The sequence below is a fragment of the Vigna angularis genome, chromosome 6 (genome assembly GCF_016808095.1).
Source record: "Vigna angularis cultivar LongXiaoDou No.4 chromosome 6, ASM1680809v1, whole genome shotgun sequence".
Lineage (NCBI taxonomy): Eukaryota > Viridiplantae > Streptophyta > Magnoliopsida > Fabales > Fabaceae > Vigna > Vigna angularis.
In genome coordinates, this window is record NC_068975.1 from 31,704,929 (window position 1) to 31,849,107 (window position 144,179).

The following is a 144,179-nucleotide window of genomic DNA, read 5'->3' on the forward strand; positions in this document are numbered from 1 at the left end:
TACGAATGACAACGAGTTGGATCGGGCATGGATAGTGCCTACTCACTTCTCAACCCACAAAAAAAAATCCGACCCATAACTCGTTTGCTACCCGCACCCGCAGGTATTTTAAAACACGCATGTACCAACGAATACCCGCAAAAAGTTTAAAAAAATATATTTTATACATTTTTTAAATAAAATTTAAATAAAATTACAATATATATATATATAATATAAAGTAAATTCAATATAAATTAAAATTTAATTTTAATTAAATTTAACCTAATAAAATATAAATTAATTTTATTTTTAATTAAATTTAATTTAAAAGAATTAATAATTTTTGTTATTTTTTGCGGGTAGCAGATACCCGCATCCGACCCGTTTAGAAGCGGGTATTAAAATACCTGCTACTCGTCGCGGGTAATAAATATCTGCGGGTAGTAACTACCCGTTGCACCGCAGATTTTTTTGTCATCCCTAATTCTTCTTCCTTGCTCGTCTGATTGAAGAACCGAGACTGTAGGATTGATCCTTGCGGCGAGCTCTTCAATGTAGACCTATTAGTTTCTCCATTTGAGTAAGTTGAATTTTCAACCCTTTTCCTGGGTCTTTTTGTACCTATTGCATGTAGGTACTACTTAGTTTGCATGCGTCCTTTAAGTCTTCAGTTTGAGTCTATGTTAATCAGTGATTTTAATGGCTTACTTTGATCATATTTCTATTGTTCCTAGGAGAAGATAGAGTTTCCTAACCTTTTAGAGTTGTTTTAGTGATCCTAGAGTTGTTTGGTCGCTTATGAGGTAAGGGGAACTAATTACTTTGTTGTTATTTAGTAGTCATGTTTATTTGATGTTTGCATCATTGTATGATAGTTGAATTGAGTAATTGAGTTGCTTCATGAAATTTGACTTGTTGAGTTGTTCGATGAAGTTTGGTATGTTGAGTGGGATTTGATGAATTCTTGTGTGTAGTCTATTTGTTGATATTGTACTTAATTGTTAATGAGTTGTGAATATTTATTTGACTATTTTGATTTAGTTGATGGTTAACTATTGAGCTTTAGTTGGATAATAGATTAGAAGAATGGTGAGTTTTTGGTTGAAAATGAGATTTGACAGGTGAAATTCTTAAAGAATGATTTTGATGTAATTTTGAAGTTTGTGGGCTGTGTTTAGGTCATTTAGAACTTGGTTAGTTCTAAATTTGTAGAAAATTTGGTTTTTATAGAGTGGAACCCGTTATATGAGTTTTTGGGTAGTTGTAAATTTCACTAATTTTTAATTTTTTTAATTAGTAGTTCAACTTTTATTCTAAATTGACTTCTCTGCTTACTAACTTTATTTTAATTTTATAGAAAAATATTTCATTTGATACATAATACACAATTATGAAATAAGTTTAAAAATACTAATTTCATTATAATATTTGTTTACTTGGGATAGAAATTAGCCAAGTAAAGAATTGATGTTCCATATTTATTTAAATATAATGAAAGTCCGCGTTGAAATAAAATTAATAACTTATGATATTTTTATGTGTATCATATAATTGTCTGGTCAGCTATTGACTAGATGGTTTATGTTATAGACAATGTGAGGAGTACCTCATTCTTTTTACCACCTGCCAACTGATTAGTCAAGTCTTGGATTTGTTGAACGACCATGTCGAAAAACCTTAAACATCATTAATTATGAAGTTTATAGACAAAATTGGTTTATTGATTATTGTGTCATGATTAGACATATGTTAATTATAAATTTATCTCAAAACTTATAAATATGAATTTGGAATAATAAGATAAATGATTATATTTATTATAAATTTATCTCAAAACTTATAAATATGAATTTGGGATAATAAGATAAATAATTATATTTATTATAAATTTAAAATTTTACCGAGTGATCTATGGTCGGAATATATTGATAGATATTCTCATACAACTTGGATATTGAAAACGACGTATGAAATTTTAGAAAAGAAAAAGACGTGAAGTTCTAATTATAATTTCAAACTCCACACTCAAAACACTATGATTGAAAATTTCATATATTTTTGTAATTGTTTTTATGGAGCAAAATAAATAGTTACATAGAAACAACTTTATACATCATGAGTGTGACTTTTAATTAATAGACAATTGTATAGAGGCTCGATGATATTTTGAATGAATGAGTTGATATATAGACTTGCTATTTAAAACTGAAGTGTTTGTCAGTTTTGCAGAGTGTTGGGGTAAAAGTACTTTTAGAAAACAATCACAGTTTTATTGAATAAGTAAAGCTGCAAAAGAATGATAATGAATTACGAATGTATTGATATAGTAACGACAAAGTCGTGGGTGGGGGAAGAAGAATTTCGTTCATCTTAGGAACCACACATGCAAACAACTTCTCCTTCTCCATCACTAGCCCATAGACCATACTTTCAATACCCAAAGGACAAAACCTTTCACCTTTTTCACCAATAATTTAACCGCATTATTTCTTGAATAATGATACTTTTAAACATTTTTTTGACAACATTTTAATATCATTTACGTGTGTCATTATGTGATTGATCTATGTTAGTGTTTAAAATTATTATTATTAATTATGGAGTAATTTTAGACCAATCAAAAAATAACACGTAAATAATATTAAAATATTATAAAAAAATGTTGTCAAAATATCATTATCCTTATTTCTTTACCTTTAACATTTTATATATGTTTTTCCTACTTCTATTTTAACATTCAATAAAAAATTTATACACATCTTCCATCCGTTATTTTATCTTCCAATTTCTTATAAATATAAAACTTGACATTTTAATTACTATAATTTAAACTTTTTGTGTCATGATTATATACAGAGAAAACTGATTATGTAATATTGAACTTATCCTTTCATAAAATAAAAAATACATTAAAATGATAACATAACTGACAAAATAACGTTATCATATGAACATGATAAACAACATAATGCGATAGTTATAGTATGATATATGGTACACCATACAAACTGAAATGATATTATAGCATTTGACGTAAATCATATTAAGTTTATATTGTAATAACTTTATTTCAAAATTTAGTTTCATTTGAACTTAAATAGTATATTTTATTTGTATAAATAGTTTCTTTTTTTACTATAACTTTAAAACTATTATTTTGATTTAACTTTACAAAAGTGATTCCTGAACCTAAAAATAAAGGGTATTACAAGAAGTTCAATGTTAATTAAGTTTTCTTTTCTAAAAAAAAGCTAATTTATAAATCAATAACTCACATATTAAAATATTGATATCCCCATAAAACAAATTATCGATAATAAATGTGACACTAGACTTTCTATTGATGACAGCCCATTAGTGAGAAGTGTTTACAATAATACCCATAAATTATGACTAAAAATTTCTTGTAGTGGTTTTTAGGCAATAATGATAGAAAGAAAGGTGAAGAAGTGACAAAGGAAATATTTGACAAAATGTATCACTTATGGTTCAACAAAAATATGCTAGTAAATAAATTAATAAAAGTTGTAGATTTCACTAATTTTATTCGTTTGTAAAACTATACAAATGAATCAATAGAGTAAAAAATATTAATATAAATGATTATGTATTTGAACACAGTCTATTCCTTTTTTGTTGAGAGCAAATTTACTTTTAAAAAAATTGATATATAATTTAATATATATGTGATAGATTTGAAGTGTTGAAACATGGTTAGCTTGATATGATGTTGGTAAAGTAATATGCTTACCCTTCAACAAAAAGAATAACCTTCATTAATATGCTACAACTGCAAAGAGTTCACGTGACAAGTTCATTATAATATGCTTCTTACACAGAAAGCTGTAGAGATGTTAAACTATAGTGCCAGTTGAAAAACAATGCATTTTTTATTATTTGGAAGATAAAACAAACTGAGTATCTTGTATTTTATAAAAGTAAGGATTAAGAAAAAGTAAAGTGCGGGGATAGCTCAGTTGGGAGAGCGTCAGACTGAAGATCTGAAGGTCACGTGTTCGATCCACGTTCACCGCATTTTTTAAATTTAGTTTTTTAGTTTCCTTTATTTGGGCTTGGGCTTATGAATGATTAATTAAACTAAAGAGTTGCTCGCTCCATGCACCATCTCATATCTAATTTGTCTTTTTATAAAACGAATGTCAATATCTATTTCACCTCCAACAGATGATGACATCCTTTTACATATTTTATATTTTAGTTTATTGTTTTTATTTAAAATAAAATTCAACGGATGTGACCATATTCGTTAACGGATGGGCCACATCCGTTTAATAGACTTTTAAAAGTATTTTATTTATTATTTAAATAATAATATATAAATTAAATTAATAATTATTATTTTATTAAATAAAATAAAATTAATTTATAAATAATTGAGTAATCATTTAAAATAAATTAAATAATATTTATATATTAATTTAAAATATAAAAAATTAAAAAACTAAAAACTAAAAAGAAAAAACTAATTCAACGGATGTCCACATCCGTTTAGTACTTTTATAACAAAATTTTTAATTATTATTTAAATAATAATACATAAATTAAAATTAATAATAATTATTTTATTAAATAAAATAAAATAAATTTATAAATAATTAAGTAATAATTTTAAAATAATTAAATAATATTTATATATTAATTTAAAATACAAAAATTAAAAAACTAAAAACTAAAAAAAAAAATTAACGGATGTCGTCGTTTTAATATATTTATAAAAAATATTTTAATTATTATTTAAATAATAATACATAAATTAAATTAATAATTATTATTTTAGTAAATAAAATAAAATTAATTTATAAATAATTAAGTAATAATTTTTTAAAAATTAAATAATATTTATATATTAATTTAAAATACAATAAATTAAAAAACTAAAAATAAAAAAAAAAACTCAACGGATGTGGTACATCCGTTGAAGAAAAGAGGTGGGGGTATAGGATATTTTAAAATAGGCTTAATACCCTATTTTGTCCCCAGTTTCGTTCGAAAATGTCAAATTAATTCATCCTTTAAAAAGTGCGTCAATTACGTCCTTACTTAATAAAATTTATATCAATAAAATCCCTTCCGTTAATTATTTTTCTTTCTCTTCTACTTTTTCTGTGCAACGTAGCAACTTTTTTTCTCTCTTCTACTATTCTTCTTCTCTCTCTTCTACCAATTTTGTTAATGATTTAATTTTATAACAAAAGTTAGTGATTTAAGCATAATAAATTAAAAAATATGTTTTATAGATAAAATTAAATAATTATCATTTTATCTTAACGATAAATATGATATAAATTTAAATATAAATAATGAATATTATATTAAAATGAAATTGAAATTGTTATTTTAAATTGCAAATTATTATTATTATTATTATAAAAATTGCAAATAAAATAAAATTAATTTATAAATAATTAAGTAATAATTTTTAAAAAATTAAATAATATTTATATATTAATTTAAAATACAATAAATTAAAAAACTAAAAATTAAAAAGAAAAAACTCAATGGATGTGGTACATCCATTGAAGAATTTTTCTTCAACATCTGTTGAAGAAAAGAGGTGGGGTTATAGGATATTTTAAAATATAAAAGATAGTTTTAGAATTTAAAAAAAATATGGTGGTACAGTAAGAAAAGTGAGGTGGTGTAGGGAGTAACCTCGTTAAGCTAGCAGATCAAGCGATTTTGTTGATCCATTTCTTATTTAGCCTAGTTGATTTGACCCACAGAATATACGAATTAGGGTCACTTATTCTCGAGTAGTCCGTGTAACTAACAACTTTTTAAATATTCATTACTTTGTAATTTTATTGTTTAAAAATCGTAAAAGTGGTACAATTTTTTGTGAAAATTTATTTATTAATTAGTTATAGATGGAATAATAAGTTGAAAAACATGAAGTAATGGCCAGCCTTTTTAAATTTTTATGAAGGGTAGGTGTTCAATAATTCACTATTTTTCCTCAGTGAGTATAATAGGGTGAACTAATGCATCAAATCAATTTGAAGATGGACAAACAGGATAAACACACGAAGTAAAGGTTAGTCACACATTAATATAATATTTGAAGCATATAATTTATAGAAATAAAACAAGATTTAAATATACTTTTACTCTTATATAATAAGTTTTTGATTTGACTCTTATAACTTTTCTTTCATCTTGTAAAAATTGAAATCATTATTTTTAATCTTATCAAATGTATGATTTTGGTCTCAATTCTTATAAAATATTTATCTTTATTTTTGTCCTTAAAAATAAATAAAATATCTTACATATCTTAAATTTTTAAGACGTTACTTACTAACATTATTATACTACTAGTAAACGCCATTTTGAAGGATCATTTAACTTTTTACTTAACACACCACAGTCATTTAAACAAAGCACGTAATATAGTAAATAAAAACTAATTTTGAAATATTATAGGAACCAAAATTGAAAATAGTTCACTTTATAGATACCAACTTATGTTAGTCTGTAGATGATCTCACAGTTATAATACCAAAAAAAATAAAATAATACAATTAGATATTGGGTACAATAATAATTTTTAGAGTAAAATTATTGGTTCAATGTGTTTAACTTACTGATTATATGGGTTAAGGGGTCATCAACAGATTATTGGGTCAGCTTGTAGACCAACTAAGGTTTTGAATATGAATTGTTTAACATTTTCTAAGTAAATAAAAAGAAATAAAATATAAGAAATTGAACTGTTGTCCCTCTAACTCCCAATTTTATTGATAACAGATGTTTCATGTGAGATAAACAAAAACCATAAACAACAGGGGAGTAATAAAACGTCTAAACCCTGTTTGTGATAATAGTTTTTGTTTGTGTGTGTCTCTCCTCACATGAGAACATGTCTTGTAAAAATTCACCTAAGAAGATTCACTTCCATTATGTATACTACAAAGATTGATTAACAACTATAATTTCACAATGCATATTTAATTACAACCACACTCCCTTTTTACTTTCTTGAAAGGAGCACCTATCTTAAGGACTAAGTTTTAGAACAGCAGGTCATTCAGAAATCATTTGCTCTAAGAGATGCAGAATAATCCTATAAATCCTACCACCTCAAAAAGACTAATAATTTTTCCTTTTTAGCCTCAAAGAACGAATAACAACAAAAGGGGGAAAACAGCAACCAAGTAATTGTGCAGAATGTTGTAGATTGCACTTATTTCAATGCTTCTAAAGGCTCTTAACCTTAAATTATCCCCTGCATTGCTTGAGTGAGTGATGTTCACTACTTGCTTTGTCCTGTTGCTTAAACTCCTACTGCATCAACAGTACGAGAAAACAAACATTAGATAAAGCAATTACTTACTTTTTGTTTTCAAAAAGTTTAGATCCATAAAACAACGTGAAAAACTGGGCAGATTAGCAGACAATGCTTCGTACCTTCCAGGAAATATACAGCTGCCGCGACCTGCAAAGAAAAACGTGTTTATATTTAAGTAGGTATAGAGAAAATATGATTGCATTGCGTGTATACTCAATATAACTGGGTTGGCAGTAAACTGTGCAAATTGAACACTGAATAGCAAGAAAGTGACTGTTATATGGACAAATCTCAGCAACTGTCGGGGTAAACAGCCAAACAGAGGACCTGCTATCACCAATTCTGTTTTGACGAAAGAGAATTAGAACTCTTTTTCCAATCAATTTTAACCAACTGTGTTCCAATCCTAAAAGCAGAGTCTAGTCAAAGTGCCTTTGCATTATCATACCAGAAATCATTGCCTCGCCACAGTTCTAGTTTACCCATTTCCCAATCGAAAGTAGAAATCATTATTATTCACAACTCTGTTCTTTATCTTAGACCATAGATTCTCCCTCAACACCATAAAACAAGCTTATGAGGTAAAACATGAAGCAGTATAACCACATGCTAACAAATGAAAACGGAAACGCCCTTCACTCTGAAAGAGTCTAGTGAAATATAACCGCATATACATTAAAACCCCAGGAAGATTTATAAGCAAGCACAAGGAGGAAGCAACCAACATAATACAAAGACTAAATGTCTACCAAAAATGAATTGAATGATTAGAAACCAATACAAAAAGTCTAAATCAACCAAAAAAGACGAGAGATTTAATTTAAAAACTTACTGGGGTCAGTGGTTGTGATCATGGCTACCCCTTTGAAGTCACAAGATCCAGGAGACTTCCCCTGACTCTGGTAATAGCTATCAAAAGCATAAGAAGCATGATTCTTAACATTATTCGGCTGAAAACAACTCTCCCCAGGCTGGATCTCAGAGCAATTCGCTCTCCCTGGTCCACACGCCCAATCCAACGCAGCCTGCAAAACCTTCAAATCAACACCATCCCCAGCAACACAGTATGTCTGATTAGCATTATCACTGGCCAGAAAAGCCCCAACCCCAGACACACGAAGCAAATAAGCCGGCGTAGCATTCCCATAAAACAAACCCCAATAAGCTTCAGACAGAGGCGGGGACCTCAAATCTTCGTTAAAAAGCTCATATATATAAACACTAGAAGTGATTTCGGGATGCAAAGGGGTGCCACTCCGATCCAAAACATGCTTAATAAGATTCGAATTGAATGTGACAGCGTTGGAAAGTGTGGCATAGGGTTCTTTGGAGTCCCCTTTGGAAGGCCAGCCGGTTTCCGTGACAAGAACGACGATGTCAGAGACATTGAGGTTCTTCATGGAGAAGTACGCAGCGTCGATCATGGCGTCGAGGAGGTTGGTGTAGTGAAGAAGAGTGTTGGGATCAACCATTTGTTTGGAAGCGGGGAGGGTCTTGAAAAGCGTGTTATCGAGAGGGACGAGGTTTTTGTTCTGCATGAAGACATAGTAGGGGTAGAGGTTGAGCATTAAGGGGGAATTGGTTTGAGAGAGGAAATGGAGGAGAGGGAGGACGAAGGACTCGAGGGTTTGGTTGAAGAAGGCCTGAGAGGGCGGGAAAGGGTTGAGGATGATGGAGGCGGAGTGAGGAGTGGAAACCACCACGTCCTTGTGGAGGTTGGACTCCACGAGGGCGGCGTGGAGGGAGAGGAGTGCGGGGAGGAGGAGCGGCGCGGCGGAGGGGAGTGTGGTGAGGACCTCATCGCCGACTGAGACGGCGGAGATTCGGGTGGCGGGGCGGAATGCGGCGACGTTTTTGCGGATCCAGGAGGAGGCAGTGGCGTTGGAGGAACCGATTGCGAGGAGCTGGTTGTTGGGGACGCTGATGGTGACGTGGATGTCGGTGCCCGACAGGGCGCGAAGGATGTCGGGGTTGGCGTCGTAGAGACGGATATGAGTGATCTTTTGGTGTTTGAGGAAGTTCACGAGGTCTGGTGCGGGTAAGAGGTTGGAGACGTCTGTGCCGATGTTCACGCCCACGAATGGCGCGTTGGCTTGGTCGGAAATAGCCGCATGATGTTGGGTAAACGCTAGGATTAGTAACAGTGAGAATGAAAAGATGAGATGATCAGTTGAGTTTATCATTGGAATCTTCAATTTTCCAATTCAGTTTGTCTTGCTCCTCAGCTTCGCTTTCTGGCATTGTCTTTTGAGGGGGGTTCTCTGTTTCACCATTGGTGAGTGGGAAAGTAGCCAAGAAACTGTGCTGTGTTTAGATTTGGGAGTTTAAGTTAGTGTGTGCGCGTTATTCTTGACTTTGGGTGTAGTTTTATGAAGAAGCTTTGTCGGTTCAAATCCAACGGATTTTCATATCCTTCCATCAATCTTAGCATCATCAGAAGTTCTTACATGCGGTACATTACATATGTCTAGTCTAATTGTCTTTCTCGTTATAATTAAATTAACTATAAAAATTGCACTAAGAAGGGTGAAGTGATAAATAAAGAAAGTGATGGCTTCATTGTGTGTAGTATTAACAATGACTTTACTTTCTTTTACCCAATTACGTTCGTGGCACACTAATAGATGATTCTTAAATTTGAACACTACAACAGCCTGGCTTCTGCAGAGACACGTTCCTTCTTCACTGCTGCATCCAAAAGCTTCTCTTCTTCTCTTGCTTTCAGCATCTCCCACGTTCTCTTATTAGATACAAACTTCATAAACAGATCTATATAATACTAGTATATTGTTATTCTACCATAAAAAATACTTACCTAATTAAACCACTTATTCAGACAGTTTCTCCCAAAGAAATCGAACTTTATGACCCAAAAGCATTTGATCATTTATCTTGAACACCTGTAAAGGTGTGTGCCATCCAAAAGCTTCTATAATATAAATGTTTATTTTTTACTTTGTCATTTAGGATATACATTTAAAACGAAAGAAAATTCAGTACTTACAACATTGACATCATATCAGTTGTATTGAGATGTTTCTTCATTCTATATAAAAGGAAGACATACTAGAATACCACAAACTTACTATCAGACTATATTTTCATAAGAACTTATTTTCTAAACGTCATTTTTACTGTTTCACCACTGTTAAATATTTGAATACTTAATAATCTATTGCTACCTGATCCCATAAAGGGAACTTTCGGTTACCAACTTTACCACCGTATATTTGCTCACTTGGAAGCTTTTATTTTTCAATGACAATCGCCATGATTAGCTAAAGAATAACCATGATTATGTTTGCTTAAATAGACAACTTAAGAACAATGAAAAAGAAAAAGTGGAGGATATTGAGATGTCTGAATTTCTGCCCACTAAAATACTCTCTTTTTGGGGGGATTGATAGTGCGTGTGGACGATGTTGGACAGCCACAGGTAGGTAGAGTTGTTCAAATGAAAACTGCAAGTCTTCTTAACCAATGATAAAGTTGAGAAAAAAATAAGACTTTACTAGAAAAAGAATAAAAGGCCAGCCAGACCTTAAATAGACATAAATAATGATTGCATTTCAATTGAGTAAAATTTGCTTCAATTTTCTGTTTGGACATCAAGAAGCTAGTCAATGGAGAAATAAAACATGCTTCAAAAAATAATCAATAAGGATTCAATGATTTACCAATCAGAAATGAGAAATGAGAATCCGAAGAAATAAAGGGGTAAAGAACACTTTTGATTTTAATCTATATAAGATATTTTACACTATATCATGCAATACTATAAATAAAAATAGTAAAATCAATAAATTTATTTTCATCTTTATATAATTTCGACTTTTTTTATTTTTATCAAATATAAAATTTAAACTCACTCTTTAATTTTTGAAAACTTAAGAAATCACAAACACAAATAAATTTGTTACAGTGTATGTACTATTATAAATATTTGAAAGCAATAGCTTTCGTAACAGAATTAATTTGGTCCCACTAACATAAATGCCAAATAGTACTCTTGGATGATTTAATAATTACATAATTTATTGTTTCTGGTAATGGGCAAGAATTTCCCATATTGCTTCATTATGTCCATGTTATACTAAAAAGGTGGACCACATCCGTCGATTGGTCTCTCGTTTTTGGTGCGATCTATTTAAGAGTCATTCTTCCTGCATCTCACCATCATCGTCCTGCACCTCTAAAAAAAAATTTAATTCCAAAGTGTGCCCTTGTCACAGTCAACGAGGAGAGAGAAAATTTAAAAAGTTTAGTTAAATTTGAACTCCCCTTCTTCCCTGCCGCATCTCACACAGTGAAACCCTAACCTACACCCCCTCCTTCCTTCCTCTTTTTCTCTCTGTGTTGTCTCTGCCATCCCAAACTGCCCGCGTTCCTCCGTTTTCCTCACAGATCTGAGCTGGCGTCCAGGTTAGTAGCTTGCATCTACTATATTTGTTTGCTGTAATATGTAGTTGGTTCGGTTGCTGGGTCGTGTTCGGAGCTCGTTGGAGGTGTACGGATCAGAACCGCATTTCGATATGCGGCAAGGATAAATGCATTTCGAACTGCGGTAAGCACGAACCGCAATTCGATCTGCAGCACACATACACAGCGCCGCGTTTCGATGTGCGGCAAAGAAGAACTGCGTTTTGCGTTTTTTAAATGTCGTTTTGAACCTTCGTTTTGAAACTTAGTTTTTTTAATTAAATATCTCTATATGTATGTGATCTGATATGTATGTGATCTAATATCCAGTTTAGAGAATAATAGGCTTTTGACACTAGTTTGTTTATTTGAATTGAATGTGTGGTTGAAATCTTTTTGTTATGATTTTTTTTCAATTTTTATTGACACTATATCTACTGTAAAATGGTTTTTTTATATGAGTAGATACTAATGTAAAATTGTTTTTTTATACTAGTAGATACTAATGTAAAATTGTTTATTGACACTATATAGCCACTAGATACTAATGTGAACCAGTAGATACTAATAATAATAATGTATTTAATTTTATTTAACTTTTTTAATTTTTTTTAAATTGAAATAATAATTAAATTTTTTATTGAAATAAATAATAATTTTTATTTTGAATTTATTTGTAATAATTTAATTATTATATATGTAATTTTTTTAAATTTTTATATTATTTTTTATTTGTTTGAATATTTTTGATTACATTATTAATTATTTTTTTGTATATAATATGTTAATAATACAATTGTAGTAATATAACTATAAATATAACTATAACTATAAATAATTAATAATGTAGTAATATAACTATAAATAAAAAAAATGCATAAATTAAACAAAATAAAATAAGCATGCAAACAAAAAAAACACATAACCGCACTTCAAAGTGCGGCCCTCAAAATAGAAAACGCACTTCGAAGTGCGGCTGGGTCTTTCCGCACCTCGAAGTGCGGTTGCGTACCTGTGTTCTTCGTCGGACCTCACAGTGTCTTCTTCCTCTTCCTCCTGCAGTCACAGTATATCTCCAAATCTTCCAACAACACTATCACCACCCTGATCGAGAATTTTAACCACAACTCAATCCAATTCAATACACAATACAGTAAACTAGTGAAGTGCTACAGTGCAAAACAAAGAACAGGGCACCTCAGGGTTTATAACCAACAAATATTTTTGTGGTTGGGAGTTAGGAAAATAGTTGGGGTTAAAAAAATTAAATTCATTAATTACCGTTTTGACTTTTTATTAAATGAAGGACAAACAGGTAAATTTGGGGGTGCAGGATGAACTGAGTGAGGTGCAGGAAGAATCACTCTCTATTTAACTTACAAAATTAGTGGATATATTAGGAGTACAGATTTTTTATTTGTTTTTTTTTATGTTATATTATATTAGTACTTTAGAAATCTTTTTAATATATTTTAAAATATCAAAATTAATAGCCATGGCATTTTGAATGCAGGGTAACAGCGCTCAAAAATTTAAGAATTCAAATTCAACATACATTATTATTTTTATTAAAATTAAAATGAAAATAATTTAAAAATTTTAATTTTTATACTATATACTTTTAGTGATACAAATACATAGCAGTATTATGACTTGAACTATTAACATTTGCAAATTAAATTTTTATTACTAATTATAATATGGAAATTTATAATGTAAATGTAATGATAATTTTAATTTATCTAATTAAAAATATTAATTAATTAAAAACAATTAAATATATTTTTACTATTTATTTATACATGTATAAAAAAATTTAAGAATAATTTTTAAAATAAAATAAAATAAATAAATAAAATAAAAAAACCAATCAGTTAGTGAAAAAAAATCCAAAAGAGACCCTGCGAGCCTACTTTAGATAGAGAATCCATATGAAATTTTATTGAAGCATAATTTCTTTATACACCTTAAAAGCCTCACTGTGCACCCATTTTTCTAAAATTTCGAAAAGTGTATTCTAAAAATGTAAATTGGAGATTCATAAGGTCAATGTCTATAATAAGTCAACTCATTTTCAACCTAAAAAACATATTCCATTAAGTTGACCGGAATTTGTCATTAGATTGAAACTAATAATTCAACCTCATCAACTATAGATTAGGTTAAACTGATTTGAATTGAGATAAAAAAAATATTAGAATCAAGTATAAAAAAATGTGTTGCTAGTTTTCTCTTCTCAGTTCATGTTATATTTCTTTTAAATTATTTAAATGAAATAAAAATAAAAGAAAATGAAAATTAGAATAAAAAACTCGAATTTAGAGTTAATGTAAACTAAATTGAATTAAAAAAATTATAAATCTAAAATGAATCAAAGTAGAATGAGTTGATTGATTTGGGCAATTTTTATTCTCTATTTATAAACTTGTAATATGCGTTTTACGAAAATAAGTTTAAGATGGAAATATAGTGAGCGGTCTTTGTTATAAAGAACATTTGTACAACTTTTATGTTCAATTTGTAAACGTATATGTATATTGAAATATAGTTAGTATTTTGGTTACAGTGAGCACAATTTTTATGTATATTTGTTAATTTTAAAAGGTTTAAACCCTCATTTGGTCCTTATAGTTGTGTGTCAATCTCAAGTGGGTCATCATGTTTTTTTCGGTCTCAATCGAGTCCTTAAACTTGTTAAAATGAACCAATTAAGCCCTCTCCATTAATTTATCAGTAACGTCGTTTGCCTTTGCTTACGTGGTGCATAGATAATGAACTCAGTTTAAAAATTTAAATAGGTGGATAATAGTTATATGAAAAAAATATATACGTGGCAGAGAATAAGGAAAGTAGTGATTTTGAGTGGGTTTATTTTTAAGTTAAACAGAAAAACTGAAATGGGAATCAGAGATTTCATGAGTTAGGGATTTTGCTGTGGTGAGTGAGTGTGAGAATTAGGGCTTGGTCGACTTTGCGAAGACGAAGACAATCACGTGGTGGTGGAGAAACGGAATTGAAAGTGGATGCCAGTTAAGGTTAGTATCCTATGTTTTCCGCTTTTTGCCTTTACGAATATGTAGTTATGTTGCTTTGTTTATGCTTTGTTGTGGTCCCGAATTTGTTTCGTTGTGGTCTCGATAGTGGTATGTTTGTGCGTTTAGGTTATATTTGATTTGGTACTGTTATTGTGTGATGGGTCCCGAGATTGGTATGGGTTATGGGTCCTGAGATTAGTATGTCACTGTTTGTTGAAATGTGTAGAGTGTTGTGGTCCCAAAAGTGTCTTTATGAATTGTTTAGTAGTTGTGGTGACCTTTTTTGTCTGAGTGTTTTCTCAGTGGGGATGTTAGTTTGTTCCCATGTCTGACTGTTTGCTTAGTTAGTAAATAATGACAAATAATAATATTCTCCCCCAATGTACAGGGGTTAAAAGCTTGTGGTTGAATTATAATATTGCATGGCTGAACATATTAAAGTTATGGTCCATCATTGTGGCCATTTTGTTAGTGATGAGAATGGAAATTTAAAATTTGATGGCGAGATAGCAGAATGGTCTTGTGATCCAGACCTGTGGTGCTATTTTGGAATATTAGCTTCAGTGAAAGACTTAGGTTATATAGACATAAAAGAACTTTGGTACAGTTTAGGAGGTTAGTCAGTGGTGCCAGATATGTTAGAATTATTGACTGATGATAGGGGTGCTATGCATATGCTGAATATAGCAAGGTTAAATGATGAAGTTCATTTGTACGTGGTTCATAATACCATGGAACCACAGATAATAGAAATGATTGATTGGGTTGATGGTGATGAGGTTGATGGTGATGTTAATGATGAAGTTCATGTTGCAAGAGAGGTGGAGGGTCAGCCTGATGAAGTTGATGTTGCAAGAGAAGTGCAGGGAGAACCTGAGGGTGAGGTTCATGGTGATGTTGAGGGTCACTGTGAGGATGAGGTTGAGGGTGAGGGTGAGGCTGATGTTCAGCCTGAAGTTGGAACAGAGATGGAGGAGGGTCACTGTGAGACTGAGGTTGAGGCTCAAGTTGGAACATAATTGGAGGAGGGTCAAGTACATGATGTAGATGAGGTTGAGGTACATGATGTAAATGATTTTGAGCTGGAAGATGTAGAAGAGGATGAGATTGAGGATGATCATGTGGCTGAGGATGAGGGTGAGGATGAGGGTGAGGATGAGGCTGGACATGATGGTGAGCATGAAGAGGCTGTTGATGATGGTAAGGATGAGTCTGTGAGTGAACATGGTCAAGATGAAGATGTAGATGAGTCTGGGAGTGAAGAAAGTCTAGTTGATGTCAACATTGAGTGTGACATTGGTAGTTAGAAACAAAATGTGAGGGAAGAACAACCTGGCAGTCTAGTAGGTGAGGCATCAAGGACAACTGATAATGATTTCATGCATGATGTTTATGGCTTGTCTAACACTAAGTGGGTGTCAGATGAGTTGGATAGTGGTCCAGACAGTGAGGACGATGATGATTCCATTCGGAGAACCTTGTTTCCCACCTTTAGCATGCCTAAAAGTTTGACGGATTATAAATGGGAAGTGGGAACCTATTTCACTGAGAAAAAGGAATTTACAGAGGCCATTAGGACTTATGCACTGAGTAATGGAAGAAATTTGAAATTCATGAAAAATGACAAAAAGAGGGTTGCTGTAAAATGTTTGGGGGGCCAGGGTAAATGCAAATGGTATGCTTATTGTGCCTACAGGTCTGCTGCCAAGTCATGGCAGCTAAGAAAAGTTATTAATGATCATAGCTGTAGTACAATTTGTAATGTGAAGTTGATGACTTCTAAGTGGTTGAGTCAAAGGATGGAAAAATTTGTAAGAGAAAACCCTAATATGAAAGTGATGGACATTAGGGACAAGGTAAGTAGGAAATGGAATGTAGGAATCTCTAGAAATATGACTTTTAGGGCAAGAGCCATGGCAAAAGATAATGTTGAGGGGTCATTCAAGGAACAATATAGAAGAATCTATTATTATGGTCACGAACTTCTGAGAGCAAATCTAGGTTCAACAGTGAAAATAAAGGTTGAAAATAGTAATGAGGAGTGTATATTCCATAGAATTTATGTATGCTTGAAAGCATGCAAAGATAGCTTCATTAGTTGTAGACCCATCATTGGATTAGATGGATGCTTTTTGAAAGGCAAGTATGGAGGGGAGTTACTAACAGCAGTTGGAAGAGATGGAAATGAACAAATTCTTCCCATTGCATATGTTGTTGAGGTAGAAAACAAAGACTTATGGACTTGGTTCTTGGAGCTTCTCATTGCAGACCTTGGTGGGGAAGCTGTTTGTGGAACATGTACATTTATTTCAGACCAACAAAAGGTCAGTCACTCATAACAAATGTGCTTTTACAACCTACATCACAAATAAGTCAGCTGACATGAGTATTTGAAATTGTAGGGACTTTTGCCAGCAATTCAAGATCTTCTACCTAGGGTAGACCAAAGATTTTGTGTTAGACATTTGTATTCCAACTTCAGAAAGAAATTTCTTGGAGAAGACCTTAAACGTCTGATGTGGAGGGCAGCAACAACCACATATCCACAACTATGGGAGGCTGAAATGAGGAAAATTAAAGAGATAAATGTTGACGCATTTAAATACTTGATTGCAATTCCACCTAGGTATGTAATCACTTTTCTCCAAACCTTATTGTGTTTTTACTGTTATATTTGCTTTGACATTTATATTTATTAACATTTTAATCTCCCAGGTTTTGGTCAAGATCTAGATTCAGTCCTAGATCACAATCTGACACTCTTATCAACAACATATGTGAGGGGTTCAACAATGTGCTAGTTAGTAGTAGGTGTAAGCCACTTATCAGTATGTTAGAAGACATTAGGGTTTACATCATGAAGAAATGAGCTACGAACAGGACAAAAATGGGTTTGTATCAAGGTTCTGTATGCCCTAAGGTTCTCAACAAATTTGAAAAGCAGTCATGGTTAACCAGATATTGGTTACCAAGGTAAGTTCACACCCACATTTAATTTTTGATCACCATTAACATGTTGGTAACTGTGTTCTCATTTTTTTGCTCATCACAAATGGTCATCACATTAATTATTTGAAGTCTTGCACATTTCACAATTTGGGGAGCAATTTGTTGTCAATATTGAAAACAAGGAGTGCAGTTGTAGAAAGTGGTTAATAACTGGAATTCCTTGCACTCACGCAATAACTGCAATGAAATTCTTGAATTTAAATGCAGAAGACTACATTGGCCATTGGTTTAGGAAACCTACAACACCATCATTTATCCTATTAACGGTCAACGTGTCTGGGACATAACTTCATATCCAGATGTATTACCCCCAAAGAAGAGGACAATGCCAGGAAGACCCAAGAAAAAACGAAGACTAGAGCCTTGGGAGTTGAAGAAGAATGACACTGAATCAAGAAAGGGTGAGAGCAAAAAAACATGTGATGTCTGCAAACAACTTGGACACAACAAAAAATCATGTCCACAACGACCTACAACACAATTTGTGCCTCCACCAGATGTGTCTGCTGACCAACCTACTCAACAAACACAACTCACAATCCCTCCACCAAGAGATGTGCCTATTTCTCACGAGTCAGCTGAATGTCCTTCTTCATGTCCTTCTTCATGTCCTTCTCCAAACCTTATTTAATATGTACTGATGAAGGACTAATGTATTATCAACTTTTTTTGGTGTAATGTGTATTGCTCAAGACATATTTAGTGATGAAGACAATGTAGTATAACTTTTGTTTTGGTCTATGTGTACTTCATGAAGACATATTTGGTGTAATTTCTATTGATGAAGTAATATCAGCTTTATTTTCTTATGTTATTGACTGAGTAAGATTGATGAAGTAATGATATCAGGTTTCTTTTGTTATGTTAATATCAGGTTTGTTTTGTTATCTCATGCACTGAGTAAGACAAAGTTGATATCAAGTGTTTTTCTTAAATGATAATGAAATCCACTTTTTATTCATGTCGTCAGCAAATGTTTTTGATGTTTAACAAAGTTTCTTTCTGATGTTACCTTTGCACTTCCTTTAAGAACAACAACCCATATGAAATTTCATTAATCAAATAAGACAATATTAAGAAGTCAACTTTATATTTAAAACAGACAGACAACAACATTCCATTCCAAACATCCTTCCAAAGATCACATTACATTCATATAAACCTACTTTCATCGTACTTTCATCAACATTAATATCACAATTACATTACAAACACATGTAACAAACACCATCCCCATTAAAACCTTCATCCTTTTCTCCAAAATAACTACAATTTTCTCCAAACACCCAATTCTCAACTTTTTCAACATCTATTTCTTCCATCTTCATCACACTTTGTTCGATCTTCTTGAAACTTCTACCCACTTCTTCATTCCTTGCACTTGCACTTGCACTACTGTCTTCTAAATTCACCACATTTCGAGAATCAATTACTTCTTCAGTGCACCACTCAAAAAAGTTGCATCTAACGAAATCTTCACTCCCAACCTGTGAAACAACAAAACACACTCCCTCGTCAACGAAATCAAAACTCTCACCCTGTGGAAAATCAAAACCATACAATAACTCACAAAAACTGCTTCCATTAAACTCACCTTGAAGTTAGGGCAACCCCAAAATCTTTTGCCATTGTTTTTAGGGGTTTTGGCAACGCAGAAGACTACAGGACGACCATAAAAGCAACTGGGTTTTACACCCAACCTGCTCCCACTAGCAGAGCTATGTTCAAAGCCCCAACCCGTGCATTTGCAAGAAGAAGAAGAACCAGACATTTCCTCACTTCAACAGTTCTTCCATAACTCTTCCTAACGAAAACAGAGATGTTAAACACTTTCGAAATCAGGGTTCTCCCTAAATATTAAGTTTTGATTCTAACAACATCACACATGGCAATCTATTCACACCAATCAAATTTAATAAACAATGCCTCGTCAACTAAAACAGATTACACCTCAGCAAAGGCAAACGACATTACTGATAAATTAACGGAGATGGCTTAATTGGCTCATTTTAACAAGTTTAAGGATCCGATTGAGACCGAAAAAAAACATGATGACCCACTTGAGATTGAGACACAAATATAAGAACCAAACGAGGGTTTAAACCATTTTAAAACTAGAGATATCAAAATAGATTTTAATTCGTGATTCAACCCTGTTTTAGATTTTAATTCGTGATTAAGTTCAGTTCATTTCTAAAGTAAGGTTAAAGTGAATTTCTTTTTATAATTTTAAGTCAAAGTGATTTCAATTTAATTTCAATTTACTTAAAACGTTAAATAAACAAATTCAAATTGGATTGAAAATGATTGACATACAACCCTTCAAATAAATTTATTAATTTTTTTTGTCATAACTAATTATTATTTATAATTGTGTAGGATTTAATAATATTTAAATAGTTTAGAGATTTTAATTTATTTATTTGTCAGATAAGTTAACACTTTTAAGTAAAATGTTTGCAAAAACAATTAAAATACTTTAATTATATAGGACTCACTTTTAACTCAATATGGATTTCAGAGAATTTTCCTGTTTACGTTTTTTATAATTATTAACTTTTCCGTTATCCTTACATTCAATTTTTCTTTTTCAATATATCATGATCATTGACATTTTTTGCAGTTTTGAATATCTCATATATCATAACTATTAACATGTTTACATCCGTTTTAACTGTTATTTCTTAATATCTTAAATATAGAAGATAAATTACAATATTACAATATATTTTAAAAAATTTAGCGTTTACAAGCTTTTAATACTAACATTTAATATTAACTCAAAATCATGCTTAGCTCCATGTTTAAACGGTTAAATTTGAGTTCACGGGTTAAACATTATTTAATAATTTATTTTTCATTGATGGTGATATTGTGTAAGAAAAAACATGACTATTTATCTCTGCTTTCATTAGAAAAATCATTTTAATCATACATTAAATTTTTATTTCTGCCAAATATTATGAGAGTGAAATAATTAATTAGGAATAACATATTTTTTTATCTCTTATAAAATTCTCTATTTAAGACTAAAATCCAATGAAAAAATCATTTTAAAAATTATTCATCCGTGGTTCAAATCATTCAATAAAAGATTGATTCGTCACCCAATGAACCACGCAAGAACAATAAAATAGTATAGATCAAAATAGAAACGGGTGGATTGAGTAATTAATTCAATAAAGCTGTAGTGGTGGTGTGATAAACATCACAATACATCGGGATACCTGAAACTGAAAGTATACTTTTAAAGAACACTACAAAATAGGAACCCAATGATGAAATCCAAATTTGGTTTTGCTCCAGTTGCTAGAACCTTCTAACAAAACAATCCAGGAAAACCTAAGAGGTATGGATATTATTTCAGACGCAACATTATAGCTGAAACTGTATACGGTTACTAATTGGCATTCGATCAAGAAATTTGGCAAAATCTACAAAACCATATTCTTATAGTTAAGTAACAGCATAATACAACCACATCTCTACTCATCTAACCCAGACATGAAATCTCATCCTCTTACACCAATTATAATCGTGAGAAAGGTAAACTAATATTATACACGGACGCTACTAACTGAGAATCTTTGTTTTGCTATCAAAACTGCCATCATCCCCAGTTTCACTGAATTGCCAAAATCTGTGGAGAATTTTATTGCCAGCATTGTATGACGGAACATTGAGCGAAATACTCAACTGACCATCACCGTAAGGCATTCACGAATGCCGTCAACGAATCAACGTCTCTCTTTTCAGAAGGGTACTTAATTGGTCGAGAAGAGTGTTTGGGGAAGAAAAGTATTGTGGGGAAGCTTCCCAACTCCAGTTCACTCTTTGCATATTCTTTCTGCTCTCCATCCGCTCTGAATTTCGCAACCTTCACTCCCGACCCTGCCAACTTCTCTGCCAAATCATCATATGATTCCTCCATCGCCTGTTTCAGTTCACAATAAACATCGAATTAGATAATGGTAATTTCAAACCGAATGAACCTTAGTGACACGACATTAACAGAATTGAAGTTTAGGGAATAGAGTTTAACCTGACAGAAGCGGCACCATGGTGCATAAAGCACAACAAGCCACGGTTCTTTTCGGTTCTCCAATTTTGTTAAATTCTCAATTCCAGCCCTGCTCAAGCTGATCACATTCTGGGAATTGAAAATGTCAGCGACTGTGGCAGAGCCATTTGAATGGGTGGCCCCATTTCCATTAAGCTGGGCAGTATCTTCCTGTTTTAGATTACCTTTGTGAAGACCACACTCCTTGGCCTTGGCATCCTCCCACCACCACCTTCCTTCTCTTTCATGCTGCCCAGGTAAAACTGGCCTTGTGCATGGCTCACAGCCAATTGATACATATCCTTGGGAGTGCAATGAATTTACAGGCACATCCATGGTCCTAAGGAAGTTCCATATGTCTAGCCCATTAACATTTGCGACTGGGTTCCACTTAACCAGACTGCCAACTCCACCATCCAATCCCTCAAAAACAGGATCAACCTGGACAACAGGGATTTCAGACCGAGTACCAGGAGACTGATCTTTTCTCTGTCCAGTGATCCACGCCCTGAGACCCTTCAGGGCTCTCCTTAAGGGTCTCACCTTCCTTACTCTGCAGCACTCTTGATGCCCATCCTCATAAAATGAGAAGAGCCCCTTGGTTCTTACTAAGGCCTGAACCTCAACGGCATCAGGGAACATGTACTCAATGTGAATTCCATAATGCTTCTCAACTGCATCAAATAATCTGTAAGTTTCTGGGTTCAGCCTTCCAGTATCCAGGCTGAACACTCTGTAGGGTCGACCCGTCAAATGCGCGTACTCAATTAAAGCAACATCTTCAGCACCGCTGAAAGAATAAAACTACCCATTAAAATCCAAAACCAGGTACATAGCCAAGCAGAACACGTTTGTTACAACATAAAACAAGGAACAAAACTTAATTGCCTACTATATTTCAATAGTCGAAATTGTACTCAAGAATGAATGTACTCAACAGATCTGCCATCTTCACATAGATTCTTCAATTTTCATATCGATTTGGCATTTTCGGTGGGTGACACACGAAAACATTTATTAAAACGTTTCCAACAGAATAATTCTTAATCCTCCTCCAAATCATTCTCCTATTAATCTTCTTACTCTATTTGCAAATTTTCCTATGTATTTTCCGATTAATGTCCTTAACAACATTTTTTTATGTTATCATCACATTAAATACATTTACTTATTTTATTTTATACATTCTTAATTAAGATTTGTTGAAATATGCAACTATAACCTGTCTATACACAAGAGAAAGATAAAAAATCATCTGTCTCCTGTTTGTCTTCGTACGTCACTATCTACAAACATATGTGAATGTCTTCATGCAAGTCCACATAAACAAAGCACCGACACATAAAATTAAGAATGTACCTAAATGCAATAGCGATGTCGTTGCCAAATTTCTCGAGAGCCTTGTCCATAATTTCAAGAGGAGAAGCATTTTCAAGGTCTTTCGCTAATTGCTCGAAATCTTCCTGTCCCTTCTCAACCTCTGTACATCACACACCACAACATTAAAAAAACACGTTCAGATCGCCCCCAATCAAGGCCAGAAAAAAAATTCAACACAGAAAATTTCCTGAAAACAAGGAAATGTGGTGACAACAGAACGCAGAAAACATACCAGGAGCAACAATAGTTGCTGCAAGAGGAACAACGGAATTATTCCGTTGGGGTTGGGCGTTGAGAGGTCTGACCGAGGAGCATCGTTGAGTTAAATTAACAACAACGGACGAAACGTGAGGCCCATCCAGAAACCGAAAGGAACCGGTTTGCGGAGCTGAAAACAGAAACAAGCAAGCATTAATCAAAGAAAACCTAGCTTGTGATAAGAAGTGAGAGGTTCAGATCAAGTTCGTTGTTTGTTAAAACGGGAGAGAAGAGGAAAAGAAAGGAAGGGAGATTATCACCTTTCACGTCGGAGGAAGATCCAAGGCGCGAGAAGAAGGAAGTGGACGGTGCTGTTGAGGAGGAAGAAGTTGTAGTAACGGCGAGAGCCATTGCAGAAGGAAATCTGAGCTGAAAAATTGGAGTAGATTCTGTTGGTTTTTTTCCCAGGAAGAAGAAGGAGAATATAAAGAGATGTGTGATTGAACCTGGACGCAATTGAAGCTCTCTTCGTTCTTCTTACGTGGCGCTTAGTTATTGGTTCAACGCAAAACCCGTGGTTCGTGGCTTCTCTGCGGTCGCGCGGTCAAGTTGGACTCACATATCACTTCTAAATATTCATTATCTTCCCAGATTCTTCCCCTTCTTACTTATACTAATTACTGTTATTTATTATTTGTTTCACATCTTTCTTTATTAATTTTAAATAGTAAAACACCACACAGAAATTAATTGCCTACTTTAAAATTTCTAATTACAATTATTATTATGTTTAATAATTGTTAATAATCACTGTCGCGCCTATAATCAATTCGCGTTGCTTATGTTGTGATTGAGTTTCAAGAATTGTTAAACTGTTGATATAATCACTATTTTCCAAGTAGAGTAAGATTAAAGTTACTTGCGTTTAAAACACTGTTGAGGAAATTATACTATTTTCAATTGAACTATATTGGTACTTTGAGAGTATGTGATGGTGCGTCAACGTCATGCTCTTTTATTGGTTTTGTTTTGTTAGTTAACAAATAGTTAAAAATCTCATAAATAAAATGCAATAAAAAAATTAAAGACCAAGTATACTAAATTAATAATATTTAACATTACTTTACTTTTTCTAAGAAATGTGGGAATAAACGAGTTCCCACACCAAGTTTGAATTTAGATTTAAATTAACCGTCCAACTAAAATTGTATTTTGAATTTCTTTATTTAAGTATTATTAATAAAATATAATTAATAGTACTTTTTTTTTCATTGATATATACAATCTCGGTACAGTTTATAAAATAGGAAAGTATTACGGAAACACTTTTTAATTTTCCTATACTTTTGTGGCGCCTGCTAAAAGAATAATATTTTAGTTTTATAATTAACTAATCTCAAATTGTTTTGGATTTGTCTTACCAAAAATTGATTTCACTTTCAACTCTAAATAATTAGTGTTACTACGGCTCTCAACTCTAAATAATTAGTGTTACTACGGCTCACAGACTATTGATCAGTCTTAGGGTTCATAGGCTACCGATCAGTCTTAGGCGACCGATCAATCTCGACAAACTTTTTAGCGGTCTAGTTCTGACAACATTGAGACGAGTTAAGGCGCAATAAATGTAATAACGGTTACCGTTAGATAGTTAAGGTTTGAATTAATGATCATTAAGAGGTAAATTAGTTGGTCAGATTCCATTAAACCCTATAAATAAGGGCTTAGGCTTGAGGTAAAAGCAGAATCAACTCATACTCCACTACGTCTTACTTACATCCGATCATGACACAAATGTGATATATCGTTCATTAAATCGCTCCTAACTTGAGCGTCGGAGTACAAAGTTAAAGGTTAGTGTCTCGGTCTCACAAACCCCACCAAAACAATCAGTAATTTAATCCCATTTTTAAATAACTCAAACAATTATATTTAAGGAAACGCAATTGGTTATATATACATTTTTTTTATTTACCACATTTCAAAGACGTATTTCTATTGATCACTTCATTCAAATTTCTGTTTCTACTCGAATATAGAAAGCTTTTGTTAGTGTGCGTGACGATCTAAAGAACCTTTATATGTATCACAATCAGTCAGTGTAGCTAATCTTTGTTTTCCCTGGTGAGATAACTCTACAACTCTACAAAGTCACCTAAAATATTTCTATACATCAAATCATAACATATTTGATTTTTTTAAAAATAAGTAATTTACATTTAACTATACCTTTTATTAAAAAACTAAGAAATGTTTAACAAATTCATAATTATATATAACAATACAATTAGAGCTGTCAAAATAACCCTATCGACCCACCATGTTTGTTAATTTGTGAGTCAACTCAATCTAGCTCACTTATTAATGAATCAAAAAATTGAACCTGGCTCGACCCACCACGTGTTGATGGGTTAAACCGATTGGTTCACTTAATTACAAGTTTTTTTAAAATAAAAAAAATATGATCTTTTTTAATTTAAATCTAAATAAATTTTACTATAAAATGATGTTAAAATCTAAAAATAATTTTTAAAAAAAAGTACCATACAATCCAATGTAATAAAAAACAAGCACACAAAAAAAAAACAAATAAGTTTCTAGTATTGATAATTTTTTTATTTATCCATTTATAAGATTAAAGTTTTGAATTGATAAATCTATAATATTTTTTTCACATCTTCTTCTCTATTCTCGTTAACAATACAATAAAAAAATGTTAACTAATAATATTAAAACACAAAATAATAAATAATTAAATTAAATTAGGTGGATTGATGAAGCTGACTCACCACGGGTTTAACTTAGGTGAACCAGTTCTAAGTGGACCAGGTTGAAAACTAATCCGTATAAAAAATTATATTTTTTTTAAACTCAACTCGACCTAAACATGTAGTAGATTGAATTGGTCTAAAAGTTACAACTCATTTTAACAGCACTAAATACAATATTAATCACTAAATTACTTATTAATTAATTGTTAAATACTCATTACAGAATAAAACACTTTCTGAAAAAAAAAAGATAAAAACGTTGTTTAAAAAACTCGTACAACTGCGCCTACCTTGAAATTAAAGTGTGTGTATATACATATATAAAAGAAAAAACATATAGATGTGACGTCCCCTTGTGTTGGTCTTTTTGTATTATGCTCTTCTTTTATTAGTATTTGAATTTGGTGCTCTATCGATTTGATTCCAATTTGGTCACTATTCGATTCGCATCAAAACTCGTCAACGTGTGGTACTCCAGCCTCGACTTTTTTGTTCTTTTTATGAGATTGAACTTTGTTCTGTTCATTCATCCCTCACCACTTGACCCTCTTCATTATTTTGCAATCACATATATAATGCTAATTTATATATAAATATATAAATTATTTTATAATATTCCAAGCAAGCAAGACCAAGAAACAATAGTTAGAATAGATTGATAAGAAATTGAAACGAATGAGAGCATATTTGTGAGCTTATGCATGCAGACACGGATTTTACAGCAATAATAATAGTTGAAAAGCATAAAGCATAGATAAAGTAGAAAGCAGTGGAAGTTAGTGCAGAATAACAGCACCACTCATAACCCAACCCTTGGAGATCCCAAAGGTTTTGTTGTCCCACAAATATGCTATGGGACCTACACTTCCCACCAAGATCAGCCCTCAGCTACCACAACTTTTAAATTTATAAACAAACATACAAACGATAGCAATGACGATTACATGTTGCTTTCAACTTTTCTCAACAACAACAAAGAATAATCTGTATTTCGGTTGAATTGGTTCCAGATCATTCATCCTTTTTTGTTTTCGTTACGAAAACGTAACACAATATATTTATCGCATATTTGTAACGCGTCTGACTCGTTAATATCTACTAATATATATGATAATTGCTCATAAATGACCATTAACTCTTATCGGTATATTTTATATATTACCATTTGCATAAAAATTAGGTTTTCATTTTCTTTTACAATAATTCGATAATACCTTCGTATTAGTTCTTTGTGTGGAGACAAGAAGATTCGTAATGTTTAACTTTAGGTTTAATAGTCTATTTTGTTTCTAGTTTTGCAAATTAGTTCATCCTTTACAAACTTTTCTTTGCAACTCAAATTTTTACAGGTTTTTGTCAGGTTTTTCTCTCTCTTCTACTTTAAGAAAATACTTTTATTTAGTTACTATTTTTATAGTGAAATTTAAATTGTAAAATATTGATTAAAAATAAATCTAAATAATAGTGTGATGTTTTTCATTTAATACAAATTTAATTGGCAACCACCTAACTAAAAAGTGAAAACAGTAATTAAAGTTACATACCATTATAAAAATAAAATAAAAAAGAGTGTCAGCTAAAAAAAACATGCTCCCAGGTTATAAAATCAAACTCATTTTACCAAATTTGGAAGGTTAGCTTAGCTAACTCCTCCAATTTAATTCCTAATTCACGACACAATTAAACTAAAAAGAGAAAAATAAGAAAGAAAAAGAAATAGAAGAAGAGACGCTCCAACATTATTGGATAGATTGAAACAAGAAAAATGGTGATAACAGCATTGAAATCACCTTTATGAAAAGGGCAAACAGTTATGCGGTAATTTTTTCCAACTTAAATTATGATTGTCTAAGGATAATTGCGAGGTGGTCGTGATTCACAACACAAGTTGCTGAACAAGTGTTCAATATATAGTGACAACACGGGAGTTGTATATTGTGCAATGTTTATGTAAGGAGAGAGGGTCCCACGTTTAATAGCACCAAGGACCACTCTTCCTCTTCACTTGTCTTTCCCTCTTCATGCCTCTTCAACTTCCCCAACTACGTTCTTACCCTTTGATCCCTATAACCCTTCTCAATCTCAACAACACTATTTCCCACTCCAAACCAATCTCTTCCACCCATTGCACCCTCCTTCTCCTCCTACCCACAAACACAAGCTTCCTTCAATCCACATTCACATTCACCAAACACAATTACCACACCTAACCGATTCCTGGTCCAAGGATGAACTCCTTGCACTTTTCAGAATCAGATCTACCATGGAAAATTGCTTCCCGGAGCACACATGGGACCATGTCTCCAGGTACCTATATATATATATATATATATATATATATATATATATATATATATATATATATATATATATATATATATATATATATATATATACATATTCCATTACATCACATTACACTACATTCTTTCAGTTAAACCCAATTGTTGTTATCTTTTAATTCACTCACTATTCCTTTGAGCTGAGACTAATAATTTGGGGGGAATGAGAAATTAATGAGTTAGATACTGTATGCATTCCATTAATCATCACATGTTAATTACACTCATGTGGTAGACAAATTAATGCACATGTGCACCAACCAGAAACCAGCTATAGTACTTTAGCTCGCACGCTGACACAGCACGGCAAGACACAGAGCCCGAGAGAAATATATTTATATATAAGGCTCCGCCGGCCATGGAGGAAAGAAATTAAGTTGAAGAAATGAAAACCATTAGAGGACAGTACGTGCTTACGGTTTTTGTGAAGTAAGAAAAATGCTTATGTTGTGGGTTTTGGATTTTTTGTATTTATGATGTGTGCGGGAAGCTGGCAGAGCTTGGGTTTTGAGAAGATTGCTGAGAAGTGCAAGAGATGGAGAGGATGACCAAAGAGCTTGACATCATGGTACAAGACAAGCCATCGCCGGAGACAGACATGCCACCATAATTGAATTCTTAAAGAAATATATATTTAGATTTAAACTCACTTATTTTACAGGAATTAAAAATATATATTTAGATTCATTTTTAATCAATTTTTCACAATTTAAAAAAACACTATAAAAATAATAATTAAATAAAAGTATTTTCTTAAAGTAGAAGAAAAGTATAAGAGAGAGAAAAACCTGACAAAAAGTATGCCTTGCATATAAAAGTATAAAAAAAACAGAAGAAAGAGAAAAAGATTTAAGATCGTTTATACTTATTTAATCACCGAAGGAACTCTCATTAAGACAAATTTTATCAAAAAATTTATCAAGTAAGGATGCAATTAACATATTTGTTAAAGGATGGACTAATTTGACATATGTGAACGAAACTGGGGACAAAATATACTATTAAACCTTAACTTTATAAGCGACAAACGTGTTGGTATCTCCCAAAACTAAAAAAAATATTATTTTTAACTATTTAATTATTTAATATAATTAAATTTGAAATTTAATTCACAATTATGTATAATATAAATAATCCTTTAAAATATATAATTTTTCTTTCAATTATAATAATTTTAAAAATGATTGGGTTACCAAATGGTCGTCCTTCTTATTGCATGTCGGACTGATACACTAAATGGGACAAATAAAATTAACAGACTAAAAAAATGTCAACTAGACAACGTCTCTGTTAGTTTTATCATGTGTATAATATTTTAAGAGAGAGGAAAAAAAGTTATATTTATAATGCCACTTTTGTAACGACTCTGGATTTAACTATATTTTTCTCACAAAAACCTGTACTATAAACTAACTACAAGTTACTATCACAACTTTTATAGATTTTATTACAAAAATTTATACAATTAACTAATAACAAATTATTGTAACAACTCCAACATATTGTATTATATATATATATTTATATATAGATATTATATACTAAATTATTCAATTGGATAAAAAACATTTTGAACTGATACTTAATTAAGAAAAACTTAAAATAATGCTGAAATAAGTTGTTAGAAGGCAACACCATGAAAAAAATATATTATAGAGAAGACAAACAATTTAAATACTAACAAGCAATTAATCAATACAGCTTAAAAAATTATTATATTTTAAAACTGTAGTAAATTCAAAAGTTGATAAATCAATAGAAACTTTAGGTAGAGCATTCAGCTTAATGCATCAATAAAGGTCTTACATTTTTAATCTTTTTGGCTTATCTTCACACTAGTTGTGTTTGTCATTTTGTGATCAATTATTAAATTTAGTAGGGAGTGTAAATTTACCAGTTTGTACAAGTGAAATTCAACTCGAATTCTTCGGAGAGTTTTAAAATTAAAAGTATAAATAAAATATACAAAAATCTGGACTTATAAATAAAAAATGTAATAATAAAACAAGATTATCTTAAATTAGTTAACCATTAATAAAATTCAAATATTTTATCACCAATGACCTACTAACAAAACAATAAAACAATAACAAATTCTCAAATTAACCTAGCCTATATAACGTAGGTCTCACTCAAAACTAAAAAAGTTCACAGAATTAAAAAAGTTTATGTTAAAAAAAATTATATGACTAGAACAACAAAAAAGATTTAATAAATCACAATTAACTCATAAATCATATTATATAAGTCGATAAGATAATAAAAGTTAGATGTGGTGGCTTAATTTAACACTGAACCTGAACCAACTTGGTTTAATTTTTAACTTAAGACAATTTAGTTCAACGATTCAACTTAATTTTTCATTTGAGTAAAGTTATATATTTATATGTTAATTTAAATATTATAATAAGATCAAATCTATTTTCACTGCAACCCGATTTAAAAGCTAACTCTGTCAACTTAAACTCTTTTAACTCACTCATTTGATATATCAGCAAAAAGAAGACTTATTTAAAAATATGTTAGAATTGATCATTGATTAAATTGACACTTCTAAATATATATATTTAAAACATAGAATATGTTATTTTACATGTATTAACTTGTCTATAACTAAATAATTTTATAATCTTAAAATTATGTTAGAGTTTTTTTTTTAAATATTTTAGTTTTTCATTAGTTTAACAACATTAACTTAAAATCTGCCCATGACTCTTAAACTAATTATTATGAAAAATCTATTAACTCGTCTATGATGGCTAGTGTATTGAATTATTTTCTTTCAATTTAATATTTGAGAAATTGGTCATACTAAAAGATAGAGTAAAAACAATTTATTACGTTTTAGTTCTGAAGTTTGAAGTATATTTGTTTTTATCTTTAAAATAAATATAAAAAAATGGTTCCTAAAGTTCAAAAATATATTTTTTACTTGAGTCAGACGTGATAATGTCGAAAGGGGATATACGGAAAATGTTCACAAAGTCATTCAGCACTCCTCATCTATTCCAATAAGACTGTCCAACTCTAGATATTAGAAAAGTATTTCAAATATTTTGAAGGAGTAAAATGCACTTTGGACAAGCAAAAATGGAATTACTTTCTACTTAATGAACTAAAAACGTGATTAAGCCAAAACTATAAAAAATAAATAAAATTTTTAACATTTTAGTTAAAAAGTAGAATTCATTATGGATTTAACTCATTCCAGTAAGTGAATTAAACTATACGACGGAACTTGTTTGTTTAATCAAAGAAATGGATCTGATCATAAAAGTTCTGAGTTGAGAAATAGTTTCACAGTTTACGTCCACATATAGGTCAAATTAACCATGATTTACAGTTATTGGTAACGTGCCACTAATTATTTTAATACTAATGAAATTGTAATACAGTTAGGAAGGTGGCTGACGTTTACTTTCATTTTAAGTTCAAAATTAAAATATTTTGCGTTATTTTAGTTTGACGTAACCCCTGGAATCAGATGTAAATTCTAAAAATGGGAGATATTGTGATCATAACTAATTTCAATTTTATTAGAATTGATTTTTATCTTCAAAAAATATACTTAAGAGGTAAATCACTCATAATTCCATATACGATTAAAATGACTGTTAAAATAATGTACAAGTGCAGACAACATAATTCAATTAACATTGATAAAAACTAAATGGACGCACATCTTATTAAAACTATAAATTTGTAATTAAATCCTTAACTATACACACATGAAATAACGCTAATAGCGCTGAAAGAAAGTCCGCATGAAGAATAATCCAGAGTATAGTGTCTGCTGAAATTGTTTTAGGAGATTGACTAGACACAACTTGTTCGTAGATAGAACCCGACCATATTGCGACAACTAAAATATAATATATATCTATATGTAGTCTGAATCAGCGTCTCTTCGAAAATGTTGCAGATCTGGATGACCGTCATATCCTGGTCTCCTAGGATTCCTGCAGCATGGGAGTCAGAAACGCTGTTCATATATTTTATTTTATTTCACTAATTTTTAAATATCTTCATACTTGTAAACCAAAAATGGGATTCTTTTAATCATTTGAGAAAACCTCAAATCAGGCAAGCATAACAATTTTCCCAGCTATACATTTGCACTAACACTTAGCCGAGCTTAAGGTCGTGTTTTCGAGATAATCTATTTTTAAAACTCAAGGTATCGAATACCCTCAACACGCTCTCTACTTTTTTTAAATTCTTCTATCTGAATCACTACCCCTTTAACAATAATCTCAGTTCAGACTTACAACCGGGTTTCACTTTCAACATCCTATGTACAATAACATTAACATACATAAAAAGAGAAAAAGATGGACACGAAAATAGAACAGCATATAAAAGAGAACAATACATAGAATACGTACATGGGTTAAAAATGCAAATGACATTATTAAAGCAATATACTTATATGAAATACACGAGTCTTTGAGCCATACCTTGCAAATCGGTTGGGTTCAAAACCAGGAACACCAGGAGGACCATATGGATCAAAACGCGCGCCAGGAGGAAGACCCCTATTTACATAGATTTATACCACAGATAAGCTTAAAAACTAGCCACAGGTACAAGATACAGGGCAGTCAAAAGCAAATGGCACCATTAATTCCTTTAGGCACAAGAGGCACTTAACACTCGAGGCGGAAGGCACCAAGCCCCACTGAATATAGAGAAACAGCAAAAAAGGTAAAATTCATCCTACCCTATCCACTTCCTCATTTATTTTCTCCATTCTTTTCAAAACTACTCATTTTTTCCATTATTTCAGTTAAAGTAAAAAAGAGGTAAGAAATCTTAATAAAATTCAGTTTTATTGTTGAAAAGTCATAAATTTTAGTTAAATTAACTTTTAAATAAAAAACGTTAATGCATGCCGACTGTGATATGAAACCAAAGAATATAAAAGATAGAGAAAAAAAACAATACTCTTTAAAATATTTGGGGCGAAATGATTTTTTTAAATTAATGCAAGTTGTGACACGATTGAAACCATTCAGCACATAAAAAGAACGGAAAACTACTCCAAAAAATATGAAACAGACCAATTCACCCTCTTCTATTACGTAAAGAAAGTTGGTGTTTTTCATTAGCTGGGGTCTATTAAACCCAATGCCCATTGGTCAGGCTCTCTCGCAGAAAACACAGTCAAGGAGTAAGTGATGGACATTGCCTCAGCAAGAAGTTGGAACCTTCCCTACCCTCACCTCAGCTAGCAAGGCATGCCTTTTAGGTTTCACAGCCTTTAACTACACCGATAACTCTGAAATTTAAAAAAGAAAAGAAAGAGAGAGAGAGAGAGATCTAAGCAACTTACGGCATTCCTCCAGGAAAAGCAGGATCTCGACCAATACCACCAAACCACATGGGGTCATTAGGCCCTGATTCCAAATGTTGAACTTAGTATCGACAATTACGGTTATGAAAAAATAATACCCAATTTCGTAAAACTAAATTGAGATATGTTAAACTTACCTAAATGCATGCTCCCACCAATGCCATGACCACCCCTGATATCAAGGGAGGAAAGTTTCAAGGGGTAAAAGGATTAGAAAAAACAGGAGGGTGTAACAATTATGTTAAGAGCATGAAAAAGCAATGCAGGTAAGAATACCTTGAAGGAAGCACTCCAGCAGGCGGCCCAGGAACAAGATCACTACCAGAACCAATGGGAACTGAAGGGAAAATAATCCTGTAGAAAAGGAAACAAAATAGTAAAAACACAATTAATAAGAACGAAGCAAGAAAGGCAAGTAGCAGTTATATGCAGAACATTTAAAAGAGTGATACTAAAACCAGCTTGGCACGTAGGCAAGTGATGGTTCCATTTCTAATAAGTATGCCAGTTAGGAGGAAAAACAGAAAAAGGGTCTTCTCAGAGAGTAATTAACAGTAAATTATTCCTCTCCAGGAGGAAGAAAAGAAATAGTGGTATTCACCACTGTCCATGGATAATTTGCGCCAGAATGTTGTCATCCTTCAATTCACAATGAAGAAATTCATCGTTGATCAAGAATCATAATATGGCATCATAGTCAAAAAGTTTCTTAAAAGAATATTTAGCACCGTAAGCATTCATGCAAGTGGCACGATAGGAACCAGGGCTCAACTGCCCCGGCTGCCAATAATCTGGAACTAAAAGGACCCTAGAAGTTTTCATGGAGGCCTAAGATTATCATGACTTGCAAGGGAATAGCACGGACTGACTTATTTAAAGAATTAGGGGAGAAATTTATTTATGAAGAGAAAGCAGATCTGATGAATTTGTCTAAATATATACATTCAACTGGGGTGGGGGATTTTGGTCATAACTTGCGACAAAAGGGGAATTTTTATTGGAACTGGGAACATCGTTCTTTCATATCAGTCTGTTGATCTAATTTAGTTCTGTAATGCTACCTTTTCTACATAGGAATGGTGCATTCGTGCAAGTTTCGGGGACATTGTTCAAAGCTCGTAAACTACAATCATAGATACTAGTATGATCACGGTAGAATCTGTTCTCACATACCAAAATCAATCAATCCCAAGATCTCTGATCATTAAAATGGTCCATCTCAAATCTCACAATGTGCAATGGGTCCATAAACTACACACCAATTTGTAGAAAACTCAATCCCGATTAGAGAGTCAGGTGAACTTGGCTAGGTTCAGGTAATTTTGTGCAAATCGACTAGTTTAGTTGAGGTGCAGAAACAAGCACTGTTTGAAGACATATCAGGACATCCTTCAACTTGATAGAATCAGAGGAAACTATCATCGTGTATAAGACATCATAATTAAAGGCATGCGTAGACAAATTATCCCAAAATTAATAAGTACATACCACAGACCGCTTTCATAATTTTCAAGTACGGAACATCAACTACACTAGACCCTGACATATAGATCTATGAACTTTAACGCTCAAACTTGCCAACAGTAAAAGTGTGTAAAATCAAATAATTGATAATCAATCCATTGAGCAGTAACAAAAATCATTGAAATGGCGAAAGCAACAGAGTAATATTAAACCCTTACTGAGTTGGAGGACCAGCAGGTTCACCAAATACACCAACAGGCTCAGGTATCTCTTGTCTAGTTCTGTCCCTTGTTTCTGAGCTGTATAGAAGAGAAGGAGACAATTTTTCAAAGAGGATCCCAGTTCATAAAAAACATTTTACAATAAAGCTTTTATATAAAGGGGTAATGCCACAGTTATCCAATACAACGACCCAACACTAAAATAAATGGGTAGATTTTCTCAATTGACATGATTACATTACGAAAACAGAAAGCTGAACACAGGTCATTGAAAATCTTTAATAACACTACTGGTTCGTCTCACAATACTAGTTATCCACAAAATAAGTGATATTTAATTTTCATCCACTGAGTTATATATTACCATCAATCATGCATTTTGGATATAATAGCCTGATGGTGTCAAAATCTTTAAACTGATATTTTCATTCACTATAAATGTAAAAGTTTTAAACCTTGCACAATGGCCTAATTCAGAAAAGTTGAAGCATTCACTATCACAGAGTTACACAAGATGTGCGCCCCCTGTTAACATTAAAAAAGGACAAAGTTCACAGATCCAAATTCACCTTCTACTTGATGAGCTGGCATTAGCAGAACCATCTAATTTAGACAAGATGTCCCCATCGATTCTCTTCACAAGCTTAACCAAATTCTTGAACTGCTGAGCATAATTGCTGCCCCCATCCTCTCCGGCATAGTCTCCAACACTGCAACAAAAAATCACACCCAAATACCATGTCAAAGTGAGCACACAATTCAACACAACAAAAAACCCCAACCTGCAAGAGTCTAAACTTGAGTGCAAACCCTCAAAATGGTTATAGTTTATTGTATCAGATATTCGAATTTTGGATTGTTTTTCATATACTTTTGAATCGTGAATCAAATCTTGGTTTGAATCATAAGATACGAAACTTGTAGAATCTAAAAGATAAAATAAACAAAATTCTAAAACAATCACTAACTTTTTCAAAAAATAATATAACTAACTCAATTGTATTTTATTTCAAAAAATTTAAATAAAAAATATAAGAATAAATATATACTAATTAAAATAATATTGAGATTTTTTTAAAAGAAATTAAATAAAAAAATAATTAAACAACAACTAATTTTATAAAAAAAACATGTTATAACACTTTATATTAATTTAAACAATAATACTTTTTTATAAAAAATAAAATATAATATATAAATTATGACTGTAACTGCAAAATATGAAAGTAAGTTGTATGATTAAATTTGTCAGAGAACAGATAAAAAGATGAAAAAAAATATTTTAAAATATTACTGTAAAAAGACTTTTCAGATCTCTCTTGATCTTTCTTCTTCCTCCTATTCATCTTCTCCCGGTGTTCGTGGGTTAATCTTCTTCCAGATTGATTTTCTCTTCCTTCTCTAATCTTCTTCTCAGTTCATCTCTCTCATCTTCTCCCTATTTATCTTCTCCAGTTCTCTATTTAATGTTTGTCTTCTGCGTTTGTCCTATTATCTGATGTTTTCTCCCTTCTCACTATTTATCTTATCCAGTTCCCTATTTAGTATTATTCCCATTCATCTTCTCCGCCGTTCATCTTTTCCACTGAACTTTCATCTTCGCTGGGTTTCTTTTCCTATATGTTCCTTTCTAATTTTTTCAGTTTTTGTTCCTTCATCATGAATGGTATGTAATGAAAACTGAATCGCGAATCACCCGATTCAGGTTACAGAACATCAAACGATTTGTAACGAATCATATTCGAATCCTACTATGTTTACGATTCTAACTACACTAAAATACTCATAAACCCTAGTTTATCAATCAGAACATGTAAACAACTAAATTTTCAGCAAAATTGAAAAGAGAATAGTATCACTTACTCAATCTCGAGGCTTAAAGGCTCGGACGACCCTTGAGACAAAACATGAACTAGCAATTTGTCATTCATGACAAGGCACTTGACAAGCACTTTCTCCGACCCTTTTTCTGGATTCGCGTAAACGAACGCGTACTCTTCGTTTAGCTCGTTCCAGTTATCAACGGATACTTCATCTATACACAAATCACAGCACATCAACAAACATAAAAAATAAGCATCAAAAAATGAAAAGGGAAGCATAAAGGGAAAAGTTTGGTTTCTTAAATTTCTTCATTATTACCATTTGATGGGTCAGAAAACACATTGTCGGAGAGAGCCTGGGGACCCGTGGCGGTAAGGACATAGCCGGAGGCTAGGAAGGAGGAGTGAATGGCAAAGGCGATTTTATCGTTTCGATTGCGGAAGGTTGGCCTCGCGGCCCTGATCACGGCAAGCACCGACTTTTCACTCGCCATCCACGTTTTCAACAATGGCAAATTCTTGTGTTTCTGTTGTAATTCAGAAAACTTTTGAAACTGAATAGTTCAATTACTATCAAATTAAAATGGGGTGGATGAGGGTTTAGACGTGCTTCGGAAGAATTGGAGAGACTTCCAGTATTTTCAATAAAAAAAAAAAGAAAAATCTTATAAGACTTTCTTAAATCACATTTTTTTTTGTGGTTGCGTGCCCTGTGATTCCTATAATGACGCGTTATTTTTAATAAATGTATATTCAGTTTTATACATAGGAGATTTTAGAAAATGTATACTTTTATATATTTTAAATTTTCACTTAATTGTATTTCAAATAAAATTATTAATTTTTCTTTAATTATTATTATAATAAATATTAAACATTTTAGAGAAATATTAGTATTTAATTATTAATATCTAAGTATAGGTATAGATTATTAATAATAAGACTTTACACTGGAATAAGGTGCAAGCAGGCATGACTCTACCCCATTAGTGTATTTTATTTTCTTAAACTTACCTGAATAAAGGGCACTTTCTTCCTGTACCTTTTTTTTCTTCCTGCACTCCCATGGAACATGATAACCCAATATTATTCTTCATTTTTATTCCAACTTTGAAAACATATTTCATTGTGTAATCTAAAAATACATTATGAATTTTACAGTCATAAATGCATTAAAAAAACACATTATATTTAAATTACATTTAATAATAAAAAGGAGTATATTTATTAATAAATATAATAATTTAGACAATAAATAAAATATTCATATAAAAATAATTCTAAATATTAGATAAAATTATTATGATCGGTCTCTATTTATCATTGTATTTCAATTACTCTTAATAATATCTTATTAATATTAAATAATTATTTTAACTAATAAATTCAATAAATCTAGAAAAAATAAATTTATATTTTATTATTAATATTATAAGTAATAATAATATTAAGAAAAATAATAATAATATAATAATAATAATAATAGATTATATAATTCAGAATGTATTTCTTAATTAAAAATAAATTTCGAATTGTATATTAATCCAGAACACATTGTAAATTGTCTAGTCTAGAATTATAAATCATAATGGAATGAGACGAGAATGAATTTTATTATTCCATCTTCATCCTTTTTTTTTCTTTCTACAATAATCTATTTCATTTTCAGTGTTTGAGTTCTGGTTTAATGTTTTCTTAAAAAAGTTCACATTGATGACCACAAGTTCTACCAAGAAGAGTGAGAGCACGATTCTCTAGCTTTTAAACATTCTCAAATATAAATTTATAATTTCCAATATATATATATATATATATATATATATATATATATATATATATATATATTCTTTTAGATTTTAGAATATGTATTCTAGAAGTTTTTTTTTTTCAATTTGAAAATATATTTTGAAATGGATAATTTGAGATGTAACTTATAAAAAGTACAATTTATATTTTGGATTGTGTGTTTTTTAATTTGAAGTTATCTTTTTCAATACATAATTCAAAATATATTCTGGAAAAGATATTTAGATTTATTAAAATTTTTAACAGAAATAAAATAGAATTTACAGATTTTATGAGAGTGCAGGAAGAAAATAGAAAGAGGTACAATAAGGAATTGCGTAAGTGTTGTAACATGAGTTATGAAGGCTATTGAGCCCAAGTGATGTATCCAATTCATTTTCATATATTAAATAACGTATATTTTTATGTAAAAAATATTAAAATTTTTTTTACAACCCCTCTGGATTATTCCTCCATATCCCTTGTTAAATCAGCCCGACTAGAATTGTTCTTTAGAATGATTTTGTAATTTTGTTAGTTGGGCTCTTTGTCTTGTTTATAATCAATAAAAAATATAATTTCATGCTTCTAAAGTTACATTCAATGAGAGTATCAATTCATAGTTTGCTGCTCAAGAAATTGCCCTTAAACAAATGAATAAAACTTTGTAATGAAATTACGATCCCTTCCTCCGACTCATTCATAAAAATAATTTTTATTGCATTCAAATTTAAATATAAGGCAGTTTAAACTTCTAAAGCTTTTTAGAAAATATCCTTATATAATTCTAAGAATCATCTTATGACAAACATGATTAAGGATAATTTAAAAGATATCTGTTAAATAAATTAATATTATTATTAAATTAGTTGATTCTGAATATATAGGAATTGAGAGGCAATATTAATTTTAATGTCCATAATAAGTAAAAAATTGTCCAGTAAATATAGTTGAAGAAAGTGGGAAGGGTAAGCTGTGACTCAATGCATCACAATACCCTGAACTCCGTCCCTATACATTATTAATATCTGTAACAGGCGGTTACGTTATCAATCTCTGATTCAGTCCCTCAGATGATTATTGTTACTTATAAAGCAACACGTCCTCGGTTGTAAGATAGTTCTTGTTTGTCCCTTTTCTCTTACACTCGTCCTATCTCAACGGTTAGATGTCTCTCTCTTTCTCTCTCTCTCTCACTCAGTGGGGTTTTTCTCTCTTTGATTTTTTGATCTCTGTCTGTAACATTTAAAGACACCATTGCTGTTAAGGAACCCTCGTAATTACATCGCTCTGCATCTTGTTAAATCCTTAAAGAATCGATCTTTTTGGTGGGTTATAAACCTGGTGCAATCTCATTTCCTATACTCAAATTAGCTTTTACATAAATTTCGAAATGAAAATATGTATCGATGTATGATATTTGATTCATTTTGCAATTGGCGTGGGTTATAACTTTTTTCTATGCCCTGGCTCCAAACCTATGAATGAAGGCTGAAGCCTGAAGGGTCTGTTTGTTTGTTACTCTATTAACTATGTCTTTTATGTTAACGAGTTGACTTTTCTTTTAACTAGATCAGTTTTTGGTATGGCCACTACTTGGTATTATTTGAATTTGATATGTTAATTACCGCTTCTTGGTGGTGTTGCAGAGCATTTGCTTCCAGATTGAATATGGCTGAGGCTACACAGTCTAATGCTGAGTTGTTGGAGTGGCCAAAGAAAGATAAGCGCCGCTTCCTGCATGCTGTGTACCGTGTTGGTGATCTTGATCGCACCATTAAGTAGGATTTTGTTGGTCTGGGTTGTTGAAATTCGCTGTCACGTGTGCTTTACACTGAATTTCCTACCTATTGTTCAGGTTTTACACTGAATGTTTTGGGATGAAGCTTTTGAGGAAAAGAGATGTTCCAGAAGAGAAATTTGCCAATGCTTTTCTTGGATATGGCCCTGAACAATCTCACTTTGTTGTGGAATTGACTTATAGTATGTTCCTGTGTATATTTATTTTTTCTTGCTATCCTCTGATTTATGTACCTTTTGTCTAGCATCCTTTGTGTTGTATGGAATTGGACATTACTTACCTCCACACACATGTGATGCTTTTGGCCAGATTATGGGGTGACCTCATATGATATTGGAACTGGCTTTGGGCATTTTGCTATTTCAACTCCAGATGTAAGCCAGAGTCTTGCCTTTACCGCTGACCATTCTTTGACCTTTTGTACCGAAATTGAAGTGTATATATCTTCTGCTTTTAGGTTTACAAATTGGTTGAAAACATCCGGGCCAAGGGTGGAAATATCACTAGGGAGCCTGCTCCTGTTACGGGTGGAATATCTGTTATTGCCTTTGTGAAGGACCCTGACGGTTATATTTTTGAGCTCATCCAAAGACCTTCAACCCCTGAGCCATTGTGCCAAGTAATGCTTCGTGTTGGTGATTTAGAGCGCTCAATAAAATTTTATGAAAAGGTAACAGTCCTAGTCATGTTTTTCTTTTCACGAGCATGTATTTTAATATAAACCAAATATTCTGTCATATGCTTATTTATGCTACAGTTGCATAAATATTCATGTTTGTCAACTTAAATTTAAAATTTTTCAAATTTTTTTGCTATTGTCTGCTTATCTGTGCTAATATTCTGATGTTAAGACTTCTTTGTATTATGGCCCTCAATGATCTCTTGCCTTGTTTATACTCCATTGTTTCTAGGCATGTGGGATGAAATTCCAAAGAGAAGGTTTTGTGTTCAGTACATTCAGTCACACAATAAGTAACTCTTTCTTATCAATATAAAAGCCACTTCCAGCCGTCATGCCTTGAACTAACTGCCTAAAAGCTTAAGCTACTACGTGCATTTTGAGTTACCGTCTTGGTCATACAGCTCTATATCATGGTATTAACCAACTAACCCAAAAACTGGTAGTTATTATGAGAAGTTTCATGAATGGATTATCTAGCATGTTGCCTGGTGCTCTACTTACCATTGTCCTTTTCTCTTTTTAGGGGGAATGTGGAGAGTGAAGCCTGGGGTTGTGTAGGATGTAGTGCTTATATTGATAATTGAATGACATCTTTCCTTGATTTGTGTGGCATTTTGGATCTGGATTGGAAATTATGAACCGTTGCTAGTAATGGACTTAAAAATCCTGATATTGCATCTGGTATATCATGTTTTTAACTTTTGTTCTTTAGGTGTGTTTGGTATTTTTTATGGCACACATTTGGATGCTTTCTCAATCCAATCCATTTATGTTGGTTGTTGAGCCATTATAATGGGAAATCAAGCACACCTTAATTCAACTGGGTTTTATTGACTAAGGATCATGTTTGGTTCATCTTTTGGTTCTTATTGGATCATGTTTGTGCAGGCTTTAGGTTTGAGGGTCGTGAAGAGGGCTGATAGACCTCAACAAAAGGTGAGTTTCCTTATTCTTCTTAGCATTCCACTCAAGCCAGGACATATATTGTACCTAAGCTTTGACTTAAAATTTTTTCCTGTATTATGTTACATGTATTACAGTATACTATAGTCATGCTTGGGTACGCAGACGAGCAAGAGACAACTGTGTTGGAGCTTACGTATAACTATGGTGTTACTGAATACACCAAGGGAAATGCTTATGCACAGGTTGGTAAATACGCATTTATTATGTTATATTTCCTTCTGGAAGCCTAAACCAGTTCTTCACATTTCTGTTCCCATTTGATCATAAAATTTATTTGTTGTACATAACAGGTTGCTATAAGTACGGACGACGTATACAAGAGTGCTGAGGTTGTGAACATAGTCACACAAGAGCTTGGAGGAAAGATTACTCGGGAACCAGGGCCAATTCCTGGACTTAACACAAAGATCACTTCTTTCTTAGACCCTGATGGATGGAAAACTGTAAGGATTTTATTTTTGATATAGTTTTAATGTTGTAAGGGTGTGGCTTACTTTCTGTTTGTTTTAACATAGAATCATAAACTGAAATAATAGGTTAATTATGATGTAGAACACGTACACATGTTCTTACCCGGAGGCAACTACAGCTGTAATTTTACAATAGTATCATAAACTACGAAATAGAATATGCTTTAATTGAACTTGCATTACTTTTTAATAACTGACTGAACCTTTTATGCAGTTTTAATTATGAGTATGAACAAAACAATTGATTCTTCAGAGCTGAATGTTTATCGATTATGATCTATGAATGTGAAATGTAGAGCAGGAAGTTTCTCATGTATAAAGAAAGGGTGTTTAACCAAAGAAAAGAAGAATGTAATATACCAATTTGTGACCTAACTGATCATACATACATTTTGTGTTCTGTCAACTGTCATGCTTTTCTGAATAATATTTGAATTGCTAGCAACAAAGGATGTCATGTCTCAGTATATTTTTAACTTCCTTTTGCAAGTCCTCAGCTTGTATTTCGCTAATTATTGAGTCAAGTATTGTATTTATCTAGATTTCGTCACAATCTACTCACTGTTTTCTTGAAAAAAAAGGGATAATAGCAATGCATTTTGAGCATGTGCATATTTCTATTGCCTTGCCATTATTAATGACAAGTATGTGGTAAGCGTGTGATTCGTTTTGTATGAGTTTTTCAGGTTTTGGTTGACAATGAAGATTTTCTGAAGGAACTGGAGTGACAAGTGTTGTATGAATAAATAAGATCGTGTGCTTTTTTTTCAATGTGGTGGTCTTCAGTATGTGACTTTGTAATTGATTGAGTACGCAGTTTAAACTTCCATTTGCTGATGTTTACCGAGGAATAATTATGATTTATTATCGCAGAACCTAAATCAGTTTCAGCCAAATTGCTCGTATGTGTGATGGTCCCAAAGAATTAGTTGTGTAAGTCAAATGAGATTCCCATCTTAATACTATTTAGGCTTAGATATAATTTTTAGTTTTGCATTTTACAAAATTCTGACTATTCTTTCTTATAATTTTAGTCCTTATGTTTTACAAAATTAACAATTTTTTATTCTTAATTATTTTTATAAAATTTTAATCCCTTACCTTATAGTTAGTTACCTATAATTTAATTTAATTTAATTTAATTTTTTATTTTAAAAAACATTTTATGTTGCAGATGGAAGAATAAAGTTTATGCTTATCAAATTAATTTTTTCTTATTTGTTTGAAATTATTAATTATGTTTTGCAAGGATTTAAGACAAATTTAAGATTTTTCTTTAGATTTTTAAGGAGAACTTATAAATTGATTGAAAAGACCAAATTTATGGATCAAAATTATGTATTTTACGAAAAATTAAAATTATATAAAAGAATCTAAGGAATATAATTATGGATTAAATTTGCTTTAAAAAATTGAGACTAAAATTTTGGGTATTGAAAATAAGTAGGCTAAACTTTTTGAAAATAGGCTAAAGGACTTCTCAAAAAACATAGAGTAAGAAAAAATAGAGTAAGATTATAGCTAATCCTTGGTCCAACAATTTTCGAATTGAATCAACCAATGTATCTCACTATTACTTGTCATCCACTATACTTAATTTACAATTTATCCGGAGTAAGCATAAATTGTTGTAATAAATAATACTATTATTTTAAAATCAAGTAAAAGAATTAAAGTTTACACAATCTTTCTTTTGTAGTTAGTTCTTTTCATAACAATTACAGTTTAAGAAAGATAGAGAGTTTCAAGAAAGCATTAAAAAATTCAGATTTATTTACAAAGTTATTTAGAATTGATTTTTAGTTAACATATTCGATAGATTGTCTACCATAAATTGTTTTTGGAGGATTTATTTACAAAGTTATTCAGAATTGATTTTTGGTTCATGCGCCTTATACTATGAACAACATGATCAAACACCAGCTTCTTCAGAAGTTCCATGAACAACGACAGCTTTTCTTCAACATCAACAACCTACATAAATGCAACAATAAAGATTTGTTCGAGAGAGATTCTAGGGTTCGAGATAAGAAGGGATTTAATTGGTGGAAAAGGTTGGAATGAAGATTTAATCGGTATAAATAGATAGAAATCGATCTCAATAGATGAAAAATGAAGAAAAAAGCAAAACAATTGGTCAAAAGGTAAGAGACAAGAAAAATCTAGCGAAAAGGAAAATATAGCGAAAGATAAGGTTTGGTGTTTGAGACGATGCTTGAAACAGTGAACAAAATGTAGTTCGGTAAGGAGTGAACGCCGAATCAAAAGTGTTTTGAATAAGATTAGGTTTTGGTGTCCTTATTCTAGAGCTTCAAAAACTTGCTTGTGAAAGGAAAAAATCCTCCAGAAACAATTTCACAAATAAATTGTCTCCCATATATAATTTTCAAGGAAGGACATGGTGCAGGGAAATGGAGATTTAAAATGAGTTGTTTTGTTCTGTACGAAAAGTCTATCCAACATCTTTTCTTCAGCTACAAATTTTCTATGTCAATGTGATATGAATAATACAAAATTCATTTCAGTAATCAACAAAACAAATAGCAAAATTGAATGAATAAGATCAATATTATAATGAGATATTTTATTCCTCAACAGTAATGAAATGTACATTGGAAAATAAAGTACAATTGTAATAAATTATTAGAAAATTAACGGTTTAAATTTTGATAAAATAAAATACATATTGAACAAAAAAATAAAATTAATTATACATTTTTAATTAATGATTATTACTATATTTTATAATTTATAAAGTATTTATAACATCTATCTATTTATTGTCTATGTTTGAAATTGCAACCATCACATTACCAAATGTTTATATAATATTTTTTTCTTCTATTGATACATCAATTCAACCATAAATCCATATGATGATGAAATTTTACAACAACTTTAGGGAAAATGAATTTTATATATCAACAAAAAATAGGATGATAGTTAATTATGACATGTTTATTAAATTTCAGACTTAGATGAAATATTCTTATTAATTTGCATCTAAATGTAAGAAATGAATATACAATTCTTTAAAATAAAATTATATTTTTTTATCATTAACATGAAACATAAATGAAAAAAAAATAGAACAATTTATATTTGAAGTTTGATTTTGTTAAAATTTGTGATTTTATTATTGCTAAAAGATGAGATTGATATTTGGTATACAAATTTAATTATGTAAATTTGAAACAATTAAAACTCAGAATAAACTGAGATACCCTTAACATATACAAAACTTGAGGTATAATAAATCACACACATCGAGAAGCCTATAGAATAAACAGAGACACATTTTCTACAGTTATTATTATCGTGTCAGTCTCACTGGGCGTTAAGGCGATAATAATAATTCCTTCAGAAAAAATTCCTTATAACAAAAAACACACGCATTTCTAACAATTTGAACAATTATCTTGCTATCCCACAAAAAAGAAATTATTAATAAAAACAATTATTTATTAATAGTTTTTGACACATTGGTAAACCTTGAACCTAATGGCTCTTTTCCTAACATAATCACTAAACTATTATAAAATGTATGTTATAGGTCTAAAATCGAAAGCAGAAGACATCTACCCAGAATTTTTTTATTAATTAAAAGGAATATAATTTTGATGTCTGTCTCGTCCATAGTTGATAGAAAATAAAGAAAAATGTTTGTCTCAGTGTTCTCTCCATCTGCTAAAACTGCTATTACATTCTAAAACACCTATAATATGGAGATGAGAAGAATTTTGGAATTCAAGATGAACCTGTTGTATCTGTTTCATCGTCCACTGGATAACAACCCAGAATACGAAAATATCTTGTACATTCCTGAAACAAAGGGGAAAAGACCAACAATTTGAGTTAATATCTGATTATACATAAATTTCCTTATATATCAGTTATCTTTTATTTCAATAGCCATGGTTGCCTATAAATTCTCACAAATATAATTCCACTGTCACCAGGGAAGATAGGCAGATAGAACTGTAGAAAGGAGGATTGATATTTTCATGCTAATTGGCTGACCTGCAAATTTTCTAGAGCATTTCGTGCACGAGGATCTGCCAAAGAAGCTTCAAAATCAATGTATAAAAGGTACTTAAAGGACCTGACACCAGAAAACTTCATGTCTAAGACTAACATTTAGAACATATACTTAGAACAGCAGAATCAATAAACCATATAATAGAGTAAAACCAAACCCCATTCCCCATGTTTTCCCTTTCTATTTTGATCCCCAAAGTTGGATATAAGGGTAAAGATATCATATGCTTGTTAACATGTATTGAATGATTCAATTGATTTTTACATTAAACCCTCCAATTTTTCTTTGACCAGTTATGGCCATTTAATTGTATAGTGAATCTATGGATTACGTACTGATACCATTGAAATTCTCAAATGGGAAACAAAATTCATTACTCACTTAGCACTTCCTTCTTTTGAATCATCAACTGCACTTAATGGACAATGCTTCAGCGGGCGGCTCTCTATCTGAAATCACACCAGGAATGAGATGAATGAAGCACGAGTTTTAATTTCTAAAATCATTGTAACACACCTTTGACAAATTAATGTTCCTCAAGGCAAATGCTCCCAGGGCTCTGAATAGTACAGTAGGATCTTCGTCTAGACTGAAAACAATGCTAGTCTGGAGCCAGAATTCATGAATTTCATCAACAAATTCATAAAAATTATATATAATAATGTTTTTTCCCCCACCTTATAGGGCCTGTCAGTTCCTGGAATTATAGGATCCCTTGCAAGTATCAGAAAGCGAGTAACATTAGCTTCATCATCCTAGCAAAAAGAAAATGAATCAGCATAACTTCAATCTATATATAGAGATCATCCACAATACAGACATGTTTATTTTATTTTTTTTGTTACACATATCTTGTCAAATATAAAGATAGAATAAAAACAGTAAGCAGTAAGAGTAGTCAGTCATTCTTTGGACATCCATATGCACGTGTCTTCCTGCCTTAGATTCTCAGGCTTGATTATTTTGATACTGTACATGAACACTTAAAATACGTTGACTAAGTATAACTTTTCATTGAAAAAAATACTTTGATACTCTTTATACTCAAATCCTATTTTCATGTAATTTTATTGAAAAATTCTCTCACTGGTTATCAATTTGTCTAGTTATAATTTCTCTTCTTTTTATGTTAAAATCATAAAAGTATAAACATAGCTCTACAGTATCACTTAATGCAAGTTGCTTAAATTTTTTTATTGTCGTTTCTTTTTTTTTCTCTCTCTCTCTTATGTACATATCCTTAGAAAAGCAACTTATTAGTAAAGTATAAGGTGACAATTGGGATATGTAGCTTTTAAGATATGGATCTCAATATCACAAATAAGGTATGGAACTTCCATTTCACACACTCTTCGTTCTTTTAAGATCACGTTACCTGCCTAAGCAGCATGAAAAAAGTCAGAATGTTTTAGGCATCTTTGAGACGCCAAAAAACAAATGATCGAAAAGTGATATGTAGCTCCCCTAAATACTATGCTGAGGAAAAATGCATTATTGTTAATGCCATTTAAGAAACTTCATTGATCAGGATTGGGAAATCCTTATATGGATGGGTAATCATACCATTTTTAAAAAAAATTGGCATAAACATTGAGAAATAGTAAATAAGCATCACCCATCGTATCTATTTGAAGAAAACGAGATATCTTGGAAGATGCTAATCATGAATGAATATGCATAAGCTACCCGCTCCAATGATCTCATTGTTAATATGAAGACATGTTCCGACAAGATAGAAAACCACAGAAAAAGTGTAAATGTTGTAGCAGTTGAGTCCTCCAAAACATGTAATTGAAGTCCTACCTGGATTCCTTCAGCTAGAATGTCGAGGCCATATAGTTCTGCTGCCCTTGAACTTGCAATAGCTCCAATGTCCCTTCTTCCCTCTAAGGCTACAGCCTGTTCACAATGTCCAAATCCTTATTAGGACATGCAACTCTACAACCTAATCGGTGCTTGTTTTCAGTTGAGTAGAGAAGATTTGTAAAATACCCTAGCAGCTGCAGCAGTGTCATCCACAGCAATGTTGGTAACACCTAAATCAGTAAGCATAGTCTCACATTGAAGAAGAGCCTGCATGTAAGGAGATCGTTTTAAGAGTTATATGTTGGTAGGCTATCAATAATCATGTTAATGATAATGAGACATGTCTGTCTCAAGCATTTTTGCAATCACAGTGCATTATGATAATGATTGTGAAAGAATGAGTTAGTTAATTGGTAGTTTGGTTTGTTGTAGTTAGAGGTTAAAATAATTAGAAGATCTTGTTTACTTGCCTATATTTGTGTGCTTGTCATAACATATATACTCCTAACTTGTACCAATGTGAGTGGTAAATGTTCGTGCAATTTTCTAGAAAAGTAGAAGAAATACCTAGAAATGTTTCATGATCATGAGATTCCAGAAGTAGTGCTGCTACAAAGTTGTTGCAGAGATATAATTACTATTCTAAGGAAAATAAGTGCTACAAATTATTAAAGAATGACAACGGCATTGTGTAAGTTGGTGAATTCACTCCTATAAATATGCTTAGTATTTAGGGTTTAGGTAGGGCTCTTTACCTTTCAGAACAGAAAAAGAAGGCTTGGGAAAACAACCCACAATTAGTTCTTCGAATCAAAGCCATATCATCAGTAGTTTTGCAGTACTCCATTAATCTTGTACTTATCTGTCACTCAACTACTTTACCGTTGTTCTAAAATCAGCTTGTTACGTTTGTTCATATGATAAGTTTAGATATATCACCTAACTACATCCAAAAAATAGAAATTGGTATCGCTGTGTTGTTTAGGGTAGAAACTCTTTGCAGGAATAGTAATTAAGAAGGAATTGGAGAAGACACAGGACTTCAAATAACCACAGACTTTTGTCTATATATGTTTGTATATGCATAAATAGACAGAGATTTAGAGATTTAGTTGGCATAATGTCAGTTGAAAAGTCCTTCCTCTCACAAAAACACTCACATTATAGTTTAAAATAAAAACAATAAAGAAAATACCTTCTATTTATTTGCCAAACGACAAGTAGCTTGAAGAAAGACTACTGGAATAAAAAACCTTAATATTGTAAGAAATCTAGACAGAGGAAACTGAAAATAAAATTATTATTAATAAAAACAGCATCTTTCCTATTACCCAAGATTCCAATAATGAATAAGGTAGAAACCCATATACTTGGATAAAAGTTACATAATTAAAGATAAAAAAATATTTTCAAAAATATTTATGACTGATTAGGAAATAACATCATGATGGAAATAAAAAAGGTAAATGCAATGCAAAAGATATAGACTCATTAAAAATATATTATTGTTTTCTATCTTAAATAAAATCTCTTAAAAAACATGCATTTTACTTCAATCATAACAATTTATGATCACTATAATCAAAGACAGGAGATAACACAACTTAAAATAAAGAAAAATAAAATTCTAGAAGTTTTAAATGTACTGTTAACATTGCATGAAAAGTTAAGTGGACTGGTGCCAAGTGTTGTTAAAGTTTTATGAAAGACTTAGAAATTTTGTACGGTGATTATTCTGCAGTACCAGAAACTTGTAGCAGTTGTGTAAAGGAAACTAAATGATTATCAGTAAATATTAGACATACTACAGCTTCTATTGTTAAGTGTGGCAAAAAAAAACATTCAACCACCAGTGTTTTGAATGAAAGTCATACTAAGTAGCTAGTTTTGTATTACACTACTGATGTTCTATTATTTGTGTATCTCAGTTACCATTTTTCTAAAACTAATTAAAGTGAGGTTTAGTGGCATCTTAAAGCATGATAATGTGTGAAAAAGGATATGGAAAAGAATGAAATATATAATAGCCAACCTGCGGATGACTCATTACAGATGTGAGGTCTTCTTTTTTCACAGCTTTGAGTCCCAAGAGGCAGTGTTTAATTAGCAAATGAAGCTCCCCAACAATGTGTAGCTTGTGACGTATAAGTAAGTCATAATTACGGTGGATGCTTCCAGCAATGCAACTTTCGATTGGAAGAACAGCTTTATCCACCAACCATGATTCAACAGACTGCACATGATCACATTCACATCTATTAGTTAAGACATCATACGGAGAACATAAAGAGAGATGAAGAAACGAAGAATGTAACCTTGAATGCAGTCTCAGAGTCAAGACATGGAACTGTCTCACAATTTGGATATGCTTTGAAAGCAGCATCCTCATTATATGCTTTGGAAGCATGCTAATTAGATATCTAAGACATGCAAGATTTTCTAACCATACCATAGAAATTCTAAAATTAAAATTGAGGCATGTTTAGTAAAACTCACTGTTAATCAGTTTAACATCCTTGTGAAACCCCTCCAACAACTCACTGTCAGCATTTCCAGAAGACTCAAAACCAGTCACAGCAGCCTTCTCATCTTCCATTGGAATCAAAGCTTTCGGAGCGGAAACACGCAAACAGCAACATTTCCTCTTGCACCATTTCTCAGCTCCTTCTTTTAAATTCACACTCAGTCTAGAACAAGCTGGATGAAAATTTGTCAAGCCCAATTGAGGAGCTTTTGCACAACCCCAGATACAACAATCGTTGAGAGCCATCAACATCTCAAGAGCAAAGTCAGAAGGAAACACAGAAGAAGTCAACACTGATAAAAAAATTGAAGTTACTGTGGTTTTTGAGGAACTTGTTGGCATAATAACCAACTCATATTTTCATATAAGTTATGAACCGAACTGTACCTTGAAATGAAAACGAGTTTTGAAATTTGACAATGAGAGAGAACAAGCACGATCAGACCCAGGTAATCAGAAACTGTGTTCTTTTGCAAAGACTGTGCAGCCACACCCTTCCCCCTCACACTATATATCTTTTGTTCTTGTCTGCAAGAAATAATATTCATTAAACAACTCTTCTATTAATTATAAAGATTATTTTAAATGTTACTTTGTAATGATTTTTAATTGATTAATTCACATTAATAATACATAAAGTTATACCTTTTATTATAGATCAAATTAACATATTTTTTTTAAATACTTTCTATATATTTTTATAAGTTTTATTAAAGTTCATTAAATAAAATATTAAATTGTATTTTAAAAAAATACATCATTAATGATGGTAACTGTTAAACTGTAAGCTGAGGTTGGAAAATGTAGAAAAGGTTTCCTTTAAGAGTAATATTCCAGTCTCAGCTGTTCTAAAATTTTTAGTATAGTGATATTAATATGGGACCTTCCATCCATAATATTCAAAAATAAAAGATATAAATTTGAGAATTTTTAAAATTTGAAACCCCTCAATAATTTGAAACGTTCTGTAGACTGTCTATAGTTGCACAAGTGATGGACCTTTCCCTTAATTAAGAATTCTCTAAGAAATACTCTTTCCAGATACATTGACACAAATTAGAGATCACTGGTGAAGGAATTTGAATAAGCAAAATTTTTAATTTTATATTCCAAAAATTAACTGATACATTATAAATATTTTTATACAATAAACCAATTAAAAATGATTTTAAATATAAAAATTTAAAACAATTATCATGCATAACAATTCCTAATTATATATATATATATATATATATATATATATATATATATTATGCTAATAATTAATATAAATTAAACTCTTCTATTTATTTATTTATTTGTATTTGTTCTTATATCTTTATTTTTAAAATTAAAATATCTTTATAATATTAGGCTTATCGTTTTAAAAAAAATATCAAAGTAAAATTTCCATCTTTTTAACAAAAGTCTTTAAACTCATTTAATTCTGGAGTATAGGCACAAATATTTAGTTCATTTTCTTAAGAAAACTCAGGTCAAAGACATTTGGAGAAAAAAGTTTTAAAAACTCAAGAAGGTTGTTCTTCTATTTATTTATAAAATAAAGAATGAAAGTAAAATGATCGAATTAACTTCTAAAAATAAACTCCTGATATCCTAGTTTTTCTACATTTCACATCTTCAACCAGTCGAAGTGAGACAATAAAACAGAACTTCCAATCCGAGTTAAAATTGACAATTTTTTTAAAGTTTATTTTACTTTTTTAATTGAGCTTTTAAATAGCATTTAAGTCCAATTTGGTTTTGAGGAATGCACAGTAGGTATACAGAGAACTTAGGTGTTAAAGGTTTGTATTGTTGATGCTATCTATATAAAGTTGACAATAAAGAAATGTTTGCTTCAGTATGTTCTTCCCATCTGCTAATTATTATGATCACATTCTCAAGCACCATTTAGTAGATGAAAGTGCTATCTCCTCTTGTAGATGATTTAAGATTAACATGATATGTCTGTTTTATCAACGGGATAACAACCCAGAACACGAATAAACGTTGTATATTCCTGAAATGAGAGGGGAAAGAACCAAAAATTTGAGTTAATTATTTCACCACTACATTGAAAAGTCCTATAGCAACTTTGAGATATGCTTCTACAACATTCTATTTTATACATCTTTCATATAAAGTAAGAGAAATCGCCAAAGCATATGTAGGAGCTGGAATGAGACTCAAAACAAGAGTAGGTTTCTAACATGAAAAATATGATATTTTTATGATATGATGGGCTAACCTGCAAACTTTCTAAAGCATGTTGTGCATTTAGATTTGTCATAGAAGCTTCAAAATCAATGTAGAAAAGGTTGTCAAAGTACCTGCCACCAGAAAATTCAATGTCTAAGTCACAGATTCACAACACTCTTCAAAATAGAATATAAACCAATTTAGACCCTCCAATTTTTTTCTTTGGCTATTTAATTGTATGCAAAATATATTTTAAAAACTGATATATAATATTGCAAATCCAAAATGGAAAAAAACAACGATCACGACTCACTTCACAATCTCATACTTTGAATAATCACGAAGCCTTAAGGGGTAATGCTTCACTGGATGGCGTTCTATCTGAAATCGCACCAAATAAATGATATATAGCAAAAAACCACGAGTTTTAATGTATACACCAAAGGAAAGATGTTTAGAATTATAATACTGAATGTAAAAGTAACAAAGAAATTATAGCATAACTTGGATGAAAGAACCAAAATATTTTTTTTAAGATTTTGATGACTAAAATGATTAAATTTAAAATTACGTTTTCTGTTAACTTTCTTTTTCTTCAATAAATAGTGATAAAAAAAACATCATATAAATATATAGAGATCATAATTTAGGAATCACCTATTTGTTTTATAATTGGCGATCCTTAATATCCTAACAGGTAATATATTAAGATAAAGTGGTCTCTTGGTCCAATTGAAAAGAACGCATATGTTAGATTACAAATTAATATTTGTATGATATGAAGTGAGGAAACATTTTATGTGATTAGAAAATGGAAAGTCTGACAATAGATATAGGAAAAAAAAAGCATGATGATCAACTGGAACTATAAGGTTGGTTGATGTAATGATTAAAAGTTGAGAGAGATTATGTATTCAATTCTTTTACTAATATTTAGAAGATATTGATTTGAAAGGTTTATAAGAAAGTATGGAAGAAAATGTGAGTTCAAGTCGTTTTACTAACAAAACTAACCATTAACATATGTTCACCAGAAAAAGAAAAAATAAGATTTGAGAATCAATCTTATATATTTATAAATGAAGAATGATATTTTAACAATGACAATTTTTTTTACAATAAATTATGTGTTACTGTTTTATTGATTCATATATTTTAAACAAAACAGACCAATCAGAAGCTATCACCTAAGTAATTGTAAAAAAATTATCAAAAAAAATTATTAAATTTTTTTTTTCCTTTATAAAACTAAATTAATAGCACAGAATTTATCAAGATATATCTTAAAAAACAATCAATGTTACTTAAACATTTTAGTTAATATCATAATAACTAATAAAAATTACAATCTATCTAAAATAATAAACACACTTGTAGAGATTTCAAATTTGAATTGGTATAATTATTATTTTATAGCAAACCTTTGACAAATTAATGTTTCTCATGCCAAAGACTTCCAGGGCTTTCAATAGTACACCGGGACCTTCTTGCAGACCGAAAACAATGCTGGTCTGTGGTAGAAATATTGCAATATTCATCAGTATATTCGTCAAAATTACATATAAATAGATATAGTTTTCAATACCTTATATGAACCGTTAGTTTCTGGAAGAATAGGATCCCTCGCAAGTATCAAACAACGACTGATATTATCATCATCCTAATATATAAAGATAAGAAAATGAATCAGCTTAACTTAACAACAATAACATGCATGTTTTCTGTTTTTCTCTTGTTATGTCTTCTTATGACAGATAAAGATGTTGTAAAAGAATGAACACTGAGACTAAGAAGTTGAATCTTATTTGGATATCGAATGCAGGTATTTGCATGTGTTAGATTCTAGGGAAGCCTTCATTATTGTACTTGGTTTTTATATTAAAATCAGAATCGTGTACACGGAGCTTTGCAATCTCAGTCAAATGCAGAGATGCTTGAACTCATTGTTTATATGAAGATATGTTGCGACAAGAGAAATCCAGAGAGAAAGAGTAACTGTTGTAGCAGTTGAGTCTTCCAAAACATGTACTGAAGTATTACCTGGATTCCTTCGGCTAGAATGTGGAGGCCATATAGTTTTGCTGCCCTTGAACTCGCAATAGCTCCAATGTCTCTTCTTCCGTCTAAGGCCACAGCCTGTTCACAATGTCCAAATCATTAATAGGACATGCAACTCCACAACCTAATCAATGTTTGTTTTCAGTGGAGTATAGAAAATTTGTAAAATACCTTAGCAGCTGCAGCAGTATCATCTACACCAATGTTGGTAACAGCTAAATCAGTAAGCATCATCTCACATTGAACAAGAGCCTGCATGTTAAAAATTTAATTTACATAGTTATTTGTCGTCAACTATGTTCGTGCAAGATGACACCACAACAATAAAAATATAACAAAATGGAAAAAATTAGTGGTGATGGCTTTCATAACGTTAATAATTTCATTTTTCTTTCATATGAATAGACACCTATTTTTATATATAAAAAACTTTTTCTTCATTTAGAAAACATTTTGGGTACACGGTACTCAGGGAATGAGTTGAATAATAAGAAATAAGGCATACTGCCTATTAATAGGATGGTTAAGACTTTGAAATGTTTGCAGATTCAGATCCTGAAAAACTATGCCGCCATACTTTAATTAGAGTTCTTTTTGTTTTTCACGTTCTAGCCAATTTGATACTGGTTTGAATCAATTGTATGAAATTGATAGTGAATTAAGACTATAAGGTGAGGTTATGGTGGCATAAAACATGGTATTGTGAAAAAGATAGAAAAGAATGAAATATAATATCCAACCTGAGGATGACTGAGTACAAATTTTAGGTTCTCTTTTGTCGCACCGGTCAATCCCAATAGGCAGTGGTTAATTAGCAACTGCACCTCCCCAACAATGTGTAGCTTGTGGTGAAGAAGTAGATCATAATTATGGTGGATGCTTCCAGCTTCAGAACTTTCTATGGGTAGAACAGCTTTATCCACTAACCCCGATTCAACAGCCTGCAGACAAAAATATATAAACATATCATCACAGAATCTATTGGACAAGACATCATATGCAGACTGAGACAGAGGTTTAAATAAACAAGGAATGGAACCTGTAGTGAAGTCTCAAAGTCATCACATGGCACTGTCTCACATTTTGGATATGCTTTCAAAGCTGCTTCCTCAGTATATGCTCCTGCAAGGCCCTGCATATCAAGTAATTCACTATTTAGAAGTGGCATTAGTGATGCTATGAATCTTTTATTTGAAAGAAACTATCAAGCATCATACCTTATAAGCAACGCACAACTGTGTCCCATCTCTCGAAGAAAAATCATTCGCTGTTTAAAGAAGTTGTTTAGTCATGCCACAAGCAAGAAGAAAAAGGAAATGAGAATAAATCACTTCTCTCTAACAATTGAAAATCAATAAAAGAAGTACTTCAATTCCATCGGGAATGAAGATTTTAAATACCACACGATGATCAAGTAAAAAGATTTCAGCTATCAAATTTAAACTTAAAGTGATCCTTGTGCAAGTGTTTCTCACTTGGAAGCAGATTAACATCTTTGTGAAACCCATCGTCTAACTCGGTTATCTGAACCTGGACCCTGTCAGAATATTCGAAAGATGATTTAACCCCATTCACAACACTCGAACAACAACGTCTCCACTTGCTGCATTTCCCAAGATCATGTTTTGAATTCACACTCAGTGTAGAATTTGCAGGCTGAAGAGCTTTGCCACAGTCCCAGATGGAACAACCATTGAGAGCCATGATGATGAGCGTGGAGGAAGTTGCAGAAGCCATGAAATTGAACGTTTTAGTGGTTGATGATGAAATTATTTTAGGCACAATATGACGATGGTTAGTATTTTACCCATTTATACATAGTTTTGTGAATGATATACCAGTTATGAACAGATCTATGCACCTGGAATTAAATGAAGTTTTGGGAATGAATAGAGAGAAATGGTAAGAAACAGAATAATGTTGATCTTGCAGTACCTTGTATGTAACTGAATTTGCTGTCTTTTTTTAAATAAAAACTAATTCTATCTCAGGAACATTAAATATAGATATTTATTCTAGACACGGTTTTCAGATACTTCCACCTTTATAATATCAATAATATTTTTATAATTTAATTAAAACATATTAATATTACAAATTTTAATGAAATATTTTTTTACAGAAAAAAAGTCAAATAAAAAATAAATACCATATTATAAAGAATTTAATATGAAATGTAAATATTAAGAAAGAAATTATAATTAATAATATTAAATTAAAATACTAAATAATAATTAGATTAAGGTCAAATAATTATAAAAAGGAGTAAAGGTGGCTAAATGTGTTAATTTTATGAAATTAATTGTATTGCATTTACTATTGTATAATCAATTTGATTGAGTATTGTATATTTCTTGAATGAAATCACAAAAAGAAAAAATGTATCATTAAAATTATAATATATGATAAAGTAACTTGAAGATTTTTTGGAAAAGTTGAACAATTCGGAATAAAAAAATATATATAATGAAAGAAAAGAAAAAGAAAGTTACAAAACTAAGGATAAAAAAACCATAAATAAAAGTTTTTAGATTATTTAATAAATTATTAATATTTTCAATAATTTAAAATGACTACAAGTATAAGAAGAAAATGAAGACGAAATGGAACAAATATACAAATAGGTACGTTCTTATTACCAAATTAAAAAATTTGAATATTAAGCCATAATTAGCCATACTTATTGGTAATTCATATGAGAATCAATTTATTTGTTACCCTTATAAAATAAATAATTTTATAATTCATTAATTTTCTAAGTCCAAGTTGAACGTTTCTTATCCCGTTAGGAACATATGGTTAATATTTTTTAACATATTGATCGTGTATTTCTCTTTTATATAAATTTTGTGTAAGTTTCTTTGCATCATAATATACATTCATATACAGCCGCTTAAACCTTAGGATAAATTGAAGATACTATAACATTTGAACTTTCATTATTTCTTTTCTTTTAAAATTTAAAAGTATTCCCGAGAATATGAAAAAGCTAATCAAATATACTTTTAGACATATCTAAGAATAATCTCTTGATTTAATTTTTTTTATGGAATTTATCATGAAAATATTAAAACATAGCTCCAAACAAATGCCTAATTATCTATAGTTTTTATTCTATGTTTAATTTTAGAATAGTTTTATCATTGTATTTTGATAAAAGTTTTACAGTCTTTTAAAAAAATTTAAATATATTAAATTTGAATTACTTTAATTTTTCAAATATTTTATTTAAAAAAATTAAATATATTAATTATTTTTATTTTGATAAACTGTTTCAATTACCACCAATTGAAAAAAAAGGTCAATCCAACTTTAAAACATTTACAAAAAATTACTCACACTTTAATCGAAAAAATATAATTGACATCTATTGAAAAATAATTTTGCTTATGTTGATTAATAAAATATTGACAAATGTCAATTGAGAAACAATTTACATTATTTTCAACTAAAAAATAATTTATTTCAATGCTAATTAAAAAATCTTTCTTACACAACTTGAAAAAATAAATAGTCCCATTGAGATTGATAACAAATTCCTAATTAACATTACAAAAGAAATTGTTTTTAATGTTGATAAAAGAAACGTTTATTAATGGTGGTATAGAAATAACTCTTATCCATATTTTAATAGATGTCAATAAAATTAATAACATTGATTGACTTCAACTAAAAAAAGAACACATTTTGATGTTAACCGAAGAAATGAGAAACAATTTTTAAAAGGCATGACTGATGTTGAAAAAGAATTATTAATGTCAGTTGAGAAATAAGACTGGTCTATATCAGATAAAGAGACACTTTAACAGTAAAAAATTTTTAGTGTTTGTGATCCCTCAATATGAATCAAGTCAATAATAATTTCTTTTTTGTTTTAATTTGAGTTAACAATATCGTAAGGTAAAATAAAAGAGAAAACAAAGATAAACATGAATTTTAAATTATTAATTTAAAAAAAGAAAAGAAAATTTGAAAAAATAAATAAAATTTTTAAATAATCCCTATTATAGATTTTAAAAATTTATCCAAACAAAATATATTCTTTAATAAGATACTTGGTCCATATCATATCTTATTAAATACTAATATGAATGATAAAAGATGAAGTGTTAACATTGATGATTTAATGGTTGAATTAATAATGTTGTTATTGAAAAGTTTAGGCATGAATGAAATAGGTAGCAGAGGTAGTTGCATGTGAAAAAAATGGGTGGAAAAAGAAATATAGCGAAAAGAAGCTTCCTACAGATCTCCTAAAAAGCAGGGATACCATAGAAGATGGAAATACCACCCTACAACCTTTCTTCGATTTGATCGTGTTACTGTGTCCTTCAATCCTACGGTTTTAATAGCATACCCCTTCCCAACAACAAAAAACTTAAAAAACAAACCATTCAAACATGTTTTAACAAAAAGTCATGTAGCTAGTACACACAAGTAAAGCTAAGGATGTAAGACTTTGATTCCTTTGCTTTTTGTCTCTCTTTCTCTCTCCCCAATTGCACACACATTAATTTAAAAAAAAAAAAGATTTGTTTTTCATTATAAAAACGAAAGGCTGATAAAGCTGAATTCGTATAATCAGAACAGTTTTACAGTAGCACATGAACGATGCACTTTAGCTGGATGCATCATGCATCCATCCCTTCGCTCCCTGACTCGGCCATTATAGCACACGAATTATGCACGATCATCACATACGGATAATTAATTCAACATTTTTGGTACCGTTTCATTTCAGATTTATAATGTTTTGGATAAAAGAGTCCAAAGTTACTTCTTCACACTTTATTTTATTTATTTTTATTTAATCAAAGGTTTCTTTTGTCAAATTTCTTAGTCTTTTTACTTTTTTTTTTAGATTCAAACTGAATGCGTAGATATATGTAAGAAGCACTCTGTCTTGAAATTAGTTGTTCCAAAGTTTTAAATGTATAATAAATATAATTATTTATTTATTTTATTTTACTTTTATATTTATAGATTTTGGAAAGAGTTTTGGTTAAAATCGTTTCAATTGTGAGTCAAAAATAATTCGGAAATATGTTTTTTTTATTAATTATATTGAATTTGTGCCGATACTTCTAATATATTTGTGATCAAATGGTTATTGCAATAATATAGTCGATCGGTCAATGTTGTCTCTAAAATCTTAAAAAACTCATTTTAGTGAGATCATCTAAAAAATATGTTGACTCGGACAGTTTATATAATATAATGTAAATGGAATTTTTTTTTTATAATATAAAGGTCTCTAAAGAAATTGGTTTTTAGTTATCGGAGAGAAATACTGAAGAAATTGCAAGGTACTATGTAGAGATTGAGATTAGATAAAAGCAAAAAGAAAGTTGTGTGAATGAATGATTGGGTCTCCTTAGGCTTTTACATAGTAATTTTGAAGGCAGGCTTTTAGCTGGTGAATTTGATCTGTGAGATGAGATTGAAGTTGTAGAATTGTGAGGTTAGAATTAAAGTTATTGTGAGAGTTAATAAGAATGAAATGGTTGGTGAAATGGGAACATGAGGATCAATAGGGTTCCAAATTTCCCCGACCCAACAGTATGGTAGAAGTTATAAGATGAACTTTTGTTCACTGCTTTGTGCCTTTCAATCTCAACTTTAGACCAAATCTTCAACTCACCATACAATCAAAATCAAAACAACAACTCTCCATTTTTTCCCCTTTAGCTTGCTTTTAAACTAAAGTGTTGGCTTTTTAATGGATTTTATTTATTTTTCGTAATAATTAGTTAAATATTAAAAAGAGAATAAGATAAAAAAACATATATATAAAAACTTAACATGTTTTACCTTAAATTTTTTGTTTTTGTTAAAACGAAAGTAAATAAAATTTTTATCACTTAATTGTACACTTAACCATTAGTTGTCATCTTTTTTGTGACGTTTTGAAAATTAACTTTCTCACATTTTATCGTTAATCTTTTTAACGTTTTACATATGCGTTAAATTTTAACTTGTTTTTTTTTACTTTTTCTTGGCACATTTCACTAGTTTGTTAAAAATTTACCAAAAAAATAAAATACATTGAAACAAATTTAAATGATAAAAATCAAGAAATGAAAATTTTGATTGATAAAACGTGTCATTTACGTCTGTTCTATTCAAATCGAATAATAGTTTTAGATAAAAATACAAGGCAAAGTTATAAAAACAATTAATTGAGTTGATGCTATTTAAAATAATTAATATTTTTCTGAAAAATGAAATCATAGTTAATTTATAATACCACAACAATGGAAATTTCTTTTATTATATTTTGCAGGAATATATGCAAAATGTCTAATTAATATAAAAAAAAATCATCAGAGAGGACAGGTTGGGTTAGTTAAAAGCTTCGTTGACCCAACCTTAATCTCATGAATAAGGATACTATTATTTTTGAAATTATAAGTTTCCATGTTATGAGTAACGAAAAGTCACGCACTGCAAAAAGACTAACATACGTATAAAGCTAGTTCAAAGCATATGAACATCAATTGAATAAAAAGTATATTTCAATTCAACCTGAATTTTGAGCATGTTTGAGATAGTGTAGGAAACTTTAATATAATTAATGTGATTTGGGTTGGATTTATTCGATAAAACATATAAACTCAAAATTCAATCCAATTGTAATCACCTTAGCAAATTTAAATTTAATTCAGCTTATTAAAATGTAGTTAATTATACTTCTCCAAGTTTAGTTTGGGATTCGTTATTTTTGTGATAATTATATTGATAGCTTGTAAAACTTGCATTTATACTAATACATTTTCTTTTCGTTGTTTTTGTCTATATATATAAAGACACAGGTTCCACTGTTATGGTCAAACTCGGTCAGCGGAAAGTGTGAAGACCGAAGACAACCATTTTCACAAATTAAGGAAGAACAGTAACTAAAATTGTGGAAACTAAAATTAAGAACAGAAACTAAAATTATGAAAGCAAGACAAATTAAATTAGAGTAATAAAATGGACAAAGAAGAATGCATAATTTTAATTTGCAGGAGTGTTGTTTAGAATTTATTAAGGTTAATCAATATTATATTTATTAAAAAATTAATTAATAGATAAATACATGTGTGTAAGCCATGAGCAACATATAGGACGAGCGCACGTAGGAATGTTTTGCAGGATATAGTCAGTGTCCTCCAGACAGTATTTTAATATTAAGAAACAAACAAAATGTAATAAACTATCCATCTATTTATCCACCAAAACTATATTAATTAATCCTAAAGTGCAAAAAATAGGAGCAGCCATTTGTGAGATGATTAAGTGTGATGTGTGCTTAAATAACAAAAACACAGAAATTTAGCCATTTGTAATTGTAATTTTCCCACGCACCATATTAACATTGTAATTACCATTTACCATTTAAACCTATCCCCCACACTCACACAAAAGCATTTTAAATTCAATTATTACCCGTCACGTCTTTTACTTGTCGAAAAAACTTAGTATATTGTCTTGCTTTCAATGCATCTCATGCCAACTTTCCACACAAAATCTAACTAATTGGAGAACATAGGTAGCACCACATTCAAAAAGGCAAAAAGAGTAACTCATACATGTGAATGAAATAAAAATCACAATTAAAGATTATTAATTAAAAAACATAACGTTTAACGTTAAGTAAAAGGGAAGGATTTAATAACTTTTTTTCCAAAAAAATCCGGTAACATTAATTAATTTTCATACTTTGAATGATAAACTTTAATTTTTAAAAAATAAAAAATAGAAAAATCAATTAAAAATAGAGTAGAATTAATTAATTAAAGTTACCGTAAAAAACAGTCCTGACCGTTTAGTAACACCTCAGCAGGCACCACCCACACTTTTACGTTTTAATAGTAGGGAGAACCAAAATAACGAGTCACAGGCAAAAGAAAAAAACATTGCTCTCAACTCTGTTATTCTGGCTAAGTTAGTGTTTTTTGTTGATCTGAGTTTCATCATAATTTACAATTAGAGATGGCGAAATCGACCAAAGATCCGACGTCTTATCCACCGATAAAGGCAGAGCAATACCTACACAGCCCCGTTCACTACGCGGTGGTGATTCGCGACCACGCTAAACTTTCCAGAATAATTTCTTCACTTCCCCGAGTTCCCGACCCTGCACGAGTCATCACTGAGTCCGACTCCCTCGCTCACGAGCGACTCGCGGAAAAAATCTCCGCCGTGCTCGACCGCCGCGACGTCCCGTTCCGCGAGACGCCTCTCCACCTTGCTGTCCGCCTCAACGACATCGTCGCCGCGAAAGCCCTTGCCACCGCCGGAGCCGACATCTCCCTACATAACGGCGCTGGCTGGAACCCGCTTCAGGAAGCGATTTGCCGGCGCGCCTCCGATATCGCGCACCTCCTGGCTAGACTCCACCACCACGCCGCATGGGCAAAGTGGCGGCGACGCCTGCCGCGACTTGTTGCCGCGCTCCGCCGCATGCGCGACTTCTATATGGAGATCTCGTTCCACTTCGAGAGCTCCGTGATCCCCTTCGTCGGGAAAATCGCCCCCTCCGATACGTATAAAATCTGGAAGCGCGACGGCAACCTCCGCGCCGACACCACCCTCGCCGGCTTCGACGGCCTCAAAATCCACCGCGCAGACCAGAGCTTCCTCTTCCTCGGCGACGGCGACGGCAAAGGCAACATCCCCGCCGGTTCGCTCCTCGTGCTCAACCGTGACGATAGAAAAATTCTAGACGCATTCGAGAATGCCGGAGCTCCGATGAGCGATTCTGATGCAGCGGGCTTTTGCTCGCAGAGCAGCGTCTACCGGCCGGGGATGGATGTAACAAAAGCAGAGTTAGTGGGTAGAACAAATTGGAGAAGACAAGAGAAGATGGAAAACGTCGGAGAGTGGAAAGCTAGGGTTTACGAAGTGCATAACGTTGTTTTCAGTTTCCGGTCAAGAAAAGTTGCTGCCGGTGAATCTGACGTGGCCGGGAGCGAGCAGGTTTTGCCATTGGAGCTGGATGAAGACGAAGACGGTTTTCTCGTTGCGGAGAATCCGAGTTTTGGAATCCCAGCGGCTTGTAATAGCAATGCCGATAAGAGAAGACATAGTAGTTTTGTTCGAGAAGAACGAGAGTGGGTCCCGGTGGGGAGAAAAAGCGTGGATTTGCCTTCTATATCTATGGCGCCGCCTAGGAAATCTTCCGCCATGGCACCGCCTAGGAAATCTTCCGCGGTGGCCCCGCCTATGCTGGAGCCGCCTACGAAGGAGAAAGAATATTTGAGAAGTTTGCGGCCGGCGGTGTGGTTGACGGAGCAGTTTCCATTGAAGACGGAAGAGTTGTTGCCATTGTTGGACATTCTGGCGAACAAGGTGAAGGCAGTGCGGCGGCTGCGGGAGTTACTGACGACAAAGTTCCCGGCGGGCAGTTTTCCGGTGAAGGTACGTGTGGTGGTTGACTATTGACTGTTGTTGTTTGTATTGTGCGTGTGAGTGTGGGACCGCATGAGCCGAAATGATTAATTTGATAATTGTTTTGATTTGATTGATGGATGTGATGTATGGTTTTGCGAAAATTCGTGAATGATTTTAATTTGTGATCGACGGTGGTGATGGAAAGTGAAAAAGATTATGTTTTTGATGTTTTGGTATATGTGGGGCAGGTGGCGATCCCCGTGGTCCCCACTGTGAGGGTGGTGGTCACGTTTACGAAGTTCGTGGACCTGCAACCTCTGGAGCAGTTCTACACGCCGCTCTCGAGTCCTTCGCATTTGCTCAGTGCAGATGATGATTTTCTTGATGGTGATCATAATCGGCAGAAATTACTAAGACAAAGTTCATCATCTTCTGGGGGCTCCACGTGGCTGAGACGAAGTACTAGTAGTAGCCAATCGTGGAGCAAGCACCAACAACGATGCTCCTCTGGAGCTCTGGATTCGGATCCTTTTGCCATTCCTGCTGGATATACGTGGACCAATAGTGGGGATGATTCGTCACGGAAAATGAACAAGTCCAACTCCTTCAGAAAATCAAAGTGAAAACACCATACACCAAGTATCAAGTATGCACTAATTTGAGTTTTAAGATGAGATAATTTCATGAAATATGTGAACCATTGTAGCAATGTGTCGAAAGCTGCATCCATAATTGTGTAAATATCCCGTATTGTTTTTCATTAATCAACTGGGGGCTTTGGGATAACCGTGTTCATACAGAGGACCCTCAGCATAGTTTTTAGAAGTAAGAACTGAATTACTTGACCAAGTTTTGTTTCGTCTATCATAGTCAAATTTGTTATGTTTCATTTTTTGCAGAGAAATAGATCATTCCTTTTTGTGCATGTTTTTTGTTAAGTACATTTGAAATGGTTATTGCCAATGCAACCATGGCCTTGGACCTGATTGTGGCTAAGTTTCATGGTGGAATTGGTAATTTTCATTTGATTCGTTTACAGTTTTTAGTTTACGATTCCTAACAGATATGAATTTTAAGTAAAGTAATATTCAAAGGAGAAATATAAACAAGTTTTAGTGTCCTTGATGAGAAAATTCAATCCTAATCTCTCTTTCTTATGGGCAAAATTTTAGGGGGTGATTGAGTTCACTGTAGGAAAAACTATCGGGTTCACAATATTTTTAACTCATGCTAAAGAGATGTGAGAAAAAAACTCACAATGATTTATATGAGAGGTTCTGTCCTTACTTTGTTCAACTAATCTCTCGAGATTAGTTCTTATTTTGTCATTACTTGTGACTATTTTTCATTATTTTTGCGTGTGCTTGTTCGGCGTCAAGTGATTGGTAAGGATGTGAAAGCTAACATTTTAAGTCGGAACATCATCTTAAACGCACGTGTAGTGCCCTTATGACGTGAAGGCAGAGTAATGTATGGGGAAGAACATGAATGACTGAGGAGTAAATTGAAACTATTGATCATGTTCTCTAACAAACACCGCCGTCCTCGTTGCCTCGTTGATATTACCGATGCGACGAGAATATCTAAGACTCTCAACATTAAAATTTAACGGTCAACAATAACCAGCGAGGATAGTGAGGAAAATGGTCAAAGACTCGAAGGCATATTAGACATTAGACTTTACTTTATCAAAAGTAGCCTTAATCGAGAGCACAATTAAGCATGTAATGCATGCATCGTTGTACAAATGTATAGCGTTGCATAAAAGGACATTGCTCAAGTTTTGCTCTAAAGACCAGAACAATTTTCGTACATTTCTCAGTGGAAGCGCAATACATTGAAGAAAAGTTTGATGTTTGATTGGAGAATGACTAAAGATGAATGAAAGTCACACGACATTCGTTTATAAATTGTAACCATATTTATTTGTACTGCAAGTGTTGGTTTAGTTACCATCAAATGTACTGCGTATATTCATTTGGATGAGGCTCAACTGACTTTTACTCTGTCTCCACATTCAAGATTCAGTCTCCCTAGAGACATCAGTACAGATCAAGACATTTCCTGGAATCTTTATTCCTTTTACCCCACTCTTTGGACTAAGCTTTCCCTTTTCCTCTTTAAATTTCTCACTGTAACCTTCAACTAGATTTTAAATCCCAATTAATAAACCCCGGGCCCTCAGTAATCCCACAAGGCTATTTCAACAAATGTCATCAGTTTATCTTTTGCTCCTTTCATTTATGAACAATTGCAGACTTTGCTAAAAAATATTTAAAAGAAAAAAAAGAGTGAATGAGAAGCAATAACATCGTTGGTTTAAAGATAACACTCAACAGGAGCCCTTCTCAGTTTCCCAGGAAATGTGATAGTAAATTTGAAATTTAGCAAAAAAAAAAATATGCTACCATTGAACGAAGTTGATGCTAAAAGCAGTTCAAAGTTTTTACGACCAGATGCTAATGTTGTACCCGCAAAGCACAACAGGGATCTCTTTTTGTTTAATCTCTGATTTTGATGTGTGTTATTTTTCCTACAAATGGCGTATGATAACGCAATGATTAGTTATATTATAATAAATTAAGTAGAAGAGACAGGACAAGGGAAATGCATGCCTTGATAGAAGTGGACTAAGGTGGTTCCATCATAATAATAAACGACAAATATCAAATTCACATTGCCTAGAGTGATAACTAACTTACAATGCTGGCCAAAGTATCTCTACAACGTGACAACAATGAGAACTAAAAATGAACAAAGATGCATCACAAACTTTGCTTAACCAAGCGGCAATATTCAAATTGGCGAATCGGCAAGTGCTGATACGAAAACATAAAAGATATATCTGGCAAAGAATAAACAATCTATTGATTCAGGTCTCAGTATAACTCCTCTGTTTACGTCTAATACCGACAACCGAGTCATACGAGGTACTACCCATGTCTCTAACCATTACTGCATCAAGTTTTCATCTAATTCTATTATAATTTGCCGAAAAACACATTTGGGTAGATGCTGTAACTGCTATAACTTGTTAAATAACATATCATATCCAAAACGTAAACTTTGTGACCAAGCATACTATGTAAGGTACGTCATGATTCTTGGATCTCCTCTATGATTCATGGGCACGTGCCCGACTGATGTTGCAAATACATTATTTTTCAAGGCAAATGCTTTCTTATGTGTGCCAAGGAATATAATATATTCGAGATACCGATTCATCAGTGAAAAAGTTAATTACTGTAGTAAATTGTGCTGACAAAAACTTGAACCGCTATTTCCTGAGGCGTGTAGATTCACTGTCCTTAAGGACTTATCCGCGGTGTATGCGCAAGTCCCCCAGGATACAACAGGAACTTCTCGAATAATATTCGAGGATCACAGAACTAGCAAGAAACTCTCTAGTTTATACTCAGGATAGTTTTGGAGAGGAAAATTGAGAGAAAGAATGAGAGAATGAGAGAAGAGAATTTTTATGATGATTATTATGAATGAAAATGGTTGTTCTATTTATAGAACAAATATATAATGCCGTTGGAAAGCCAAATGAACGTTGCCAACCAAAAGTGGACTTTGCACCGTTGCAAAAGGAATGGAACGTTGCCAAAAGAGAAATAAAGTAATGTTTGCATGTGGCAAAATGAGAAACCGAACTCTCTGCCAACGTTCAAAAACAAATGTTTCTTTTGCAATAATATTAATATTTTACAACAATCCCCCACATATTGCAAAAGAAAATGAAATGTCTTTGACCCAAATAGTTCTGTCTCAAAAGTGATTTCTCATTTTTGCAGGTAATCCTTTTTCAAAAGAAAGGTATGTCATCTTTGTGTAAACTTGGAAAATGATTGTATAAAGCAATAGCGCAAATCTTTGTTCTGATGAATAATCAAAGATTAAAATAAGATAAGAGTATTTATATCCTGAGTCTCATAAGATGTAATGCATCAGAGCTGGTATAGCAAGCTATATGAACCAGTCTTAGATCGAGAAACTTAACACTCAGTGTAGTTGGTATAGCAAGCTATATGAACCAAAAACACTTGACGTGTGTTAGAGGTTTATCAATCACAATACACCCCCACAATTCTTGCTGTTATCGCTGTGTTGCGCTAATTAGGCCATGCGCGTGCCCGGTATTCATGAGTGCTCTAGAGATCATGCCAAGATCTCATGCAAGCGGCCCCACTTGACACTCATATAGGTGATTTCATCAAGTGTATGCTGCAAATCATACACCATCCATAAGGGATATGAAAATCATTAAAAACTTTGTTTAGGCTAAAATTCTTTCACCATAAAGAATTTTAATGACAAAGTTTAACCTCTCAAAATGCAGTCTCTAGCACTTTCTCATACACCATAGGAATGGACATAATTGATTAAAATCAATTTAGTGCTATCAGAACTAACAAGTGACTTGTTTTTACCCATATGAACCTTATTCATGGGATCTCCAATCACAAAGGTTGGGTTACCATCACTTGTTTGTTTGCCAGTGGCTTAAGTCTCATTCCCCTCGATGTTTCTAAGATCATATTTCTTCCCAAGGGTTTTGTCAGAGGATCTGCTAGATTCCTTTCTGACTTCACATAGTCAATGGAAATTGTTCCACTCTTTAGCAGCTGCTTCACCAAATTGTGTCTCAATTGAACATGTCTATTCTTTCCATTGTAATTTTTGTTTTTAGCTATAGCTATTGCCGATTGGCAATCACAGTGTATAGATACCGATGGGGTTGGTTTCATTCCTAATGGAATGTTCGCTAAGAAGTTTTTCAACCACTCAGCCTCACTACCAGCCATCTTAAGAGCGACAAACTCAGATTCCATTGTTGATCTTGCAATAATGGTTTGTCTGGCTGATCTCCATGTAATCGCACCACCCCCAAGTGTGAATACATAACCACTAGTGGATTTTGTCTCATCTGAATCAGAAATCCAGTTAGCATCACTATACCCTTCTAGTACAGCGGGAAATCCACTATATTCAATGGCATAATCCGTTGAACCTCTTAAATATCTCATAAGCCTAGCAAGTGCATCCCAATGTTCCTGGTTTGGACATTGAGTGTACCTACTCAATCTACCTACTGCATAAGCAATATCAGGTCTTGAAAAACTCATTAAATGCAGTAAACTCCCAATTATTTGGGCATACAGAGGTTGAGATACAGATTCTCCTTTATTTTTCATTAATTTAGAATTAGCATCATAAGGGGTACTCACTGGTTTCAGATCATAAAACCCAAACTTCTTAAGAAGTTTCTCAATGTATTGTTCTTGGGATAGTAATATACTATCTCCTTTCCTTATGATTCTAATACCTAAAATTACATTGGCTTCACCCATATCTTTCATTTCAAAATTCGATCCTAGAAACAGTTTAGTTCTAGCAACAATTTCATTGCATGTACCAAAAATTAACATGTCATCCACATACAAACATATAATGACACAATCACTATTTTCAAATTTAGAGTACACACATTTATCAGCATCATTAGGTGAAAAACCATCACAAATTAAAACATTATCAAGTTTTTCATGCCACTGTTTTGGTGCTTGTTTCAAACCATACAAAGATTTTAAAAGTTTACAAACTTTATTCTCTTGACCTGGTACAACACATCCTTCAGGTTGAGTCATATAAATTTCCTCCTCTAAATCACCATTCAAAAAGGCAGTTTTAACATCCATTTGATGTATCACTAGTTTATGGATAGCTGCTAAGGCTAACAAAACTCGAATAGAGGAAATCCTAGTCACAGGGGCAAAAGTATCAAAGTAATCTATGTTGGGTTTTTGAGTAAAACCTTTAGCTACTAATCTTGCCTTATACTTTTCTACGGATCCATCAGGATGATACTTTTTCTTAAAGATCCACTTACAACCAATGAGTTTTGCTCCTTTAGGCAGATCTTCTAAAGTCCAAGTATTGTTTTTCTGAATTGATTCAATTTCAGTCCTAATGGCCTTATCCCATTGTTTTGCATCAGGAGCACTAATGGCTTCTACAAAGCTACTAGGATCATTATCAACTAGATAGGTATAAAAATCATTACCAAATGAAGTTTCCTTCCTCTGTCTTTTACTTCTTCTTAATTCCTCACACAAAGCATCACTATTTGTATTATCTACAGGTTGAGACGTCTCACTAACCTTTAAAGGAAAAACATGTTCAAAAAACTCAGCATTTTTTGTCTCCATTATAGTGTTACGCTCAATCAGATCACTTCTGAGAACCAGAAATCTATAAGCAGCACTATGTTCGGCATATCCTAAGAACATACAATCAGAGGTTTTAGAACCTATTTTCCTTTTCTTAGGATCGGGTAACATCACCTTAGCTAGACACCCCCACACTTTTAAATATTTAAGGTTAGGTTGATATCCTTTCCACAGCTCATAGGGAGTTTTACCAGTTTTCTTATGAGGTATTCTATTTTGTAAAAAACATGCAGTAAGTAAGGCTTCTCCCCAAAGGTTTTCAGGTGCACCAGAACTAATAAGCATAGCATTCATCATTTCCTTAAGGGTTCTATTCTTTCTCTCAGCTACTCCATTAGACTCAGGTGAATATGGTGGAGTTACCTCATGGATGATACCTTCCTTAACACAAAATTCATTAAACAGTACATATTCTCCACCTCTATCTGATCTAATCCTCTTAATCTTCTTATTTAATTGATTTTCTACTTCTGCTTTATAGGTTAAGAACACATCAAAGGCTTCATCTTTATGTTTGATTAAGTACACCTTAGTGTATCTAGAATAATCATCTATAAAGGTCACAAAATAATTTTTACCTCCTCTAGACATGGTTTGTTTCAAATCAGCTAGATCAGTATGAATTAATCCTAAGAGTTCAGTTTGACGTTCTACGGTATAACATGTTTTCTTAGTCATTTTAGATTCTACACATATATCACATTTACTACTCTGTTTATCATGCATATTTATTAATCCTAATCGTTGTAATTTTAAGACATACAAAGAATTTACATGTCCTAATCTAGCATGCCATATATCATACGAGTCAACAATATAAGCAGAAGAAGTTGATTCATTCATAATTTCAGAAATGTTAAGTACAAAGAGACCTTGATCACAATATCCTTTCCCCACAAAAACATTATTCTTTGTCATAATGATCTTGTCAGACTCAAATGACACTTTAACCCCAGCTTTTCCCAGTATTGATACCGAGATTAAATTAACTCTGATAGAAGGAACATGCAGGACATCATTCAAGGCCAGAGTCTTCCCAGATGTGAGTTTAAGAAGAACCTTTCCTTTTCCTAGGACAGGAGTTGTCCTGGAATCACCGAGATAAACTTGTTCTTCTCCTTCTCTTACACTGATGTAAGAGGTAAAGGCACTTCTGTTTGCACATATATGCCTGGTAGCCCCAGAGTCTACCACCCAATTACTCACATTGGACATCAAATTTGCTTGTGAAACGACCGCAGCTATAATGTCATCTCCTTCGGCTATATTGGCCTTAGGAGGATTGTCGTTTCTTGCTCTGCGCCTGCACTGTGGTGCATGATGTCCCGGTTTTCCACACACAAAGCAATTTCCTTTCTTCTTAAAGGTGGGGTTAAATCCATTTGGACGGGATTTTCGAAAATGGTTTTTCCTATTGTGATCAGGTTTGTGTTCGTACCTTTTGGGAGCAGGTCTATCCTCTACCACATTTGCTTTTGCAGACAAGGTTTTGGCTCTTGCAGCGGCACATTCTTTCCTGTTGGTATCTTCAACAATTATGTGAGTGATGAGCTCTGAGAGTGGCATCTGCTTGTGTCTGTGTTTCAGTTGTTGCTTGTAATCAGTCCAAGAAGGCGGCAGTTTCTCGATCAGCAGTTCCGAAACAAATTCATCTGGTAGAAGGATGTTCTCCGCTTTGATATCTTCGAGCAGCTTATGGTACTCATTGATTTGCGACTTCATATCCTTATCTTCAATCATCTCCCAGCGGTAGTAATTTCCTATAACGAACCTTTGTCTGACGACATCTTCGGCAGTATATTTGAGAATCAACGAATCCCAAATGTCTTTCGCTTCCTTGTAGGAACAATACACATCGAACAAATCATTAGAAAGCGCACTAAGCAAAGTGTGTCGGCATACCTTGTTCGCGTAAGTCCATTCTTCAACTAGTTTTGAGTTTGAAGGAAGACTGGAGTCCGGTTTCGGAGATGAAAGAGCAGTTGCAACTCCATACATGTCAAGCAGGGTGGACACACGTTCTTGCCAGCGTCGGAAGTTCTGTCCGGAGAAGATCTCGATTTTTGACACGTCCGGAAGAGATTTTGCGAAGACCGTCTGGGTTCCGGAAGCAATATTTTGAGTCTCCGGGATTGAGCTGTTGTTGTTGTCAGCCATAAGTCCTTAAGATTGTAGTAAATTGTGCTGACAAAAACTTGAACCGCTATTTCCTGAGGCGTGTAGATTCACTGTCCTTAAGGACTTATCCGCGGTGTATGCGCAAGTCCCCCAGGATACAACAGGAACTTCTCGAATAATATTCGAGGATCACAGAACTAGCAAGAAACTCTCTAGTTTATACTCAGGATAGTTTTGGAGAGGAAAATTGAGAGAAAGAATGAGAGAATGAGAGAAGAGAATTTTTATGATGATTATTATGAATGAAAATGGTTGTTCTATTTATAGAACAAATATATAATGCCGTTGGAAAGCCAAATGAACGTTGCCAACCAAAAGTGGATTTTGCACCGTTGCAAAAGGAATGCAACAGAAATAAAGTAATGTTTGCATGTGGCAAAATGAGAAACCGAACTCTCTGCCAACGTTCAAAAACAAACGTTTCTTTTGCAATAATATTAATATTTTACAACAATTACTAGGCCTCCCTCAGGAAGTTTGCTAAGATGTAGCAATAATTTACTGAGCCATTGTTTCCCAGTAATGAAAAATGAGGTTCCTAAACAAATCTAACAAAGGTTTAACAATTAATATAGTCTCCTTTTATTGTATCCACGGCACATAAGAGAGTGAAAGCTGGGGAGCGAAGCACCATGTTGGGCTGATGGTGAATGGGGTGCAAGTTGTACTGGTGCTATGGAGGATGATGGCACTATATCCCAAAAAGACTCCCGCAAGAACAAGAATTTGGTTACCAAAGTCAAAGAAGATGCAAGGATAGGTGTGCAGAAGATTAAAAAATTTGTTTCACATGGACCAAAAGCCAACTCAAGAGAAAGGACATCCAAACAGTTGGGAGGATCCAAATCTACCTTTCATTCTAAACAATATTAATTTGACCCCAACAAACTCAGGTGTGAAAAGTTTATTTTTCATTAATTTCTTTTATATTTCCATTAATAAACAGGGAAAGAAACCCTCCAATGTACATATACTTGTTTTCCGATATAAGATTTTCCATTCATTATTTTTATTCCATTTTTCAAAAGAAAAAAAAAACATCAGTGGCTAGAGAGTTTATCCTAAGGAAACCCACTTGAAGATGAGTGGGTTGATATATGTATTGCGAATCGCTGCATCATTGGCAATTGGAGCCCAATGTTCCTTTTTATAAGGTGGATCTGTTTCAGAGAGAAAACATTAATAAAAAATTGATAGATTTTTCTTTCAATGTAAATCACTGTTTAGTTTTTAGAAGTAAAGAAACTTCATTTTTTTAGTCCAATGTCCCATTCATTCTGAAAAATATACTTTAGATTCCAGAAAACTCAATCCACAAGAAATTAACGAAATGTAGAAAGAAATACCCTAAGTTCGGACAACCCCGAAACCTCGTTACTGGATATTAACTCCTATTAATTTGTTCTTAAAATAGTTTGTATGAGCCCACTACTGAGTTTGTGAGAAGTGTTTGTGCAAAAATTACTTTCCTACTTCAAAACTTTGTATCAATAGTGCTCTTCCATACTTTTCACGCAAAAAGCAGTATAAAAAAAAGTATATCAACGTTACTAAAACCCAGCAACACGACTCAAATGCTTGGTAACACAGAATTTTCCAAAAGGACATGCATTGATAATCAAATCATAATTCAAAGATAAGTTTAACCAGAGTGTGGGATAACAATACTAAAAAAGGGATAACAATACTAAAAAAGGGCCGTGCACTGAGAAATATCAGAATTTATTTACAGAAGTTAATATGCATTACGCCTAGTGGGATCCGAAGGTGTTCTCTCCACTGTAAGTCATGTAAAGAAAGCCATCTTTATCCTTATTTTCCTCATAAATAGCGGACATCAGAGCAGCTGCAACAACACCAAGGAATCAGTACATACTCATTGCTAAAAAGGTAAAAACATCATTTGGCATGACTGGATACTTACCAGTTGAAGGTAGTGTGTCGTTGATGAAAACAAAAATAGCCTTCTCTGCACCGAGCTTAATCCTTTTGCGGACAACATAAACAAACTGGCCAACAGTCAAATCAGCAGGGACAAGGTATCTGCATCATGACAACAAAGGTGAACCAACTGAGAATCCACGAACGCACAATATCAGATCAACCATACGCATTGAAAGAAAACTATGTCTGGTCCTCCAACTTTCAAACTTATCTCTAGTTTACACCCTCCAATGTTCAAAATAAACTTAAAAAAACTATCGAACTGTATCTCGTAGGTAATTTCACTGTCAAAATAGATCGTTGGATTAGAAAAACACAAAGCCAATATTCATTGGCATTCTGCACATTCATTCGCAGAATACCAACAACAAATGACTTGGTCAAATACCGGTAAAATAAAATAGATTCATTGTAATACTAAGAATCGTATGAGTATATCGTTAATCTTTTAATATCTCATGTAACAAACATACTTCAAACATTTAAACATATTTGATATAATCTCCTCTTCCAATGCGACAAAACGATTATTAAAAACATAACATGAAAAAATCATTTACTTCTTTTTATCAATGTCAGGAATGTCAGTTCTTTCAGCTTTCTCCACAATCACCTGCGCAGAATTGCCATATGTAAACAAAAATGCTTCAACAATAAAAAATAAACAGAGCATCCACATTAACTACAATCTTACAGGTATTCTATCAGGATATTTCTCTCTAATGCGAGAAGCTTCGGCTTGCCTTCTTTCTGAAGCGTTAAAAAGACCAAACGGTTAGCAAAGTCGCGGATGAAGGAATTTCAATCTTCAATTTTTAATTTTTACAATACAAAAGTGTTTTGAATGCCAATGATTATAAGAAATCGAAGAATACCCAAAAGATGTTGAAGCTTGAAAGAGGTTTTGGCGGCCATAATGAAATCGGAATCTGCAGATTTAAAACAACCAAAAAATTAAAAAATTGGGTTCATCACCAAAACCAAAAAAGAAAATAGAATTGAAGAAAAGGAGAAAAAATACAACACCTAAGAACGGAAGAAGGTATGCTCTGAATGGGAGAGAAGGAGATGAAGCAGATGAAATTAGGGTTTGAATTAGCGTAGTTTAGTTGCTTGTGATGTTCTGTTTGAGTCCAACACGAAAACTCTACTTATACTTTCTGCCTACGCCTCGAATCGTCCTTTCACAAGTAAACTTCGTTGGATATATAACCTTCTTCCAAAAAATCACACATTCACACGTAACAGATTTACGTTATATTTTTTCCGTTTTTCAAAATTCAGTTATCTGTTTTAGTTGTTTATAAGTTTAGGTTTTTGTATAGTAGGTTGGGAAGTTATATCTTTTACATTAGTTATTGTTTTAAATTTCATATAGTGCAAAAGCAAATTTTGATGTTAAAGATATGTATCAATTTATAACTTTTGTTTCGTATTTTCACGTTATTGTTACGTTAGTAACAAATATTATTATTTTATATTTAATTTAATTTTTATTATTTTTTCTAGTTAATTTAACATTAATTTAAATTGAAATAGTGTTACAATTTTAAATTAGAATCAAATTTATTATTTATATTTATATTAATATTAAAATTTATTTTTTAACGTATTAAAATAAATTAAATAAAGTAATTAAATATTAAATTACTTTATTAATAATAATTAAAAATTAATTTATATATATTAATTATTTAAATTAAGATTAAGTATTTTTTATCCTTTGAATTTTGATACAAATTGAAATTCGTCATTTTTTAAAATTTGATATATTATTATCTCAAACTTTAAAAATAAATAAATATTTAATTTACGTCAACTTTTTACATATCAATCACTTTGATATTTAAGTTACTTACATTTTTTATATTTTTCCATTTCAATATTTACTAAAAAATGATTTTGACACGTAAAAAATTAATATAGTTAAGTAAAAAAACTATGTTTATATATTTTTAAAGTTTTAAGAGTCAAAGTTTTGTACAATAATAAATTATAATTTTGTTTCAAAGTTTACAAACTAAAAACATATCTATCCTTTAAATTATTATATTATTTTATTTTTCAATTATCAAATAATAATATTTTTAAATTGATTTATTTTAAAATTTAATATTTTTAAGTCAGACCAATATTATTTTTTATTTTATTTTGTTTTAAGTCATACAATACTATTTATCGTATAACTACTATTATATTATTAAATAAATTTATGTTTTACTAACAAAAGTAAGTATTTTAAAATATTATATTATTAATCCTTAATTTTATTTTTTATAACTTTAAAAATAATTAATTTAAACAGTTAAAATTGGTTTAAAAAATAATTTTATAAATATTTAATAGGTCAATTTTAATATAAGGCGGAATTGAATTAAAAATAAATATGTAGGAATTGTTATATGTATTTTTTAAAATTATTTGAATATTTATCTTTTAAAATTTGCTTTTACACTATATTTATCTTTTAAAATAATTATTCATGCTTTATTTGAATATTGGATCTTTCTTTCTTCATTTTTGTTCCGTGATCTGAGTGGTTGTTGTTTCAGATAGTTTTGGTGCTGGTTTCAGTTGGGTTAGGTACAGTAGGTGAAAAATATATGAATATATAGGAAATAAAAGAGGCTTCTCAAACACACATTTTATTTAAGAAAAATACTAATTTTTTATTAGAGTTTTCATGAATAGTATTTTTTAACAGAACCTCCGGAAACAGTGAAAATAAAGTTATAAGATTACTATTTCAAAAATAACATCCTTTCAAAATAAGTTGCAGAAAACAAAATTATATTTTATTTTTTTGAAAAATTTATATGAAATTTTTTTTACAGGTTTTTTTTTTGAAAAATTTATATGAAATTTATATGAAATTTTTTGTTGTGTTTGATTTTTACTGTGAAAGACGTTATCGTCTCGAGGAATAGAATACGAACATAGTGAAATGATAATAGGTTTTGGGTTTCTAAATAGATTTTCTTCTGATTTGAGATTTTAGAGTTTTATGTACAAATTTCGTGATTGAGATGGAAGAAGGAGGAAATTAAAGTTGCAATTTTGCAATTGAAAAAGAAGAATATGGCGTTTCATGGTGGTGGCGACTGATGAGAAGATAATGATTGCGATTATAATTTTGGATTCTGATTTTGTGGTAATTTTTATTGAAGTTTTGTGGTGTTTGTAAGGTGATGGTTCGAAAGAGATAGTGAGTCATGATAGATGGTTTGAACAAAAAATAAGAATTTATTAATAATAAAAGGATACAAAAATAAGAAATAAAACTAATAATTAAAAAGATCAAAATAGATATTAATCTATTTAAATAAATTTTCTATTTCAAAATGTTTAGAAGTTTGAGCATATTGTTACTGATCACATGGTCCCCTAAATATGTAACTTATAATTTCAATTTTAGATTTTATTTTTAAAATTGAAAAAGTAAATTGTAGACAATAAAACTCAATAAAAACATTTTACGTACTCTTAAATATTAAATTATTTAATTAATTTATATTATTACGGATAACCAATTTAAGGACCATAATTTCTTTTATATTCAAAATTCTACCGAAGTTATATTTTTAATATATATTATTAAGATGACTGGACAATTATAAAATAACCAGTATATTCCATAAAGCTACCGGATAAAATAAGACGAATATATAAAAAAGTTATTATTTTTAATTAGGAATATAATTTAAATAATTAATTATAGTTATAAGTACTAGGGCTGGTCATGATTAACCTAATTGTATTATACTATTTTGTAGTTCAATTTAAAAAAACTGAACTTTTCTATTAATAGTTCAGTTAACTCAGTTAACTGTTTTAAAACAGTAAGAAAATACAACTTGATTAAAACAAAATGCAGTTCCACCCAAACATAATGAAGACATACTATTTATTTTTTTTGTCAAATAACTTATTGAAAAGTGATTTTAAATAAACAAATATCCTAAATTAAATTTCTAAAAGAACAATTTTAAGTGTTAGTTTTAAAAAAAATACTCTAAGAATTTAGATAAGCTTTTCAAACTTGTTTCGAAATAGTTTTAAGACAAAAAGGAACACATTTAATACTATTTACAAATTGGTATGAATTATTTTTTTCTCATAAAACATGTAACTTAGTTATTTATATTTATTTATATTTGTATATCCTACTTTTCATAATTATATATCATATTCGTTTATTATTATTTTTATTTTTACTAAAAATTATTATACTATTAAAATTTATAATGGACAGATTTTTACTAAGGTTTTTCTTATCAATTTTTTTAATGTAATGTATGCAATTAAATTTTATTTAAGTTAAGAATTTAAATAAACTTTTCAAACTTATTCTAAAACAGTTTTAAGATAAATAAAAAAGATAAAACACATTTAATACTATTTATAAATTGTTATGAATTATTTTTTTCTCATAACTTAGTTATTTGTATTAATTTATATTTGTATATCCTACTTTTTCATAATTATATATCATACTAGTTTATTATTATTTTTATTTTTACTAAAAATTATTATACTGTTGAAATTTATAAATGAATAGATTTTGACCAAGATTTTTCTTATCAATTTTTTTAATGTAATCAATGCAATTAAATTTTATTTAAGTTAAGAATTTAAATAAACTTTTAAAATTTATTCTGAAATAGTTTTAAGATAAAAAAAAAAGGAAAAACATGCAGTATATTTGCGATGCCAAGACGAATTGCCGTTTACTTTGGTTACTATTGTACGGTTTACCATTTGTAACAGTTAATTACTAATAGAAAAGTCCAGTTTTTTTAAATTGAACCGCAAAACAGTATAGTTAAATTTTTAATAAAAATAATTTAGTTTTTATAGTACAGATATAATTTAGTACAGTAAGGCTAATTATGTCCCTTAAAGAATTGTAATTGCCTGTAATCGAGAACTGTTTTCATCTTTGTAACATCCCAATATCTCACGCCATATAATTCATAATTTATATATTGTAACATTACATTTACGGTAATATCCCGTAATCTCACACTTATAAATTCATAATTAATATATGTCTACACATGTTTTAAACTCAGATTTCAACTATAATCTCATAAATATAATTCGAATTCTTCTAACTTATTCTTCTGTCTCTCCCTTCATTGGCATTGGATCAGACGACATTCCTTCATCTGCTCCCGTATAACGAATTATACGATCATCGCACATACCCAAACACAAAACAAACACAAACAAGTAGGGTGAGCTAACATGCAACAAATCATTTAAAACATGTATAATTACCTTGATATAAACATCATATAATAATTATGTTCGACACCCTCATACCACAATCCTTATTAGACACTCGTCTCACAATACCCAATAGACACCACAATACCCAATAGACACTCATCCGGATGATACGTTGATGAGCGGTCACGGGAGGTTATGCACTTGGAATGACTTCTACTTCTTCTTACAAATACACTTCCAAAATACTTCATACCATTCACAAGGTTAGTCCCCTCACTATGTCCAAAATCGGCACATAGACCAGGACCTCTTGCTCCTCTCACCACATAATTCATCCCTCTCTACTTGAGACTAGATGATTATTAGAGTATCAGGATAACCTCCAACTACGGGACCCTCAACATCAACATATACACAAATACCATAATATTACTGAATCTCTCCACGAGACTCATGCCATACTCATATTCCTCAACTCACATTATACCCCTACAAAATCTCCCCATAATACTCATAACATGTTTAGATGCATAAATTCAAATCAAATAAACTTCAATCATTTCAGGAATCATACAAACTGAATATATTCCAACAAGATATATTACATGATAATTTAACAGTACATAATCTGTACACAAGATTTAAGTTAAAAACCTGTCGAGTAGACTTCCAGGAAAGAGATGTGCGTCACAATGGACAACTTAAGTACCAAGTCTTTCCTTAGCCAAAGTGTTCCTCAACTAGTTTTTAACAAATTTCTTATTAACAGATTCAAAACAACAGCATATAATATTTATACCGAATATCAATATAGATAAACATACAGTAAGCATTAACAATATTCATACATAATTTCAAGACATGAATAGTAATAAAACAGTACTAAATCATAATAAAAGCTTAGAAAAGTTAGCTCCCCTACCTCTATTCCAGACTTAATCTCCTGCTCCGAATTTGTTTCCCCCGAAACCCTTCAGAACCTCTACTCTTCTTGCAACTAAAAATTTCTCCCTAACTCTTTCTTCTCTATTTCTCAAGCTCTCACTTGATTCCTCTTTTCTTGGTGCAAAATACCCTTCCCTCCTATGGCTATTTATAGTAAAAAAAAATTTACTATTCATTAATATTTTAATATTATTTATTATTTTAATATTATTTAAAAATAATATTTCAATCATTTTCTCACCAAATCTGATCATAATTTCTACCTACTACTTACTTCCATGCTAAGGAATCCAAATGCTGAAAATTTATTTTTACTATTTACTATTCACTTTTACTATTCACTTTTTACTATTCACTTTTTACTATTCACTATTCAATTTTTACTATTCGATTTTTTTAAAAAATTTACTAAATAAGTTATCAAAAATTTTAACTTCTCCTTATAAAATTACTATAATTTTATATCCAAAATTTATATTTTTCTATCCATTAAAATTATTATTACTAATAAAATGCTAAAATTTACTATTATAAATTTTTTCATGGGTTTTACAATCTTGATATGTATCATTTAGGCTTTAGGCTTTAGCTTTAATTTTAAACTGTTTTTACAATTCAGAAGCATGTATAATCACTCTCAAGTGCACAATAAATAGTTAACTAAACTATGAATTAAAAAACAGCTTACTGAATTGTATTTTAGTTAACTGAACTAAAAAATAGTTCAATTCAGTTTTTTTGAACTAAAAAATAGTTCAATTCAGTTTTTTTGAACTATTTTCTAGTTCAATTCAGTTTATTTAAACTATTTTATAGTTAACTATAATTGGTTTGTAGTACAGTGTAAACAATGCAGTTTGTCCACCCTTAATAAGTACTTTGAGATAACTTTCCTTAATACTTATGAGAAGAAGAAGGAAAAAGATTGAATACAAAAACTCCTTGAACATTTAAAGATTTCAGATATATCAATATTAATAGTAACTCTTTTTTGATTGAGTCATTTCTTCGAACCGAAGAAATTGCTCCAAAAATAATTAAATAAGCAGTTTGACTACAAATATTTTTAAAAATTATATTTCAATTATTTTGGATACAAAATTCAAAAATTCTAAAGATTATGTTTATTTTTCAAGAGTTGGATTTAACAGCTGATAAATTGAAACTTTGCGAAAAATTACTACAAAAGTAAAAATTATAAAATATTTTTTGAGATTTATAAAATATAAATATTTTTAGTAATCTTATTCTGATATAAAACTATTTTAAATTTTTATATTTCATATTTACTTCTCTTTTCTCAAGTCCGTAAAGAAGACATCTCATTATTTTCTCTCAAACTTAAGACATCATTATTGATCCAATTCTTGAAAAAGCATAATACAGACTATTTTGAAATTCAGATGATAAATTGACAAATTTGAAAAGATTAGAAGTTTAATGGTAAATTTTGTGAAATTTGAATTTTGATGATAAAATTTATAAAGTCGGAAATTTTTAATAGTAAAATTTAAATCCATCACTCTACATAAAGATAATTATTTGGTTTATTTTTTGTTTTTCCAATTTTATCCTCTAATTTTTAGTTTTAAAATTTAAATAATTATTGATAGTAAGAAAACTGTTTTCAGTTTTATCATTCTAATAACATTTTTTCAATTCAAATAATTACTCATTATAAAATGATTAATTATATTTTTATTATTTTAGTAACTTTTTTTTAAAATTTAAATAATTACTCATAATAAAAAATTTACTTACTCAATATAATTTTAATATTTTTTATTTTAATAAGTATAATTTATTTTATCTATAACTATATACAATTGTTTGTTTTTATAATTTTATCCTTTTAATTATTATTTTTAAAATTTAAATAACTATCTATAACAATACATAAATTCTATAGATAAATATAAATTTATTTTATATATTAACTTAATAACATTATAATATCATCACTTACTAATATAATATTATAAATATTTTAAAATTACATATAGACACGATAATACATGTGTTTGCACCAGTATAAAATAAGTAATTCAAAATATAATACATATTTTCCTTCCTATTGGAAATCAGTTTACAGAAAGTCTTCTACCACATTGTTAGTAATTTGACGATAATTTTAAATATTAAATATAAAATTCATGAAATTAAATTTTTAACATATAATTTGCTAGAATTTAGTGATAAAATGCCTCCAAGGTCGCTTTAACAATAATCATATTGAGATAAAAGTTTTGAGATGATGATTCTACTTTAGAATTGGGTTTGCTGCAGTGTTTTGCTTCAGATTATCGTACAATGATTTGATCCTCCCTCTTCCAACCTTAATGTAATCTCAACAAACAACCACGGGCATCATCACAATTTACACAACGAAATTTGGCTAAAACAAAGTTAAAAAGTGGTAAAGAAACAAAGCGTTAAAGTTATTTTTAATTAGTCCCATTTTTAAATAAAATTAAATCATTTCTCCTTTTGTTTTACTAACCATCATAATTAAGTCTTTGGTTTCTCCCCGAGAGTCCAAATTATCTCCACATATTTTGATCCTTATCCCAGCTACATGAGAGAGACATTATGTTTTTTTTAGAAGTTTCATATATATATATATATATATATATATATATATATATATATATATATATATATATATAAATAAGTGATACATTTCATTTTGTAATGTTGTGTTATATTTAAAGTTTGTTTTTTTATATAGTATATCAAAGTCATGTATTAAGTTTATTTTAACTAAATTTGTTGTTTATTGGATTTAATATTTCATTTGTTATTGAAATATTTATTAATGTTTAGTTTCATTCTGGAGATGATTTTGCTTATAATATATAAATATGTAGAAATTTCACTTTCGAGGATGTTCTTATAAGACGAAAATCATTTTATGAAAACCCTTCAAAATTCTTATAGCAAAGACCTATAACTCTTCAAACCAAAAAGAATTTTCAGGACTTGGATGATAATCTCAGAGTGGGAAGTACAGTGCTTCCCATTTCACATCTTCAAGATGTTCCATATCCACATATCTTGAAGATTGAGAGTAAATATACTTACAAAACACATTTTCGACGCTCATGTTAGTGACATACGTCAAATAACATAAAATAATGTAATAATGAATATGTCTATTTACTTTATGCATTTATACTATATTTTATGGACATTTTATCTTGACATACCTGATCCACATGACTAATTATCATGATTAGTCTTTAATTAACTATTTTTTTAATAATGTTTTAGTCTTTATATTAATATGATCAACTTACACGAAGGTTGCCCCATCATGGTATGTCATATACCATAAAGACCAAGTATAGGCCTAGGTGACCAAGATCTACTCAGCCAGAAATGTTACAAAAATCAATTTTATAGGATTGAACGAGATTCTGAATAATTTTAATTAAAAAATGAAGAGTACTATTCACCCACACGTTTTAAAAGTAAAAGCTTTTAATCTGGGAAGCAATAAATAAGGCGATGAAAACAGAATTGTTAACCACATGCATGGATTTGTTTGTGATGAAATTAAGATAAAAGCATAATTGGATGATTGGTTTGTGAAAGATGAAAGAAAACTTATGTTGTGCGTACCAATCTGGCCCTCATTTATGGGCATTGCTCGCGGAGAGACTACAGGCAACTTGTGACAGGTCAGGTCCCAGGCATGCATGGGAACTAATTAACACTATGTCTGCCGTTGTTCTACCACCAAAGGGAATTTATGTGAAACTTTGTGGGACCACAATTATATCAAATGAGTAATGTTTAACAACCCCCTTCAACTAATTATTTTCCTTACTTCTATCTCTTTATTCATTTCTTTTTCTTTTTCTAATCAAAAACCCTTTTTTCACCATCTGCATAATCCTTTCTGCTTTTTCAGAACATCCCAATGAATTTCTGCTCCAATACCACTATACCTCGTTGAAATACTGAGCTCTAGATCAAATCATAATAATAACTTTCCGCTCTATGTATCCAAGAAACTAGACAAGGAACAACCATATTATCAATTCCTTTACAACATGTTAGTGTCATTAAGTAGAGGCAAATGATGAATCAACATCGTTATACTGTTTGTTTCTGTGTAATTTTTTTCTATTTGTCATGTTTACATGTCTACACTTTTAGTATCTAACATTACACAATACTGTTTTTCCTTAAATAACGCCACTGGTTTAGTTTTAGGGAATTTTCATTTTAAACTCTGGAGAAAGAAAGCACAGAACAAGAAGATAAAAGGGATTTGAAAAAGAGGAAAAAAAACAAACAAGTAAAGGAAATGCTGCGTGAATGATGTATATACTTTCATGCGAGCTTCCTTTTTATGGATTTACGCCGAAAGACTGTCTTTTTTAACCAACTCCACTTACAGGTATCTCTGCCTTTGAATGTGGAAGAAAGTTTGTGACCTGTTTGATAGATATTCATGAATGCAGGCTTTGCACATATAAAGGCTATGACAAACCCAATTTTCTTCCAATTTAAGTTGGTTCAATGCAAAATCCCTAACACAGCACCACACAACCAAACCACTGCTCAATGCACAGCACAGCACACCAACCACACTTTTAATTTTTTTCTGAAAGGTATTTGAATTTGAAATGCATGTGATTGGTGGCAGACCCAACTATCTATCCTGTGAGTTCATAAATATGAAAACCTTGAAACCAAACTCAACATCTTGCCTCACTGCATCTTCTCTGCTAGCTTGTGATAAATATTACTAATTCAAAATATGCCTTTATCCAATTGGTTTGATTTCCTCACAATTTAATGTGCCCTCTTCCCATTCGTTGTTGGGTTGTTGGCAAATTTAATGCCACTATATTTAAGGCTCTGCATTTGTGTCTCTGCCTAGGTCCCTCCTGTCTCATCCATTAAATTTTAAGAATCTCACAGGACAACACACTTACTCCTATGCCTCCTTCACCACTTTCTATTTTTCTTTTCTTCATACCCCCACTCACGTTAATCACTACTTCTTATGCCCTTTTCCTTCTTCTTTATCAGTGTTCTTTCTGCTCACTGATGCATATGCACGTTCAAGTTAAGTTGCCATGTGGGGTGTAAGTTTTCTTTGTAACTTAGATACATGTTTCATTAACGAGTTTAAGGTTGTTTTGTTTCTTCAGACAGAAAGTGCAGGAACTTGATGACTCTCTAGGATATTGGTGTCTCAAACATATAATTAAGGGCCTGAGATATTGGTACGGTTCAATCAGAAGGCAGTGCTTTATGATTCTAAAGCTCTCTTTGTTTGATTGAGCCGTGCCAATATCACATGTAACTTTGACCCTCGCTTGAAGCAATCGGCATGCAGCAGCATATTCAAGGTTTTTTCATCTTCTCTAATTGAAATTCAATTTTCATCTTACTATCTCAGATGATCACTAACTAGTGGTATATTAAGGTCAATACGAGGTGAAATTCTAATTTTAGTTAAATAACAATACAGAAAACAGTTAAAGAAGTGTGGCTTGTGTGTATTTTATGCAGATGAAGCTGATGTTTTTGTTTTGCAGATGTCTCGGGATCTTCTAATTTGGTGTAGGAAGCAACCATGGTTCGATCTTAAGGATGTTTTTTCAACATGTCTGAGAAGTAATGAATTTGTTGCAGTGGATAAGAAAGAAATGAAATTGGTAAGGTAGCTGGAATTGGTTTTGATATTTCTCTTTTCTTTTTTGGGTGGTAGGGACTTAATTAACGTGACCAAGATAAATCTATCTTTCACGTTTAGTTTGCTTCTATTTAAATTTGCTTCTATTTAAAGCTTCATCTCTTTTTTGACAATCTAGTATTATAGTAGGTGTCTAGGTGACAAGATCCGACCTTTCTCTTTCTTTTATTATTATTATCAAACCACTTTCCAGGTAATTCATGTTTTTGGAAATATTTCTCTATCAGAACCTTCCTTAATTAAAACTATTGTAATTTGGTGGTCCAAAATCCATCAGTTTATAACTGATATTCTTTCTTACTATCATAAATATTCTAGTTTCACTTATGCAAAACACACAATTTTAATAAAAAAAATGCTAACATTACATTTTCTAACATTTTATTTTTCTCCTTAAATTCATTTTATTTTTTATAATTCATTAGTTTGACTCGTGGAGAAAAGAAAGAGACTTTCTCATTTAATGAGATCCATGTAAATTTCAGTGCATAAGGGATGGTGTGTAAAAAACTAGAAAGGAGTGTGTAACATAACATGAATTAGCATTTTATAGCTTCAAAATGTAAAAAAATAAAATGAAATTACTGTGTACAAAATGTTTCTTACTTATTTTAATTAATTGTGTTTACAATATTTTTGTGGTGATGCTTTGAAACTTCATTTTCTCTTCTTAAAAAAAAGTTATTTAACATGAATACATATTTTTTAACTTTTATAATAACTATTTTACAAGAAAATTTAATTAGTTGATAGAATAAAGTTTTTTACTATTGATACGTCTATAATATACTTTTTTTTTGTCTTCGACATTTTAGTTAGAGTTGACAAAATGAGTCAACTCACTTGCTTCATCCTAACTCATCTGAATCAAAAAAAAAAAAGGTCTACAAGATCAACAAGTCCACTTAAAAATCCCATGTATCAGAAGAAAAAAAAGGCTAGTCAATGGTTATTTTTTTGGGGTTTAATAAAAGTTTTTTTTTTTAGAAAAAATGAATTTATATCTTAAAACATATTTTTATTGAGTACATATATCAAATTATTGAATACATATTGAATTTGAAAAGTTATTGACTTTAAACCTTACATAACTTAATGTAAGGCTGTTTGTACTGTGATTTTTTTTCTATTTTTAATTTTAAATTTTGTGTAACTCTGAACATTGGTTGTGTATAAAAAACTTTTTTTTATTTTATTTTTTAAAACACATTAATTCTGAATCTGTAATTGTAAATTTTTATTTTATTTTATTTATCTAATTTATCTTTTTTTTTTAAATTACTAACTATTTATATTGTTAAAATTTTAATATATTTATTAAGAAAAAAAGATGAATAAATGTTAAATGATGTAATAATAAATTAAAAATCTTTAATAAAGTGATGTTCGTGAACATTAAGTAATGAACACCATTAATTTTATCCCTATTTTTTGTCCTAAATAGTAGTTAAATTAAAATAATAAAATTATTTAAATATTTCTTAAAGTATTTCGAATCTTTATCAATTTAAGAGTATGAGGCTAGTCTGGTACAAAACTGGTGATCGATAACACACTTTTCCTTTCCCCAAAGCACACGCAACTGTGGGCTACTCCCCTATAAGCCCTCTCTCAGATAAAGATGGGTTAGTCATAAGGGTTTTGGATCAAATTCACACACCTACTTTTCATCTTACCTTTTGTTTGATTTAAAAAAAAAAGAAATAAGATGAAAATGAACTGTATTATGTAATTACAAGTAAACTAAAAAATAAAATTTATAGTTGTGTTCGGATTTGAGGGAATAAATTTGAAGAAAAAAGAGATCAATATAGATTGTTATAAATTTAAAGAAAAAAAATGATGTGATAAGATTTAAGATAAAAGTGTATAAAAATTAGTAAATGATGTGATAAATTTGATGGATTAAAAAAATATTTTAATTAATAAAATAAAAAAATATTATTATTACTTGTATTAAAAATTAATTTTATATAAAATTAAATTTAATACATCTTTTTGTTCATTTCTTCAATGTTGAAGAGATTGAAGATCCTTTAAGTGAGTAAACCAGTTTATTTTCTTTCATTGAACAAATGGATCTTTAACCTTTATTGTTGGAACTTGTTGAAAAAAATAATAAAAATCACAAATAAAAATTTCTCAAGTGAGTAAATTCATTGTTCTTAAAGACTTATCTGAAATATATTGTTATCTGAAATATGTTGTATAAGTCTCTTAAGATACAACAAGAACTTTCTAGAAAATTCAAAAATAAGAGAACTAGCAAGTAAAACTCTTTTTTAAAAGAGTAAGAATATCGAGAATATTATAAAGAAAATATAAGATAAATAAGATTGTGAGGGAAAAGAAAAGAGAAAGTGTGAAAATTTGTGTTTTTAGAGGTGAGCATGAGCTTCTATTTATAGATGCTGAAAAAGGATTAGAAGCTCCAATGCCCGCATGATTCAAAGATGAAATCTCGTGACTTAAGGAAGAGAGCACAACTTGCGATTTTCAAGAAACCATTCACATAGTGAAATCCTGAGCCTTGCGGAAATGATATTGACCAAGAAGATGCAACATTCATCCATTTCTTGGGAAAAAGACTTTTGCAATATAAACCAGGCACGAGTTTTACAATAATCCACCACATATTGCAAAAGATGAGAAAGAAGATTGAAAGGAAGAAAAAAAAGAGTATTCCTGGGTTTTATAAGATGTAATGCATCATAGCTGGTATAACAAGCTATATGAACCAATCTTTGGTCAAGAAACTTAACACAATGTAGTTGATGTAGCAAGCTATATGAACCAATGACACTTGGCGTGTATTAGAGGTTTATCAATCATAATACACCCTTACAATCCTTGCTAGTATCGTTGTGTTGCACTTATTAGGTCATGCGCGTGCCCGATATTCATGAGTGCTCTAGAGATCATGCCAAGATCTCATGCAAGCGGTCCCACTTGACACTTATATAGGTGATTTCATCAAGTGTATGCTGCAAATCATACACCACCTATAAGGATATGAAAATCATTAAAAAATTTGTTCAAACTAAAATTTTTACACCACATAGAATTTTAAATTATAAAGTTTAACCTCTCATAATGCAATTTCTAGCACTTCCAAACACACCATAGGAATGAACATAATTGGTTAAATCAATTTAGTGTTATAAGAACAAACAAGCGACTTTGTTTTACCTATGAACCTTGTTCATGGGATCTTCAATCACAAAGGTTATGTTACCATCACTTGTTTGTTTGCATGAGGCTTAAGTATTATTCCCCTCGATGTTTCTAAGATCATATTTCTTCTTAAAGGTTTTGTCAGAGGATCTGCTAGATTCCTTTATGACTTCACATAATCAATTGAAATAGTTTTACTCTATAGCAGTTGCTTCACCAAATTGTGTCTCAATTGTATATGTCTATTCTTTCCATTACAATTATTATTTTTAGTTATAACTATTGTTGATTAGCAATCACAGTGTATTGACACCGATGAGGTTGGTTTCATTCTTAATGAAATGTTCGCTAAGAAGTTTTTTAACCACTCAGCCTCATTACTGATGGTGCAATAATTGTTTGTCTAGTTGATCTCTATGTAATCGCACAACCCTCAATTGTGAATACATATCCTTTAGTGGATTTTGTCTCATTTAAATCAAAGATTTAGTTAGCATCTTTGTACCATTCTAGTACAATAGGAAATCCATTATATTTAATGGCATAATCCATTAAACCTCTTAAGTATTTCATAAGCGTTGTAAGTGCATCCCAATGTTTCTGATTTAGACATTGAGTGTGCCTACTCAGTCTACATACTACATAAGCAATATCAGGTCTAGAAAAGCTCATTAAATGCAGAAAGCTCCTAATTATCTGGACATACTAAGGTTGAGAGATAAATTCTCCTTTATTTTTCATTAAATTAGAGTTAGCATCATAAGGGACATTCACTGGTTTAAAGTCATAATACTCAAACTTAAGAATTTTCTCAATATATTGTTCTTGGGATAGTAATATATTATCTCTCATGCTTATGATTCTAACACCTAAAATTACATTGGCTTCACTCATGTCTTCATTTCAAAATTTGATCTTACAAACAATTTAGTTCTAGTAACAATCTCATTGCATGTACCAAAAATTAACATGTCATCCACATATAAGCATATAATGACACAATCACCATTTTCATATTTAGAGTACACACATTTATCAATATCATTAAGACAAAGACCATCATAAAGCAATACATTATTAAGTTTTTCATGTCATTGTTTTGGTTCTTGTTTCAACCCATACAAAGATTTTAAAAATTTGCATACTTTATTCTTTTGATTAGGTACAATACACCCTTCAGGTTGAGTCATATAATTTTTTTCTCTAAATCACCATTAAAAAAAAGCAATTTTAATTCATTTGGTGTATCACTAGCTTATGGATACCTGTTAAGGCTAACCACTCGAATAGAGGAAATCCTAGTCACAGGGACAAAGGTGTAAAAAATATCTATGTTGGGTTTTTGAGTAAAGTCTTTTGCTACTAATCTTTTTCGTATACTTCTTTATAGATCTATTAGGGTGATACTTTTTCTTAAAGATCCACTTACAACCAATGAGTTTTGCTACTATAGGCAAATCTACTGAGGTCCAAGTACTATTTTTCTGAATTGATTCAATTTCAGTACCAATGGCCTTATCTCATTGTTTTGCATCAGGAGCATTAATAGCTTCTACAAAGCTACTTAGATCATTATCAATTAGATAGGTATAAAAATCATTACCAAAGGAAGTTTCCTTACTCTATCTTTTATTTCTTCTTAAATCCTTAAATAAGGCATCATTATTATTATTATCAACCAATTTAGATGTCTCACTAACCCTTAAGGGAAGCACATCTTTAAAAACCTAAAAACTCCACATTTTTCGTCTCTACTATAGAATTACTTGTAAGCATATCACTTTTAAAAACAAAAAACCTATAGGCAACACTATGTTCAACATAGAACATGCAATATGATCGGTTTTAGATCCTATTTTCCTTTTCTTAGGATCGAATAACATCACTTTAGTTAGGCACCCTCACACTCTTAGATATTTAAGGTTATGTTTATAATCTTTCCACAGCTCATAGGGAGTTTTACCCGTTTTGTAAAAAGCACACAGTAAGTAATGCTTCTTTCCAAAGGTTATCTGGTGCACTAGAACTAATAAGCATGACATTCATTTCCTTAAGAGTTTTATTCTTTCTCTCGACTACTCCACTAGACTTATATGAACATGAGGGGGTGTTTACCTCGTGGATAAATCCTTTTGTAACACAAAATTCATTAAACAGTATATATATTCACCACTCTATATGATATAATCCTCTTAATTTTCTTATTTAGTTGATTTTCTACTTCTGCTTTATAGATTAATAACACATCAAAGGCTTCATATTTATGTTTGATTAAGTACACTTTGGTGTATCTAGAATAATCATTTATAAAGGTTACAAAGTATTTTTTACTGCCTCTAGACATAGTTTGTTTTAAATCAGTTAGATCAGTATGAATTAATTCTTGTTGTTCAGTTTGACGATCTACAAAATTTCATGTTTTCTTTGTTATTTTAGATTCTACACATATATTATATTTAATACTTTTTTTATCATGCATATTAATTAATCATAGTCTTTGTAATTTCATAACATATGAAGAATTCACATATCCTAATCTAGCATGTCACATATCATATGAATCAACAATATAAGCAGAAGAACGTGATTCATTAATATTTTAAAAAATATTGAGTACAAAGATACATCGATCATAATATTCCTTTCCCATAAAAACATTATTTTTTGTCATTGCAAACTTATCAGAATTGAATGACACTTTAACCCTCACTTGTCATATTCGAATTTCAATTTCATTTTAATATAACTTCCACTACTTAAATTTGAATTTATATAAAGTTTTTACACAAAGATAAATTTGTAATTATTTATTTTTATCAATTAAAATAATTTTTTAAATCTATCACATTCATCACAAACTTTATTTTCAAATATTTTCATCCATCCCTTAATTCAAACAACACTACAATCTCCTCTTCGTCTCCTCCCGCATCCAATTTCCAATTCAAACTATATTAGTAAAACCAAATATTTCCTTTTTCTATTTTTTTATTGTATTTTTTATAATTTATCTTGTGTAATTCTAGGATAAGTAGTTTAGTAGCTAACAATAATGATCAGCTTATGGAAAAAGATTTTGTGTTCTTCTATGTACACATCATTGGATAAAGTTGAGTAACGAGAGTTTTATAATATGTTTAAATAATTAAAACTTTCTCTGTCAATTTGATGACAAACTCCTAGCTAAGGGTCCAATCACAAGAAGCATGGCCAAACAAATTCAAGAAGGATTAAAATCATTTCCAAAAGAAGGAGCTAAACTCTTATTTACTTGGGCTATCATGAAGTATTTCTAGACCTTGTATTAAGGGTCAAGTAGTATAGGGTATATTTTTAGGCCTTGTATAATGGGCCAAGTATTGTATGGTTTGTAATATTAGCTTAAAAGAGTGTGTCCCACCATGGGACATGATGGCCACATGGCAAGCTCTTAGTGAAGACACTTCTTAAAAAGGAAGTGGCCATGTGTCACTTTCCAAGTGGAGAAACTCTTCCTAAAGTGGATTGCCACATGTCACTCTAAGAGTGGAAAGCTTTTGCAAAAGTGGATTGTCACATGGCACTTTAAGAGTGGAGGAACTTTGCAAAAGTGGATTACCACATGAGTGGAGAAGACTTTACAAAAGTGGATTGCCACATGGCACTCTAAGAGTGGAGAAACTTTGTAAAAAAGGATTGCCACATGTCTCTTTAAGAGTGGATAGTTTTTAGGGTTTCTTGTCTACTTTGGAGACACCTTTCTCTATAAATAGAAGGGTCTCCTTCCTTGTAAAATCACTTGATGAATTTGAATGTTATTATGCCAAAATGTGTGCAAACATATCTTGTCTCAAGTCAAGGCTAGAGCATCCCATGAGGTCCCTCTAACCACCCTTCTCTAGAGTTGGCCCAACCTCTCCGGAGATCCATCAAACACCTCCATCCTACCACAAATACTCACCAAAATTGTGAGCCCACCACCATATTCATCGCTTCCGCACAAATTCCACCTCCATAGCTTCATCTTCGTGCTTTGGCCCAACCTAGCTCGAGGAGGACGCTATCACAATTAGTTCGAGATTTGATTTGTGATGATGTTATTTTGAATATAACAAATTATATTAACAGGAAAATCCTCATTTTATATGTCTGTGATAATATTTCTAACCACGAATAATTTATATTAATACTATAACTAATTTGGTTGGTACTATTAGTGAGATTAAATGTGCTATGAAGATTCTTTATGTTTGGCTTGATTCATTGTGTAAGAAGAGATTATTAATTAGCCTAAGGTTCCATCTTGAACTGTCTGTGTGATGTTAAAAAGCACAAGTCTTGTCATTGGGTCTAAATATGTAGGAAACAAGAACATGAGAGGTAACAATATGAAAAGCTAAACAGGGAAAGATGAAGATAATGCAAGTTATGTTGTATAATTGAAACCTACAAGAAGCAATGTCAGGAAAATAAACCTTAGAAATTCATGAAATCTATTGGAGAAATACTCAAATAATGGCTCAAAAAGAGTTTTTCCGAGAAGTATTAGACTGATGAAAAGCAGAACCTTCAAGGTGTATGATATATTGCCAAACTTAGCCATATCATAAAATTTTCAAGTCATCAGAAAATCATGAAATTATTCCCAACCAAACATTGTAAAAGGTTTGCAACCTTCAGTACAGTACCAAAAAACAAAATTCCTCTGAATACTAGAAGGTTATGTCAAAAGGACTAAGCATTAGGCTTCTGCATGTTTGTGTTTTCATTGAAAACATATAAGTGTTCAAACACTTGTTCCGTTTCTTGCAAAGCGCTTTGTGTGTGTTTGTTCGAACAAGGGTACTAGTGCTATTAAGGGTAAGTTTGTGACTAGCTTGAAGGGGCAACATAATTCATTGATTTTAATTCTAACTAACCACTGATAAAAAAGACATAACATGTCATTAAAATATAAATGTTAAAATCCTAATATAGAATGTCTTAAATGCAAAGGGCTCATATGAAAATCTGTGAAGAGGGTTTTTATTTTAAGTGGAGAATGAGCATCTAGATATAACTTCCCTTTGTTGAAACCTAGGGTGGTCACCTTGCTGATTTGAGTATCCTAGAAGACTATAACAGTTACGACAATGTAGCTCAATCATGTATGCTTGTTGAAGTTTGAGATGCAACTCAAATTGTGTGATTCAGGTATATAATTCCATAAGAATCCCACACTCAAGAAAAAGCATTCGCCACTTTGTATTGGTTTGTTAAAAACGTCATAAATCACCTTAGCTATTGTGCTTAGAAATCTAAACAATGATCAACTTCCTCTCAAGCAAATATGATGCCCATGTCTGAATTTCTAAAAATGATCAACTCAATGTCTGTCTCTATGTACATATCTTAGTGTAGCACCTCGATAATATATATATATATATATATATATATTTGAAAAAAATATGAGACTACTTTTTATTAATAATTTTAAAACCATAATGCATAATTTTTTATTTTAAAAATATATTTAAAAGTAATAAAAATGTATCCTTAACAAATATGTCAATACCAAAACTAGAAAAAGAAGATTATGTTTTGCTTTACAATACAATTATATTTTATTATTTATTATTTGAAAATTAATAAAATTAATTCAATATTTTTATTTAGTTTCTTATCAGAAGTTGTTGAAAGAGATGTTTTAAAAAAAAGAAAACAGATTATATTTATTTTTTTCGAAGTCTGAGAAAATGTAATAAAAAATCTAAGAGACAGAAATTAAGTCGGGACGTCCAGAGATTTGGTGATTATGTTGAAGAATCTATACAAAATAATTGATTTATTAGTTAGATTTTATAAAAATAACTCATTTTTATTTGGTTACAGTTATTAAAAAATTTAAAATTAATAATATTCTATGCCCCATGGTACAATTGTTCCACTCTAATTGGTTTTGTCCCAAGAGAAAAAATAATTGAAATGAGTTTAATGTTTTTATAATAAATAAAAGAAAAAATAATTAGAACTGACTTTATCTTTTTTATGGAGTTGATAACGAAAAATTACATTTTTAAATAAAATTTTCAAAACATAACCCCTAAATCTTAAGGATTTGTGTTAATAAAAAACAATTTTCTATTTTTTTCGGGTAAAAAATGTAGCAAAATATTAATTTACAGCTAAAATAAAATATAAAAAAACTATAAATATGTCATAAAAAATTACCAAACAGAATGCAATACAAAAGTTTCCTTTAAATATAGAAAGAGAATAATAACAGAAACTTGAAAAGAAATACAGAACTACTGAAAGAATTTCAAACATATTTCACTATAATTTGTTCTAAATTATTCATATAATGATATCAAGGAAAAAGCATTGGATCATATAATAGGAACTACCATAGTCCTAATATATAGGTTTAGAGGACTGCCAGATCAGAAAATCCACCGATTTGGAACTTTAGTTCTAACAGGTTTGACGAAAGTAACAGACAAAAGTAGCATAGTTAAATTTCAATTTAATCCATTATAGTCAGAAAGTGGTGTGATACAAGTATTTTTTTTATCCAATTTGAAAGGTAATTTAAACATACATGACAAAAATGAAATATATATTCATGTTTTTGTTTCAACTTTTAACTTTGTTTGAAAAGTATCCTAACTTGAAATTTAAAACTCATTATAATGTATTGGTTGAAAGAATTAAAATAATAGAAAAAGGTATGTAATCTGTGCCCTTTTCCTGAATTTTTAAATGTCCATTTTGTGATTCCTGAATTTCAAAATGTATGAACTTTACTTGGAAAAGACTATCACATTAGAATAGTTCAGTCTAAAACATATAATTATGAATCCCGGAATGAAACGATAAACAATGAGAAATAACAACTCTTCCATTTATAAGGTGCATCCCACATGAGCCTCAAACCAAAAACTCATTAAAAATCCACACAAACTTTCAGAGGCTGCCACTGCTCACTTCCACTCATTCTTTTGCTTTCCCTATAAATCCTTCCTTTCCCAGAAAACTTTAGAACAAAAAACAGATACAAACAAGGCAGCTCTGGCTTCATGTAAAAGGGTTCCATTTCAAGTTCCTCTTGCAGAAAAGGACACCCTATTCCGTACCAATAAAGTATTTAATACTGAGAATGATCAAAACAAAAGAAAAAGAAAACGATTGCATGCTAACTTAATCTTACAATAATAGAAGATTTGGTGATGGTAGACTTACTGATGACACCAAAATTTGAAGCTTTTATATGATGAGACATGACATGGTTGAAATTGAAGACTGTGGTGACAACTTCGCTAAGAACTACTCTATGAAGCCAGTTTTGGCCAAAATAGCATTCCTCACCTTGCTAAGATCTCTCCCTTTCAGAGTCCTCCCCATCCCTTCACACACAGAGAAAGAAGAAATCTGGCTTCTTGCAAGCTTTCTTGCAATCCATTCATGTGGAGGCACCATGTCATCATCCTCATCATCACCACCTTTGCTGCATGAACCATCATCCTTTGACCCTTTCTTGCAACTCTTCCCATAAATTTTAGACCAGTCAGGGATATCCATGGGTTCTGAGGAACCTTTCAACAATGGAGCATCAGAAGAAGGTGGGGTGTTGGAACTAGCCCTTGGAATCTTTCTTGTGGCAGTAGGTAAACGCCATGAAGAAGAAGAACCACAAGATTCCTTGCATGCCCTTGTGGTATTTGGGGCAGAATCATCTTTCTCGTAGTCCACACTCCACACATCTTCATCAAAATCTTTGTTTCCCATTGCTCCTCCACCAGCAGCACAACTTTGATTCAGAAAAACACCTAGATCTGCCATTGTTGTTAGCTCTGCCACAGTGGCACCCCTAGAAGGATGAGATGTTTATTGTGAAACGCAGAAAGGAGTGTAAGAAGATTGAGCAATGAGCAGTGATACGAAAGTTAGCTTTTTCAGTATATATAGAGACGGATAAGTGATGAGACTTGTCCACCTAAAGGTGTTGTGGCTTCTAACGAGATAAAATGAACTTTTTTCTCGTCTTGGGAATCAAAAGGCAGAAAGGTGTAAGGGAATAACATCAGGAATCTACCTTGCTTCTGTTTCAATATACCCCCAAAAGGAACTACAACTTTTCAAAAAAGAAAAACTTACAAATGGTAAATGTGATTAACCCATGTTAAATACCAACAGGTACAAAGGAAGAAGCCTTGAAAATCCGAGTCCAGAATCAGAGAATGGTACATTATTATTTTTTTGAAGACATGGTGTGGCAGAAAAAGCCAGCAAAAGCAGAAATCTATGTGTACATATTTATGTACACCTTTAAACGTGTATTATTGTTTGGTCCAGAAAAGAAGAGGATGAATCTCCATTCCATTAGTTGACATAAATAAAATAGTAAATCATAAATTAAGCTGGAAATTATCAAAGTTAGGTGATTAAATGAAAGAGTCCAAAAGGGCAGTGGGATTGGGGAAGTTCCATGGTAACATTTTCAATTAACAAAACTCTCCTTTGCCTTTATTTTGTTATCTTTTTCTAAAAGCTGCATCTGCAACTGCAACTGCAACTGCATCTTGATTTGCAGATATGGTAAGGGACTATTGGCTGTAACCGTACAATCCTCAACCTTATCCGCAACTCTGTAACAAAGCTCATTCATTCATTAATACATGAAGAACCTCCCTCCATCTCAACCATGTTAGAGACTTCCTACCAGACTTGTTCATTTTCAATTTTTTCAAAAACTTTGGACTTTTTACTAACTTATTCTCTGATTTCATATTAAGATTTTGGATTCCAATAGTTAGGTGGAATAAAGTAATTGATGGAGAGAAGGTTAAAAAAAAGAGAGGTTGAAATGAATAGTTAATTTTTTCGGTAAAGATCAATTATCTGAAAAATTAAGATTTTCGTATCAATAATACTCATAAGAACAATAATTAATTTTATTAGAAATTTTAAAATTATAAATAAATAGTTTTTTTCACAAGGAAGTGTTATTCATTTTCTTCAAGTCAAATAAAGTATTCCTTGTATTTTGAAGTTATGTTGTGATTTTTTACTGATTCCATTTGTTTTTTTAAATGAGAATATATACCTTTTTAATCCGAAACTATAAAGGAACAATAATTAAATGAAGACTTTAAATAGACGAAGACTTTTTCAAGTGAAACGAATAAAAAGGGAAAATTTAAATATAAAAAAACCAAATAAATACAATTTAAGTTACATATTTTAATTTATTGATTCAAAACATTTAATCAAGCACAAGTTTGTCCATGTTATCATTGTATTTTAACATATAACTAATACCTTTGAATGAATGAAAAATCTATAATATATTTCTTTTATTTTAGTGAAGGAGTAAGTGCAAACCTGTATTTAGGTTTTTTTTTTAATTAAAATCTTAAATTTTTCTCTCAACATTAAACTTTTTTTTGTTAAGATTGAAAGAATGAAAAATCGTCCTTTAAATCTGAGCTCCTGACCTCTACAGATAGATGTATCATTCCTTATGTAGCTTTAATGTCCACATTAGAGAAGGCAATCAGCAACTTCCATGATAACTTGGTACTTGTTAAATTAATAGACTTAAGTAGAGCATAAAAAAAGATCACAATAACCATGATAAATATTTAAATGTTAAAAATACTTATTATTATAATAGAAAATTTACTTGAAGTTATATGAAATGATATTGATATTTTTTTTTTACTTTAAAGTAAACATTTATACCTCTTATATATTCAATAAAATTGCACTTATATCTTTTTTTTTAGTAAACTATCGTTATCACTTCTTGTATTTTTTATAACAAATCATACTTTTTTGTAATTTTAAAAAAAAATTATTTATAATTCTTTTTAATTTTTATAATGTTTGTTCAAATTTTAATCAACTTATTGAAAGTAAAAATAAATAAACATTATTTATTAAAAATATAAAAAAATAATAGTTTCTTACAAATAAAAATAAATAAACATTATATATGTGTAACTTCATGAGGACATCTTAGCAGACATCTTAATGAGATAATGGCATAGGCATGTCAATAAATTGGACACAGATGGATTGTAAATGACACACATAAAAATATTATATTTACTATATAAAAACGTTAAGAAAGTATAATTCAATAGTTACAAAGTTACAAAGCTTACGTTATACAACTGTAACGTGTTGCAATATTATCATCATTTGTATATCAAATTTAACAATTTCATTTATAATTAGAATAGAATTTCCATATACAAGTAAAAACAGATGCTCACAGCATTGTGTTTACATATTTTTATAATAATAAAAATAATAAATTATTATTATAATTTTATTGTACATAATTTTTATTTATTTTATAGATAATTTTTTAATTAAAAATTATTAAATTCAGAAAACAGTCAAATCAAGAAAATAATTAAATTTAAATAAAGATCATTTAAAGAATAAAATTAAAAAATAATTATTTTAATTTAAAAAAATCATTTAGAAGATAAAATTGAAAAATTAAAGTAAACACCAAAAAGATAAATCCCTGTATAAGTATAGATACACAATATTCTCTTAGATTTATTATGTATAATTATTTCTATATCCTCTGCATATAAGCAGGAAATTTCACCACCGAACTTTTATTTTTTTATTACCTTGTACATTTACATTAAACAAATTTAAAAATTATTTTTTATAACCTTTTACTATAATATTTAATCACATAAATTGTTCTTTTAACTTTAAAAAATGTTGTCAGACAATTGTAATGTGACAACCTCAATATTAAGTAGAATTTAATAAATAAAAGATGATCATCAATGTTATGTGCTGGTTCCATCCAGACATAAGCTCTTTCTTCTATTATTTATTTTGAACTATCTAATGCACAAAAAAACTTGCAGATTCCAATTTATTCTGCTCTGCATTCCACAAGCTTAGCTATTAAAAAACATGCCCTCTTTAGCATATACTAAAACCATATAAATTACATGTTATTATTGCGTGACGACAAAATAATGAACCTTTTGAGTGTCTTCTCTAGAAACAGATGTCACCTTGAAGTTGTTATTTTCACTAAGATTTGCTATATGCAACGAATTATTCTAAGACTAAAAAGCTTATTACTATACTAAATCTGTGTAAAAGGAATGAATCTTAATTTGCATCTTACTTCCTCTCTCCATTTAGATCTCATTCTATCTTGCGTGCTGCATGGTAAAGCTCCAAATAGTCAAGAGCAGGCCGGTTCCAAGACCAGTCTTGCTCCATCACCCTTTTGCATAAACTGTTGAACCAATCACGGCCATCATACCATGCTGTTATTGCCCTGAAAAAGTTACCACAAAGTTAATTTTGCTTTGCTGTAAGAAACATTTACAAGAGGGTGGCAATAACGTAGAACAACTCAAAATAAAAACATGCCAAATGCTTTTGGTTTCCTCTGTCCGTGTCAAAGCCACTTTAAACCCTTCTTTCCCAATGAAAATTCCAATGCAAGAAATTCAGCATACAGTATTGGGACATTACTACTGAGAGCATCATATATAGCTGGGAGTACTTTATTGGCAAATTGATTTTTTCATGATATAACCATTTGACAAAGAATTCACCTATTGAGAGCATAATCAACACCTCCAACATCAGCTCCATCAAAATTAAATCCATTTGTCTCAAGACCCTGTGCTTGTGCTCTATCCTTATCGTGATCAACGTCAAATACGGTATCAAAAAGTCCTGCAAAGTTATTTTAGATGAATGTCAACTGAACCAAAACAGTTGAATGAACAAAAGAAATAAAAGATAAAAAGCTATTTCATATAAAAATATACATGAGATAAATGGTCGATGTGTTATTTGGGTATGTATACTAGCCATACCATTTAAATGAATATTATGTGATAGATTATGATAGGGGATTAAAAGTATATGTAAGAAGGAATAAAAAAGGTGGGAAGAAAAAAAGTCAGTTAGCAGTTTGTTAGAAGTATATGAGAGTATAAATAAAGAGTTTGTTGAGAAGGGCGGGGGAGGATAGTTTTGTATTGTTTAGTGTGAGAGGGGGGGAAGATGAGGCTTCCTTGATAGCTGTGGGAATAATTGTATTTTCTTTCATTCACTAAATACAATCAGAGGTTATTCACTGTGTTGAGTTTGTCTGGTGTGTGTTTCTACTCTTTTTCTTAACTTCTTGATTAAAGAAGTCTATCAACTTGGTTCGACCTGCCGGATCCAAATCAACGGAGAGGCAAGATGGAGAATAGGATGAGTGCACTGGAGGGAAGATTCGATTCCATGGAAGCAATGCTGATGGAGATGCGAGCAGAGATGAGAGGAAGGGCTCGAAATGGGAGTCGCAACCGTGGAAGACGAATTGTTAATCGCGATCGGGAGAAAAGAGGGAACAACGGAGGAGTTCGGAGGGTAGCCATTCGGTGAATGGAAGTAGGGAGACATCGGAGGATGAATCGGAGGAAGAACGCGATGACATTCAGAAGAGTTGGATGAAGAGAGTGGAATTACCCACTTTCGAAGGGACCGATCCGACGGGATGGATCGCAAGAGCAGAGAAATTTTTCGAAATACAGAGTGTGACTGAAAAGGAGCAGATGAAGCTGGTGTACATCTGTATGGAAGGGGAAGCGAACCATTGGTTTCGCTTTTGGCGGAAGAAGGTTAAGAAACCTACCTGGGCGACATTGACGGAGGCGATGGTTAGGAGATTCGGAGGTAGACACCGGGGAACAATTTTCGAAAAATTAGCAGCCGTGCGACAGCGAGAATCAGTGGATGAATATGTGAGGGAATTTGAAATCCTAGTATCTCAGGCTATGGGAGTAACGGAGGAACAGCTGCTTGGGTATTTTTTTGCGGGACTCCAAGAAGAATTGCGGGATCTCGTTCGGCCTTACAATCCTCGCGACCTGTTAACTGCGATGGAAAGGGCGAGGGATGTAGAGCAATCGAAGTTGGTGGCGAGGGTGACCAGAGGAGGTGCGGTGAGTAAAGGAGGACCAATTTGGGGGAAGTATACCGGCAGTGCGGGCACAGTAGCTAGCACGGAGATCTATTGAGGGTCATCAGAGGGGCGCGCGAACAGTAGCGGAGGTCCGAGTCAAAAGAAAGAAGCGACGACCAGAACCGCTGGTTCTAAAGTGGAAAGCACGTCAGGCAGCGGCGGACCGAATCGCGGATTGCGAATGCTGCCGTATCCGGAATACCTTAAGAGGAGAGAGGAGGGTCGGTGTTTTCATTGTGGAGGACCTTACAGCCCTGGGCATCGTTGCGCGGAGAGGAGTCTCAAGGTGATGATCTTGGGGGCTGACGACGACGAGGCGGAAGTGGCAGAGGCAGAAGAGGAGGCGGAACAGCGATGCATGGAGTTGTCAGTGTATTCTGCTGGGGGAATCTCGCAATCGAATACGATGAAGTTGTCGGGATGGATTCGAGATCGGAGAGTAGTCGTCCTCATTGACAGCGGAGCAAGTCATAATTTCATCTCGACACTGTTGGCGGAGGAGATGGGTTTAGAGAAGGAGGAGACGAAGCCCTATAGCGTTTGCCTGGGAGACGGCCAGAGAAAGGAAACGCAAGGCCGTTGCATGGAAGTTTCTTTGATACTGGACGGAGTAGAGATTAAAGAGAATTTTTATCTCTTCGAACTGGGGGGCGTCGACATCGTGCTCGGAGTGGAGTGGCTGGCTACGTTGGGGGAAATTAGAATGGATTGGAAGCAGATGACAATGAAGTATGGCATGGCAACAAGAGAGATAGTGATAAGGGGTGATAACCGATCTTTGAAGAAGGTCGTCAATCCCGAGGCGTAGCAGAAGGAGACAGAGATTGAAACTCTAGCGGTGGTGTGGGGTATGTATCAGTCTGAAACAGCAGGGGAAAAGAAGGGAGCAGAGGATTTAACCCCATGCAGGAAGCAAATCTGGAAAAGATTTTGGGGGAGTTTGAGGGAGTTTTCGAGATGCCGCAGGGGCTTCCTCCAGTCAGAGAAGTGGACCACCAAATAACTCTTAAGGAAGGTACTGGTGCAGTGAACGTGCGACCATACAGGTATCCTCACCTAATGAAAGCTGAAATAGAACAACAGGTTCAGGAGATGTTGGGCCTGGGTATTATTCGGCCCAGTAACAGCCCATTTTCCAGTCCAGTAATTTTGGTTAAAAAAAAAGATGGGAGTTGGCGTTTTTGTATAGATTACAGAGCTTTAAACAGAGTAACTATTCCCAATAAATATCCAATTCCTGTGATTAAAGAACTTCTACATGAATTATACGGGGCTGCTTATTTTTCTAAAGTGGATCTCAAATTTGGATATCACCAGATAAGGATGAAGGAGGCAGATATATCCAAAACAGCCTTTAGGACTCATTTAGGACATTATGAGTTTTTAGTAATGCCCTTTGGCCTCACAAATGCTCCGGCCACCTTTCAAGACATGATGAATTCATTGTTGAGACCGTTCTTAAGGAAGAGTGTGCTGGTATTTTTTTATGACATCGCCAAATGCTCCGGCCACCTTTCAAGACATGATGAATTCATTGTTGAGACCGTTCTTAAGGAAGAGTGTGCTGGTATTTTTTGATGACATTTTGGTGTACAGTAAGTCATGGGGAGATCATGAGGAACATCTTCGACAGGTGCTGAAAGTGTTAGAACAACACCAGCTGTTTGCCAACAAAAAAAATGTGAGTTTGGCAAGCGACATATTCGATATCTGGGGCACATGATATCCGAACAGGGGGTGGAAATGGATGGAGAAAAAATTTCTGCAGTGACTGAATGGCCAGCACCCCGTTGTATTAAAGAGTTAAGGGGGTTCTTGGGACTCACTGGATACTATAGAAGATTTGTCAGGAATTATGGGAAGATTGCCCGACCCCTTACGAATCTTTTGAAGAAGGGGAAGTTTGAGTGGACAAATGCCGGAGAGGAAGCCATGCAAGCTCTAAAAAAGGCAGTGACCACTGCTCCGGTTCTGGCTCTGCCAGACTTCTCACAGCCTTTCCATGTTGAATGTGATGCTTCGGGGAAGGGAATAGGAGCTGTGTTATCACAAAATAGGAGGCCTATTGCTTACTACAGCAAGGTATTATCGGAGAGTTCGTTGGGGAAGTCAGTGTATGAGAAGGAATTGATGGCGCTGGTATTAGCTATTCAACAGTGGCGTCCCTATTTGCTGGGAAAAAAATTTAGTGTCTATACAGATCAAAAGAGTTTGAAGTATTTACTTGAGCAATGCATAACGACTCAGAACCAGCAAAATTGGTTGGCGAAACTCATGGGCTATGAGTTTGATATACATTACAGGACGGGGGCATCCAACAAAGTTGCGGACGGGTTATCCAGAAAGGGAGAAGAAGGGGACGAAGGAGAAAGTGGCGTCCCTATTTGCTGGGAAAAAAATTTAGTGTCTATACAGATCAAAAGAGTTTGAAGTATTTACTTGAGCAATGCATAACGACTCAGAACCAGCAAAATTGGTTGGCGAAACTCATGGGCTATGAGTTTGATATACATTACAGGACGGGGGCATCCAACAAAGTTGCGGACGGGTTATCCAGAAAGGGAGAAGAAGGGGACGAAGGAGAAAGGACGTTGTTAATGATAACCAGGCCCTATTGGCCTGACTACCAAGAAATAATAGACGAAGTGGAAAAAGATGCGGGGTTAAAGAAAATAATGGGAGAAGTGAAGGAAGACCCAGATTCACACCCTGCTTATACGTTGGAGAATGGGAGACTCCATTATAAGGGAAGGTTGGTGCTTTCAGCAAAGTCAGAATGGATTCCGAAAATCCTTGCAGAGTTTCATGATACTACGCTTGGGGGACACTCGGGTGTCTATAGAACCTATAGAAGAATTGGCCAAGCTTTTCACTGGATGGGCATGAAAAAAAGGGTGACCGACTACGTAGCCTCTTGTCTTATCTGCCAGCAACATAAATATATGACGTCATCTCCGCAGGGATTGTTACAGCCATTGCCTATTCCCAAGGCCATCTGGGAAGAGATAAGCATGGACTTTGTGGTCAAATTACCAAAATCTCAAGGCTTTGAATCAATAATGGTGGTCGTGGACAGGCTGAGTAAGTATGGGCATTTCATACCCATCAAACATCCACATACAGCCAAGATAATTGCAGAGATTTTTGTAAAGGAGATAGTACGTTTGCATGGAATTCCTATATCGATTGTTAGTGATCGGGATCCCACGTTTGTTAGTACATTCTGGACGGAATTGTTCAAAATACAGGGTACCCAATTAAAAATGAGCACCGCCTACCACCCAGAAACGGATGGGCAGACAGAGGTTTTAAATAGTGTTAAAGACCTACTTGAGGTGTTTCTGTTCGGAACAGCCCAAGGCTTGGAGCAATGTGTTGCCATGGGCTGAATAATGGTATAACACCAGTTATCAAGGGGCTTCGAAATGTACCCCGTTTGAAGTAGTTTATGGAAGAAAGCCCCCGGTAGTAACCAAGTTCATCCCGGGAGAAACAGTGGTGGAAGCTGTGGTGCAGGATTTACAGATGCGGGATGAGGCTATTTCACAGTTACAATATCATTTGACCCGAGCCCAGGAGCGGATGGTCCAGTATGCAAATAAGAAGAGAAGAGAGTCTAGCATAAAAGAAGGGGATTGGGTTTTTTTGAAAATAAGACCTCATAGGCAAGTATCTATGCCGGTCAAGTTGCATCCCAAATTATCTGCCAGATATTATGGCCCTTTTCTGGTGGAAAAGCAAGTGGGTCCAATGGCTTTCAAACTGCAGTTGCCTGCCACTGTGAAGATACACCTGGTGTTTCATGTATCACAATTAAAGTTGGCTGTGGAGGAGCATAAGGTGGAAGGGGAGCTACCAGTAGGATTGCAAGCGGACGGCCCATTATATAGACCCTTAAAAGTACTACAAAGAAGAGGAAGAAATGAACAAGGGGAGGAGACCACTCAAATATTGGTTCAGTGGCAAGATGGAGGGGTAGAGGGAGCGACTTGGGAGGATGAAACATTTATCAATCAGCAATTTCCTGATTTCAACCTCAAGGTTGTTGAAGAGGAGGGGGTATTGATAGGGGATTAAAAGTATATGTAAGAAGGAATAAAAAAGGCGGGAAGAAAAGAAGTCAGATAGCAGTTTGTTAGAAGTATATGAGAGTATAAATAAAGAGTTTGTTGAGAAGGGCGGGGGAGGATAGTTTTGTATTGTTTAGTGTGAGAGGGGGGGAAGATGAGGCTTCCTTGATAGCTGTGGGAATAATTGTATTTTCTTTCATTCACTAAATACAATCAGAGGTTATTCACTGTGTTGAGTTTGTCTGGTGTGTGTTTCTACTCTTTTTCTTAACTTCTTGATTAAAGAAGTCTATCAGATTAATATGTAGCATGTACAGACCTCCAGTTTTTCGAACAACAGGTATTGAACCGTATCTCATTGCAGTTAGTTGAGTGAGTCCACATGGCTCAAAGATTGAAGGAACAAGAATGAAATCAGCACCAGCATATATCTAGAACAAAAGAAATCTAGAAGAGTCAGTAGCGTCCCATAATTTTTTGACTGTATATATAATAATGGATAAAATGCTACCGAAGGATCAGTTTCATAAGTTACCAAGTGCGAAAGAGGCTCATCGTATGCAAGGCAAAGTCTAGCACGATCATTATGAGAGGAATGCAATTGATTTGCCAAATTCACAAAATCATTTTGGATACGAGGATCTGGGGCCGAACCAAGCAATACAACCTGCGTAACATTTTACTGTCAAGACTTGTCTAATTAAATGAAACATTAGTAAACAATTTATAAATGGAACAAGAAAATCTAATAACAAATTTAAACATCATACTTTGACAGCACCTATTTGAAGTATAAAACTTATTCAAGAAAGGTAAAGGGTCAAATCCAAGTTCAAGATATCATTCGTCCTAGATGTTTACTTTTGCAAAATCATTCGACTGAAAATTGAAACTGCTAAGTGGAGGTCAAAAACTGGCCACCTATCTTTAACCCAAGGGAGATGACGACTGAGATCCAACAACTTAATAAAAGAATATTTAATACTGCATCAGTTATCAGGTAAATTATTTTGTAATGATAACAAAAACAACAGTCAAAATGCATATAACTTTATTATCCCATATTGCTATTATGAAGGCAACTATGGCATTGCTGGTGTCCACCTTTGTGAAACAGAAAAAAGGAATACCTGTCCACCACGTTCTAGGGTGCGCCAAATGGCATGTTTGATGAGATGGATCCCTTTCTGATGAGTCAATCGAGTAATAATTCCTACTAAAGGAAGATCAGCTCTTTTTAAACCAAGCCTTTGTTGCAAGGCTTCCTTAGAAGCTCTTTTTCCTTCAACAACGTTTTCTGATGAGTATGATACCTGGAATAATGATATCAGAAATAGTCATAATTGACTTAGTAAACTAAATAAAATAGCTTCTATATAATAAGCACAGGCATCAATTGAGTTTAAGATATCAGTGTAGCCATTAACGAACTCCACTGAATAAAAAGAATCCGTCAGTCCATTTTCATTTAAGAAGTCCTACTTAAAACTTGTCTTAAACTTATCAGAGCAATGCATGCAGTTGTGCACTGTTGAAACTTTAACAGTTGAGTAATAAGTAATATTCCAAGTGCATATTGATGATTCATCCCAAACACTCACAATCACTACGTTACATAAGAAACATGAGGTAAGTATGTTCACAGAATCAGTTGCATCATTTTGAAGTCACTAGTAAGAACCAAAATAGAATGGAGTTATTCAATACGATTATCCAAAGTAAAAGATCAAGATAAACAAAAATCATCAGAATTATTCTAGCTTAACTTTCTAACTTTAGTTAGTTATCATTTACAAGAAGCCACATGCCATTCTAGGACCCATGTAAGAAAAGAATAAAAAGATCTGTGTATATGTCTACTTACAGGAATGAATTTATCATTATATGGGTCCCATATATCTGGATCGATTCCATTTATTATACCATGGAACTTGGGAAGATGAGGAGCAATTACAGGATTACCAGCAATCTCTCTTGAATATGTGGGAGAGACCTGCCAAATATGAATGACCATGATGTAAAAATCATAACCAGCTTCTTGATTTCAAATTGCTATTCAATTTAAACTCCAAGATTTGTATCTGATGTCACAGTTATATAAAATTATATTATGGGGAAATATTTAAACGGATGAGAGCCAATCAAATCCTTGTCAGGAAATGATTTACCTTGTAAGTGCACATTTACAAATTGTTTTGCTTCCATAAGATAATAAAACTTTTTCTCTCCATTAAAGCTATCTGGCATAAGCTAAGATTATTTTTTTTTTGTAAAAAAAAAAAGAAGAGTCAGCACATGGTCCTCTCCGTGATCCCGGAGGAAAACATAGTCCATTTGAGGCAATATAGTCCGCAAGTTCAAAGCTGGCTAAGTAAGTTTATTCAAAAGCTCCATAGTCAAGTATTATGAGTCAAGGCCAAAAAATGAGTCATGCATTATTAATAATATACATTTTTTTATTTAATTTCTTTCACTTTTTTTATTATTGAAGTGTTTAGGAATAATAGGTGTCTACTCATTTCACTCCTAAAATCTCCTGTGGGTATCAAAGTAGGTTTATAATTTTAATACTCATCCCTACATTCTTCCTCATGTTACACCGGATTTGAGTAAACACCCAGGCAACTCCTTATACCATCCTTATAATTTTGACTTAAACATACATTTTACATAAATTATTTATCAAGTTATTAACTAAATATTAATTCAAACATTGCACAAAAAATAAAAAATTAGAAAAATGTCACTTACTAATTGCTATCCCAAATTAAAATTATCATCTTGAGTCGTCACTAATGTTAGGAAAGAGATAAAAAACACTTGTTAAAAATAGTATGTGTGGAGGAGGTAGTGAGTTCACTCAACATGGTATCTATCTATGTTCTCTGTTTCTTAACCAAGTGGTATTGAGTTCAAACCTTGTTGCCCTTATATATATATATATATATATGGTAATAATTAAAATTTTATAGAATAAACTTTTGGGATAACATGATGTGGAAAATTTTAGTACAAGGTAGGTATGGTGTGTACATTGTCCATGCTCCAAGCCTCAAAAGGCTTTATAGAAATGTAATCTGACAACTTGGTGTTTGGAACAATTAGTTAATGATTACTAAAATTATCAAATATTGGGTGTAAGTTAGGGAAATTGACAAATTTAAGATAACACTTACAGTTGTAGCTCTGTCAGCATATTGCATAGCTTTTCCAATGAATTGGGCTCCAAATTCAAGGTTATGAATAGTGAAGACAAGTCGTGCTTTACTAAGACCGTAATGAGCATAGTTGTCTTTAAATATCCATGCAACCGGAGCGCTTGACCAATCGTGGCAGTGAATGATATCCTGCCCATTTACTAGAGCCAATTAAAATACATCCTCGGTGACATTGTTAAACCCGAGATCACTTGCTTTACATAAATGGCATGTTAAATAAATTTAAAAGAGAAATATCTAGCCCAAAATAGGAAAGCTGATCACTTGCAAAGTGGCTGATAATATTTTTTGTTGTTTTATGCATCGGAATCTTAGATATAATTACACAAATGCATGGAATTACAAAATGCAGGCATATCATGTTTTTAGGTCAAGTGGGGGGATTACACAAATTCATGCAAATTGCATTTACCCTAAAAAGAAGTAGGGACAAGAGTATCTTGCCACTGTCCTAGTTTTGACCACTCTCAAGTCTCATAAAAAAACTGCTCGGTTCAGGTGGGTTATGAGAAAATATTGAGTCACCACACAACATCCCAAGAATAACAGATAGTTCTTCATTCACTCTTACATCAGGAAAGGAAATGTTAATTGGAAGTTAAAAAATTGACATCTTTTAATGAAAAAATAAATAAAATGAACAGTTTAGTCACTAGTATAAAATTTCTTACAGGATGAAATCCATTTTGGAGTAGAAACTCAAGAGCAGCATGACAAAAGAAACCAAATCTCTCTGCATCATTCCCACGACCATATACACAGCCAACTTGAAAGAACCTGCACAAAAAAATATTGATATGTAAAGCTCAATACAATCTGTGAAACATTTGAAAGTTTTCCAATCAGCTTAATTGCAGCAAAGAGTAAAAATGAAGTTACCCAAAATAAAAGAAAAAATATCTTTTTAGATAATTAAAATGAAAATAGCCCCCAATGTCAAACATAATACAGCTCACAACTATCAATTCAATCTGTTGAATATATATATACTCCATAATATATACAACTGGAGAGATTAACTAATTTCTTTCACAAATTTGATTTGCTTCTGTCACGTCCAAAGGCTTATTTTACGTATAATATACACTATTTTTTAAAGGTACAGAAAGTATCTTCTGTTCTCTTGAAGAAGTGATGACAGATTTTATCTAATCCTTAATTTGAATTCTTCAAACACTTTGACAGAAATAAACCTGCAGTTGACATTCAAATATAATTATGGTTAAGATTTGAAAGAGAAAAACTTGGATTGTACAAATTTATCCAAGTATTGTACAAATTTGGGTTTAACAACTGTGTGATGGAAATTTCAAACTTTAGCCAACCCATCTTCATGCTACTCAGAAATAATTTGATCTCATGTTTGGTGCTAAGTGACTAAGCGCTTCAAAAACATGTTGAAAACCTAGCCAGCAAGTTGATTACATGTGCCCTACCACCACCTTTACTTCTCAATCCCTAAAACTATGATACCTCTCAGCCACCTCCGGTGATGATCAATCAACTGATAGGGTCCAGAGAGTTAGAATAAAGGTGGTTAATTTAAAAAGTAGTATTGGAAATTTAATGTATTAGGTGTAGGGAGTTTGTTTAAATAGGAGAAGAGTGTAGAAGAGGGGAAGGTGGAACGAGAATCTTCTCCCAAGGTTCTTTGTTTGTAATTCAAAAAAAAAATTGAAGAATTCTTTCTTTTTCTCCTTTGTTTTTCTTTTATCCCCGAACAAAAGGAAAGAACCAAAGCCTTGAAGATTCCCATCAAGTAATTTGATTATAATACCGTAGAAGCTCAATTATATGAGTAGAGAAACCATAAACTTTGCCTGCAATCTAAACATAGATATTTTCCTAACCGAGAAAGTTGATGTGAAAAATGTATTTTCCAAAATAGAATACAAGGCTTGAATGTAAGGAACTGTTAATTGACACACATTAGTGAACAGATTGGAGAACCAACGCATTTACCCATTTTGAGGCTCCAGAAAATAGACAGAGAGACCTTCGACATTTCCACGCCATACTTTTATTTCAGTCCCTCCCCATAAATAGTTCCTGTGATATTCAAAGTCCTTTACCTACATTAGAAGCTACGCATTTAGTAGCTAGTATTAACAATAGCTAAAATACAAAAGCACAAAAAATGCATTTTTCTAGACACTCATGTCTTCTAAGATAGCCACTGATGCAAATGCTCAATGTGAAGAAGAGGAAGGCACCCAAACAATATCTGTGTGCCCCCCCCTCATCTCTATTATCAATCAGTCATATTGAATAGCAAACTACATCACTCTAGAAGCGATTATCATAACACCATGCTGTATTCAAAAGGAACTTAAGGAAGAACATAAAAGTTTTGAATCAAGTTGAAATAGACATTATACATCCAATGCAGAGTATAAGATGTAAAATAAGAAATAAGTACCACAGCAACAGGTAGAGAAAAAAAACTTACATTGCTAAGGTTCAAGCAGTCATACTTTGGAAGAATAATGTCCACGTTGTGATTTAAATCCTGAATAGCTCGGGATAGACTAGTAACAACATCACCAAGGCCCCCAACCTGCCAAAAATTAATACATCAGAAACAGACAAATGGACTAAATTTAGTCACAAGTATTCTCTGCATAACATAGTAATAAATAACAATCTTTTTTCTGAACAAAATTTGCAACAGCTGATTAATGGAAACAGTTACCCTTCATATGTACCCTAGCTACATCGGGGAATTTTCTCCTACTGCAACCCATTTTAATCCAGAGGAGAAACACCCTTTTTCAAGATGTTCAAAAATTCTCTTTTCAATCACTAATAAAATAATGCACTTAGGGAGATATTTTTACAATCCTCTTTCTTTATTCTACAAAGATACAAAATGAAAAAATAACATAATCAGATAAGTTTGATTATTAACAAGACTTTCCCCAATGACACTTAAGACGATAAAGATTACAAAAGTGGAAAGACTAACACACAGAGAAAAGTTCTGACTGCCAAAACAATTAAAACTACCAAATGCCAAACACTAATGTTCTTAATAAATACTTTACAGTATACGCCAAAAATAAATGTCTTAATCATAACTTTTTACTGTATTCGCTCAAGAAATATTTCTAAAATTCCATATATTTAAGGAATGTTCAATGCTACCCTTAAACCTGCCATAGTTCAGATAATGAAAAGTTAAACCATTTTTTTTCCTTTACCCATGAAAAGGGGTATGCAAATTTTCCAGTCCTCCAAATCCAACTTTCATAGAATATTGAAAGCATAAAGAAATTGCAACGGATTTTTTTTTATTTTATTTTATGAAAACATCACCAAAAAAGTAACTGTTACCATGTTGGGAATGGATCCTATAGTGTTGAATTTTCACACTTATCATGTGGAAATTATGTCTATCTCTTCATAAAATTTCACAAATATTAATAAGGGTTGAAATATTACGAAGTTTCTATTAGACAAAGTCATGTGAAAATTCAACACGAAAGAGGTCATTCTGGCCACACCATAACTAATGACAAAAAGTAAAATTCCTTCACTGTAATTTCCTGAAATCTTCCAGCCTGGAAATAAAAGAGTCTGCGGAGACATGTCCATAAATTTAAGATAAGATACACAGAATAAGTTAGCTCACTTTTGCAATTGGGGCCATTTCCACAGCAATATGGATTATATGCAAAGGTGGTTCCTTTACAATACCTCCAAAAACTGGAATGTGATAATCCATTCCAAATTTGTTATCAAAAACTCCACCGTGTTCGCTCTCAGATAATACAAAGTCCATCATGTATGCATCCAGTGGAACCTTAACTGCAGAAACACAATCATTTAACTTTTTCAGGGCCAATGTCTTTTTCCCTAGAGAGAACAATGTGATTATACCCTTGATGAATTTGCATAACACCAACTTTACAAAACTATAATGAAATTCTCCATCTTGAAAATCTATTATGACACAAGATCCATGGACATTGAATCCGAACACAAACCATAAATTACACATTAGAAGATCCTAGCAGCCTTCTTTATAAAATTTATGACCGATCAAGGCCATCCCACATCTTATGACACACAAATGGTGCATAAAAAGACTAATTTTTAATACAAAAATATCTGCATCCTTATATTTATCTCTGATATATGCAGTAGCATATTGAATTTTTTTCCTGCACAAATCCATATGTAATTGAATCCACTGGCACAGGAAAACTGGTGCCTCTCCTTGTGTCTTGTAGTGTTGTTCAAGTAGTAGTATCCGTGAACACAGATTGATAGCAGAACAATGCACTTAATATAAAAGACAAGCAATCTGCTAACTTGAATTGCATATCATATATGCTGTAGCACCAAAAGTGTGGTATTTGGAGGGCAAATCATATTTCGTAAATAACATCCTTTAAAATCCTTTATATTACTAATTGCTGGAATAATATGGTCTAGACTCTAATCATCTTTCAAATGTAAACTATGGGAGAGACTCACCAGAGGCTTTGACATGAGTACCATTCTCTGCAGGTAACATTCTCTGAGGAGGCAATGGACCATTACAGTGAGTCCAACGATTAAATGAACCTCTAAACCAAACCTCAGGCTTTCCATTTAGATTTGTGTTGGAGGGGTTATAAAATACTGTCACTGTACTCCCTGCTTGAACGTCAAGTGGGTCCGTGAATACAATATGCTTTTGAGAAAGCAAAAATCTTTTCAAAGTTCTTTCCTTTGTTTCGGCTTTCATTTGTGCTGTTTTCTCGGCCTGCAAAAAGGGATAAGAACAATCAACAACATAAGTATTAGTTTAAATATCAGTTAAAAGAAGAAAAAAAATGCTTTCTTACACAGGCAAACAGTTATAGGGATCAATCTAGAGCTACACTCTGAGCAAAAGGTGAACTTATCCTCGATACCCAAAATTTGATTATATAAATATAATATACTTGTTTGTTATGTATATATTTATAACAAGTGTTACAAGAAAGAACAGACAACTGGAAAGCTTATTTTTACAATTGAAGCATCTTAGACCACGACTTAATGTCACCCAGTGCCAGAACTAACCTTGGCACGTATAGCTTCCTCTCTTAACCTCCTCTCCTCCTGAAGCTTTCGATATATCAGTTGCTCTTCTTCAACCCAATACTGTTCATCAAGTGTAACTGTAGGGACAATGGCGTGGAAATCTTGTTTATGATTGTTATCATACACACCTGCCTTCTGAGGTGGGCCATCAGCAAAGACCCAATCCAGGACCAGAGCTTGGTCAGGTACAACAACTGCATAAAATATAATTAATTGATCAATAAAATGTGTTGCATTCTTCAAACTAATCCTAAAAATAATATCAAGTTTTTATCCATCTTCTGAACCAGAATTCCTTTGCTGACCATCATACAGTCCTTGACCTATATAATTTAAAGAGTTGATGTCTAAATTCTAGGACTAAACATCTAATGCTTCATGAAAGAAATTCATCTCTCTCTGCCTCTTTCTTTCTATCAATCTATGAAATTTCAGCCAAATGTTAGATATAGTAAAAATCATAGAACTCAAAATTGGTTGTATAACTTAAAATGTTCAAGATTCAAAATTCTCATAAAAGATTTTATGCAAAATAATAGCCATAAACACAAATATCCCTGTCCCTTAAATATGCAACCTTTTCTTCTATAAATCATATGATGGACATGACAAATCTATAAATAAATTTCACTTCATTATGGTTTTTCTTGAGGATACAAAAGGCACTTAAGAATCATCTGTCTGAATCTTATCTGCAAAGTCACACCATTCACCCAATGAATCACCATATACCACAATATATATACGGCACAAGTCCTCCGTCATTTGGAAAACATGTGGCCATTATAACTAGAGAGATGCAAAACTCCAACTCCGTGCAGTCCCATAATAGCACATTCTTTTTCTATTCGTCACCTTTTGTAATGTCTAGTAAAAGATTAATTTCAAGGAAATGAAAAAACTTCAAAGACAAAGCATAGATATGTAAAAGAGCATACCATCAAACTTCAAACACAAAGCATAGATATGTAAAAGAGCATACCATCGGCATACCACCAGTCATCTCCTTTTAAAACAGATTTGATAAACCTTTCAATGATTGATAATCCATACTTCCAATTATTGTGCCCACCATGAATCCATATTTCATTAGCATGTGCAAGAGGACCTGAGCTTCTGTTATAATATAATCTGATCAAGTCGTTGTCTTTAAATTCGCTAGGTTCAATATACCAAACATTATCAATTGATTTTACAGCATTTTTCAACAATTGTGGTAATGTTTCTCGCATTTTTTGAACTTCCACCCTCGCCCGTGACCTGTCCTCTTCCTTTGCAGCTCTGTCTGCCTCAATTCGCCTTTGCTCTTCAGCTTGTCTTTCCCTTTCAGCTTGCACCCTAGCAAGTTCTTCTAATTCTTTACGTTTCTCCTCAAGTAAGAAATTTTCAAATGCTAATGCATCCATTCCTCCCTCAATGGGTATGCGGAAGTCTTTTTGGTCATTATTGTCATAGACATTTTCTCCGTTGAAGAACACCAAATCTACCTGGTAGGCCTCTCTTGGCACGTATAATTGGCAAGACCACCAATCTCCATTGAGACGTGTCTTATTCAACCTAACGGAAAAAGATTTCCACTTCCAATCATTGAATGCCCCCATGATTTGAATGTGTGGTTCATCACTTAGTGCTGAAAGGCTCTTATTAAGGAACACTTCTATATCTTGATCAGGTTTAACAACAGGAGGATACACAAACAGCTTGGTCCCTTGAGAAACTTTTTCCTCTGCTATGCTCTCTATCTCCTGCTGGCGCTGATTTTCTTCCAACTCCAAACTCAACAGCCGAGAAGCTTCCTCCTTTATTCTATCATCATCAGCAGTGCTTGATTCCTCAACAGCTTCCTCAGTTATTTCACCAAGGGTATCAGTATCTGTATCTTTAACACTTTCATCAATTTCGGCATGATCCAAAAACCCTTCTCCTGAATCTTGAACAATTCCAACACCTCCATCGTAAGGAATATCCTCCTTTAACCCGAGAACCTCAACATCCTCATCAGTCATAGAAATGTTGGCTTGACTGCTCTCAATAACATCCACGGTCTCATCTAACAACAATAATTCCCCCACATCCCCAACAATTTCATCAGTTCTATCTATAACCTCAAACCTCTCGTCTTCTGAAAATTCAACCCCCCCTTCTTTATCATCGTCAATATTCACATCAACTGTTTGTTTCTTATCGCCCCCTGAAACCTCGCTGACCACAGGAGTTAATGAATCTCCCTTCTTCAATCTTGCATTCCTTTTGCTTGGGACAAAACCCTTTGCAGCAGTGCCTTTGGGCCTTGTAACTGCCACCTTCTTCTGTTGCCTCCTCCGAGGAAAATCTACCAAACCATAAAATTAATAGAAAAATATACTCATAAATTCTTAATCCTAAAACAACAAAAAGAAAATAAGATAAATAAAAAACCTGCACTGGCACTGACGAAAGAAACACCCCAACCTGCTTTGCACGGGGAACACTGAAACCCAAAAGAAAAAATACACAAACTCTAATACTCACCACCATAATCATCCAATTTAAGAAAAAGAGAAGGTACAAGGAAGAAAACACAAAGCATACACAAGAGTAAGATGAAAAGACTTGGCAATTACCACGAAACCACTTTCAAACGTTACAGAACGACGAGGTAACACCCCAGGAAACGAGTTCAGCTTCACACAACCGCTTCTGTAGGGGAACACGGCTTTGCAGTTTAGTTGCAAAGACATCTCCATAACCACTCACTTCCAACAACAAAGTTTCGTTCTTTGTTCCTCTTTTATACGCGCTGTGGTGCGAGCATTTGATCAATGTACTGTGCTAATAATCCAATGACCCAAAATCAATCAACATGCCCATGAATCTGTGCGCCAAATCATAAAAAAAGCAAAACAAAACAAAATATTAGTGTACTGCATACAAAACGAAAATCAAATTACGAAAACATAAAGAATGAAAATGAGATGACGATGAGGAGGAGGATGATACATGCACTTGCAGTAGTTCGGCGATAGTGTCAATTATCGGAGTTTGAGCCACACATATGACAGTCAAGTGGTGGGCTGTGGTGTGTGTGCGCTATTTGTGATTTTTTTTATACCATTTCTTGCTATTTTTGCTCCGAGAAGTTTACATTAATTCGTTCATGGAAGTAACCACAGTGCGATAATTCATCCAACGGTGCAAATTCACTTATATTTGAGTGGTTATTGTAATGTCGAATGTTGGTGTCCAGTGTTCCATTTCTTTTGTCATCTACGTTAACTATCAAACACTGCCAACTCAAAAAATACTTATGCTTCCAGAGATTATTTAATTTGTGTGTCTTAGTCTAATTTTGTTTCGACTACTAGGCAAATGTTAATTACATGTATGATCTTAATTTAATAGTTGTAACCAAGATATTCCTATTTCAAACTTTGATTTGACAAAAGTCGTAAACTAAATTTATAATTATTATATTAAAATATACGACCAAACTTAGATGTATATATTGTTTTCAATTAAAATCTGAGTTCCATTTTTGTTAATTTATATTGATCTTTAATTTAATTTTCATTGCAAATATTATCAGAATAAAACTTTGTTTCAGACTAGTATAGCTTGAAAACTTAAAAATATCTAAAAACACATATATCATTGTTTGTTTAATTTTGTTATTATATTATTAATAAAAAAATAAACAAATCTTTCATTGGAGAAATGTATTATCATAAGATTTATGATCAGATTTACCCGTTTAGTTATAAAATTTATAATTAAACACTCAACTTAGAAATATTAATATCAATATATAATAAGTATATAATCTCATTTATAACCTTAAACTTAAGTATGTTTTTTTTTAATTAAAGTGAGAAGATTTGGTTCCAATAGCATAGTCGAGATACGTGCCAACGAGAACGCGCCAGATGTAAGACGAGAAGACGAAGACAATCTCTTCGTTGGGATATTTGTGCAAAATTCTTGGTTTGGATCATTGCTTTATGGGAACTTGTAATCACATTCACAGACTTACGATGAAAGTGAGGTCGGTTTTCTGGTTTTGCTTTCTCTGTTATGAAGAAAGTAAGATTCACAACTGGGCAATTTGAATCTATCTCAAAGGATTTTTTTTATAAAGGTTTCTATCTGCTCAACATGCTTGTCCTATTCATTGATGATCAATTTTTATCTAAAAAAAAATCTATAATGGAAAACTTGTATTTTAACATCTTTTATAGAAAAAATTAGAAAATAATATTATGTATCTATCTCTAAAATATTTTACTTCAACCAAGAATATAAACTTTAATACTCTAAAACATATTTAAAATGAACAATTTCAACCTGACTGGTCAATTCTCCATACTTTTAGAATTATTTTGTATTCATGTTGTAAACAAAGATCAAATGAACAAATCTTGTAAAACAAACTATGTTTAATTTTGCATTATAATTATTATTTATTTAATATCATTACTATTAGTATTCTACTTTTTTTCATAATAATAAAAAATTAAATTATTACTTTTTCATAATGTTAAAAAAAATCAAATTAATAAAGTAATTATTCTAATTTAACAATCCTAAAAGTTTGCAGATAAGGATGATAACTTAACATCATGCATTTTTATATAGGCGAAAAAATATTAAATAATGATGATTGATTGGTGTGGGATACACAGTCTCGTAAAAAATATTAAATAATGATAAATGATAAGTGTTAACTATTGCTAAAATGGAAGAACATCTTTTATCATTATACTCTTTTCTAACTTATTTTAACATATAATTTACTTTATATTCAAAAGTATGACTCTATTTATGCGAGGGAGTTAGCAATTATATATATATATATATATATATATATATATATATATATATATATATATATATATATATATATATATATATATATATATATATATAATCCATGTGTCATTCTAGGTATAATCCTTATAAGATTCTTTTCCTTTTCAATTTGATGTATAAAATCAACGGTCCAATATCTAAATTTATCTATCCATGTGTCCTTGTAATAGGAAGCAACATAGTCATAGGTGTGATGAGTACATTAGATTAACGAGTCAGATGAGTACACTGCTAATAAAAAAACACTGCATCTCATTTTATTCCTCTATTCTAAATCGACTGAATCCTATATTAAATTTTTGGTTTAATTACTTTTGTTTTTCAATTCTGGTATTTTATTTTGGTCCTAATATTTTTTAAATTAAATTTTATTTTACGTTTCATTAATTTAATTTATTCATTTTCATTAAATTTGTATAAACGGTATTGAATTAATCTTAACATCATCTTCGGATGTTTGTTAGTAGTAATTTTAGTTCTTCTTTTTATAATTTTTTTCACGTGTTAAGATCAATATCGTTTTATATGTCAACAACAGTTTATTAAGTTTGTATATTTAATTCATTTTTAATATTTATGTGTTAACTCAATTAAATTTTAATTTTGTTTGAAATCAAACAATATTGTCATTATCTAATGAAACTAAATTAATAAAGAAGTTTAATATATTCATGTTAAAATATTTTTTTAGGATATATACATCAAATTAATATATCTAAATATTGAAATTAAATTTTATTTTTTAAATTTAAATTAAAAAATATCTATTTTAAAAATTGTTTTTTAATTTTGATAAAAATGTTGTGTTGGTCTTGTCTCTTATCTCACGACCAAGATTTTATAATTTTTAAATTTTTAATATTTGAAAAAAAATGTATTTTTCTTTATTAGCTTATTTATAAACTGAATTCCTATGTAAAGAAAAAATTAATATTCACATGAAATTTAAACTAAACTATTAACATATTTTACATCTTTTAACTTAATTTCTCAATTTAAATTAATTTTATAAAATAAGTAATATTTTTTTATAATTTTTCATAAAATAAACACATGTTTTGTAATTTAATTAAATTCAAAGTTATTACTTGATTGATTTGAATAAATTGAATAAGTAGTGTATTTTGGACAAAAAAATAATATTATTCGATTTTAAACAAAACTATAATTTAATTGAATTAAAAAAATAAATATAAAACTAAATTGAATATAAAACATATCTAGTACTTATATTAACATTTGATTCTTATGTGATATTCACGTCTTACATGTGACATTATTATAGCTACATTGTTTCCTATTTATATCACATCAATATTCTTATAAAAAACCCAACAGGATTATGCTTGGTGTGATGTATTTAATATCTTCCATGCTTATCAAATAACGAACATGAAAAAAAAAACGTACTATAAACCCTTTAAAAAAAACAACTGGTTAACTATTGAATGTTTGCACCAATGAGAGTATCATTCTAAAAACTTATTTTGTTACCTGATCTTACCTGTCTATCCCATTAAATTCCTCTTTTTCTCATATTTGACTATATACATCCTTTTTACCTTTTTTCACTCCTATCATCCATCCTAGTTTTCCTAATAAGACATTATTAAATGATTTAATGTCTTTTTATACCAGATCCTCCATAATTTTTTGATTTGAATAAAATCTCTCGTTTAACCCAAACAAAATTTCTATCTTCACTTTCCTTTGTTGGAAATCCAAGTGTGAGTCCAAGCCTCACATTGGATAGAAATGAGAGAGTAGAGTAGTATATAAAGGTGAAAGACACATTAACTCATTGCCTTAAGATTTTGGGTAGAGAATGATGTTGATCCCTTATATAGTTGGTTCGTATGTGATTAATATTTGTATAACTCACATGAAACCTCCTTCTCGATAAATCCTTGTGGTTGAAGAAAGATAGATATAATATGGTAATGCACAACTAAAATTGAATTTATCAAACAAATTCTTCTACCAAAAGTTAAACATTTTCCTTTCCATCTAGTTAATCTCTTCTTTATAGATTATCTCCTATAGACAAACTTCAATATCTAAAAGAAATATGCATGATATTACAATTTAATATTTCAGAAAAATGTTACCACAGTACTCTCCCCGATCTCTAATCCACCTATTTTGCTTTTAGAAAAATTAACACTAAGTTTAGAAACAAGTTCAGAACATCTTAGGATGATCTTCAAACCCCAAACTTTCTTTGTTTTTGTCTCATAAAAAAAGTATCATTTGAAAATTGTAACATATTTACCTCAATACATTTACTTCTCATTCTAACTCCTTTAAGCGTAATTTTTTAAGTTATTTGTCTCACTATTTTCCTTACACCTTAAGCTACAATAAAAAAAAATTGAGCCAAAAATAATCTTTTAAGACTAAATATGATTATTTAGTCAAAAACATATTAATCTTTTAAGACTAAATATTAGTCTTAAGAATAAAATTAAAATTACCTTCAACCACAAGTGGAGTAAAATCATAAACATATTTAGTCTTTTAGACAAAATATGTTTATTTAATCTTAAAAATAAAATTAAAATTACATTCCGCCACAAGTAGAGTAGAGTCGTAAACATAGTCCTTTAAGAATAAAATTACCAATGGTAAAAAAAAAACTTTCAACCTTTACAAAACAATTCTTTATTTGATTATTGGAAGAAATGTAACTTGGTCGTTTTTATATCATTCACATTTCTTCTTATCAAATTCCATAGAACATCCACTGCATTGACAGTGCAAGAGAGCTTTGAATAGATCTTCAAAAAGGATTCAGTAGAAGCAACAGTTTTAGAAGGTTTGATATTCATGAGTTAAGGTAAAAGATCTCTTTCTACTTTTTTCCATCGACTAAAAACTCTTTTGGATGAATCCAACACGAAACTGTGAATCTTGTGGCGAATATAAGAAACATTATCTGTTTTTGAAAGGTCTCGACCACTTTTATCATGTTCTCTAAACTCAAATCCTTCTAATGATCCTTATCTTCAATTTCCCATTTCTTTCATTCTTCAACATAAAAGAAAGAAAGAAAGAACAGCAATCAAACAATCCTAGTGTTGATCCTACTCTCTTTTTCGTTTCTTCCTCCAATTATACATCACAACATTAAGGTATTTCCTTGTCCAACAAAAGCTCTAGTCTCTAAATGTGGTTTGAAATTATTTCATAATGAAGTGCATGCGCAATGATATTCAACAAAACAAGAAGACAAAAAATCCCAAAAGAAAGTCTTGTTTCACGCCCAGCAGCTACATTCGTTCAAGAATTTGAAGAAAGAATGAGTAAAGCAACAAGTATATAAGCGATGAAGATATTTAAGAGGAGTATGAAGAATACACATCCAATCCATATATACAAACTGAATACATGTTTGATTAAAATAATACCTGGACCAATAAGAATTGTGGGTTCAAATTGACAAACTACAGTAAAGATAAAATGAGTGTGAAGTGTGCTAAAGATGTCTGAGGTATCAAACTCTTTTATGTTGCAATGAAAGCTTCGATTTGCTGTATTTAGAAGTGTTCATTCCAATGATATTCAACAAAACAGTGATCAATTTGGTCTGAGCATTTCAGAAGTTTCTGCTTATATAATGTCACCACAAATTCGAATGTCAAATACATGGATGGCAAAGGGTTTATATTACTTTTCACATGATTTATTATACAAATACAAATTGCATGTCATTTTTTTGCAAGTAATTTGTTCAGACTCGGTGTTCTCTGTACTCGTATTCCTTTTCCCTACAGCTCCATCATAAGAACAATGAACTTTTCTGCTTTAGAAATCAGAACCAAGTTGAGGAGAAGACCAGACATAAAAGGGTACGTTGACCTCCTTTGAGAAGCTCCAGAACAATTTCTTCACTCTAATGCATTAGGTGCTTATCTCCTGAGATCAAACCAGAACCTGACGAATATAAGATGGCCTTTTAAATTGCATCATCTTTTGTGCATTTTCTAAGCTACATATGCTGGTCAACCAATCGAAATTCCAAAAACATTTTCAGCGGGCATAACTTCATTGCAAGGAAGCATGAGAATAGATGTTTATTATAACATGTTAGCACAAGATAAATTACATGCATGCACTGCTACATTTTTAGTAGAATTGGTATAAGAAGTTACTTTCTCACTTTCTAAAAACTGAGGGAAAACTATCAAGATTCAGTATTGTGGTAAAAGTGTGATGCAAAGTTCAGCTAACACTGATGGCTTATCTTTCTCTGTGTGCCGTTTTCATCTATACGATGTTATGTGCCATTCTGCTTAGTACTCAGTTTCAATTCACGAATCAGGATTGGGTGATATAATATTTTATTAACAGCTATCTATTGAGGAGCCCCATGGTTCAGAGGCAACCTTATTAGTTTATACATCCCGTTATAATATATGTCTTCGCAGAATCAAACACAATCACCACATTGCAGTGGAACATTTTGCAAAAAGTATGTGAAACACCACTTCATAACATGTCCATGAACTCACTGAATCTTTATATATAGATCGTATCATTAATTCATTACATACATAGTTCAGAAGGAAAATAATAAATACAACACAAAAAAACGTTTCCGCTTTAGTCTTAGAAACACATTATATAATAATGATAATGATAAGAATACCTACAAATTGCACTATTGCAAGGCATTTGCACCAGCCACGATTTCCAGAATTTCACCAGTGATCTTAGCCTGGCGCTCCCTATTGTAGACAATGGACAACCTCTTCTTCAAATCTGAAGCATTGTCCGTTGCACTGCTCATAGCACTCATTCTTGCAGCGAGTTCACTGGCCAGAGACTCCTGCAAGGCCCTCAGTATCTGGCTGTTCAAATACAAAGGCAACAAAGCATCAAGGATCTGAACTGGGTCTTGCTCAAACTGCAAAATTGGTGAGTAATCAGCAGTCTTAGTCCTCACAACATCTCTCTCCACAGTCAACTTTCCCTCCTTGGTGGTCAACCTGAAGAACTCATCTTCAGCAGCATCAACACACACACCGTTGATATCACAAATCTCTCCTTTCGGTGACAGTGGAAGCAAAGTGTGAATCACGGGATCTGACTTCACCAATGACACAAACTTAGTGTACAGAAGCTCCACTTTGTCAACCTCTTCGCTCACGAACAGTGAGAAAACATCATCAGCTATAGCCTGAGCTTCCTTAGCAGTTGGAAGTGAACCACCTTCTAGAAACCTGTCAACTGGTATATAAGGCCTTCGAAGGAAATAAGAGTTACCCTTTTTGCCAACACTGATGACAGTGTATTCCAAACCAAGTTCCTTCAAGTCCTTAATTCTACTCTCGGCTTTCTTTATAATTGCGTTGTTGAAGCCGCCGCAGAGGCCGCGATCACCAGTGCACACGACAAGTGCAACCTTCTTCACTGGCCTCACCTTTGTTAGAGGAATGTCTACGTCCTCGGTTTGGAGCTGCTCGTTGATGTTGTAGAGGACTTCAACGAGGGTCTCCGAGAAGGGTCTTGCGTTGACCACAGCTTCTTGAGCTCTTCTAACTTTTGCAGCTGCCACAAGCTTCATTGCCTCAGTGATTTTCTGAGTGTTTTTAACAGAATCAATGCGAGTTCTGAGCTCTCGGAGACCACACTGAACCTGGGTAGAGGAAGAGCGTGAAGGGGTGCATGAAGTTGGGTTTTGTGAAGGGAGCTGAAAAGGGTTGAGAACGGAGCGGAAGGAGAGGTTGGAGGGGTCGGAGAGGGAAGGTTTGGAGGAGACAAGCATTGTGAGATTGGAGCAAGACATTGTTTGTTGATCTTGTGTTTGAGGAGATTGAGGTTTGGTTGCTTTATTTTGAGATTTTTTTTCCTCCTTGTTTTTGTTTCTGTGAGTGTGAGAGAGAGCTGTCTTATCCTCTCCTTGTGTTAATGGGTTGTTTTGTGTTGTGTTGGGTTAGGATTCTCAATTGCCATGGAAGTTACAAGTGGGAAATGAGTGGAGGTGATGATAGGAAGTGGATGAGGTTTCGAGATAACGATTTTGAAGTGGTGGAATGAGGAGAGAGCCACGTAAGGGAATTCTGTGGGTCCAAGTTCTGACGTGGCTTGTATGACTGGTGATGAGTGGCAATTGGCAAAGGTATATGCGGCTGTTCGAGTGGTGATTCCTTCTCCGTTTAACTTCGTTTCTTCTTTTTCTCTAAAATCTAGGACTGTAACTTATACTCGCTGGAGAAGACAATTTTCAATCTGGTTGAAGTACAAGTCTCGTATCAGTAACATTGATACAGCAACATAGTAGTTTCTGAACACTCATACATTAACTCTTTTTAATATATCATGTATTCATTATAAAATGTTTAAAGATTTGGATAAAAAAGAAACATCAATTATATTAGGTAAAAAAGATAGCGGTATAATCAAATTTATTTAATTTTAAAAATAAATTGTCTTAATAACTTACGTCAATAATTAAAGGCATCGCGCAAGCGAAACAAAGGTGTGGTAGAATAATAAATAATTATTATTTAACACGCTTCTAATTTGCAGGTACTTTTTTATTTTTGTTCGAAAAACCGGTATGCATTATTTGTTCAGTACAAGGGTATTCCCTTTCTATGCTTTATTCATAAAATACAGTATATAGACTCCATTGCAATTTCATTGATGTTAAAGATTTATATTCAATATACACTGTTACAAAGTCTGGTTAAGACTTCGGAATATGTAGTATTACCATAACATGAAATTCCTTTTAGATAGAAGCAATGGATAATATTTACTTTTACCAAAAGTAATGCAAGAGAAAGCTGTGAAAAGGAAAGTCCAAAGGATTGCTTGCCAACATGCTCTGGGCACATTCTAGAACATTACTTGTTGGGACATCAGAATTAGTAAACAGTAATAAGATTACCATATACAATTCATCACTTCCACCATAAGAAAAGAGCCAAGGCCAATTTTGCCCATGACCTCTAGCAACATATTTACAAAGACAATATACCTTCAACCATTGCGAGTAACAATAGTTCAAAATTAAAGTCTCAATTCTTGGTGCTGCACGTCGAAAAAATTGAAGATCCCCCCATTATGTTCTTGTTAACTGTCGTCCAGCACTAGCAACAATATTAGATGCCAAGCAACAACAAAAACAAGCTCAGTTCAGATGGTGCACCAATCAACAAACTTCCACATTATCATCATGGCGTGAACGTGCAAAATTCAGTCCTATTTGCACTCCATTTGACAGAACATTTCAATCAACCCATCGTGGCCTGACCTTTCGATAGTCAATCCTTTTCGAATCCCACTTGCCAGAATATTTAAATCAACCATTTTCATGATTACCATCATTGCTTGATCTTTCAACAGTCAGACCTATATTTAAATTTGCATTTGGTTTGCCAAATCGCTTCCTGGGTTTTCGTGGAGTGGTAGACACGTGAGGACCAACAGTTGGCTGTTGTACTATGTCTATGGTATGTCTCTCCTCTGTGACAACTTCACCAATTGATATGTTTCTAGAAGCAGAAGCTTCCCCAATCATACTCGTACTGTGTCCAAGTATGGCCTTTGAAAGTACAGGATTACCTGCCGTGCACGAGTCTAAACTTAGCCATGAAGAACTACTTCGGTCATCTTGTTCCTCATTTGTCAAAGTAATATTTAGAGCTGTATTATTTGTAAGAAGGCCGCCATCAACTTGAGCATCAGAATTGGCCCTTGGCTCAGCTGATTTTTTCATGCAAGCCATATACTTAACATTTTCTTCAGAAGAAATTGAGACCTCCTAACGAAACAAAGTTAAAAGAGAGTTAGAAGGGAAGAAAAATAAACATGAGTGAGAATATGAATCAGCTTCAGAAGAATACTGGGGTCTTGAATCTTACGTAGCATGATAAAGGACTACTATGACCAACCACTAACTAACTGCCATGGAGGCTCTACTGTTCTAAAAATACTGGCTCACAATGCATCAGATAGTCATGAAGCAAGAAGCAACAGAAAAAGAAAAGCGAAAAATTACGTGCAACCAATGAATCAGCTAGCTATTTATTTAGAGCTTAGATATGGCTCAGCCAGCAGAGCTGACAGGTTGACAAGGATAATGCGAATAGTACAAACATTAAAATAGAAGTAAGCCCTCTCAATTTATGTATGACTCAAACAAAAAGTTAAGTACTTTACATGTTAAAGAGTTTAATTTAATACGAAAATAGTGAGTTTAGTAGTAAGCTAAAGAACAAGGATAACATTGCTAGTTCCACATATCTTAGAAAACAAAAATGCACCGGCCTAATTCTTTGAAAAAATGTTTTCCATTGTTTTCACATTTACTACCGTGTCTTCATCTAATTTCTATTTTTAAAAATTAGTACAAAAAATAAGAAATGGAATAATTTTCTTGGTAATTAAATTTGAAAATGAATTTTTTTTTTTACAAACAAAACAAATCTTTTAGTTTCTATTTTAATTTGGAAGACTTAAGTACGGGGGAAACTATACAAGAGAAGATATATGTTATTTCAAATCGTAATGATTTGTAAATTGTATTTCTTCTCCTTATTGATAAAATTTGTAATTTATAAATGCACACAGAGAGACAAGCATGCACAAAACTAAAAGGAAAGTGGGAATTTAAACCAAATACCTTATTTTGAACGTCATGAGCTTGTTCAGAGCCAGAACCATCCTCTCCTTCAGAATCAGTCATCTCCTCACACTCAAACTCTACATGTTCTTCAATATCTTCCTCAGAATCACTTAACTCTTCCTGCTCCATCACTATCTCAGGATGAGACTGATCACCAATATTATCTACATCATATCTGGCAATGTTATCATTAGGAACAACCAAAGGGTAACTTGAAGCAAGCCCACGACTTCTTACTGAAACATTTTCCCCACCCTGCTGACAATGAGGACTGTCCTCTAGAGGTTCCCTCGCTATTCCACTAATTGCTACAGTTTTTTTGGACCCTGCTGGATCATGTGCCTTTGCCTGTCTACTTTTCACAGATTTCTGCCTTCCAGATATAGAACTAAGGTGAATCTCCAAATCTAGTTCATTAGATTTGTCAGTAAGGCCAGAAGATCTATTCGCTATTGCCAACACACCACTAGTGCCCAGTGATTCAGGCTGATTGGAATCAAAATTAGGTGATTGTGCATCATCAGATTTCTGTAGAAGTGGATGAAAATCAATGCCTCCAGATCTTAGAATGGAACTTTTTGACTTTAAGGACTTGTTAGCACAATCAATGTGGCTTTGTTGCTGAGAGCTATGGAAGAGACTGAGATTTAATTGTGGTTGGCTTCCTGAGAAGAAGCTGAAGGAACTAGAAGTGCCAGAACTAAATTTTAATGGATAATAAGGCACATTGCCATCTTCAGTGACCTGGAACAAGAGAGGATGCATCTCAAGATCGGTACAGGTACCTTTTTCTGCCTGAATAGATCTGCCTTCAACAGTTTCAGATCTTTCTGACTGAGAACTTGTGACAGTGTCTTTCAATGCAGGCTTTGCACCTATAACAGGATGAACATTTTCAGATTTCTCGCCATGACGAGTTTGAGAAGCAAAATGATCTTCTCTAGAAGCAGCTACACCACCTCCAGGAGGATAAACCTTAGACGTACCACACTGGAACCCTTTAAAAGCAGTTTGAGAAACCACACGAACAGAAGGAGGAAGGTTTACAGGGGGCAACTCCGGAGCCAATTTCACCAAGTGGGCATTGTGTGCCCTCCGAGACCGATAGGGCCGACAATAGTACTTGGAGCTAGAAGTGACATTAAAAACTGGTTTCTTAGGATTAAGGGTGCTAGGAGCACCATTCATTCCATTTCTCAAATCAGATGTAGTGTGAAAAAATTGAGGTAGGTAAGATACAGACGGAAATGCAGATTGACTACCATTCTGATATTGAACTTTTCCACTTAAACCATAATCTTGAGTACCCCTATAAAATCGAATATGCTGAGGAAATGCATTGTGAGCAACATTTCCTTCTCCAGATGTAGTTGGAATGCGTTCAGAATAAGCAAGCGCAGATGTGTCTGGCCTCCAATCTGCCAGAAATGCCTGGTGCACGTAGGGTACATCTGAATAATCCATGGACTCTGAACCAGCAATTTCAGTATCACAATCCTGCAATAAATTCCAAAAAACCTGTGAATTCTACTCCTCGATAACCCATAGAAAAGCCAGATAGTGCAGTGTTATGATAGAAAAACCGACAATGTACATGTGTAGAGGTGAGAAGTTTTCTACATAACAAACATACAATTTAGAAATATATATATATATATATATATATATATATATATATATATATATATATATATATATATAACAATGATTTATAATGATTTATAATTTCCTGTTAACATGTGAAACAAGATTCCACAAGAGTAAATTGAAAACTGAACACTGTATTTATCTGTCACTCGTCCAAAGCCATTCAAGTAGTAAACAAAAGCGACATTCAAGAAGACTATGATGGCATCTCAAACACATGTAAGGCCAGGGTGATAAAATTCAAAACAAGCTTCTAAGCTCCAGACAGTAACAAACCTCTTTATCAGATATAGCTCGCCAACTTTCTAATGAGGCAGCCTTTAACTTTCTTCTTTGTGACTCGTACAATCTCCTCTTCTCCCTTTTTGATTCGTCTATCTTGTATGACTTTTGAGTGCCAAGAGCAATGCGCCACTGGCGTGGAAGCAAGGATGGATCTCTATGTGGAACAATATACTGCCATACTGACATCCAATCAAATTTATAAATCTTGAGTCCCTGTCATACATCATCAAGTCAAAATAATGCTATCTAGCAGAAAATTTTCAAACGCAAAATGCACTTGAAGTGTTGAATACGTTACCTCTTGAATGCATGCTATCTCCTCTGCAGTCAATGGGGAGGTTTTCATTCTTCGAACAGCCTGTATAGAGAAATCATGCAACTAATATCAACCATTATTTTATTAATTAATGAGTAATGGTTCCATATGTGCCACAAGCCTATAAATACAAGCTATAATAGGCATATAGGCTATAAAGTGAAAACAGCTACAAGGTGCTCAGAAAGCATGTTAACTAATCCCTTGAGAAGTCATCATGCCACTAGGATAAGGATCTAAATCAAAATAATGAGTGATGTTGATGTGATCAAAAATCCAAATTCTAACAAAGATGAAATAAAGCCTCGTGTTTTTATTGGTCCGCCATATATATGAGAAGAGACACCCATAAAAGTTACATCAACTATGACACTCTCAATAACTTTCTATAGAATTATTGTTTTACAATATGACCGTACAATTACATATTGTCTTGATTATGTATGTTAAATTTTAGAAAAGGTGAACAACAACATAGCATCCAAATAGTTTATATTTGTATAAATTTTAAGAATTACAGTTTACTTTGAGAATAACTTATCTAACTGAAAGTTATTGAAAGTGTCATAGTTGGTGTAACTTCCACTAGTGTCATTGTGAGAGGAGAAAATCACAACCTCACATTAGGGTTCAGGATCCAATTGACTTTTTTAATATTTACACTACATTTCCTCTGATTTCCCTCTACCCAACAAAGTGGTTTCATTTTTTATTTCAATATGTTTGTGGTCAGAACTCCAACTGCATTGTAATTGTTAAAGCAAGGAATGTGGAAAGAATATGGGCCCAGCAATGGAGAGGTAGAGTTGAGGCTATTGATTAAGATGGCTGAACAGCAAAGAAACAAAACCAGAACAGGAATGGCGCTGTAATTTGAAATTGAAACCAAAACCCTCTTTGCTTTCAATAATCCTCATCATACCCTTCTGCTCATCTTCTCCATAAACCGTCCTTCCCCCATTTCCACAGGAAAAAGAGAAACTGCTTTGTATCGAGAGTGGAAATATAAGAGCATGTGTAGTGTAAGTAAAAGATCAATTGGATTTGAACTCTTCATTATAATCTAAGGATAACAATCTTGACCTCTTCACCTATGTTTCCAATAATGCACTATTATATGGAACAAAAACCCTCAGATGGGATGATCACATGACTTGAAACTCCATAGACTTCTTTGGACTGATTTTGGGTATCTGGTGACTTATTTAGCTTTAACTGTTGCTGTCTCACTTTGAATGATCAAACCATCCATAATATATAATAACTGTTAGTTACGATACAGCTATGTTTCCAATAATGCACTATTATATGGAAACAAAACAGCAATTTGCAATGCAAAAAATTAATTTCTAATTCATTATCACCATGATTCAGATAACTAAGATTCGCATGCATGATAATTGGATTTTAGTAAAATGAGGGTGTTAGGAAAAACTAGCTTAATCAATCCACACCATAAACCTAGCAAATTACATTTGCAAAGACAAAATGACTAAAACAAGTTATTTAACACAACCGATTTTCCCCTTAGAATGCAATCTGGTTCCTAAATACTAAATGCAGTTTATAAATTCAAAAAGCCTTTCAAATGTGAAAACTTCTGAACCACAAATTACATTTAAAAGGACCCAATGACTTAATGCAGCGACTAAACTGAAGTTACTGAACTGGTTTTCCTCCAAGAATGCAACCAGGCTCTTAAAACTACAAAAACTGGTTTAGAAATTAAAAAACCATTTTTAAAAGTCAAATTTTGAACCATAAAAATAACATTCACAAATCTCATCCTAGTGGTTGCCTTTACCAACCTGTCTCATTAGGGGAAGAACCTTTTGGTAGAGCTTTTTGTAGAGTAAGTTCATGTGAATGAATTATTCAGAACACGACTTGTCTTAAGATTTAAAGTACACACATTGGAGTAGGGAGTGCACTGGAGGAGATGCATATAAACTGGATCTAAACTGAAACTAGTTCATAAATACCAAACTGGTTTTGGTTAAAAAACAGAATTGGTCATATTTTTAAACTAAACTAATAATACAGTTTATAAGTGGTTTTTTGGGTTTTATATAATAAATCCAAACCATGCAGACCCTTATCTAGCAATGATACCATATTCTAAGACTGTGTTTGTCTTATCTGATGTTGTGTCTCGGATGCAGACCACATAGTATGTATTTATACTAATTTACATAATCAAATACATTAAATTCTTGCATAATAATCAGGCATCAATGATCCTAATTTCCTAGAATCTGTAACAGCTAATGATTAACAAATCAGTAATAGTTAATGACTAATTACAATCTAACACAATATAAAAGATTATGTATATACTTTCACCTTTATTGGATTCTCTGATGCTTTTGAAGAGCAACGATTCTTCTGCCTCACAAAAATCTGTAACCAGAACATTCCATTTCATATTTAGACAGATAACAACGTTTATCACCATATTGGAATTGCTGACCTAAACTATTCAACAAAATATTTCAAATTAACTCAAAACCTAGTAAAAAGAAGGAATGCAAGTCATCATCATGATAACAATTCAATACTGTGGAATAAGCACGCCCAAATACAAATGGTAAATGTAGGGTCTTCGACCTAATAGCACCATGTTAAAAGAGATAAAAGAAAGTGTATCCAGGACACTGCTCTGTCAACTAAGAACATATTGCCCAACCAATAAGTAAAATAATATACTATGCCACCTATAACAATCATTAAAATAAAAGCAACTTTCCAAAGCTGTATCCAGGACTCTAATTTGACAACTAAGATTGTTTCGGTTTTATCTTTGAAACATGTTTGTTATAGTAAAACAAAACAGTTGCAAACAGACAGGAACAGACTTGTTTAATTGCTATTTATTTTATTTTATTTTTGTCACTCCTTAACCTGTGTTTCAGAGAATCCTACTGTTGAGTGTAGTGATTTGCAGACACTTGGTTTTGGTATTTCTTCAGCCAAAAGAACATGAGGCATAGAGCCAGAAATGGCAAGTAGTAACAATGTAAGCCTATAGTGCTTTTGGCTGGAGGATCTCCATCCAATTACTACTAAAGGGTCTTTATTAATCTAACCAATAAACCATATCCAAACCATTTTATCATACAGCATTGTATGGTGACCAATAAAAAAACAACTGATTAAAGTCTCAATATAAAACCATAAGAATTCTCCCATATGAGGGAAAATACCTAAAGGACAGAAAGCATAGCAAAAAAAACTTCACATACATGTATCTGCCAAAAAAGAGTCTATTCACTGTTAACAAGAAGAAGATAGCAACAAAAATAAAATGAAGATGATTCAACAATCAAACTTTTGCCTGCCCCCTCACCCCCAAAAAATAAAAGAAATCTGCAATAGTATATACCTGGTGCTTAGACTTGCAGGGAAGAAAACGTTGTTGAATTGCTTTCCAATCTGTATTGTATTCCATTATCCCTAAGGCTAGTAATCTGGAATAAAATTAAAACGAAGAGATATTAACTCCATAAGCTTCTCATATGCAATTGAGATAATAAATGAGGTAATAAATCTTTATAATAGCAGAATTTATCAACTATGAAGGGAAAACAATTTGATAAGCAAACTACGGTTTAAATTAGTGACAAATAAAAAATACTCTTAGCTCCAATAAATAAAACAAAGAAAAACAGACAAACAGGCAAACACCAACAGAACATAATGGTGTTATTTGTCTGCAACTTCCTAAACATTACTAGAAATGAGTTTTACTGTGTGATACATTAACATGCAATTCCTAAGGTTATTAACTAATATTATTTCCAGCAAGCCACATCAATTAACTCAATCTGGATATTATCATTCAGCATTAAAATTTAAACTCATAAAGAACTAAATCAATGTTTCCTGTCCTAAACCCAAATTCTAAGATAGTATCAAAACCTATCATAGATTTATTGGAGATCCCACATCGACTAAAAGCATTGTCAATTTATTAGATATTAGTGGGTGCATATCTGACCTTGTAAGTTTACTTTGATAAGTTGAGTTAAGTTGAAAGTCCACTTCCTATGATGGTGTTAGAATCTATCTAAGCAAATTTTGTTGGATTTATTATGTCACTCACTATCGGTTTACTATCAGATTACCCACAAAAATCTAGTCCCACGCTCGAGATGTTTTGTCCTCGACATTATAACATGTATTGGAGATCTAATATCAACTAAAGATATGATCAAATTATAGTATATAATTAGGTGTAAACCTCATTTTATAAGTTAGTTTAGTGAGGTTTAGTCAGGCATAAAATTCACTTTCTAAGATGATCCATCAAAGATTATCATAGCAAGATTTGTTGGCATATCATGTCACCTACTATAGGACCACCCACATATATCAATTTCCAAACTCAAGATGTTTGATTCTCAACATGATGGGATGTATTAGAGATTTCACATCGGCTACAACGAACGCATCACCTTACAAGTCAAGTTTGTATAATTAAATTAGGCTTAATGTTCACTTTATAAGATAGTATCAAAGTCTATCCTAACAAGATTTGTTAGGTCTATCGTACTACCCTTTGACGAGCCACTATTGGATCATGCTCAAATGTCTAGTTCTCGAAGTGAGTGAGTGTTGAAGATCTTACACTAACTAGAAAAATGACCAAATTATAATATATTATTAGGTACAAATCTCACCTGAGTTTTGTGAAGTTAAATTAGACTTAAAATCCACTTTCTAGAGAAATTTGGATCTGTTCATGCTTTACGTGTCTATTCCTAAGCATGAGGGAGAATTGTTGTTGGCCATCCACTTTAAATCACATTGCAGATGTCCCCTTATTAGATATGAGGAGGAGTGTTGCAATATCGCATCAACTAACAATATAGTCAATGTAGTCCTTGTAAGATTGAGCAGTTTGCTCCAAACAAGCCAATTTTGTAAGATAGTATGCCCTAAACCCGTATTATAAAGTTTGACAAGCTAATTTCATGAGGTTAAGTTAGAATCGACTCAAATCATAAAATAGTGACACAATATAGCCTAGATCGGGTAACCTGCATTTGTTTACAGTCTAGATCTCTATTCCTAGGCATGGGTGACGAAGTTATCTTGCCACCTGAATCTGTCCACACTCTAAATGTCCAATCCTGGGCATGAAACCCAACTTGAAATATAGCCATTGCAATCATTACAAGACTTGAACGATCTTCACATTACAAGGAATATTTGTGGGATTAATTTAGACCCTGAGCCAAACTCCAAGATCTTCTAAGGACACATGCAGATTTAAGATCTTTGAACATACTTAAAGTCGTACAAAAAAGTTCAAAAGTTTACTTGCATACTTTAGACCTCCTACCTGTTTACATCACAGACATATGTAAACATAGTGCATGGTAATGTTAAATAAAAATCAAGCTTTTTCATAGTAAATCATTTAATATAGTTGGTTGGCATAATGAAGAGGCATGCAACTTACTCATCCTCAGAATCAGTAAAAAGTATCCTATTTACAACTGCTGCTGGGGGTGGATTATGTGGGAATAATGCTGGATTGAACAAAGCCAAAAATCTTTGAGCTAACTTTGCAACTTCCTTCGGCACCAAAGCAATTGACTGTTTTTTTGTACTTTCAACAAGCATAGCAGCCAATGTTTTCTTTGGTTGTTGTTGACCAGGTGAAGTTGAGACTGCATTAACTGCTCTAGCAGTGGTTCCACTAGAAATTTCACTACTAGCTTCAGCAACTGATGAAGAAAAAGGAAAGAGAGGTTCCTTTTCAACAGGTGAAACGGAATGAGACTCAATGTATCTCTTTCGAAACTCTTGGGCAGCTGTAAAAGAAATTTTAAACCAATTCCTGAGTATGCAGAATTTATTTTTACAAACCAGCACAAAATGAAATAACCAGAAGAAAACTTGAAGTCTTTAAAATGACCTACCAGAATTAATGTCATCAGTGTAGCTTCTTACTAAATGAAGAGGAGAAACATCCAAAATAGATTTTACAGGGCCTCTTACAGAGGGAATCCAGAAAGAACTCTCAGCAGGTTGGAAACAGCTTTGCAAGTTCAAACCTTCAGAGGATTTCTGAATTGATTGAGAACACAAAACATTATGTGCATCTTGTAGAGGACCATATTCTTCTGTATTGGACTGGACCTGGACAAACTTTGAGCCTCCTTCAGACACAGATGAGCAAGAAAAAGATGGAGAAAAGCAAACAGTGGGATATGGAACTCTTTTTGAAGCTAATATTTCATCACGTTTGTGGAGGATCTCAACAAGCAAACCTTGAACCTGAGAAGCAACCTGTTTTTGGGAAGGTTCAAGAACTGACAAAGAGAACACCTGAATAAGAAGTTGTACATGCTCGTGTATCAAACAGTGCAACTGACCAATCTGCATGGGAGTGAACCCATTGACAAGACCATTTCCTGAAGCAGAAGACTGAAAGCTCAGAGAAGCCTCAGGAACCAAACCTTTTCCTGAAGCTAGAGTTCCATTCAGCCAATTAGGCAAAATGGGACGGAGTGGCCTCTTGACTTCTCCTAATGTTTTCTTCTCACATTGTGCAGACACCTTTTGACGCTTATTTTGCCTAGTCTCAGGTCGTCGTCCAGCTCGATCAGACTCTTTTCGGGTTTTTACCATTGAGTTGTCTTCAACATCACTTTCCAATAACTCCTCCAGTTCTATCTCGAAGTCTGCATCGTTATCCTCATCATCGTCAAGATTTTCATTTTCATGAGTTGAAAAACCATCATCCCCACCCTGTAAAACAGCTGCTAAAAATTTTTTATACTCTTCTTCATCATCAGCATTTTGGAGATCATCATCGTCATCAGTTTCTTGAAGAAAAGTCTCAAGCTCATCAAGTGTAAAACTTGCAAGTGAATAACGAGCTCTGGTGCGCATACAGATAGCATCCTCATTGTCTACATCTATTACAGGACTTCGAGAATTTGTTTTGTCACTTAGTTCTCCTGTCCTTGAACCATTGCCAATAGCCACACTGGTTAGGTCATTGTGCTTCACTTGATTAATCTCTGACAAAGAGATCATACCAGAAGGTTGTAAAACAACTTCCTCCTCGCCATGTTCATTATATATAGCAGTACAGGTTTGCTCCTTAGTTGTCACCTTTGATAACTCTGAACCTACAGATGGCTTACTAGTGATCACATTACCATCCAAACCATCGACTTCAGAGCTCAAACTTGAAGAAGCCTCGTGTGAAAGATTTTCCTTTAGAAAAGGGTTAAAATCTGCATCCTCATCTTCCTCCTCCTCCCCTTCTTCTTTATCCTCCTCGGCGGGTTTTAAGGCCCTTCCATGGTTGTCAGAGGAAGAAAGTGCATTCTGATTCATGGCAAGGCAAACTTCGGCTGACTGTGAATTTGAGCCTAAAGGCATCTTAAACAAACAATATGGCTAAAGATTACTCTTGGGCTGAGATCCTCAGAGACATCCAAAAGTATATGTGTAAGAGGAAATATCCATAAGACGGATTTTGGAATGACTACAGACCCTGGAGAAAAGGAAAAACAGTAATAAACACAAATGACGGCGTATAGGGTATATGCATACATCTTCCAACTCGAGTCACATCTAAAAGATGAATGCAGAAAAAATCTATTTCAAAGCAAAAACAGATTTTTATTGAAAAATACAATGAAACCAAAACACTAAAACAATAATTAACAAAAAGGTGAATTTTTACGTTCCCAATATTTCAAAGTTTCCAAAAAAACCCAGTTAATCTCCAGTCATATTAACATTCATCAAGCTTATAAAAAAAATAACTAAACTATGGATAGAAAAAAGGAATAGAGGATACAATCACGATAACTTACATGCTACACAAGATCTTTTATAATTTTATCATTGTCTGTGAGAAAATATGCGACTGACAAAATATAACTACGTTAGACCAAACCACTTATCCGATTATAGCCACTAATAAGATTACATTATTGTGTACACAGTGGACGCACATTTGGTTGTTTTAATTAATAAAGTCAATGCACTGGTATTCTCCAGCTCCCTCTCCCCACCCCTTCACCGGAAAGCATACACGGTTATCCTTTCTCCCAATGAGAGATTAAGCATGATACAATAACCCCCAATAAACTCCGACAATTAAGGAAATAACCTTTGATCACCCTTCCTCTAATCACAAACACTCCAAAGCATAACAATTCCCACAAGCTAGAACTCTCAACGTCCAACAGGACCACAACGCAGCCTGAACCCCAATTGCAATGCTAAGGAAATTAGTTCAGAAAGCCAGGAGCTAGTTATCAAATTCAAGCAACACCAGAATTGCGATTGATCTGTTATGATTTCAGCGCGATGAATAATGATTAAGAATTGACAAGAGAAGGTGCATTGTGGAGAACCCTAACAATTTAAAGCAACTTGTACCTAACAATAAAAAGAAGGAAGAAGTAACGAAATTAGAGGTGAGAAACGCACGTATGGATGAGGAGAAATGCGTCGATGCTGCGATGGGCGAAGAACTTGTGGAGCGAAATGAGTGTGCCGCAGAGGAAGAGAAAAGCACAGAGCGAGCTCGTACGACACTGTGTTTTCGTCTTCTTTGTTTTGTTGGTTCTGTGTTTACGGATTTGTTTAATCCCACTGGAACGGGAAAATTTCCTGGGTTTTACTCCTTCCTGTTTCTCTTATTTTCTTCTTTTCTTCCCCTTGTACGCTGATCTTTCTTCACGAATCAAAATGCACAGCGCTGACAATATCCTTTCGTCCTCCTCCTGTTTTACTCCTTTTAAAATTTCCTTTTCAAGAGTAAGGTACTTTATTTAATATTTTTTTACTAGGTGTAAGAAGTATCTTTATTTTTACGTAGTTAAAAAACAATTTATTCTTCCATGTTTTTGGTAAATTAGGAACAAAATATAATCTTGATATTATCGATATTTAAATCATAAACAATTTATTCTATCATGATTTGGTAAATTGGGAACAAAATATAATCTTGATATTATGGATATTTAAATTATAAAATAGAATAAAAACTAAAATTAATGTATAGTTTATAATAGACCATGTACACTTCACATGAATTCAAGACTAAGAAAACTATACAAGAAAATATCTATAAAATTAAAATGTCAACAAAAATATTATATATAAGACCAAGAGTCAAATTTTTAAGTAAAAAATCATTTGAGAATGAAAAATAAAAGAAATATTAGAAAAATATACCAACATGAAAAGTTTATTATATGTAAAGTCAAGTTAAATTAAGGTAAAATTAACTTAAAGATGTCAACATGGATACAGGTGAGGTTAAATTTAAGTTAAGTTGAAACAAATTAGATTTACGTCAAGTCAAGTTAGATATAAACTAAATTATGTTGAATTGTGTCAATCAAATGTCAGAACAAATTAGATCAAACTGGGTTTAGATCAAACTAAGACTAGTTTTGAACAAGTTAAGTAGACTCACATGATTTATGTTGAGCCAAATTGGGTCAAAACCATGTTGGCCAAGTCAAGTCACACATTGATCAAGTTGAGTCGAGTACAGAGCATGGTTATTCAATGTGATCACGAGTCAATATGGACAAGACTAAATCAGGAGCAACTAAAATAGATTGGTCGAATTAGGTTCAAGTTAGGTCAATGTTAATAGGGTCCATATTGTACTTAGTTGAATTGAGTCATGTCCAGCCATGTTTGACACAGTCAAGTCGGGTCAAAGTCTTTATAAGTCGGATCACCACAACTTGGGTTGATTGGATTCACGCACTCCTTGGATCGAGTTAAGTAAGTTAACTTTAGGCTAAGTTGAGTTGGACTCATATTCGATCAACTTCAGTTAGGTTTGTGTCAAGTTGAGTAAAGTTAGACTTGTATTGGATTGAATCAAGGTATAACTACATTAAACCCATGTCAATTCAAGTTAAGTTGGATCTAACTTTGTTCATCTTGTTTTTTGTCCAATTTGGGTTTAATTGAGTTTGACCTTCCTCAGGTTAAGTGTAGTTGGATCTACCTTGAGTTGAATTAAGTCGAGTCCATGTCAAACTCAAGTCATGTTATAACTATATCGAATCAAGTAAATTCAGATCCATGTCAACTCAATGTATTTGTGTCAATGTTACATTGAGTAAAGTCGGTCTACCATACTCTTAGTATAGTTAACTCCAAACCAGGTCAAGTCGAACTGGATAATAATAAACACATTTGAGATCAAGTTAGGTTAGATTCACTTTGAATTTAGTTAAATCAATAATGTATCAAAACATAATAATTTTAACTAAGTCAAAGACAATCCACATCAAACCCATGTCAAACAATATAAAGTCAGGTGAAATTCAAATTATATTAGATAAACCTAATTAGACAAGTTGATCATACTCTTACTTTTCAATTAAATTGTAACTAGTAAAAAATATTTTAAAAAATCAATTTATAATTAATGTAAATTATTTAGGAATGAGTGTTAATTAATCTAAAAACACTAAAAAATATCAAAAGGGGTCCAGTTCACTTTGTTCTTTACCTTGACCTACCTAAAGTTGTTTGGAGGAGTGTTATTTTTTTTTTAACACATTCATTTTGTCAGCAAATACAAAAGAAAAATTAAAGATGAATTAAGATTAATCCATGATCTATTAATCAAACTAAGAACTCTAATACTATCGTAATATGACCCTAAGTAAGTTATTTCAGCTACTCTCACTCCCGACTAAATGATATATAATTTTTCCAAAAAAAAACACTATTTAAAAAAAATAAACAATACAAAAAATTATTGAAATCATTTTTGTAACACGACACTGTTCTAATTTAGAAAACTTGTACATGACAAATCAACCCCAATCATGAATACATAAAACGTCCGTTATCTATAAATAATATTAAAAAAACAGTTATAAAGTTTTATTTGCAAATATGAAACGAGTTTACCTGAAAATAATGGATGAGAAAGTTAAGTTGTCTATTATTTAGTACCTAAAGCGTTCCTTGAACAGGGTTTCAAAGCTGATACAATCTTAGTTTTCTAATTAACAATAATAATAATAATAATAAATGTTTATCCTTTTCTTCCACTGATCAATTCTAAGCCATTAGTTGCTTCCAAGTATCCATTGAGGTAATTTGAATAATAAAAAGAATATTTTAAAATTTTGAATTACCCATTTCAAAAACATGGGGAAAAAAAATTCTTGATCTGTTTGAAATACAATGTAATTAAATTACAAAATCAGAGTTTCAAAACCACTTAAAATATATTCTATAATATTCCACTGGGAAATTTAAAAATTAAACCTTTTAGAGGGATCAATCATTTGAAATATTTTTTAGATTATTTTAAAAATATTATTTAATGTGTTTTTAAATTTTATTATAAGTTATTACTGAATCATCAAACCAAAATAATTAAAAATAAAATCTAGATTATTTATTTAAATGTATTTTGAAGCTCTAATAGTATTTTTTTTTCCTTTTAGTGGGGGAGTACGAGAAAAAGAAACCACTCAAATACAGGAAGAAATTTTGATTTATGAATAATATATCTAATACTTGTTTACTAAATTTAGTATGGGAAGAAAATCAGTTGATTTAAAAAAGATTTTTTTTTTGAGAAATTAAAAAAAAAGTTTGTTAAAAGTTGAAGTCCGAAACTAATAATGAAGGCGCAGAATGTATGGTCCAAAAGCTAGGGGGCTTGTGAGCCCAAGATAAAATACTCCTTTCTTTTTCATCAAAAAGAACCTCTCAATGTTCACTCCCACTCCTGGACCTAACCCAACTTCTTCCAATCATCCATCACCTTTTCATTCTTCTCTCTCTCTCTGAGGGCCCATTTGTAATTCTCCACAAATTTTTGTTCATCAAATAAGATATTTGGATATGATGTTTTGTCAATTTAACACTTATTATCATTATGGAATGACGCCATTCTTGAATTTAGATTTAGGGCAAATTTTAGGTTAATTATTGCTCTGCTTCAACTGCACCACTCATTCTTCCTATCCCTTTTCTAAAATTATAATCATGTGATATACAACCTCTTCTTCATGTTTTCTTATTCTTAAACACACTTCAAATTATGTCAGATTCAACTTCAAAGCAATTAACAAAACAACTATATCAATTATTATTACTTTCTACATATTATTTATTGCGATCTTATATAATGTAAACATGATATTTTTTTATCTCTAATGCACCTAATCATTTCCTGAGATATTAGATATCGTTCACTGATGTTAACTGTATTATTTTTAATATGATTTTTTTTATTAGTCGGTAAACGACAAATATGCAGAAAATTATGATGATCAAATTACTATTAAAATTCAGAATCGAAAAAAGGAATCAGCTATGTGTGACGTAGAGTGAGTGTGAGAGGGAGACAGTGAGAGTTTTCGTAATGTTTATACTTGCTAATAATTTTTTTATATATATATTTTAGTGCCTGTTTAGTTTCGCATTCCCAGGCATAGATGCGAGTCAATTTTGGGTATCTTTTTCCTTTACTTCCCACAATTTCGTTATAAAACATAAATAAATGACGCAAAGCCAAACAAAAACAGTTGATTAATAATTTCTTTCGTTTTATTCGACGTGTGGTTTAAATATTTTTTGTGTGGTTTTTTTAATGAATTTTCATTTATTTAT

The 144,179-nt window shown here is 32.2% G+C and overlaps 12 protein-coding genes, 1 non-coding gene and 1 pseudogene across 21 annotated transcripts; 4 read left to right on the top strand and 10 right to left on the bottom strand.

Moving 5' to 3' along the window:
* Nucleotides 1-3,944: 3,944 nt before the first annotated feature.
* Nucleotides 3,945-4,017, top strand: TRNAF-GAA (transfer RNA phenylalanine (anticodon GAA)). The gene has a single exon. It is a non-coding gene; the product is annotated as a tRNA-Phe (tRNA).
* Nucleotides 4,018-6,680: 2,663 nt separating this feature from the next.
* LOC108343590 (glucan endo-1,3-beta-glucosidase 1) lies at nt 6,681-9,852 on the bottom strand. Its single transcript, XM_017581954.2, has 3 exons — nt 8,124-9,852; nt 7,411-7,438; nt 6,681-7,287 (listed from the first exon to the last, which is right to left on the bottom strand). The coding sequence occupies exons 1-3, from the start codon at nt 9,472-9,474 to the stop codon at nt 7,116-7,118; spliced, it is 1,551 nt and encodes a 516-aa protein (XP_017437443.1). The 5' UTR covers nt 9,475-9,852; the 3' UTR covers nt 6,681-7,115.
* A 4,222-nt stretch (nt 9,853-14,074) lies between these two features.
* Nucleotides 14,075-18,525, top strand: LOC108341245 (uncharacterized). 2 transcript variants are annotated; one of them, XR_001833299.2, is made up of 4 exons: nt 14,076-17,069; nt 17,148-17,371; nt 17,461-17,718; nt 17,962-18,525. XR_001833299.2 is itself a non-coding variant. In XM_017578939.2 (3 exons), the coding sequence occupies exons 1-3, from the start codon at nt 16,125-16,127 to the stop codon at nt 17,612-17,614; spliced, it is 1,323 nt and encodes a 440-aa protein (XP_017434428.1). In that variant the 5' UTR covers nt 14,075-16,124; the 3' UTR covers nt 17,615-18,525. The 2 variants fall into 2 exon arrangements, 1 of the variants encoding a protein (XP_017434428.1); XM_017578939.2 differs by having other exon boundaries at nt 14,075-17,069; nt 17,461-18,525.
* A 2,368-nt stretch (nt 18,526-20,893) lies between these two features.
* LOC108343304 (5'-adenylylsulfate reductase 3, chloroplastic) lies at nt 20,894-23,871 on the bottom strand. Its single transcript, XM_017581499.2, has 5 exons — nt 23,713-23,871; nt 23,427-23,582; nt 23,174-23,294; nt 21,797-22,604; nt 20,894-21,688 (listed from the first exon to the last, which is right to left on the bottom strand). The coding sequence occupies exons 1-5, from the start codon at nt 23,801-23,803 to the stop codon at nt 21,458-21,460; spliced, it is 1,407 nt and encodes a 468-aa protein (XP_017436988.1). The 5' UTR covers nt 23,804-23,871; the 3' UTR covers nt 20,894-21,457.
* An 8,290-nt stretch (nt 23,872-32,161) lies between these two features.
* Nucleotides 32,162-38,007, bottom strand: LOC108341149 (probable proteasome inhibitor). Its single transcript, XM_052879184.1, has 9 exons — nt 37,686-38,007; nt 37,407-37,578; nt 36,113-36,253; nt 35,541-35,621; nt 34,135-34,212; nt 33,996-34,030; nt 33,838-33,901; nt 32,963-33,040; nt 32,162-32,464 (listed from the first exon to the last, which is right to left on the bottom strand). The coding sequence occupies exons 1-9, from the start codon at nt 37,858-37,860 to the stop codon at nt 32,386-32,388; spliced, it is 903 nt and encodes a 300-aa protein (XP_052735144.1). The 5' UTR covers nt 37,861-38,007; the 3' UTR covers nt 32,162-32,385.
* A 2,162-nt stretch (nt 38,008-40,169) lies between these two features.
* On the top strand, nt 40,170-43,966 carry LOC108341050 (lactoylglutathione lyase GLX1). 4 transcript variants are annotated; one of them, XM_017578656.2, is made up of 9 exons: nt 40,170-40,314; nt 40,801-40,932; nt 41,010-41,134; nt 41,262-41,326; nt 41,410-41,622; nt 42,523-42,570; nt 42,675-42,782; nt 42,891-43,043; nt 43,757-43,966. In XM_017578656.2, exons 2-9 carry the CDS (start codon nt 40,823-40,825, stop codon nt 43,796-43,798), a joined length of 864 nt encoding a protein of 287 aa, XP_017434145.1. In that variant the 5' UTR covers nt 40,170-40,314; nt 40,801-40,822; the 3' UTR covers nt 43,799-43,966. The 4 variants fall into 4 exon arrangements, with proteins under 4 accessions (XP_017434145.1, XP_017434146.1, XP_017434147.1 ...); XM_017578657.2 differs by lacking the exon at nt 40,170-40,314 and adding an exon at nt 40,328-40,479; XM_017578658.2 differs by lacking the exon at nt 40,170-40,314 and adding an exon at nt 40,342-40,495.
* Nucleotides 43,967-46,817: 2,851 nt separating this feature from the next.
* On the bottom strand, nt 46,818-51,685 carry LOC108341645 (arogenate dehydratase/prephenate dehydratase 1, chloroplastic-like; annotated as a pseudogene).
* Nucleotides 51,686-53,378: 1,693 nt separating this feature from the next.
* LOC108341646 (arogenate dehydratase/prephenate dehydratase 1, chloroplastic-like) lies at nt 53,379-57,418 on the bottom strand. The gene is made up of 11 exons (XM_052879631.1): nt 57,157-57,418; nt 56,899-56,948; nt 56,721-56,813; nt 56,422-56,622; nt 55,853-55,933; nt 55,664-55,759; nt 55,209-55,283; nt 55,045-55,134; nt 53,952-54,004; nt 53,673-53,760; nt 53,379-53,444 (listed from the first exon to the last, which is right to left on the bottom strand). Exons 1-11 carry the CDS (start codon nt 57,416-57,418, stop codon nt 53,379-53,381), a joined length of 1,155 nt encoding a protein of 384 aa, XP_052735591.1.
* A 6,109-nt stretch (nt 57,419-63,527) lies between these two features.
* On the top strand, nt 63,528-65,945 carry LOC108342027 (uncharacterized). Its single transcript, XM_017579729.2, has 2 exons — nt 63,528-65,083; nt 65,305-65,945. The coding sequence occupies exons 1-2, from the start codon at nt 63,656-63,658 to the stop codon at nt 65,677-65,679; spliced, it is 1,803 nt and encodes a 600-aa protein (XP_017435218.1). The 5' UTR covers nt 63,528-63,655; the 3' UTR covers nt 65,680-65,945.
* Nucleotides 65,946-75,059: 9,114 nt separating this feature from the next.
* On the bottom strand, nt 75,060-76,597 carry LOC108342219 (autophagy-related protein 8C). Its single transcript, XM_017579953.2, has 6 exons — nt 76,438-76,597; nt 76,287-76,340; nt 76,106-76,161; nt 75,972-76,024; nt 75,392-75,510; nt 75,060-75,313 (listed from the first exon to the last, which is right to left on the bottom strand). The coding sequence occupies exons 2-6, from the start codon at nt 76,324-76,326 to the stop codon at nt 75,219-75,221; spliced, it is 363 nt and encodes a 120-aa protein (XP_017435442.1). The 5' UTR covers nt 76,327-76,340; nt 76,438-76,597; the 3' UTR covers nt 75,060-75,218.
* A 20,706-nt stretch (nt 76,598-97,303) lies between these two features.
* LOC108342495 (uncharacterized) lies at nt 97,304-101,110 on the bottom strand. The gene is made up of 2 exons (XM_017580278.2): nt 97,676-101,110; nt 97,304-97,558 (listed from the first exon to the last, which is right to left on the bottom strand). The coding sequence occupies exon 1, from the start codon at nt 98,273-98,275 to the stop codon at nt 97,760-97,762; it is 516 nt and encodes a 171-aa protein (XP_017435767.1). The 5' UTR covers nt 98,276-101,110; the 3' UTR covers nt 97,304-97,558; nt 97,676-97,759.
* Nucleotides 101,111-101,253: 143 nt separating this feature from the next.
* On the bottom strand, nt 101,254-118,944 carry LOC108342757 (starch synthase 3, chloroplastic/amyloplastic). 2 transcript variants are annotated; one of them, XM_017580551.2, is made up of 17 exons: nt 118,789-118,944; nt 118,413-118,663; nt 118,228-118,279; nt 116,792-118,141; nt 115,789-116,003; nt 115,216-115,486; nt 114,368-114,543; nt 113,186-113,293; nt 112,699-112,808; nt 111,408-111,513; nt 110,695-110,865; nt 109,383-109,511; nt 108,649-108,831; nt 108,054-108,185; nt 107,838-107,949; nt 102,043-102,166; nt 101,254-101,759 (listed from the first exon to the last, which is right to left on the bottom strand). In XM_017580551.2, exons 2-17 carry the CDS (start codon nt 118,533-118,535, stop codon nt 101,624-101,626), a joined length of 3,498 nt encoding a protein of 1,165 aa, XP_017436040.1. In that variant the 5' UTR covers nt 118,536-118,663; nt 118,789-118,944; the 3' UTR covers nt 101,254-101,623. The 2 variants fall into 2 exon arrangements, with proteins under 2 accessions (XP_017436040.1, XP_052735241.1); XM_052879281.1 differs by lacking the exon at nt 107,838-107,949.
* Nucleotides 118,945-124,247: 5,303 nt separating this feature from the next.
* LOC108343373 (ATP synthase gamma chain, chloroplastic) lies at nt 124,248-126,600 on the bottom strand. 4 transcript variants are annotated; one of them, XM_017581620.2, is made up of 2 exons: nt 125,303-126,600; nt 124,248-124,569 (listed from the first exon to the last, which is right to left on the bottom strand). In XM_017581620.2, the coding sequence occupies exon 1, from the start codon at nt 126,440-126,442 to the stop codon at nt 125,315-125,317; it is 1,128 nt and encodes a 375-aa protein (XP_017437109.2). In that variant the 5' UTR covers nt 126,443-126,600; the 3' UTR covers nt 124,248-124,569; nt 125,303-125,314. The 4 variants fall into 4 exon arrangements, with proteins under 4 accessions (XP_017437109.2, XP_017437108.2, XP_017437107.2 ...); XM_017581619.2 differs by having other exon boundaries at nt 124,248-124,587; XM_017581618.2 differs by having other exon boundaries at nt 125,307-126,599.
* Nucleotides 126,601-127,495: 895 nt separating this feature from the next.
* LOC108342926 (uncharacterized) lies at nt 127,496-140,297 on the bottom strand. The gene is made up of 9 exons (XM_017580833.2): nt 140,001-140,297; nt 137,465-139,053; nt 137,002-137,356; nt 134,920-135,004; nt 133,881-133,937; nt 131,520-131,579; nt 131,213-131,434; nt 129,287-130,786; nt 127,496-128,425 (listed from the first exon to the last, which is right to left on the bottom strand). The coding sequence occupies exons 2-9, from the start codon at nt 138,936-138,938 to the stop codon at nt 127,964-127,966; spliced, it is 4,215 nt and encodes a 1,404-aa protein (XP_017436322.1). The 5' UTR covers nt 138,939-139,053; nt 140,001-140,297; the 3' UTR covers nt 127,496-127,963.
* Nucleotides 140,298-144,179: the final 3,882 nt, after the last annotated feature.

What these genes read in the sequence shown, in the direction of transcription:
- LOC108341149 (XM_052879184.1), bottom strand. Translation starts at nt 37,860, where the DNA reads ATGGCGAGTGAAAAGTCGGTGCTTGCCGTGATCAGGGCCGCGAGGCCA. An exon ending in CCTTTAAGCCTCGAGATTGA is followed by an intron (nt 36,254 to 37,406) that starts GTAAGTGATACT and finishes TTTTTGTTGCAG; the next exon opens with TGTTGGAGACTATGCCGGAG. An exon ending in GCTTTTCCTGGAGGAATGCC is followed by an intron (nt 33,041 to 33,837) that starts GTAAGTTGCTTA and finishes CTATGTAAATAG; the next exon opens with GGGTCTTCCTCCTGGCGCGC.
- LOC108341050 (XM_017578656.2), top strand. Translation starts at nt 40,823, where the DNA reads ATGGCTGAGGCTACACAGTCTAATGCTGAGTTGTTGGAGTGGCCAAAG. An exon ending in TTGCTATTTCAACTCCAGAT is followed by an intron (nt 41,327 to 41,409) that starts GTAAGCCAGAGT and finishes TTCTGCTTTTAG; the next exon opens with GTTTACAAATTGGTTGAAAA. An exon ending in CTGATAGACCTCAACAAAAG is followed by an intron (nt 42,571 to 42,674) that starts GTGAGTTTCCTT and finishes CATGTATTACAG; the next exon opens with TATACTATAGTCATGCTTGG.
- LOC108341245 (XM_017578939.2), top strand. Translation starts at nt 16,125, where the DNA reads ATGCATGATGTTTATGGCTTGTCTAACACTAAGTGGGTGTCAGATGAG. An exon ending in TTATTTCAGACCAACAAAAG is followed by an intron (nt 17,070 to 17,147) that starts GTCAGTCACTCA and finishes TTGAAATTGTAG; the next exon opens with GGACTTTTGCCAGCAATTCA. An exon ending in TTGATTGCAATTCCACCTAG is followed by an intron (nt 17,372 to 17,460) that starts GTATGTAATCAC and finishes TTAATCTCCCAG; the next exon opens with GTTTTGGTCAAGATCTAGAT.
- LOC108342926 (XM_017580833.2), bottom strand. Translation starts at nt 138,938, where the DNA reads ATGCCTTTAGGCTCAAATTCACAGTCAGCCGAAGTTTGCCTTGCCATG. An exon ending in CACTGATGACATTAATTCTG is followed by an intron (nt 137,357 to 137,464) that starts GTAGGTCATTTT and finishes TTTCTTTTACAG; the next exon opens with CTGCCCAAGAGTTTCGAAAG. An exon ending in CATCAGAGAATCCAATAAAG is followed by an intron (nt 131,580 to 133,880) that starts GTGAAAGTATAT and finishes TTCTCTATACAG; the next exon opens with GCTGTTCGAAGAATGAAAAC.
- LOC108342219 (XM_017579953.2), bottom strand. Translation starts at nt 76,326, where the DNA reads ATGGCCGCCAAAACCTCTTTCAAGCTTCAACATCTTTTGG. An exon ending in AATATCCTGATAGAATACCT is followed by an intron (nt 76,025 to 76,105) that starts GTAAGATTGTAG and finishes AATTCTGCGCAG; the next exon opens with GTGATTGTGGAGAAAGCTGA. An exon ending in CGACACACTACCTTCAACTG is followed by an intron (nt 75,314 to 75,391) that starts GTAAGTATCCAG and finishes GTGTTGTTGCAG; the next exon opens with CTGCTCTGATGTCCGCTATT.
- LOC108342495 (XM_017580278.2), bottom strand. Translation starts at nt 98,275, where the DNA reads ATGGCAGATCTAGGTGTTTTTCTGAATCAAAGTTGTGCTGCTGGTGGA.
- LOC108342027 (XM_017579729.2), top strand. Translation starts at nt 63,656, where the DNA reads ATGGCGAAATCGACCAAAGATCCGACGTCTTATCCACCGATAAAGGCA. An exon ending in CGGGCAGTTTTCCGGTGAAG is followed by an intron (nt 65,084 to 65,304) that starts GTACGTGTGGTG and finishes TATGTGGGGCAG; the next exon opens with GTGGCGATCCCCGTGGTCCC.
- LOC108343304 (XM_017581499.2), bottom strand. Translation starts at nt 23,803, where the DNA reads ATGGCTCTCGCCGTTACTACAACTTCTTCCTCCTCAACAGCACCGTCC. An exon ending in ATCTTCCTCCGACGTGAAAG is followed by an intron (nt 23,583 to 23,712) that starts GTGATAATCTCC and finishes TTCTGTTTTCAG; the next exon opens with CTCCGCAAACCGGTTCCTTT. An exon ending in AGCAACTATTGTTGCTCCTG is followed by an intron (nt 23,295 to 23,426) that starts GTATGTTTTCTG and finishes TGTGATGTACAG; the next exon opens with AGGTTGAGAAGGGACAGGAA.
- LOC108342757 (XM_017580551.2), bottom strand. Translation starts at nt 118,535, where the DNA reads ATGGAGATGTCTTTGCAACTAAACTGCAAAGCCGTGTTCCCCTACAGA. An exon ending in AAATGGCCCCAATTGCAAAA is followed by an intron (nt 113,294 to 114,367) that starts GTGAGCTAACTT and finishes AATTTTTGGCAG; the next exon opens with GTTGGGGGCCTTGGTGATGT. An exon ending in CCCTAGAACGTGGTGGACAG is followed by an intron (nt 108,186 to 108,648) that starts GTATTCCTTTTT and finishes AATGTTACGCAG; the next exon opens with GTTGTATTGCTTGGTTCGGC.
- LOC108341646 (XM_052879631.1), bottom strand. Translation starts at nt 57,418, where the DNA reads ATGGCTTCTGCAACTTCCTCCACGCTCATCATCATGGCTCTCAATGGT. An exon ending in TTGTACTCAGTCATCCTCAG is followed by an intron (nt 55,934 to 56,421) that starts GTTGGATATTAT and finishes TTTAACATGCAG; the next exon opens with GCTCTTGTTCAATGTGAGAT. An exon ending in TTCTAGCCGAAGGAATCCAG is followed by an intron (nt 55,284 to 55,663) that starts GTAATACTTCAG and finishes TTTATATATTAG; the next exon opens with GATGATGATAATATCAGTCG.
- LOC108343373 (XM_017581620.2), bottom strand. Translation starts at nt 126,442, where the DNA reads ATGTCTTGCTCCAATCTCACAATGCTTGTCTCCTCCAAACCTTCCCTC.
- LOC108343590 (XM_017581954.2), bottom strand. Translation starts at nt 9,474, where the DNA reads ATGATAAACTCAACTGATCATCTCATCTTTTCATTCTCACTGTTACTA. An exon ending in GATCACAACCACTGACCCCA is followed by an intron (nt 7,439 to 8,123) that starts GTAAGTTTTTAA and finishes TTTTCTTTGCAG; the next exon opens with GTCGCGGCAGCTGTATATTT. An exon ending in AGCTGTATATTTCCTGGAAG is followed by an intron (nt 7,288 to 7,410) that starts GTACGAAGCATT and finishes CTGTTGATGCAG; the next exon opens with TAGGAGTTTAAGCAACAGGA.